Raw genomic sequence first — 144,179 nt, 5'->3', positions numbered from 1 at the left:
GTGACACCAGTCCTCACTTTGTAATTCACAGAGGATAAATACATTTTTCTTTCCAGTCACAATTTTTTCAAACTTTCGATATTTGAGTAACATCAAGGTGAAGGTGGATGTTTTCGCTTATGTCTGGATTTTCACATTCTTATATTTTAGCCTTTAGAAAGGTACTGGCTTTGACTCGTTTTCAAGGAAGGAGAAAAGAGTTTTAGAGAATGGAGGATCTGTTTGATCTGACCATTTCACCCAGGACTAATTACAGTCCCTTACAGAAAGCAGTCAGGGTGATGATCTTGCAGTGCTAACCTGCAGAAACTTCGCCGGCATGACACAGCTTGAACAAATGTTCTGTCAGCTTACGTTCCTTATTGCAGCACAGTGTTTGGCATAAGTGATGGATGAATGTAATAACTACCACTGTTTCTTTTTAATTCCATGCCATTAATGTTTTGCTTCTTAGTGTTCATAAAATATGCACTAAACTTTACACCTTTGGTATCATAAAGGCCCTTTCTGTGTGAGTGGGTACTATAGGTACCTATAAGTTTGGATGGAAAAAAGAATTTGCAATAAAACATCATGCCAAAAAGAAAAATACATGCTGAGAATGTAATGAGCAAAAGTTTCCCAAGAACTGATAAGCCCTGGAGGCTAATGGTCCTCTTGAACGTGCAAGAACGGATAAATCCAGGACCAAGATTTTGCTGCATTTGTTCAAGGTCACATCAGCATTAAAGAGTGGTTTGTGTAAGTCAGACCACATGCAAGAGTGTGGCAGCTGCTATATGCCAAGACTACAAGATTATGCACATGGCTGTTGAAAGAAAGGACCATCTGAGTGACTTCCCAAAAAAAACCTACCTAGAAACCAGCAGAACATCAGTACGACCCTCTGTTTCTGAGTAAATGGCCTCAAAGCTGCTGCTCCAACTGGGAGCTGTGTGATAAGTGGTTGTGCGAGTCAACCGTTAGAGTGAGTGTGCTGTGTGAATAGTTATTTGCCATTAATAATAACAGCTTGTTTTTATCACTAATAACAGCTTAATGAGTAAAAAGTGTTCGCAGCAATATTGGCTGTGATCCGTGTCTCTCCCAACTCACTTCCCTATCAGGGAAAAGAAAATTTACAGCATGAAATGGTGGACATTTCATTTCAGTTGGTGAGTAACTTCACATAAACAAAAATCAGGGAGAAAAAATAGGGCTTTTTTGCTGTTGTTGTTGTTGTTATTGTTCTGAAATCTGCTAATGGAACCAGGGAGCTTTATACAAGGACAGTCTGATAGTTGGAAGCCATCTGAAGAGGAGGTGAGTGGGAAGGGAAGGGGAAGAAGTGGGAAGGCTAAATAAAGACCGATGCTGCCTGTGGTTTCTGTTGAGGTGTGTTCTTGCTTGCTTGGGTCCATTCCCAATTGCAAACAGTTTGGTTACCATCTAACATGTTTATGAAAAACTGTTTATTGGATTGGTGAACCCACTGATTTCTGTTGGTTTTCTTAAAGACTTCAGAGCTATTGGGTAATGGAAAGAAACTGAAAAAAACAGAGACCATGTCAACAGTATTGCTTACTTCTGCAAATGTAACTTCCTGAGATTTAGTAAAGGCATACATCTTCCCCACATCCTCACAATCCAGTCCTATTTTCTTCCATATAACACTGTGTTGTGTTCCTATTTATAGCCCAAAATATTATTTCGTTCCACATAGGAAAGCCCAGAACTTGGAAAGGCAGCCTGCCACCACAGCTTACCCCCTCTGTAACAGCTGGAAAACACAAAGGTCTAGAGAAAGGAGCATTAACAAGTAACTAGACAGAATGAGAGACACAACTATAGTTATTTCTTGAAAGACAAGATGCATCAGGATGTTTTTTACAGCAGCAAAATGATCAAAAACACATGACAGCTTCTGCTTACAGGTATTCTGTGTCATGTCACCCTTCTCTTTGTACGAAGTGCCTTCATTCCCCAGAAATAGTTGTGTCTGATAAAGATTAAAAGAGAGGATTTAAGGCTCTGAGTGTGTGCACATACCATCCTGTCCTGTTCCTCTCTGATCATCCAAAGACAAAACTCACAAGCTGCAATCGTTGCAACACTTGTTTCATATTGCATTGCACTCTTCAGCCCTTCGTTTCCAGTGGTTTCAGTCCATCTCTATAATATAGGAGGACAGTATACTTGTTTCTCCCTTTTAAAGTTTCAGTTTTGATTCATAAGCTATTTTATCAGGCTGACAGGAAGGTGATCTCATTTTCTCCAAAATAAGCGTCCAGCAAATTAATTTTTCTCTCTTTCTCTACCTATTCCTGATAACACTGAAAAAGCATAAGGAAGTTAACAAATCCATACATGTTCATAGTTCTGGTCATACCCCAAAGGAATGGCAAGGGTTCCTAGGACCATGGCTAAACAAATCCTTTGTTTTACAACAACAATGGATCCAAAGGGTCAGGTATTCATATTCACTTCTCAGCTATGAATCTCTGCCTTTCTGACAGCTCTGTATCTGCTCTGGGAGCTGCAGTGTAAGCCAAGACAGTTCAGTATTACAGGACTTAACCTGGTCAGTGGGTACAATCACCCCACAATGGATAGATGGCTTGGCCCACAATGGCTTATTCCTAATTCAACTTCTGCTGGAGAGCTTCAGAGTGAGAGGAGGTCTGGAGGTCATACCCATATTACATGTATTTTTCCAGCAGTTGGGGTAGCCCCACTTACCCAGCACCACAGATAAGGGGACCTGTACATTTTCATATATGAATGGCAGACAAAGGCTCATATTCTCCCAGGTACCTCTCCACATCAAGATGACTGACCCAGACAATGTACCTTGTCACTGTCCCTCACGTAGACTTTCCTGTATTTATGAATTTATTCCCACCCTTGTCCTTGCATATATTTACTTCATTTATAAGACTATAAGTAAGGCACTCTTGTAATTGTGTATGCCCACGTTGTGTCTGAAGAAAGACGACAAAATACCATCTAGAGAAGAATCAAATAATCTCAATTGAGGGGTCTTTTTAGGATTAAACATGAAAAGAAATAAAGCAAAGTAGTATCCACAGCACTATCTATACTGCATTAGATTCAGCTAATTTTATCCTGCTTTCTATCATCAGTGTTCTGCATGCTGCAGAGTTATGTTCTGAAAATGCAGAACTGCACAAAGTTGAAAGTGCAGGGGAGAAAACCAGAACTTTTAGCATCAAAGGCCCTTGGGAAAGTCCAGGGAAATTATTTAGGATTAAGACATCACTGGATGTTTCTGCTAAATTATTAGCAGTGAAATTAGCTACATTAGCCTTTCCCAACTTTAGGTTTCCAATTGACCCAAAAGATTAATTTCAGCAATTCATGCATCTCAGAGCTGTTGTTACTGCTGCTGCCTGATTGCTTCCTACAGGAGCTATCACCACACTGGTCAGACATTGTTCATGTTTGGTTTTATTTTAAAAAAAAAAAAAACAAACTCTGTTCAGCTACAGGGACTAGAAGTACTGGGCTTGATTCAGCCATGCAGAACTAGACAAAGTAGATGGTAAAAATTGCCTCTTGTTCATCCTAGGAGTGGCTGCTTCTGGCAGCGGGGTGAATATTTCATAACTGCATGGGAGGCAATCACTCCCAACAGTTGTGATTTCCTGCCCTGCCATACGTTTCAGCAGTCACTCACTGTGGATTGTGTGCTGCTGAATGCAGCTCCTGAATGATGAAGTAACTCCTTTTCCCTCTCCCAAAAAGGACCATTGTCCAGTATAAAATGCACCCAGCTGCACATGCAACAATGGAGCCAATAATAACACCTTGAATTGCACATGCTCTTCCTCAGCACAGTGTTATCCACTCATTTGAAATCCACAAGATAGTTCATTCCAAGGTTATGACTACTGATTAACAGTAATAACTAATTTTATTTATGATATTAAATACATCCTCACAAAACTGGTGACCATTAGATGGTTTGCTCACTGAACATAGCAAAGAAAATGCATGAACTGGCACAGAAAAATATGAGTTTATCATATCCCCAGGAGGAAGATATCAGGCAGAGGAGCCAGTAGACCTGCATGGATGACCAAAGAGCTTCTAGAGAAACTCAAATGGAAGAAGGAGGTTCTCAGTATGTGGAAAAAGGGACTGGCTACTTGGGAGGAATATAGGAATGTTGTCAGGGTGTGCAGAGATGCGACGAGGAAGGCCAGGGCCCACTTGGAATTAAATCTGGCAATGCATGTCAAAGATAACAAGAAGGGCTTCTTTAAATACATCAGCAGTAAAAGGAAGACTGGGGATACAGTGGGCCCACTGCTGAACAAGGAAGAGGCCCTGGCGATGCAGGATGCAGAGAAGGCAGAGTTACTGAATGCCTTCTTTGCCTCGGTCTCTACTGCTAAGGCTGGCCCTCAGGCATCTCAGACCCCAGAGGAGAGAGATAAAATTGGGAGAAAGGAGGACTTCCCCTTGGCTGAAGAGGTTTGGGTCAGGTTTGGCAAACTGAATCCTTGCAAATCCATGGGCCCCGATGGGGTACACCCACAAGTGCTGAGGGAGCTGGCAGATGTTCTTGCTGAGCCACTCTCCATCATCTTTCAAAGGTCACAAAGGACAGGAGAGGTGCCTGAGGACTGGAGGACAGCAAATGTCACTCCCATCTTCAAAAAGGGCAAGAAGGAGGACCTGGGGAAATATAGGCCAGTCAGCATCACCTCCATCCCTGGAAAGGTGATGGAGCAGTTCACCCTGGAGGTCATCTCCAGGCATGTAGAGGACAAGAAGGTTATCAGAAGTAGTCAACATGGATTCACCAAGGGAAGATCATGCTTGAACAACCTGATAACCTTCTACGATGGCGTGACTGGCTGGGTCGACAAAGGGAGAGCAGTGGATGTTGTCTATCTCGACCTGAGTAAAGCATTCAACACTGTCTCCCATAGCATCCTCACAGGCAAGCTAAGGAAATGTGGGTTGGATGAGCAGACAGTGAGGTGGATTGAGAACTGGATCAACAACAGAACTCAGAGGGTCATGATCAATGGGGCAGAGTCTGGATGGAGGCCTGTCACTAGTGGTGTTCCCCAGGGGTCTGTGCTGGGTGCAGTCCTGTTTAATACATTCATCAATGACCTGGATGATGGGATAGAGTGTAACCTCAGCAAGTTCGCTGATGACACCCAGCTGGGAGGAGTGGCTGATACACCAGAAGGCTGTGCTGCCATCCAGCGAGACTTGGGCAGGCTGGAGAGCTGGGCCGAGGGGAACCTCATGAAATTCAGCAAGAGCAAGTGCAAGGTCCTGCACCTGGGGAGGAACAACCCCATGCACCAGTACAGGCTGGGGGCTGACCTGCTGGAAAGCAGCTCTTTTGAGAAGGACCTGGGAGTGCTGGTGGACAACAAGCTGACCATGAGCCAACAATGTGCCCTTGTGGCCAAGAAGGCCAACAGTATCCTGGGATGCATGAAAAGGAGTGTGGCCAGCAGATCGAGAGAGGTTATCCTCCCCCTCTCCTCTGCCCTAATGAGACCACATTAGGAGTACTGTGTCCAGTTTTGTGCCCCCCAGTTTAAGAAGGATGTGGAACTGCCTGAGCAAGCCCAGCAGAGAGCTATGAAGATGATCAGGGGACTGGAGCATCTCTCTTCTGAGGAAAGGCTGAGGGACTTGGGTTTGTTCAGCCTGGAGAAGAGAAGACTGAGGGGGGATTTCATCAATACCTATAAATATCTAAAGGGTGGGTGTCAGGACGATGGGACTAGGCTCTTTTCAGTGGTGCCCAATGTCAGGACAAGGGGCAATGGGCACAAGCTGGAACACAGGAAGTTCCACCTCAATATGAGGAAAAACTTCTTTCCTGTGAGGGTGCCAGAGCAGTGGCACAGGCTGCCCAGGGAGGTTGTGGAGTCTCCTTCCCTGGAGACATTCAAAATCCACCTCGACGCGTTCCTGTGCCCCCTGCTCTGGGTGTCCCTGCTCAAGCAGGGGGGTTGGACAAGGTGATCTCCAGAGGTCCCTTCCAAGCCCTACCATTCTGTGATTCTGTGATTCTGTAATGCAAAGACACAAGGCCTTATGCAGGCACATCATACATAGACAGGAGAGAGTTGCCTTCTTTTCCAGAGACCTTTAGTGGTCTGCTAGTGAGAAACTAAATAACTCTTTGGAGTTCCCTTGGGCTGACATCCACTTAGAGCTAATGAACCTGAGCATTGGAAGTGGAAGTGGAAAGGCATTCAGAGCCCCGCCCACAGCTCAAGGTGGGAACCCAATGTTAACTGACTCAGCATTAATGCTCCAACCTCCACTGCTAACATCTACAGCCACAGTACTCACTCAGTGCACACCGACAAGGAATCAGTAGAACTTACCCCAAAGCTTATGAGATGCCATTATGAATGATCAGGTTGGGAGGTCCCTGTGTGAATTCCCTAGTGACCCTCACTTCTGACCTCAGAACAGCACAGTAACTAACTTTGGATAGCTACTCACTGTACCGGTTCTGAGCAACACATTTTGCTGTGGTTGTTTAAAGCAAACATGTCTTCTACATTCTTTTGCATTTAATAGGATACATAAATATTCCCAGTATTTATCACAGCCTTCACTTCCTTGCTATGATTCTGTTACCCAGTGAAATGTCCATGCCCTAAACCACATTGGTCAGAACTGCGAGCTTTTCCTGCCTCTCCAGATCACAATACTAAGACTGTTCATGTCTTATGAAAAGTTCACTACAAAATGTTCATTATCTTTTGAAGAACCTTGTCATCTTTTTTTGAGAAAGAAAACTCCTCAGCCCAGGTATTCCCTACAGCAGCACTTTGCTCACACTGTTAAATCAAAGAGTATTCTAATGCAAAACAGCTCTGTGTTGCATATTATCTTCACAAGAAACATCACATGAGCTTGGAGCTCAGGCCGGTAATCATGAAGTTTGGATGTAAAACATATTCTACAATATTGTTCAAACATAATAAATACCTCAGGCAAGTTTTTCAAATCTGTCAACTGACTAAAAAATGATGTCCCATCAGAGGCTGCTGGAAATGTTACCCCTGTCATCATTGCACCTTAGGAACAGTAATAGTTTCTCAAACTCTGAGCCACAGGAAACAGAGTGACAAGCCATATCTACATTCGTCACTGCCCTCCATATACAGAGTAACATCATCCATTCCCCTCCCACCTTGACAACTTTAATGATGCTTTCCAGGAAATTCTGGGAAATAGAGAGCAATCCCTATCTCTCACATAGGACACAGTACTGAAAACCTCCCGTAGCAACAGAGCAAGAAGATTAGTAAAGCTCTATTAAAAGGAAAATTGCAACAAAATCTTAGCTGTGCCACTGCTACTTCTGTTTTATGTAGATATGTGTCCAGTTCAGCTGGAGTAATCTTAAAGAGACATTAAAATACATTAAAGTTGTTGAAAATAATTCATTAAAATTGTAGAAGGTCAAATAGGTGGCAGTGATGGATGAAATTCAGGTTGAGGCAGGAATGTATCTCTGTCTACTCTACTATCATGCATCGACACAACTCCTCTCAGCCTTGCTCAGCACCTGAAGCAATTTGGTTTTTGATGTCAGGCTGAGTTGTCTGGAGGGCTGTCACTAGAGATGGTGGTGCTACTTGTTGGCTACTTTTGATGTGGTGAATGGAGGAAGCCACATGAATTATCAGCCTTGTCCCTAAATTACTCAGCTTAGCTCTCTTGCAATCACACTGTCTGCAGTGGTACAGATAGGGGAGAAGACTATAATCTGTTATTATGAATTTTAATGTAATGCTTTATATTTATACCCAAGCTATATTCCATAAAACTGAAATGAATTTCTAATGCTCTAAGTATTATTTGCTATTTTCCATTCTGGTTGCCATTTCATTCAGATTTTCTTTAATAATGTATTTTTATAGGCCTGTACCTCTGCAACTCTCCTCTGCCAGCTCAACTCTTCTGCTATCAGTAGCAATGCTTCATAAAGCCCTGTGATTTGAAGTGACCTTGGGACTACCCTTTTCCCTGTTCTCCCCAGGCTGGTAAAAATCATAGCTTTAGCTGAAAACAGCCCTGAATTTCCTGGCTTTTGTTAGCTTATCTAGGATTCTCCTGACATGCATTTTTGATGTTTAATGCTTTTGTATTTGGCCACCTCTTTAAACTAAAAGGGGAGCAAAGCACCCCATCCCAAACAACAGCCAGAAGCATCAACAACCACCTGCACACCGACAGAAAGCCTCTCACCACTGAACCTCCCAATCAGAATAACCATCACCTCATCAGCACAGCTGTCACGTACCTCCAATCTCTGCAACGGTGCATAGATGAGGCTGCTAAAGGTTGCAAAGAGAGTCAAGTTTCTTGAAAGCACCCTGCTGCTGAATTCCTACCTCATGACTGGCATGCTGATGATACTGCATGTCAAGTGTCATTTCCTTGCCTCCCTCCCCAGGCAGGTACCCTTCTAGCTCATGCAATAGAGGCCTTTGTAAATTAAGAGCAACAAGCCCTCCATGCCATCATCTCGTCATCTTCCTGGGACTCACCACTTCAATTAAGCCCTGAAATTGTTCTTCTGTTACTGCTTGGCATCCCTCCCTCTGTGGCGGTGCTCTTCCCTCATCCTCCCCGTGCCCATCTCCTCCTTCTTCGTTTTACAGCAGCAGAACTGCATGTTAACGAGAGAAAACTTCTTCCAGCCCCAGATGCCTCACCCTGCTGACATCTCATACACTCGCAAGGAATGGAAAACACTTTTGGTCAGGTGGGCCTAGCAGCTGCTTTGCCACATAAGCTAATAGTGTTTAAGAAGTCCCCTTTGTAGTCAAATGCTGAGTTAACTTTTCCAAGTAGCACATGGACAAAAACTTGTTCAGGTTTGTATTACATACCCAGGATAACCAACCTCCTAATTTGGCCTGCTATATCAATGCGGTCTATTTATTTACTAAAGGACTGGAGAATATGACACCAAAACAAATTACTGAAATATGGTTTGATGTGATATAAATTAAGGAAGGCCCCTGTCTGTTTACTGGTGACTCAGCAAGCAAACTAACCTTCCTGGCTTAACCTCACACAATACTGGGTGCATATAAGCAGTTTCAAAGCTAAACAAACACGAAACAAACATACAGAGAACTTTCTGAAATGTTTCTGAGGCTGGTCTCAAGGCTTTGAAAACATCAGTTTCAAGACATAATTTACTGTCCACTACCACAACAAAACAAATAGCACAGATTAAGGCAAAGTATGTTTGTGACTCTACAAAATATGGAAATAAAGCACATGGAAAATGGAAATCTTCCTAACCATCTGGAACCTAAGTATTTGTCATCAGTATTAGATCCAGCAGCTCTGTAGCTAGATAGCATTTTGTCATTGATTTCAATGAGGCCAGGAATCACAGAAAGCCACGAGTGTTTGGAAATGGAAGCACGGCGCTAGATAAGTGGAAGAACTCACTTCCAGCAATTGTGAAGTTAGGGGTACGGAGCTGACTGAGTGATTTATTTCTTTGCATGTTACATAGTAGGAGAGAGGAGGGAGAATAAAAGAAGATTTTTTTTCCCTTGGTGTTCCTCTTTAATTACTTTGGATAATTCTAAAGCTCCTAACAGAAAATTGTAATCATACGTTATATAAGATATGTGCCAAAGCAAGCCAGATCAGGAGTTGAAAGTTTGGAACTTGCTGCTTAAAAGATATTATTTTTTACCCTTTCATACAAAAATCTGCATTTCCTGCAAAACACACTGGCATGGAGAGGACAGCCGCACAGCGGGATGCACATGTGCTTCAAGGAATGTTTCTGTGGTAGAACTCAATAGCCACAAAGACTAAAAAGGTATGGGAGAAGAACGTGTGAGAGGGAGTCAAATACAAAGGCAAGAAATGTGAGGCATGCTGGAAAGAGGGATGCAAGCATGTGCAGTGAGTATGAAGGTGATAAAGACACTGTCTCCATGCAGCCTCTCTGCAGGCAGCTGCAGGCAGGCAGACCTCGTGCTCCTGCAAAGGGCCGCTACAGCCCATTACCTCCGCACAAATCCTGGGTCCTCCCACCCACTGCAAGCAGCCTGCAGCAATCTGGTGATGAGAATGCCTTCCTCTGCAAGGGGGGAGTGAGAGACAGGTTAGGAAGTGAAAGGACAGAGATAGAGAGAGGTGACGTGTCACTAGGACAAGGTATTTAAAATGGACACAGCAGGTAGAAAAACATGGCTGGCAGGAATCCCAAAGTGGAGAAGTGCAGTCTACATTTAGGGAGAAGAGAGAGAGAATTTTTTGCATTGCATTGCAATGACTCGGTGGGAGGGGAAAAAAAAGATTGAGGAAGCTATATCTTGCAGAGAAGAATCAAAACATAGGGTAAGCAGTGAAGCCATACAGAAAGAGAGGAAGGGTCAAATATTAGATGTGGGGGTGAGGAGAGAGGAACAGCATGAATTCTCGTAAAGAGTTGTAATAATCAAAACATTGGCAAGGCCTTAACTAGGCAGCCCTGCTGGGTGCCCAGATAATACAGCTGATTTTAATTGCTGATGTGTGCATTTTATGTCATTTGCGTGATTCACAGCCCTTTTATGACCTTTGCGTTTGACCACAAATCAACAGTCAGTCATAAAGCATCACACAAATTACCTCCTCCCCAAACAGGCTGTGTTATTTTTATCGATATTCAATATTTAGATTTTAATGGAGATAGATGGCTAGGCATAAGGACAGGAGCAAGATGGGGCACAGAGAAACTAATTTGAAATAAACAGGTTGACAAAACATAAAGGCAGGAGGCAAGAGACAGATGAATAGTCAGGGAGGTACCTGCCACCAAGGTAGGCAGATATCATCTGGAGGCAGACTGCTTGGCAAAGGCTGACAAATGACAAAATTGTCAGGCAACACAGAAATATGAGTATGAAATGGGAAAAGAAGGACAAAAGAGACCAAAAAGAAAAATAATTTCATATGCAAATCACTGTCACATACCCCTTCCTCTAACCCACCACCCTGCTCCTTCCCGCCTCTTCCCATTTGCAGGTAGCATGACATAAAAGGTTTGATTTCAGTACTAGCATGCTACATATTTTCAGATGTAGCATTGTTAGCTGGAGGTCTACCAGAGGATGCATATTGCTTCTCTCCCACCTGCTGTTCATTTCATAAACTGCAATCAGTACACAATCAGTCAATACCTCTCTTGTTTATTATGCGGTACAGCAGGAGATTTCATTAGACCTTCAAAGCACTGGACCAAATGCCACACATCCCAGGTAGTGCCAGTGGGTAAGATAGGACTGTGTGCAGTACCTGCACCCCTTTTTTCCACAGATCTCACAGACTGGTTTCTTTCTCATGTGTATACCTTTGAATTGCATTACTTTGGATTCTTTCACATTGCCTTGAATTTCTGTTCCCATACTCGTTGTTGACTGACTTGTTAGTTTATGCTCATCTAAGAAGCTATTATACAGACCAAAATTAGCATCCATTTCTATAGAACAGCAACAAGTTACTATTGCACTGTCAGATATTTATCATATATATTATATGACACAGGAAGTAGATATTTGCTCTTGTTAAGGAGGAGGAATCTCACACCCAGACTAGACTGCTTTAGATACAGGGCCAAAGCTGAGGGGCTGCCTACCACTGATACCAGCCAATGCTTCCAGCCTAGTCTAGAAGCACCCACACCTTATTTACATGTGCCTATCTGCATGGCTAAATTCCTTAGATGTTTACTCTTAAAAGCCTGGCAAACATCAGTTTCATGGAGCACATGCATTTGCTCCACAGATCTTTCTGTATAGTCAATGCAAAAACAGAGGTCTGACAGGACATGGACTAGTTACCCTTCTGCTAGTCTGGGATATCCTGGGTAGACACAGTGTACCTTGGCTTACGCTGCGTCATGCACTCAGCCTCCTGGAAAATCTCAGTTTGTGCACATGCCTAGAGTGAGAAAAAGGCATGGCAATGCTCTCCAAAAGTCCCAATGAAGCATACAGGTTACACAGCTGCATTGGGCTTGCAAAGCTTCTGAAGGTGTGGTAGCCTCTGATGAAAGGTTCAACATGCCATGTCAGTGTACAGGACACAGATATAGTGGCCCCTCTTTGAAGAAAAGGGTACTGATGACTAGAAATTTCAGACAAACATGGGAATTCCTTGTTACTTGCCTGTGCATGGTTTCCAGTCACAGGACAAAGACTGTGTCTCAAAACTCATTCTTCATGAGAGGAGTAGACCAATATAATCCTTTGCCTGTTTTAGAGATAGGATCATTTGCCAGTTATATATTTCACTCCCTGCAGATGTGAAATTATGACTTCAGCTGTAAGGTGGCAGGTTCAGGTCTCCGCGAATTACTCATACTCTCTTTCTGCATGAATGTACAAAGTTTATGTGCTTGTCAGGGACATCTCTATCTAAGTGACCACAATCCCCAAATTCAGAAATAAAATCAAAGAAATATCCTTCAAACATTTGTAGCTAGCAAATAGTATGTGACCCACTAGCAATGTCTGTGTTCTAGTCTTTTCTCATGGATAATAGAGAAAAGGCAGTTACTGCTCCCTGGCATTCATGGGGCTCATGTGGTTGAGACCTGAATTGGGAATCTAAATGAATACTGATCCAAAGGACTCAGTAAGGCTTCATGTGCTTTGATTTCAATCTTCGGGATTATTTTTAAAGAATTACTTTCAAAAAGTTGCATTGCTCAACTAAACACCTTAAAAACCAAAAGAGACAGAACAGAAGGGACTCATGAAACTATAATTCTGTCTAGCTCCTTATTCATGCATAGCTTTTATTATGCAACCACATACTCTAATCTACAAGTTTTCACTGTACAGGACAAGAAGACTAAGCACACACTGCAGTGAAAGCAGGTTGCAAGAACTACCTTTAGTCAGACTTTTCCAGCCTTGGTACTCCTTTGATGTAAGATGATGTGCTTGCACTGGGCTGTGGGAAAGTTTGGAGTTTGCTGACAAAGACCATGCCTGCCTCTGATCCCACAGCAACCTGCATTCACTTATCTACTGCAGAGTGTGGCAGTGCACTAGCCTCTCCTGTTGTGGGGAAAACAAGAATGAGTAAACATTAGCATGAAATGGCTTATCAGGAGCTGGATCAAACTACCTAGCTAATGCCTTGGCAAAGAAAACACAATATTACTGACCCGACTTCAGCTTTCCATGACAAGAAGTCAAATAGTGTGGAACAGAACTACCACATTTAAGGATGGGTGAGGACTGATATAAGCATGGAAAGAGTAGCACAGAGACCAGGAGGAAAACGCCACTTGCATTTTTTCACGTGAAAAAGTTGTTAGTTGAGGCAGGACGGTGGACATTACCAAGATGTCAGGATGTTCATCTGAGGTCATGGGTCACCATTCCCTTTCCCACTGATGGGCATAAGTGGGGGGGTGGGGGGAGTGTGTGTGGAAGAACAGGAAAATCTATGCACCAAAGAGGCACCTACAGCCAGAACTAAACCAGCTCAGTCATCCATTACTGGTACAGACCATAAGTAGACCATAATAGACCATGCCCCTTCTTTTGGGAGAAAGAGCTGCTACAGAACCTCTTTTCTACAAGGTGTTCTCAGCTTCCATCAAGTCTTAGCATTTACAGATCACGGTGACCCTGAAAAAGAAACACACATTGCTTCTGAAAAGGGCCATATTTGGCCTCATTCTCGTTTGTAAGCAAATAGAACAGTAAGTTGTATCAAATTTGTAAAAGGACATCCAGAAAGTGAACCTGTTTACATTGAAAATTATACTTTCACAGACAGCCCCTTATTTAGAGGGACTTCCAGAAGACAGTGAAAAGGTTATTTAGAAGATCTTGTTTTCTGCTGATGAAGCATTCCAGAGAAACCTCTGAGATGGAGATAACAGCTGAGAAAAACACCTGAAGAGTCTGTCTGAAGTGCTAAAAACTAATTTGTAGCACCCAGGAGTTTGCAACCTGGTCACCCTGTGACAGCTTGCACTCTCTGAGAGCTTGTGCACAAAGATGGCATCCTGTAGCCTACGCAGCACTGAAGGTCACCTCTGTGGAATAGCAAGCTGTTACCCATGAAGGTACAGAGCAGGTCTCCTCAGAAAAATAAGCTAGTGAAAAAGGGTCAACCTGCCCTACTCACAAGGCCAGCAGCTCTGCTTCCCAGGTGAGCTTGGAAACTGTGTGCAAGGAACTGACGTGCAAGGCTGACGCCTGGCCTGCCGCAAATGCCCTGCAAATCCATTTCACAGACAGGAATGCTGAGCCAATGCAGGGAATACACACAGATGACTGGTAAGGATCTGAGGTGAGAATGTAAAAGGTTATCCATGACAGTGAGGATAAATCCAGCCAACGTCAAAAAGTGGGTTCTTTAACTCCTTTCATGTAGAGTTTTTTCAGAAAAAAAGAAAAAGACAAAGAGAGCTACATCTGCCTGGGTAAAGAGAAGGTCAGAAGGGAAAGGAAACGACTTTCCCCCATTTTATCTCTGTTCCAGGGGGCTGGACTCCGAAAAGCCAGCCTTTTGGCTGCCAAAACTGAAAATAATTTGGTCATGGAGGTTTCACCAAGACAAAAATCTTTCCCTCCACTCCTGGCTCAAGAGACAATTTTCGTTTTTAAAACAAAAGTGTTTCCATGAAATAGTGTCAGTCAGCTTTTAAAGGCCAGTCTTTCCTTCATCACTGTGGTACCTATATCACCGTAAGAAATGGAGACACCTGGGATGATCAAAACCAAAAGAAGCAGGAGGAGTTCACATTAAAGCTCCCCCTCCCAAAGAGAAATGGACCAGACAACTCCACAAAGCCTCCCAGAGCCCAGCACAGTACTCAGCACACATCCTAGCTCTGCAGAGTCATCCTGGCCTGATGAGACTTCAACGACAACCAGCTCCAGGGACAACCTCAGATCCGCACATCTGCGCAGTCACTGAAGCAGCTGTGAGGACCACAGCCAGTCTCCCCTGCCGTCTCAGCCTCTCTGAACTAGCGTTCAAATCTCGTCACCTAAGAGCACACTTCCAGGAGCAGGTCTGTACAAGCCAGGCAGAGAAGTTTTTCACGTGAGCTGTACCCTCAGTGTTAGGACCAGATACAGGATGATCTGTGGCTGGACCCAGCCTTCAGAGGGCCAAAATTGTGAACAATTTCTGAGTCAAACAGAGGAAGATCAAGCAGCAATGGGTCACTGCTGTATGATGGCCACACTTCAAGCTAGATAACAAGGCCCTTTCTTGCTGTGAAATGGTACTTCCTATATTCAGGAGTAGGGTCTGACAGTGAAGAGGAAAATGCCATCTACAGCTTCCTGGCTTTTTAATACTACATATACATGGCAGGAACCAGTATGCCTTCCACTGACACTAGCCCCAAGGTGCAGACAGCTCTGAGAAGGAGACTGAGCACACAAAACAAGGAGGCAGATATATGTTGCTGTTACCATTAGGAGTGAGTTACTACTGCTATTCGCTATTTGCATAACAAACAAGTGCCAGAAGCCCCAGCCAGCACCCACATCTGACTTTACTGACTAATCTATGCCTATAATATTGTATGGCATTTATGAAATAAATGAAATACAGTTAGTTACCCTCCACAGCAATTTTGAAATTGTTCTTCTTGAGTAGCAGCACATCCACAAGGGTTGATATTCAGCTGAGGTCCTCTGCAGCAGTCATTTTTGCAAACTCACAATGCCTTCCAGGAAAAATCCCAGAGCAATTTTCTGTTTTTGAGAGCTAGAGAAGAAGTCTGCAGAGGGCGAGATGCTGAGAGCTGCTAGTCCGGAATCTGGAAGTATCATCAACAGAAAGAACAGGAGATGGGAATTTGCAAATGACAGATACTTCCATCATCCTCTACAGAGAGCTCTAGATTTCTGCCTGAAGACAGAAGAAATGGATCTCCAGGTCAGGGCAATAGCTGAAGGTAGGAGGCAGAGCTAGAAAGCTTCCTAGATGGGTTTCTGCTGCAAAGGAGATGTGGGGCTCGCATGCTTCTCTTTGAAAATACTGTGAGGACACAGTGAACCACTGTTTCCCCCTGAAATGAAGTGTTTAGCTCTGCAGATAACTAGATGAATAGAGGAAGGAGCTAGTTAGGTTTCCCCATCCTCTTTTCTCCATAAGGACACTTTTTTGAACTTTTAGAAGGTGAATGTATGTTATTATATCAGAGATATAAAAGGGATCCCAGTTTTCCTCAACTCATTTTCAGCCCCTGGACTGTTTTGCATACAGACCTAGCTAATTTGCCAAGTGCTCTGGGAGCACATGGCTCCCTGCTTTGTGAAACATTTCAGTACAGAAAAACTTGTTCCCTTGCAAATGATGCACTTGTTTCCCTCACGTGCACCAGAAAAGGAAACTTCTCCCTACAGATCACTTGCTCTGGCATGATTCTAAGGTAGTTGGCTGATAGGTACCAAAGCGGTTTGTTGTACATAAGTGGTGTACAGGCACAACTCTTTAATTAAGACCTGGTTGCAACACTGCTCATTTCACTGGCAGGCATAAGTAACCTACATAGGATTGTCCAAGGACATGAGCTGAAGTGATTAAAGTTAAAACGAAAATCTTTCAGAGACTTCATCAAAACTAGAATAACAGTAAAGAAAATTCATGGCAGATGGTTAGTATTCTGCTATGCAGTATAATGTTAACCACTGGTAAAAAGAAAATCAGAACTAACCATACATTGGACTTACTCCTTGCAGCACACTTAAAAGAAGTAGTGTTTTAGACTTAAAGCCTTTACATGTGCAAACAGTTTGGAGAGAACACATATGGATACACATATGGATGTCTGTGGCCTTTGGGTTGGGGAGAAGAATGAGCAATGAAAATCGCATTCTTGATCTTCCCTTCACTTGCAATAGAAAACCCTTATTTTCTGGTTTGTGTCCTTAAACCAACAAGAAAACAGAACTATGCACAATTACTCTAAGAGCCACTGCCTCTTTTTCTCCAGGGGGTACATATATCATGAGGGTACCTATGTATCATATTTTTCTCTCACTCTCTCACTGCCCTCATTGAGGTCAATAGAAAATTTATCATCAGGAATTTGCTTAAGCCTTCGTTAGTGTATTGCAAGAAATGCATGTGGACATGAACCTTTCTTTTTTAAAACCAAGCTGCCTACAAATGTTCCTCATTCCTAGATAACATCATCTGTATAGCTTTCTGCTATCAAAATGCAGAGAGAACTATTGTTGATAGCAGTGTATTACACAAAGTACAGTAATTATGTGCTAAAAGTGAGGTTTGCTTCCACAACCATTGCAATAATGAGGAAAAATAAAACATACATTAGGATGGTAACCTTTCTACAGTCTTCCACTACAACTTTGCTTTGCCCATCTTATTCCCAAGTGTAAACCTAGCTCATATAGAGGAGTCTTGACATTTATGTCTTGATGTATCTACCAACAGTAGTGGTGATTACACTGTTAGTATTTTAATTTATAATAATAGGAATGTGGGCAAGATTTAAGGGGTTAGTATAACTGCAAGAGGATACCACTTACCTTTCCACACTAACAGCAAGAGTCAGTGTAATTATGCTCCCAGGCACCCTACAGCAATGAAAATCTAAATTCAGCCAGGACTACTTGTGCTTTTCTAACATGTAGCTCCTAATGAAAGTTTTAATTCACAGTATGATCAACTCCTATTAAAAAAGTTAACGAAACACGGGAAAAAAACTTCATTTTAGGCACTAGGCAAACACAATAATTCTCTCTTTCCTCTCATGCCTTTAGACTGTATGTCTTCAAACAATACCTACACTTAGAATTGAAAACATAGCAGAAATATTCTTGAATTGTCAGAATATGGTTCCAAAGAAGTGCTTTCCAGATTTAAAATGATGGTACATTCCACTTACAGTTGTGAGACAAGTTAATTAGACAGATACAATAAACTTCATAGTAATTTTGAAGTAACTCCACTGGAAATGATGGTAATTACACAGTGATTGAAGTAAAAAGGCCCTAAGTAGAAAAACACAGCTCAAATGTCTATGTACATGTAGATACTTTAACCTCAGCTTCCTTTTTCTTTTCCCCCCTCTAACAGCTCAAAATACTGAGTACACACCTACCCTGTGTGCATGTTTCCTGGCAATTCGTGGCTCAGTTCAAAGTATTGCATCATTTTGTGAGATTCTCTGAAAGCAGTCATATGCCTAAGGGTTTTGCTGGAATGGAGCTATAGCATTTGACAGAGTGCATGACTGAAACTTTGGCCATTTCATCTCCACTGTATGATATCACTCCATTACACCTCATCTCCAACTAGAGGACAGAAGCACAGACAAAAGGAAAAAAGTAAAAGAAAAGAAAACATATTGGAGGAACAGCTCATGTGCAAGGTGGTTTCTCAGAATGCCATGCCACATTTAGAGTATGCTTTGCTTTGGGTCTTGGGCGAGAAAACTTTGCTTCTGGTCCCTGTTTTCATTTATGCAAATATAATGTCTATTAACTTCACCAGAGTTAACCCCAGTGTAAATGACATGAGAATGAAGCTCTAGAGCTTTATTTGTTTCTAAAGAAACATGTCTGTATGCTTGAGAATAAATTATAGTATACACAGAAATACTGGAAAGCCCTCTTTGAACACCAAAATTAGCCCTTGCTGGAGCAGGAAAAGCAGATCACTGATATCTGGAGCGCAGACACACTACCTCTCCTACTCAGGACTTAAAGGACTTCCCCAAGGCACAGCAGCAGGAGAGTGGAGCCAGTGACCATCACTCATCCCAGTCCATGGCCAATACCATCTTCCAGAGTAAACAACATGGTGAAGCCAAAAGGCCCAGTGGCAAAGACTGGGACTGTCCCTTCATGATGGCCTCCATAAGCAGCTGTGCAGAGCCTGAAGTAAAACACTTAAATCCCCCTGAGGAAAGTGCATTGTGAAGATTAAATGGAGTGCGCTACAGCCTTTGATGACAATGGAAAAGCTTCAGGAAGGAGTGGCACAGTGTCCTAGACATGCCATGCAAGGAGGAAATGGTTTGAATCCTCACGTGCAGTCAGGCACAAGTTGGAGGAAAAAAAGGAAACCCTTCAAATACTCAAACATGTATTCATGTATTCACCACCATCACCACCCCTCGAGATTTCATGGTGTGACTGTCGTGGTTTAGCCGGCAGCTCAGCCCCACGTAGTCGCTCACTCACTCCCCCACCGGTGGGATGGGGGAGAGAATCAGAAGGGTAATGCTCGTGGGTTAAGAACAGTTTAATAATTAAAATTTAAAAAAAAAACAACAACAAAAATGCAATGTAAAGGAGAACGAGAGGCACGAAACCCAGGGGGAGGGAGGGGGGAGGGGCATGAAACACCAAAACAAGCTGCACACAACACAGCCACTCACCACCCGCCAACCCGACACCGCACCTCCCCGAGCTGCAACTGACCCCGTTAATATACTGGTCATGGTGTCACGTGGTATGGAATGAACCTGCCATTGGCCAGTCGGGGTCAGCCACCCCCGCTGTGGCCCCGCCCCTCCCAGCCCCCCCTGCCACGTGGCAGAGCGCAGGAAGCTGGAAAAGTAGCCAATCCCACACACACAGGGAGGAGAATTAACCCCTTCTCAGCCAAAACCAGCACAGTGACTTACGAAACATGTAATTTTAAAACCTTAGAGGATAAGTTGTCAGAATATATTGTGCTTTAAAACATTTCTTTGGTCTCTCATTTACATCTTTGAAAGTCTTTGTGAGTTATTTTTTCACATTCACGTTGGTTTTAATATTGCAGAGATGAATGTGCCTTCCCTCTTGAGAGTTAAGTGCTTAAAATATCCTAGATAAACAAAATGTGAGGCGTGAATTGTGAAAATTACAATTGTTCCTTATGGACCTCTATATGCAGAGCAGGTCCAAGTTTCACAGATCCTTCAGACTTCCATCTCCTCCTTTGGTGGTTACAGCTTAACACTGCTCTGATAATAAAAGGTAAATGAGCTCCCACAGCAGAATAAGTATCAAGTGTGTGAAATTTTTGTCAACGTGGATGCTACTCCTACCATTATGCGCAATTAGAGGGCTTTGAAAGTCTGTTGCCTGACTTTCTGTTCCTTGGTAACTGTGCACCTAATTCTTTCTCTAAGACGTCATAGAAATGTCAGAAAATCCATTTTGTTGGCTGGTGGAGATAAATGCCCTGGTCAGAAGAGCAGTGTATAGATTCATTAAAAGAACTTCATGTCTTCCATTAGCAGATAGAAATAGTATTATTATTTGCCTAGCACTACAAAGCTGTGCAATTTCCAAGCAATGCCAACTACATAACATGCTTACTGTGCCAAAGAGCTTAGGAACCGCATACACACTGATGAAATTTGGCATGATACAGGTCAATATAACTCATGGATACACTGACAAACAGCCATTATTGGCCTGATGCAGAGCCTGGTGGAGTGAATGGAAAAAGACACTAAACCGGCTATGGTACTGTGAAAGTTTTAAGGAGTTTCTGAGATTGGAAGCTTTGCAAACATTGCCTGGCACAGGAAAAATATGAACTTAGAAGGAAGCTAATGAGAGGGAGATAAAATTGTCTTCTCCAACGAGATCCAAGTTGAAGTTTCTGCAGCCCCCAAAATACTAAACGGCTTTCACTGGGAGAGAACAAATTAAGTTATGTCTGTGAGGAAAGAGCTTGGCTGCGTTTTAAGGAACAGGACTTTGGAAGTATATCTCACCTTCAGCAAATTCCCAGATCTTTCTACTCTGAGACAGGCTTAGTAATACATACTCCATGTTATACACTAATCTTCACAAATGGATGCTGTCAAAAAACCCTCCTTCCCTTCAACTTGAGCAGTGTGCTTAAGTTTGCAAAATGCAGTTTAGATTAAATGAATGCCCCTGAGATTAAATGAATGCATTTCAACAGGGATGCAATATGCAGGTATTCACCACTGACCATCAATCATTTTCTTGCAGAGCTGGAGGCTTCCCACAGTTGTCACTATAATCATTCTGCAGGAATTTGAAATCATTTTCTAAAAACATGTTTAGGAGGAAAGAAGGGCAGACAATACATTCTGCGCTTATGAAACTGGGTACATATCATCATAAAAATAAAGCACATTTCCCTGTTGAAACAGCCTGTCCTGTTTGTGAAATAGCACACTATAAGACCTTTAGACCCCTGCATAAGACAATCTCATGGTCATGGGCAGCACAAAAAGCCAAAACTCTGAGTCCCAGCCTGGCTTTGGCCACCAACTTGCTGCACAATATTAAATAAATTGAACTCAGGCCACCACCTAGTGAGGGCAGACATATTGATGGAAAACTAGAACTTCATTATTAATGTGTTGCCAGAAGAAGACAAACTTGGTTTTTCCCTATGATTTTCCACTGGAACAATTTATTCACGTTAAAATTATCAAAAGGATATGAGTACTATATATCCGTTACTAACAGTAAATTATTCTGTAATACAAATCACTATCACTAAAACAAAAAATCACAAATCACTAAAAGTAAGTTTTTAAAGTAAGGGGAAGAAGAAAAATGCAATCAAGCTATAATAATGCCTGTTGTTCTTTAAGTATATACGTGTATTTCAGTCACTGCTTTTTCTTTAGAGTTTTGAGGTAAATTCATGAGATCATATCATTTGGTTGCTATAATTTGTTTATATACAGAGAGTTAATTCATTAAATCACACCAATAAAGATTTCAGGCATACCCAAAATAAAGGGGTATTACAGGCTGCTCTAAGAAATATGTCTTGGTAAAATCCAGCAAAACTTTGCGGAGATGCTTGTACCATTATTCTGGTCCACAGACTAACATGGATTCTGGAGCACTTCAATGCATAATTAAATTCTACTGTACTATATGTTTCATCTGACATGACTTTCCGAGGGCACCACAGAAGATGGAAAAATACATTGTACAACCCCCTAAAAACCATAAACTTACAGAAAAAAAACTCCTGAAATATTTTTGAGGCAAAGTTCTGTGGAATTTTTGGGAAAAATAGACCCTAGAAAGAAAAAAGGAGTCCAAAAATGAATATCAAGAAAAACACAAAACCAATCATGTTGTTTGCAATAAAATAATATTTTTTTTAATATTGACTGTGGATGCAAATTTAACATTGGCTGAGAATGAGAAATGCCAGCCACATGAAGAACCATGCAGGTAATGAACGTGCTCTCTCTTAAACCTTCCCGCCTCTTCCTGTGGATGGTTTAAAAGCACTTCAAGGTTTATAAACGTGGTGAAATGAAACTAAATGGCCACGGGCATTTAGGCAGCACAAAAACTGCAGACAAACGCACACACCCACACATTTTCTGTAAATAATCTGTCATCCTCAAGTTCAATGACTGTATTTTGCTGCTCCACATAGTTTCTCGTTGGAACCAGCAAACTGATTCAAGCAAGAATTGCTCCACAGGCATAAGCCGATCTGGCCAGGACCTCAAGTTCATGTTTTCAAAGTGACTAATGTTTACCTTGGGCAGAGGAACCAGAACATTTACCTAACTTGGAGCAGCTTTCCTGATGTGCCGTTCATTAAAACCATAAAGTACATACCTGAACTCCATGTGCACTGTTATTTTTCCATTTCAGCCCCTTGAAGCTTTCTGAATGGATTGTTCAAGGACAAGGCACTGCTGGAGGTGGTTGTGCAGGTCCTCTGTGCTGAGGCAAAGCTAACTTCCATGTCTGGAGGAGGGAGGGGACAGGAAAAGTCTCCAAGCACTGAGCAGGCAGTAGCACATTGCCACTGTGAAAGCTGGGGAAGAAAAAGGATAAAATTAAGGCCTTACAACCCACAGGGTAAGCAATGCACACAGGCAAGGCCCATGGGAAGCCCTGACATTGTCTCTACCGTGAAGTTACCCATCACACTTGTGGCAGATGGAACTTATTCTCTGTTGTTTGTTTTACGATTTGGTGACAGCACTGTGAGCAGCTGCAGAGCTGGGAGGTCTCTATGCAAAGATGCCGATCCCCACCCAGGGGTGAGAACAGCAGGTACAGAGAGGGAGGGCACATGGGAGGGCTTCAAAGCTGGCAGGGATGGCTGCAGGTCACACCAAAGTCAGGCGGACTCCTTCCAATTGCTTTCAGCAAGCCTCGAGTCTGGGCCCAGGTTTCTTCTATCTTGATTTGCTTTATTCCAGGATTAAGGATGCCCTAGAAGAGGTGTAAAATGCAGTTAGACTAGAAAGGAGAAGCATTAAGCTAGAAATGGGCATTACTTGCAACCGTCTTTGAATACACCACATTGTGCACCCCCTCATCCACACCAGTATTATTAGTTTCACATCAAAAGCAGTTTTGAGGATGTTTAGGGTATAACTGTGTTTGTTTATATTTCAAATTAAAGTCAATAGGTCTTTAATTGTCCCCATGCAGCTAAAAGAACCTGATGTCTGAGCAAAACACTTTTTAAGAATATAGGCCTGACAGACCAACTTACCATGTCATAATATTAAGGGCGGAACTTAGGTTCATTTTGAAATCCAGTGTCTCAGTAAATTTCTCTCAATAAATCCTTCCAAGTCCCAAAGCCTATTTTTAGGAAAATCAGAATCTGCTTGAGCTGGCACACATTTGTAAGTTATTTTCTTCAGAAGAAAAAAAAAAAAGAAATTATTTCCTATCTTACAAATCTTTGCAGTTTTGTCCTAAAGAAAATTAGAGGAGATCAAAGTTTCAGTATAGTAGCTGTTAAAAAAAAATAATTGGAGTTTTCATAAAGATTAGAAGGATCTACTGGGAAAAGTACAGAAGCTAACAGCAAAAATGTGAAAACTGTATTAGTTTAGTATGGTTTTGTGTATATACTGGGCACATCTCATTGTGCATTGCTGTTACTGCCAGCAGTAAAATCAGTTTCCCCTCTCAAGTACAAGATGAGTGAAACATTTTTTCACGGGAATATAGGAACTGTTTTATCAATTTCATACAACTTTGCACCCCCATTTTTCAAAGATTTCCAGGGGATGAAAAGTTCTTCCAGTTGATGAGCAAACATAACTTCTTTACTCAGCAGCTGAAGACACACTCACACTATCTCATGTGGCTACTGTGGGAAGGACATACACTAGCAGCCTACCCACAGCCAGCCAATGTGGGCAGGCACCCTGCCCAGAAAAGTCAAGATGTACAAGTTCCCTAGGGGTGGACTCCATTAACATAGAATCATAGAATTGTTGGAAAAGACCTATAGGATCGTCAAGTTCAACCATCAACCCAATGCTACTATGTCTCCTAAACCGTGCCCTGAAGTGCCACGTCTACATGTTTTTTGAACACCTCCAGGGATGGTGACTCCACCACCTCTCTGGGCAGCCTGCTCCAATGCCTGGCCACTTTCAGTACGGAATTTTTTCCTAATATCCAATCTAAACCTCCCCTCATGCAGCTTGAGGCCATTTCCTCTCGTCCTATCGCTTGTTACTTGGGAGAGACCAATACCCACCTCACTACAACCTCCTTTCAGGTAGTTGTAGAGAGCGATAAGGTCTTCCCTCAGCCTCCTCTTCTCCAGGCTAAACAACTGCAGTTCCCTCAACCTCTCCTCTGCTCTCTTCACCAACTTCGTTGTCCTTCTCTGGACATGTCTCCACATCTTATGTGATGCAAAACCACAGCCTCCCTCCTTCCTTCCTCTGAAGGAGCTGAATATCCTGACAGCACTGCTGTCAGAGCTTCCTCCTGTGCGTGAGCTGTGGCAGTATTTTGGTGCACACCCAAATACCCAGAAATCACTCCAAAGCACTGTTCCGCTGAGGTAGTATAGGTGATCTGTTAGCAGCCTCTCCAACAGGAGACGCTTGGGGCAAAGTCCATGGGTGTGCTTCAGTTGTGGCCAACATGCATTTTCACACTTTGGTGAAGAGTTACTGGCAGAGAAAGCTCCTGAGGCAAACACCACTGTGCCCCTTCCCTCTTCCATTGCCTGCTTCTGGAATACCATCTTTTGTGCCATAGAGCACCCAATTTTTCCTTCCAGTCCCTTCTTAAAGCTCGATGTGTTGAATCAGCTCTTTGCCACACATTTGTGTAAATACAATTGCAAAGGACATTGGGAACATTGCTTTTCAGTAAGACAAAGCATACTGTTCCATCTTTATCCTGTACAACTGCTGGCCTTCTGCCCTTTCCCTAATGTTTGCCTCTGCTGCACCACAGCCACTACTTCTAGCTCTCCTATAAATGCACCTGAGTAGTCCTGCTGGAAACTCTGTGGGTCATCTTGGCAAAAGGGGAAGACATACCATGCTCTCCTTGCTGGTCTGACATCCAGCCTGCTCCATGGCTCAGCCAGAAAGCTTGAGGGAGGATTGCGTTATCCATCTCAGCAGGCTCTGCCCAGCTCTGCTGATGTTTATGCCCATTCTTTCCAAATGGCTGGCACTCTCTTGGTAAAAATTACTCCATATAAATACATGTATTACTACAGGGGAAAGGAAGACCACAAGGTACAGTATTTTAACTGGGGAAAAACAGGAATGGCGTCCTTCAGAGCATGCCTTACCACACGGGCCACACGAGGTCTAAGTGAATACACTCCCAGCTCCAAACACAAGGACTATGATAGTTTCAGGCAGAATCCAATGAAGCCTTATCTATTGAGCAAGGACAGGGGGAGAAGCAGATACACTATGAGTTGCTATGAGATTTCTCTAGTGTGTTATTCTTTTTAAGTGGAAACATGTGGTAGAAGATTAAGCAGCATTCTTTTAATCTCCGATTGTCCAGCTCCCCCTGCTGTAATTACATATTGGACACGAATGGCAACAGATGTTCAGTGTCTAAGCTAAGAATTATATACTTACTCAATATCCCAGTGATTCAAAACACTGATTGGGAGGCTAGAATTTAAATTTACATGGAGTGACAAATGAAAGAGTTCCTAGACATGGATGAGGCACAGAGAATATTAATGGAAACTTGAAGATGCACCATTAATGGAAGGAGACAAACAGACTCTGGATACTAGTTAGAGTGTTTTTAGTTACAGTAATTTCTCATGAACTATTTTAACCCATCCTTTTCCTTATAAAGATAAGCCTCCATTGTTATATTTCACATAACTTAATCAAATCTCTGCAACCCTGTGTATATAGCTAGATAGAAGGTTCTACCTAATCATTTCATTATACATCCAGTGGGCAGCCTAACTTCCCTATATTAAACCTAATAAGAACAGATCTATCAACATGTATTTTATGTTGTTTATTTTCCCTGAGATATGCACTTGTCCATAATCTAACTACATAAAAGATTTTTGCCTGATTTGCTGAAAATTTTGAACAACTAGTTACTACTTCATTTCACTGGACTTCCTTTTCCTTGAATTATCACAGTACTAGTGAAGAAGATGCTTTAAATTGGAGAGATACTTTACCCAACATAGACATGAATCAGCCTTCCCTAAAAGTTAAGGGTATCAAAATCAGAGAAAGAGAGCAGTTCTCGGGGACCTTGGGCACATGAACTTCCATAGATTGTATCTCACTGCAATCAGTCTCTAACTTCCTCAAAGAGCAGACTTGCTCCATTTTCTCCCAAACATTCAACTACTTCCACCCATACTTTGGGTACCAGTTCAAACATCATAATCTGATTCCTCCCACCATACTGTCTCGGGCACAAATGCAGATCTGAATGTTCTGAACATTCAGAGGATGCATATGTGCCCAAACAACAGTGTCTGAGTGTGACATAAATCCCTTTACTCATATGCACATCGCAGTTGAGAGGAAACACTTGGTTACCAAAATATTTTCCAACAGATAACTGGAAACACTTAAGTCCATTGGTTCCACTGAACATTACTGAAAATGTTGTCTTCTTAAAGTGCATTTTATTATATATGATTTAATTTTTCTTGTAAGATCACAGGCTGGGATGCAAACCAATCTACTGTTTGCTGCCAGATGGCGTGTTGGAAGGGTATAAACTTATTTCACACAGAGCGCTATGTGGCATGAGAATGCTGTTCTTACACTTCTAAACAGTCGTGCTTCTTTGAATGGTTTAGATTTACATTATTCTTTCAGTAAGCTCATAAGCTCTTCCCATTTTAGGTAAAGCCTTGTGAAGTTACTACATAAATACCACAGAATCTTTGGTGAAAATTACAGATAACGATTCTGAGTCCTCCTTAAATTTTCTACCTGCAGAGCAACAAAGGGACAGCAGGGCAGCTGACCCAGGCACTGGGCTGATGTGCATAGAGCCAGAAAAGACTGCCATTGCCAGGTATTAAAGCAGCTGAGAAAGTGATTCACAGACCCTAATGCACATACGCTCTGATAAATGAAGTAACCTCCATGTGCCTTCACCCTGCTCTGGGTCCCCAAGGAGACAGGACACAATCTGAAGCATATGCTCCACCAGTCTGTAGACTTGGTTTGTTGTGGGAAAGAGCTGGTAATGTCCTCAACAGCATCAGGCTCTCCAGAAAGACCATCTATATATTCTGTTTGAATTAAGAGAACAGAGATGAAATTCTTCAAAATACTTTGGGAAGCGTACTGATGGGCACATGCCACGTATCAATAGGCAGGTTTATATCCACAGCCATCATACGGACAGGCAAAATAGGTTCGATTTGCAATGGCAGCCTCTATGCAGCAATCCTGCATGGCTACCATATGCACTTCAATTTTCTACATAATTGCTTTGGAAAAGGAGGTGGAAAACCTCTCTCTTTCCTTCAGCAAAGCAACACACAGTCTGCACCTGCTGCTAAAAATTGTATCAGTATCAATCTCCTCGGCATCACAAACACACCCACATGCGTCTGATTCCTGCAATGCTTATTTTGCAAAGAGAGTGCCAAAAGACGTACTTACTCTTTAAAACTGTTTAATGATGTTGTGGGGATCAAAGGAGCAAGCATTTTCATGACAAAGGGAATTTGTACTCCAGGCTGTACAGCACAGACAGTGATTAGTGAGTCACGCATAAGAAGTGTCTCGCTTTTCTCTTTTAAATAGCTGTTGTAGCATTTACCTAAACGTTACAGTGCTGAATCAGTAGTTTCGCAAGTCTTCCCAGTGATTGCCTGAACTGCTCACCTTTACCTGGTAATATCCTGGTGATAGCTTAGCTCCTCGCCTGAAAAACGTGTTCAGCACAGTTACTTGGCTGCTAGCAGCCAGGCAGACATTAAGTATGCATCCAGGATTTCCTGGAGGGGTTGGAGAGCAACCACTTTATCTGAAGGAGGCTTTAAAACATCAGTTCCAAAAAGTATATTTATTCACAAACAAAAAAGATTTAGAAAATGTCTCACTGCGGAGCTCAGCTAACCCAAAGCAACATTTGAATTTAATTACTTAATCTCTTAAAAACAAAAAAAAAAAAACCACACAAACACTATCCAGAGCTGAAACATCTACTCCCATTCCATTACGATACAACCCCCATCCTCCTCTTGACTTCTACAGGTTTAAGCCCCACTGCTCCCTCCTCCCACACTACAGCCCCCACCTTGCTGCCTTCCTTCCTAAACAACTCTACTTCCCTCTCCTCAAAAGTGGTCGATGACAATGATGATGAGCTTCCCTCTGCCCTCACTGCTCTCCCTGACTCTGTCCCTGGAGAGTGTCCCTGCAGTATCACTCCCTCTGCAGCTTTGTCATATTCATGCCACCCAGGCGGTTCATCCCATGGTGGTACTGGTTTGCTGCTGGAAACTGGGAGAGGATAAGGGAGAATGGGATTTTCTTTTTTAATTGCCTGGAATAAATGGTTGCTTTGTGGATGTTGTGGATACAATTTGACACCTGAAAACTTTTAAGGGAGCTGGGCTTCTTCATCTCATATTCTCCCTCACTCCTTGCTCAACAAGAAAAGCTTTCAGTGTTGAAAACAGAAAGCTTTGCAGAGAAGACTTTCCTTTAATTGGAGTTCTAGGAAAAACCTACAATTTGTTGAGGGAAATGAAAACCTGCATGAAAACAAGCCATTTTCTCCCAAAAAAGCATTTTATGAAGAAAAATATTAAAAACCCCCCAAATTAACTGTCTAACCTGGGATCACTTCTTATTGTTGATCTGCTAAGACCCTTTTAGAGATCTGCCACTAAACATTCATTCTTTCATTAGCAATTCTCATCATTCCCTTCAAGCGGTTCATTAGCAGTCTCTCTTCATTTTTGTTAGTTTTCCTCAATGTGCCTCAGCTGGCGGGACCTTCAGGCATCAGACTTGACACTGTAGTGACACAGGCCCCAGTGGGTGGCACACCCCGCTGCCTCTTCTGCACCATGTGGCTCAATCCCTCGTGCATAGTAACGCCTGACATGACCCTACTTTTGTGAAAAAGCAGACAAGTAAGAGACTTCTCTGTCTTCTTTGGTGCTTGCCTTTCTTCCAACCCCTGCTCTGTGGAGTAGGGAAATATGTTTCATGCCAGGGCATAGTCCCAGCGCTGCCGCTGTCCTCACCTGCCTGCCCACAGTCCCGCCACTGAGCCCAGATGGCTTCAGCACAGGTGCCACTGCTCACCTGTGCACCAGCTGCATGGAAGAGCTCAGTACATACTTCTGCTGCCAGATACTCTATTTTAAGAGCAGACGCTCTGTTCCCAGGAACTCTGAAATGCTTAGGGTCCCAGATTGTAGGAAAAAAACACTGTTCAAAAGAAAACGTTACTGGCGTGAGAGCATTATGCATGATTCATGGGCAGCACGATACCTGAAATATTTCTGTGATACATTTTCCTCAAAGAGCAGTGTTAAGATTTCAAGAGAACATGCCAACGTACCCAGAGTATTTCTGTACAGCTCCGTGAATAGATACTGGTAATGTATCCAAAGGAAAAATTTTAAAGCTGTACTGAACTCCTGTGTCAAATACAGCCAAAAACTTGACATTTTTCCTCGCCTCGTTGCTTAGTGCTAGGAGGAGAGGGAATATACCTTTATTTGTTATTCTGCCATTAAGAAAAATAATATCCTGACAAAGTATATCTCAGAGATGTTATCTTGGGATCCCTAGCTAAATAATCATTTCCCAAAAATGAGGAATATTCAGATGAAAACTCCAGGCTTGGGCACAGTAGAGAGAAAAGTCTGCAATACCATCAGTCAGATTAGCTTGGAAGACTGGCATAGGAAGCAGATTGCTCTGCTGGAACTGATACTTGGTTTTTTGAGAGAACAAATAAGTTCTGTATAATGGGCTAAAGGTGCACACAGATAAAGCAAGGATGGCTTGCAGGATGCCACATGCCTAGGGAGATGCCTTCCCTTTAGCTGAAGAACAGAAAGATTTTTCCTGGGTTGGGAGGGAGAAATGGCTTCAAGGTGTAAGACAAAACCAGCTTGCTGTTGATATTCCCTGATTCCAAAAGAGAATTTCAGAACTAGTCAATAAAAATCTTGTTCCTGGCTTCATGTCTAAGCTCCTAAATAGAAATGCTCTGAGAGGCGCAGAGCACCTGCAAATCTTATTTATGCTAACAGCAGCTGCAGGAGTTCTGTATCTTTGAAACTTCAGGTCATTTTATATAGCCACCTTTTGATAGATTGAAGCATTAAATACTTTAAATGCAAGGCTTTTATTATCATGACTAATATTTGAGAGCTGCAACTTCCTCTCTGCTAATGCAAATTGTGCAGACTTCGCATGGTTCATCGCCTCTAACTTGTCAACATTCTTTTGTTAAAGCGTTGACACCGGAACAGATGGTATTCCCGGAGTGATCTTGCTAATAATCAGAAGTACTGCCCCCTGCTTCCTTTTTTCATTGCTATTTAGCTATGCCGCTGCACTGCAGCTCATGCTTGATTGATTACCTGCTATTGCCTCTGACTCCTTTGCAGATCTACTGCCTCGGGAATGCACTGCCCCGTCTTACAAGTGAGACCTCCTTTCTTTGTCCCTGGATGTGTGCCCTGGCATGTCACATTAGTAAAATGCATGTTGTTCAGATGAACCCACCTCCTCAAGAGATCAAGGCGAGTCTGTTTCAGTAACCAGTTCTTTTTCCTGTTTATTTATGTCCGTGTCATCACCTGGGATTTATTGTGATTAGCTCTGAAAATACTAAGCAGCACTGAACCAAGAACTGATTCCTTGAGAAACCTTATGTTAACACCCTCATTACCTGCATTACTCCCATGGTCCATGAGCAAGGCCAATTTTAACGCACCTTAGTGCTGCCTTTGTACTGTCTTAATTTTTTCTTTTATCAGAAAGGCAGGCAGGAGCCATTCAGATACCTCTAAGAAATCAGAGTAAATCACATGAACAATTAGTTCTTGCTTTATTAAAAACTATGAAGTTGGTGAATACTTATTCTACTTGGAAATAGTGTTGAATGACATGATTACAGACCATTATTTTAATTTTTGCCCCACCCCACGTAAGGCAAAAGGTTTTCCAGGGGTCTTCTTGGAATCAATGTAAAATGAGCCAGTTTAAAGTTTCTGGGGTTAAACCAATTACTGTTTCTAAAAAATAGCATATCATTAACTTCTTCCAGTACTGTGTAACTTCCTTGCTTAAAGTCAACAGTGAATGTTCATCAAAAGTCTCAGCCAGTCTTTGTTTTGCCAACAAAGCAGAAAACAGTGGCATACATCACAGTTACCAGCTGTCTTCCTTCTCCTTTCATGAAATTGGCCTTCTTTTTCCACATGAGCAGGTTATGAAAAGTTGTCCCCCTTAAATCTCTCCCCAACACCAATCTTTCTTTCCTTCTCTAGCCTCTACTCTTGTCTGAACTTTTTCCACTCCAAGTTTTATTTACCCAAATGCCTTAGGGTTGGGTTGGTTGGGTTTTTTTTCCACTCAATAATTATTTTACAAGAAGGAGCTGCCATACTTTATGAGATTCAAAACCCTCCTGTTTCAGCCTTTTGGCGCTGACACTGGCTAGCATCAACTGCTTCAGAGGCAGATATTGGCCAGCCTGCTGCCCAAGGAGTCTCTTTCTGATTTCCGATGCTTAAGGGTTGTTTTAGACGTCATGCTTTCTCTCTTCTCCTTTTCCAGAATCATATTTTTAAAGCACACTTCAATACAACTAGAGGCAGGATAACGAGAGTAAAATCCAATCACCTGTTTTTCATGGGGATCAACCGTGAATCTTCTGAGCCAAGCCTTTGACAGAAAAACAGGCAGTTTCCATAATGGAACTGTGAATCAAAACACATCCCATTGACGGTGGGAGGCATTATTATTGAGCTACCATCCTATAAACTGGAAATGTATTTTTGAACTATTGCTTTCAGTACCTATTACTTCATATTCACAATACTTAAGCACATAGCATTCCTTGGTTACAAGAGATGATTCATTATGCTGTGTGAAATTTCAGTGGTAACTGTTACTGCAATACTTAACGTATGCAACTTAAAAACTTTCTAAATATGCTGTATTAAATGCATACAGCCAAAATGAATAGGATGTACTATATAGATAATGCAATATGCATAATGAATATCACATGTGAATGATACACAGCAATAACATATCATGCTCCTGAAAGCATTCCTATATATTCATGCCAGCCTTTCTGACAGATGGAAGGGCTACACATACTAAACACTGGACACCTTCTAATTAATGCTGACTGAAGATGTGACACCAAGTTAGTTGTTCTAACAGCACATTGTGTGAATTAACAAAAAACGCAAGTGAATTTTTGAGTCTTTTTCTTCATTCAGAACAAACCACCTCAAACCTCCAGAAATTACCCAGGAGAAGACCCAGATCACACAGCTGAAAGGGTGCCACTATGTCCTGAACACGGTCTGCCCTCCTTGTTAGAAGGCTGTTGACGGTGACAGAGCTACTGTGTAGAGCTGCAACTGTCTTTGGGGTACCCAGCATCAGCAGCAGTTTTCAGCTTGTTCTGGTTAGCCTTCATGTTTTCCACCACCTCTAAGTCCTGGAGGCAAACGACCATATCACTACCTTAACTTACTTGTTTTTCCAAAACAATTTCTAGCCTCCAAGTTTGCAGAGAAGAGCCTAACAAATGTGCTGTGAATAACTTAGAAGCTAGAAGGCAAATGTGAAAGATTTTTAACTTATTTTCCCGAGCCTTATGCATTTATCTCCGATGCCTATTTTAGCCTGACTAAAAGCTTGGCAATAGCAAAGGTTGCCAGGAACTCTAAACAACACTTGAGTGAGAAACTAGAAGGCTGGCAGAGGTAACAGGGTTTGCTGATAAAAAAATAAACCTCCCAGTTTATCTGCAAAGTCATCTACCTAGTAGTCTCACCACTTGAACCCCAGGCAGGTTGGAAGGCATGGCATGGAGTGGGAGAGCACAGAGCAGGGAGGAGAAGCTGCTGGAATGAGTCCATGCATCAGGCATCATGCTGCCATGGCAGCTCACCTGCCACAGCTCCAGGGAGCACACCACTGAAACCTGCAGTTCAGCACACAGGAAGTGATTGGAGCTATAATATATTCTTTGCTCTGGCCCCAGTTTAGCAAATCTACTAAGCACCTGCCCAATTGTTTGCAGAATCAGAAGCAAAAGTGAAATTAAAATTTTCAGTGGCCTATATACTACATGTTACAAGGAGCAATGTTTAAGGAAAAAAGAAGACTCAAAATTATTTTTTTTCTCTTGGTTATCAGAGCCTATTCTAAAGCATTCCTCTTAAGGCACCATTCATAATATTAGGCTAACTAGCCATCTGTGATATGCATGTTTTCAGGTTGTGCACTTTATTTTAGGGGCTCTTCATGTACCCATTACAGTATGAAAATAGCAGAACACGGCACCGGATGTCCTCTGAGCACAAAGGTGACCTTTTGTTTGCTAGCAGTTGATGAAGTTGTCCACAGGTGAGATAAACAACAGGAGAAACAATTTCTATAATAACATATCTCTTTAAAGAAAAACATAAACATCTGTAATTTCTCACATAAGAACAAATGCATGTTTAACGTCTCCCTAACATCTTCTCCCCACTGCACCCCCAGAAATGAACTTACCTTCCATGACATATTTTATCTACCCAAGTAGCAGGTCAGGGCAAGCCTCAGCATTCCACAGATCCAGGCTCACTCTGTGGCTAGCTCCCAGAGCCAGAGCAACTGTGATGCTATGGTGAAAGTAAGCACTATGATCCCAAAAGGCTGAAAAGCCTTAGAATCAATGCTAATTCTCGTAGCCTTTAAAGATTGCTAGAAACACATACCCAGCACCATGGAGTAGGACAGGACTGTTAGCACCCTGGACTTAAGCTGGCCTGAGTCACTCAAAAAACCACTCTCAGAAGCATGAGTCATTCCAGATTATAGGCAATTATTGCTATTTTCACAGAATCCCAGAATTATTTAGGTTGGAAGGGACCTCTTGAGATCACCTAGTCACCCTGTGCAAGCAGGGTCAGTTAGACAAGATTGCCCAGGACTGTGTCCAATCAGTTTTTTAACACCTCCAAGGAGACCCCACAGCCTCTCTGGGCAACCCATGCCAGTGTTTGACTATCCTGACAGGAAAAAGTGTTTTATTGCGTCCAAATGGAATTCCGTGTGGTTTCCTTTGTGCCCATTATGTCTTGTCCTGTCACTGGGTACCACTGAGAAGAACCTGCCTCCATCTTCTGCATCCCCTCCCATCAGGTATTGACTGATCAATATGATTCCCCCAAACTTTCTCTTCTCTGGTTGAAATCTCCAGTCCCAGCTCTCTCAGCCTCTCCTCATATAAAAGATGCTCTAGTCCCTTGACTGTTTTCCTCTTATCGTTCATTTTAAAGTATTAGGACTTAGAGGCTGCTATTAGGATAAGAGGCTGCATATTTTCAAAATTACAAGGTTTGGTAAGTAAGATCCTTTTTGCTGAGCAGGTAAGTCTGGAAGATTTGGGGACTGTCTGCAGCAGTGAAAGATCTGCACTTTGGAAACCTGCCCCACTGCAGCTGATGAGCTGTGATTAGACCTGGCAAACTGAGCTTCTCTTATAACACAAACTTATGTGATTTTGGACAAAGTCCCTTGTGCCAGGCTGTAAGATAGCTGCTGGTGCTGCAACCACATTGCTGAGGAGGCAATGAAATTTGGCCCATGACTGTGATCAAAACCATGGAGGTTGTCTCAGTTAAACTGGCATAGCTGTGTTTCTTGGAAATAAAGGCTTCTGGAGGGAAGCAGAGGTGGGGGTGAGGGTACACTGTAGGAAATGATCCAGGGCTCTGTTGACAAAAACCATCTCCATAGCAGAAGTACTTTGTTGGTAGAAAATGGCTTTATACCAGCTCCATAAAAACACTTCATCATGCATTTAATAGAGATATGCAATGCTGGCTCTTCCCATATACTTCCCTGCAGCTTGCTGGTATTTCACCCATTTCCAAAGCAAAAATGAAGTCTCTTTCCTGTGTCACACACAGGCTTAGCAACTGGCCTGGTCTGAGACCCACAACTCAGCTGTGACTTGAGTGAGGGCTCTGGCCACAGGAGTCTACAGCATGGCTCTGCACCTGGAGCAACACTCTAGCCAAGCTCCTGGACTAGGCCTCCGGCCCCACTCTTGTGTGATCCAGTACAAATCCTGAGGACTGTTAAACAGGGTTTTGTATGGATGGCAAGAGAAGAGATCTGAAAGATCTGCTTCAGTGTTGACCAGGAATTTTCTACCCACGGTCCCACCTTTGCCTGGGTTCCCTGAGCACTTCCATTTGCCACCGTGTTCCAGCAAGCAAGGCAGTGAAGGAGGACACGTCCAGCTGCCCTAGTAAAGGCACGAGGTCACACACATATGCCAGTACCTGTACAGTACTTCTGCACCAAAAATTACATGGTCCCAAGAAATCCACCGCAATGGGAAAAACTTTTATAAAGAAGAATAAATTAGCATTTTTTTGCCTTGTGGATTTTAGTTTTGCATTTGTAATTACCTAAATGCAGTGTTCTTCACAACAGACATAATTCACAGGCCTTTAATACCATGCCTTTCAAAACAAACATGAGTCACAGCCCTTAGGTAAACTTCCTGGGCTGGCAGTGAATATCATTATTGTGTGATGGAGTGCAGCAAGCTGTTTGCCAGATTACTCAAGCTCCTAAAGGTAGCAAAATGCATTGCCATTTATTTATTATGCTCATGATAATTACAATTATCATAACTGCAGTGCCAATCTGTTTGCTGCAGAATGAGGGCCTCTTCATGATGTCTCCAAGGATTCAATGTTAGGCCTGAGTAGTTAGCCAAATTATGGGGCCTTTTTTTTTCTGCAGGAATGAGGACTTACTAAGAGGTAGCAAGCAGCATACTCCTGCTCATTTAACAACAATGTGCAGGAACTCCAGGAAACCCCTGCTGCAAACCTCCCCTTCTGTATATAGTACTGTTTCTGTCTTTGCTTTAGGCACCAACCGTCTTTCAAGACAATATCCAGCTCAATATCATGTACACTGAACTCAAAAATCAATGTATATTTCCATATATATGTCTTTTTGTGTATATATAAGGATTCATAGAAATTACATAATGTCTGAGTATGTGTACAAAGTAAACATGAATCTGCCTCTGCCTTTATTTCTAGCCTGTTCCTCAGTACATCTTGGCACTAAGAAGGAGGAGTCAGAACATACTGAGACATTAGGCCAGGGAGAGTAGCAAAATCCAGATTGTGAGCAGAGGGGGTGGAAACACAGAGTGTAGGCAGGTGAGAAATGTGAGATCATTTATCCAACCCTGCAGCAGTCTAAAAGAATACTTAGCCTCATATGGCGCTTTAAATCTTCAAAATCCTCAACGAACATTAGTTAAACTAATAAAATTAGTCATCGAAGGTCATATTCTTTTTTTTCATTTTAAAGGAATTTTTCTTAGATTATTTTCATGAGTTGCATTAATTTAAAACCTACAAATGCGTTCTTTTAACTTGCTTTGCATTTCCCTTCACATGTGTTTCGGCAGAGTATGTCCAGGTTATCTCAGCATTGGTTCCTTGAAGGCTCTTGACATGATTGAACAGTATGTTTCCTAGTAACACACGTTACAATGTTTGGTGACATTTCTCAAACAAGATAGAACTAGATCTTTGGGATTCACTTTAGCTGATTGGGTTTAGGTAGTTGTCTTGTCACTGCACCTTCACTTTACTGATGCATAGGTACGTTTGGTACAAAAGTATTAATCCCTTTCATTTTCATACACATTGAGATGCTGAATTGCAGCACATCATATAAGCCACTATACTCACCTCAGTAGGAGTTGCATATGAACATTGTTAGCATAAAACCATTGCAGATCATCTTACCACACTGAACTTTGGCAGTTCAAATACGCATCTAAAACTGAACTGAGCTCCTGGATTGTGTTAGTGCTGTTGTTAGTAATTTGTATTGTCTTAATTATGAACCACTGGACAGTAAGATATGTGTTATAAATAGCACATTTAGTCTCTCTTTGGACACAGAGCACTAGCAGGGGTGTATATCTGCAGAATAGTAGGCAAGTGGGTCACCCTACTTATAAACATACCAAGGAACTTTTTGATAGGCATTTGTTTTTAGTCTGCAGAGAGGGAATGTGAGGGGAGAAAAGTGAGCCCTGAACATTCACCTTGTCAAATCTCCAAAAATTATGAATGATAAACGTTCTCAGTAACTGACACTTATTGCATGGCAGCAATTTAGGCAAAAGTTATCAAGAGCTGAAACTGTTTATCGTTCATTTTTCTACCATGCATAATAGACCAATTAAGATATATCATGAGCTGCTCACTGATGTTAGACATAAGATGGAGGAACACAATTGATGGAAACTAAATCAGATTGTCAAGGACAAGTATAAAAGAATAACATAAGCACATAAGGATAAAGGAGAAAGCAATGAGCACAAGATGTAGAGGGTAACAAGAATCATTCCATAAATACATTAATAGTAAGAAGGAGACTGAGAAAAGCTTTGTTCACTACAAACAAGGAAAGTGTTACTCTGCTATTTAACAGGCAGGGAAAGTGACTGACAGATGATGCTTAGAAGACCACAACGGTTAATGGCCTTTTTGCATCAAGTTTTCCCTTGAGAAGTGTACCCTGTAAACCACCCTGTTACTATTAGTAACAAAAGGACATAATAAAAGAGAGAGCCAAGGATCCTTCCCTTAGGATGGAAAGAAGGCAGTAACTGGCTTGCCTTGGTGGACTGCACCCTAGGATTTCTACAGAACTGTCACAAGCAACCTCAAAAGCACTAGCAGTCATCTCTCAGGTCGGGAGGAGGACAGGTGAGGTGGCAGTAGACTATTGCAATTGTGTAAAGCGGTGCACATCATTAAAAAGGGGAAAACAGAAAAAACAGGGAACTGCAGACTGGTCTTCACTGCCACCCCTACAAACATTCTGGAGCAAAAGAACATACCCACAATCTTCTGAAAGGTTTTTACTTCAAACAGTTTAATTTCTATATCTAAAAGGATAAGGGGTCTTTTGAATATAGGAGAGGCAGAAGATGTCCTCTGTTGTGACTTTAACAACATTTTTATATGGTCTGACATACTGTTTACACAAGCCAGTTGTAAAATCCAGTCTAGAAGGAACTGTTTACATATGTAGACCCCAGATTCAGTCCTGTTCAGTGTTTTCATTAATAACTACAACCACAGAACAACGCTGATTATATGCCCCTAGAAGAAACTAGAGGCACATGGGAATAGAATGCAAAATTTTATTTGTGAACTAGCAAAAGAGGGGGAAAAAAATAAAGTTCAACAGATGCAGTTGCAATATCCTACACTCAACAGACTGTGCAAATACAGGGTGGGGAGAAACAGGTTAGGTAACAGCTCTGCAAAGAAGGATGTAGGTGTTACAGTCAATGACAAACCGAGCATGAGTCAGCAGCGTCACATTGTTGTGAAAATGGCAAGTGTCACACTGAGATATAGAAACAGAAATAAGGTTTTTGAGACATGAATTGATCCTTCTATTCTGCTCAGCACTGGCAAGAACACAGCTGGGCTGGGGCACTGCACTCCAGGAAAGCATGGACTAGAAGAAAAGAGTCCAGAGGGGAGGAAACACTGAAAGAATTGGGATACTGAGCTGAAAGTAAAGACTACAGGGTAGCCATCTTCAAATAAATAGAAAGCGATCATAAAAAGGAACAGAATAATCTGTTCTTCATGGAAATACTATCTGGAAGAGAAGGTTTAATTTGCAGCAAGGAAGATTAAACATCAGGAAAAAGATTTTACTGGAAAGCCTAGTAAAGCAGCGGAGTAGATCTGCTGAGGCTGCCTCTCCATCACTATAGGTCTAGTAATATGTTAGAGAAGCATCTGTCAGAAATCATGTAGGTCTACTTGATCCTCTTTAGGGGAATGGACTAGATGACCTCTGGAGGTCCCTTTAACTCTATGACTATCCTTCAGCTGACACCTATGTCATTTACGATGTATTAGCTGACCACAGCAAATGAACCCTAATCTTAATGAGTGAAATTCCTCCTACAGTCACACTGCCTATTGTACCTCACTCCACACTTCACCATCAATGTGTTTTATGGACATAAACAAAGTCTGCAGCACATGTTACAGCTCCCTCTTCTAAATAACATTGTTGATGTTTAATTCTGAGACTTTTTTAATCACTTCTCCTTCCACTGTTGGTAAAATGCTATCCTGTGTTTAAATAGTCTTGTTTCAGAAAATGTATACATATTTCTCTCGTAAACAATAAATAATCCTCTGTTTAAAATGCATTCCAAAGAGATGTAATATTTTACTAGTACTTTCTGTTCTTTTAAGGAACACCACAAAGATTAAAATTTACTACTAAGTAACTTTAATAGCAGAAAAAAACAACCAAGAAAATGCTGTATAATTTCATTCCAAACAAGGATTTATCTGTAAGCAACCTATATCAATCGAACTAGAAAACCAAGTTGCTTTACATCATGTGCAAGTTCTCTCGCAATGCTCCCTCTCCTGTTCCTGCGGGAAAACTATGAACTGAATTCTGCTCGAGCCAACATTTATAACAGAACTGCTATAATCAATACTTGCTTAGTATTGACGCCTTCCATCAGGGACCCTCAAATAACTGATCAAAACTAATGCTATGTCCATTATACCAATGGGAAAATACCAGCAGCTCTGCCTTCATCAAAGATTAAAGTAATTTCTCAAGGTCAAACAGGAGAACAGTGCCAAAGTCACAAAGTTTGCCCTTCAGCCCTATACTTCTTTATGGGTCTGGCTCTAGCACTGTTGGTTTGAGATGCCATGTTTTTCTACATAATGCAGATGTCAAATGCCCATTTTAGACCGAGTTCCCTTTTGTGTGTAACTATAGAATCACAACGAGCACCCTCATAGCTTTTTTTGTGGTTTTTTTTTTTTCAGAATAAACTGTACAGCATTAACCATTGATATTTTATTGTCATTGATTTAGTAGCTGCCAGAGAGTTACAGCAACAGATAGATTGCTGTTATTTTAGCCTATAAAAGGTCTTATGCCTCTGTCAGCAAACACTTTGGTTCCTTAAAATAAGTAATCTGAAAGAAAATACACAAGCTGGAGAAATCTTTTAGAAAAATTTTTTTCTTTTTTTGTTCTTTTTTTTGTTCATTTGTTTGTCTTTTAAGTGCTGCATCAACTGTTTCTTTCTGGATACCAGAGATGTGTAAAGCTTTCTGTGTTTTATAGGCACCTGGAGGGTAAGCTAGGACATGCTTCACAGGAATATTTTTACTAGGCATAGCTGGCAGGATTTGGGTAGCAGAGGACTGCAGGGGTGACCTGTGTGGGAGGAGTCCATGAACTACCCTGGGCTGATCACAGCCACGTCCAAACAGCTTTGAAACATGAAAACAACCCATTCCTCAAAAATTCAACCACTTAGAGGAGCACATGGCTCCTCTGCTCAGACATATTTAAGAAATGGTGCAAGCACCTGGGGGCAGGAGACACAGGAGGACACACCAAAGAAGACCTGAGAAGAGAAAGTAGAGAGACAGATCTGGAGGAACAGAAGGGGAGAGGCCACATGGAAGATGCTGCTGGGGAGATGGTTGGAGAGGGACTCCTGGAAGGAGATACTCACTGCCAGAAGAAGCTTCCCTCTGAGGGACTTCAGTCCATAGGTGACCCCCATTGGGGCAGGGACACCCTGGAGAGACTGTGGCTACGGGTGAGCCATGCTGGAGCAGTGACACCCTGAGGAGACTGGCTGTGGGCAACTCATATTACAGTGAGGACACCAAAGAGGGCCTGTGGCTGCGGGTGACCCATGCCAGGGTAGGGACAACTCTCAGGGACTGCAGCCTGTGGGCAACACACCCTGTGGCAGGGAGAGCCCCAATGTAGTATGACAGGTTGCAGAAAAGTCATGCCAGAGCAGGGCCATCCCCAAAGGAGCAGTGGCTTACAGAGGATCCCAGGCCAGAGCAAAGAGAAGCAAGGACCAGTAGAGGAAAAGAACCACAAGCATTAGCAGAAAGGAACCATTACACACTGACCCAACCTCTTGTGCTGCCCATTGCCTGCCCAAAGGAGTCAGTGGGGACTTACTGTAGCACACAGGGAGAAGGGAGGAGAGGTGCTAGACTTAAGTTTATCCTGGGGAAGGGGCGGAAAAGTGTTTCCCTAAGTGTTTGTTTAATTGTTTGTCTTCCCATCTTTTCTCAACATCTCAATCAGTAACTAATGGCTTATATTAAGTGGCAATAAATTAAGTGAAATTGCTTGAGTAGAGACATTTTGCCTCTGACAATACTTTGTGCTTTCTCCATGTTCTGAACAACAACTTTCCAGATACAGTCCACCAGCACTAGCAATGTCTGCATAGCATAAGGACACACAGAGTAGGAGAGTGCTATTGGTGCTTTCATGAGGCATCAACTTTGAACAGTTAGCATTTAGCCAAAAGCTAAGGACTTGGCCAACATACTTCAATTATCTAATTTGTAGGGCTATGTTTCATATATGTTTTAGATTGATTTAATTAGTGCTAATTAACATATCTTTATGTATTATGAGAGACAGCAGATACCCATAAAGATTTTTATATTGAGCCATATGGCAGCCTGTAATACACTAGCCAAAAAAGTATAATGAGGCATATAAAAAAGTCTGCTGCACAACACTGCTTGGTAATTTTGAAAAATTAATGTCAGAGTTTGCACAATACAAGAGATACCATCCTGTTCTTGCCTTACACAGTCTGGCTATGGAAGCTGGATCAAGCTCCAGTTAGGATTATGGACAATGCAGACTCATAGGACCAAGGCTGATCAGAAGGGCGTCATTTCACATCTCCGGATTTTCCTCTTCTCCACAAGGGAGAGTAGACGGAAGTGTTTCCTTAAAGGGTAGGTTGGCTCCAGATGCAAGATAGGCCCTGAACTTTCCCTAGGATCAGGAGATAGGCAGTTATCTCTTTTGATCTTTTTGTGGAATCTCAAAGGTTTTGCATCGTTTGTTGTTAGCCAGTTGTTTAAGATGGTGGCCTTGAGATCCTGCCTGGTCCTTTCTAACCCTACCTGGCTAAAACAGGAACAGATGGAGCTTGGTGTGAAGGAGGTGACCAATCTCCAAGTCCACCCATGACCTGCCACTTGTCACAGGACAGGGAGGAGGCCAAAGCAAGAAGCTGTGAGAAAAGCCGAAGAGGCTGGGGAACAGCAGGCACATACTCCCAGATAGCATGAGAAACAAACAAATGGTAAGGAGAGCAATAAAGTTCCCTTATCTCCCACAGTAAATGTCCACCCACCAATCCCAGGCACAGTCACCTCTGGACAGGAATCCTGTCCCATGCAGAAAAAAATTAGGCCTGCTATCTTCACTAGTGCCTTCCTTTAGTTGCATTGCTGTCACCCATGCAGGCAGAACTCAGGAGTCTTCAGTGACTCAATTTGCCAGGAATGAGACAAGGTGGCTGGAAAAAAAAAAAAAAAAGAAACAAGTGATTTTTATTTTTCCTCCTCCCAGAGTTCAAAGCAGCATAGTTCCCACATGGAATGAATGCCTTTCACATAGCCATAGCTTCATTTTCAGATTATTTTAAGGCTAATTTCAGAGACGAGGCAGAGGGAATAGATGTTGGAAAAATATAGGAAAAACTGGGAAATGTGAGCATCACAAGGACAAAAGGTTCCAAATAACTGTCATTGCTGCTCTAGTTATATAAATTTCAAGAGGGTGCTGGAGAAATGAAGAAGCAGGAAAGGTTTTCTCACATTTTGGCCACAGGAATGTATCACGAAAAATAGTAAAACCAGAAAACCCAAGATAGTCATAAACAAATGCAATCTCCTTCCTGCCACTTGCCCTACTTACTGAACATCTCTACACTTCAGACTCTGCCCTGAGTTCAAAATTAGAGACTCAGCCTTGGCATTTTGGCATCTTGGGTGAGTGCCAGCACCATCAGAGTAAAGGCTGTTCCTTACAGACTCCATTATCCTGGACCTGAAGAGATGAATGTGCCTTACAAGACTGCCATGACTAATAAGTTCTGGCAGAAAAGCGTTGCAGCGCTGGAATATTTCTTCTGGAGCTGGTGCCTCTTTTCATCTATATCGTGCTGACATCTAGTGGGAATGGGCATGAATTGACCTGTGTGAGAGGGCCTGGACTGCTCCTGCTTCAATGTAAAAGTGAACAAATTATATGAACAGAAAGTGAAAATTATTTATAATTAGACTTCTTTTTAACGATTTCCAGACTTTTAAATGTAGCTTCTTTAAAGAAAGCTATGAAAGATCTTTTATTGGTTTTCTCTTTTTTGTGACAAAATAGGCATAGCTAAAAATTTAATGTACACAATTGACACAGGTTGTGTGGTTATTACTCAAATATAACTTTTCATTATGTGTACTACTTCTTTTTATGATGAATCAATGCCAAAATACAGACATTTTTCTACACAGAAGCTGATGCTCCCGTCTTTGCAAAATCAAAGATTGGAAATAAGCTTAACAAAAGGCATTCCTACCTTGTCAGTTTGTTCAAATGTGTAAACAGAATTAAATTGCTGTACAGATAAACAGAATTTTTCTTTCATATAGTATGCAAAATATAACCACAATAATTCACAATACTTTAAAGTATTCTTTTCTGAAAGAGAAAGCATTCAAGTTATAAAGACAAGATCATACAGTGAGCGTCTGAGCTGCACCTGTTATCTCGTTTACATGTCTCAGGACAGTGTTGTTCAATTAGAAAGACAATTAGTGGTCAGAAAGACCAGAACTTGGAGAAGACAACATTTCCAGGGAGAAGGGAGCTCTCTGCATTTACAGAGGCACTCCTGGGTAACTGAATATAACTGAAGTCAAGATCTTCTCAATACACAACATCACAGTAACTCTCCTGGATTGAAAGCTCTTGTATTTAAGGTGTTTGACAGTAAGATGCCCACTTTCAGTATCACAGACACTTCACAGTCTTGGCCGACCTGCCAACAGCAGGCCATAACAAGTCAAGGGTTTCTCCCTTGATCTGGTACTAATAATAGCTCCAGTTTTGCTAGACCTCTGAGGACTCAGTAGACTCAAAAAAAAAAATGAAAGCTCTTCCCCCTTCAAAAACAAAGAGTGTATGTGACCAGTTGTTCTATGCAGTTGCTCCTAGATCTGATACTGTTGCTGGTCTGGGAGTTTTATGAGACAAGTGCTACAACTGCATTTTCATGAGATTCTGTATCAACACATTGACACCTCATGGGGCTTAAACAAAATCTTTCTCCACAAACCACAGCACATAATAAAAATACTAGCTGGAAAATATTCAAGATAGTACAGAAATGAAATCTTATCTTATACACATAACATTATCTTCATGAAAGCAAAAGTACTGTTGTAAGTGGTTTCATTACCTGAGTGAGAGACTGAAGTGGGTGACTCGATACATCAGCATGCAAGGAGCCTATGTTTCCTACACCATTTTCACTGAGAATGCTTTAAAATGCAAAGTCCTTTGTAACCTTCATCATTAGTCATTTCACTGACTACAACAGCTATCTTTCACTTTGTTCTCAGATCTGATTCACTCAGTAATACAAATATCTATAAACTATGCATCATACATGCCTGGTAACCCCCTGAAATTTCATCAGCATACTTGGCACGAGCATGGACAAACTGTCAGACTGAGGGACTCTCTCTCGTAGATCACAGAGTTACCCCTGCACAAGTTCAAGCCCAGTTCTCAGCACCTTTCAGCTGCCCTAGCACTACAATTTATGATTGTCCTCTCAAAGCAGACCATCCTCACTTTAAACATGTTGTGATCTATGCAAGTGGCTAATTATTTATTAATTTCTTTCCATTGTCAAGAACAATGTTGCATATTTTGCAAAACAAAGTTTTTCAGCATTCCAAGCTGTTCTCTAAAAAGGTTGATAAAATTATTCAAGGTTGAAGCTAGAGATAACACTACCTCACATTTATTCTTTAATGGTAATGTCTCTAAAAGGTAATGTTATGTCTTTATGTTCTGGCCCGAAACAAGACTCTAAATATTACCCTTTCAGTTTTCAGAGAGACCTGGTTGCATCTGGCCTGTCACAGCAGAGAATTTATAAAGCTGAGCAAGCACATGATCTGGGTGGTCATGAACCACCATCATCCAAATGAATATCCCACTGGATGTGGGGTACTGACCATCCTGTGGTAAGATGGCTGCACTGACCCAGGGTGATTAGAGGTTACACTAAGGCTCTTCTCTCATAGCTTCACTTTTACAGCAGCTGAAGCAAATCAAAGTCCACCAGCCCGTATTTCCTCCTTTGTAACAGTTACTGCTGTCTAATCATTGCTTAGCTAACCCACTTGGTCTTTCTGCCTAGTAACCCTTTTTATGTACACAAGAACGTAGCCAACCATGTATTTTAAATACCCTGAACATATTTTAGCTTCAGCCTAGCCATTGCAATCTAACCCCCAAAAAGAAAGTTTTTTACCCATTTGCCTGCTTTGTACTCAAACAGAAACAAACACCATCAAACTTTTCCCCCGAGTATGTAGATATAACATCCTGCTGAGCTTTTAGATATCCAGAAGTCTTTTCTGCTAAGAAAGCCTACAGTGTAGACCAGCACATGCAAAATGAAATGTTATTTATAAAGTAATTTTGGCATGTTACTGTGGAAATCGTTGGGATATAAAAAGACTAGAGTCTAATATATGCACTGTCCTCTCTAACTGGACTTACAAGAGCTCAGTAGTTTGCACACAAGGGATCTAGGATACTTCTATATAGCGTTAGTCTCAAGACGTTGCTCAGGCTAGTTTTAAATGACTTAATTCTGCTACCTCTCTTGAAGTCTGGCAATGAAAGGTTTCGCTGTTATCTGTCCTGAACCGTCCTCTTCGTTACATACTGTTATATCTAATTACAGAATAATTCTGTTCCTAGCCTGATATTTATGTTGTTTAAAAACATGCTAAAAGTGGTTTTAGACATGACAGATAACATAATACAAAACAATGTTTCCCTAATAAGAGGAGGAAAAATGTAGCACCAAATTTCAGTTCCCCTGACTTTAGACATGAGATAAAGTCCACGAGAACAAAATCAAGGCTGAATAAAGAAACTGTGCAAGGCTTCCAGTGCAGAGATGAGATTCCAGCTGTTATGCTCTTTGGAATTCTGTCCTGCAGCCCAGATACAAAACAGATATTAATGTCATGCCTTATGCCCTCTGCATTTTTCCCTGGGGACACCTCTTTCAGCACTTAGAATCATAGAAAGATTCTGATTAGATGGGACTTCTGGTCCACACTACTGCTCAGCACATGGCCAACTTCACAGTGAGATCAGGTTGCTCCAGGCCCCATCCAAAAGAGTTTTGAAAATCTCTGAGAATGGATATATCACAATCCTCTCTGGGCACCTGTTCCAGTACTGAGCCACTCTCCTGCATGGGATATTCCTTCCCAATTCCAGTATTTCCTTCTTCACCAAAGAATCATGAGATGAGTGATAAGTCTCCATGTAACTTATTAATCAAACAAGTACACCATGCTCCAAGTATGACATTCGCAGTCCAAACTACGCAGTTTGGCCAGTGGCCAGCTTGAAGTTACATTTTATTCTTCTCAGTCTCTCCATGGCAGCCTGGTGCAACTTGGAAAATTCCACATAAACAAACCAAAAATCAGCACATATTTTCCCTCAGCCTTCTTTTGGAGTCCCTTAACAGTCAACAGGTGGCCATTTACTCAGACTATCCCTGATCCCAGGATCATTGTCCCAGTCAAACAGTTTCAAGATAGCTTTTGTGAAGAGACAATAAGAAAAAGGTTTTGTCCTCTATTAAGGATGGCAGTCATTTTTAATGTCTTGATTCCCTTTCACAGTTTCTTGCAGTTCTGAGCAGTCCCCTAGATTACAAACCCTAGCTGACACAAATATTTTAAGAAAAACAGAAACTTAGAACGCTTTGCCATCCCAAATGTTCAGTGCATACCTCACCAGAATATTAAATAGTAAGCAGAGACAGCGCTGACACTTGGCCTGAGGCTGGCACAGCCAAGTGATGTTTAAGAATGTCTCTTTGAATTCTGAAGCACTCTTATGCTCTTTTCTGTTCATGTGTCCCTGCTTTGAAGTTCATAAACATTCCAGTGAACAGCTTTTTGATTCATGTGAATGCTTGAAAAATATCTATTCTCTGCAAAATGCCTGCACATAATTGAGTTTTTCAATGCAGCAGCACAAATATTTACTATTCAGTATCCTACAGCTTCAGTCCAGGAACAACTATGTAGCCACGCAACCAGCCATATATCAGAGGGGGCAAAGAGTCAAACTAAATAGTTGCACTTGTAAATTGAAAATTGTTCATCTATATGATCCACTGAAGATATTTGCAGAATCCAGATATAGCTTATAAACAGTTCACGAACAGCAAAAAGTATTTTCACAGTAATCACTATTTTCACTTTTTGGGCCACTATTCCTTATTACATTTTGCTTAAAGGTATGCAAACTACCAGATATTTAAGTGTAATTTTTTTCATGTGTGTTGATGACAATGAATAATGAGAGTCTGCTGCATTTCTCATGTGCAGATGAGATAGTTTGGTACTGCAAATCATCACAACATTGCCTTGGAGCAAATACCCCAGCACACTAATTGTCTCACATAGGACTTGCTGGACATGTATTTAGTTGGGGAAGTTTTAATTATTAAAGAGATGGATGTGTTTTGCAATCTTCCCCCCCTAGTCTTACATAGACAAAAAGAGAAGAGTTGAGTCAAGGTCCAGCATTTATGACAACTACTGAGCTTCAGATATTCCCAAGGAAAAAATTAAATACATGGCATATCCAACAGTTAGTATAGTTCTGTGACTGAAAGCACTCCTTGCGAGCTTAATTCTGCACGTTAAACCTGCATCCTGAAACATTAGCTATATTCCCAGCTGTATTTTTAGCATGGATACAAATCTTACCTTTTGATGTTGTGGAAGGGCAGAAATAGCACAAGGCAATATGAGGCTTTACACAAGGCTCATTTTCCACCAGGAAGAGCTAACACAATAGCCTTTTGTTGGCATTTATCCCGATTCCTGCTGAAGGAGGGTCCACTGAGATGGTGCTGGCACGTGGGACACAAAAAAAAGCAGCATGGCTTGTAGATTCAGCCTCTTTCTCCTTTACAAAGCTACAAAGGGCCCAGGGACATAGCAGGTAACTAAAGCTTCCGCAAACCTGCTCCAAATTACACCAGGCTCTGGGTGGATATTTGCCAGTCTCTGGGTGGATGTTTGCCAGGGTCTGAGCTCAGAAGGTGCACGGTCCGGTGTGCCTTTCCCAGCAGTCCTCAGTTCCTATGCTACAAGAAAATGAGCCCATCATCTCTGTTGCCTGCAGCAGGTCTCTATTACACAAAGCACTTGTGGTTTGACTTGTTTGTTGTGAGTTCACCGCCTTTCATTCTCGTAAGGAAGTTTCTTGTTCTTTGAAGTGGGAAAGAGTTTTGGAAAAAAAAAGGCTTGTTTCATAATCGTTTAATCTGAACTCGTTACCAAGTTATACAAGCACTATGTTTAAGATTCCCGTTGTGCAGAAGCATGCCTTCATCCTGCAGTTCTGGTTCGCCATCGACAAATTCTTCTGATCTCTCAGATGATTTGGTTATCTCTTATTTCAAATGGTAGGAGACTGGCCTGGACAACTCTTGTTTAGACAATTACCTATCAGTAGAAGTAAAACAAGGGAGGATGTCAGTCTCACATGGTTCTTTTGCCCTTGCCCTGGTGGGAACACAAAGCCTTGTCCAATTCCTTTTTGCTTCCATGGAGTTTGGGAAGGACGACAGTCAATAGTGGAAGAGCAACTGGTTGCAGATTATATGGAAAAGCTAACCCAGACCTGCAGAATTTACAAAGAGTGCTGAAGGTGCTGGCTGATGTGATAGCAAGGCCCCTGCCTATCACCTATGCAAAATCATGACAATCAGGGAGGGTGACCTAACTAAGAGAGTAGCTGACATGCTGAACGATAGAGCTTGAATCCAGTAGAACTTTGTAGAACAGGAGCATCGGGCCAACAGAAACCTCATGGTGTTCAACAAGGAGAAGCACAAAGTTTTGTAGCTGAGATGAAACAACTCCATGCATCAGGACAGACTGAGAAGCAACTGAAAAGAACCAAAAAGGACTTGGGGTGATGGTGGACACCAGGCTGCATAAGAGCCAACACCATACTCGCCCTGTGCATACAGCAAACTTTACACCGGGCCACATTTGGAGGGCCATGGACAACATATCCAAGGAAGATGCTCTCCTGCTCTGGTCAGCACTGCTGAGACCACACCTGGAATAGACTCTTGCCAGTTGTGGGAACCCAGTTCAACAGGGATCTGGAGAAAGAGAAGAGGGACTGGCAGGGGGCTATCAGATAGGTCAGGTCCCACAAGCACAGGACCTGTGACAAGAGGCTGAGGGGAGCTGGGCTTCACTTTTGCAAACAAGAGGCAAAGGGGAGATCTCACAGCAGCTTACAACAACTTGAAAGACAGATACAAAGACAACACAAACAAACCTTTCTCTGCAGTGCCAGGCAGTAACACAAGGGGCAACGCCCATGAGTTACATTTTGTGAGGTTCAGGTTGGGCAATAGGAAACATTGCCTCCACAGGAGAGTGTGGCACAGCACTGAAACACATTGTCCAGAGAGAGTGTGGATTCTCCATCCTCAGGGGTTTACAGGAGGAGCTGGCTGGGCAGAGCCACAGTTGACCTAGTGTCAGGAATATTATGACTCTAAGTGGGAGCCTGATCTCCGTACCTCCATAAGTCCTTTCCAACCAAATTTTTCCATGACACTATGCTATTGAAGTGATTGTGTCTCTATGTGTGTGCAGAGACATTCATTCAGGTATATTTTAGGGTAGCAACATGCCAGGGGAGAGGAAGAGAGAAGACAAACTCAGTAGCCTCCAAGTTTAGATGCTGACAAACACAAGGTCCTCAGGATCATAGTTTGGACTGAAAAGCCTAAAATCCACATAAGGATTTCATGGCTCTTGAATATGTCTGTGGAAGAAGACAATGAGGAAAATAAGAATCCACTGCTGACACAACAGAATGCAATGCTGTGACTTTTGTCCGCAGAGGCATGCAGGCACCCCGAAACAAATATTCCATTGCTATTGCTAGTAGGTGGGAAGCACAAGCAAATCTCTTCCCTCCCACCCCTTAATCCCAAATTATCCCAGATAGACTACCTGCCAATTCCTACAATTTATTGCTAATGCAGCCCAGCTGTGAGTCTGCATGAACACTCTTTCAGGGCATGGAAGAAACTACACTTCAGAGGGGTTTTCTCCTGGAGAACAATTCCTTCCAGAGCTATTTTGGGAGTGCAGACAATACAGCACCCTGCAGTACAGGAGGCAGAAAAAGGTCCACATGTTGAGTTCTGCATGCAGATCAGTTTCACCAGTCTAAATACATCTCATAGTTCCAGGTCTGTCTACATCTTTCAGGGAACCACAAGACAGATGTTCCCCAGGCCAACAAATCTGCCTGGTTCAGCATAGCAGCACCCACACATACTGGTCAAGGTCCAAAAGGACTATAACTGCATTCTGCAATCTGACATTCAAACTAAAGAATTCCCCTACATGGATGAACTACTTCTGCATCTAGGCAGTCTCCTGAGGTGTCAGGGAAGCAGCAGTAAACTGGCATCAGAGCCCCTGAACCAGGCCCACTGTTTTAATAACATATTGAAACTGGCTACAGGCTGGTCTCACCTTCCAGGATGACAAGCATCATGACACCCTAGTGAGAAATCTCCTGACCAGCTCTTATTATTTCACTCCCCTATCTATCCCTTTCTCCCCCCATAAAAAGCCTAGAGCTCCTCTATACAATGAAGACTAGAATCCCTCAGGCTTCCCTTAACTGAATCATATCCGTTACCTTTCTGAGAGGCATTATCATTCTCCCCACTCTTTTTATGCCCATTCCTATAAGCCAGACAGGAAATCAAATACTTCTTCTAAACCCCTGCAGCCATGTACCACTGAATTGCACAGGCGAGCCAGCCATCCTTCCAGGTCTTTACAGAGCCTGCGTGCTCTATTACAGGTCTCCAAGCTTCACACCTCTGAACCAGAGGTGTAAGCCCACTCCAGACTTAGCTACAGCTAAAAGCATTTTAAGAGATCTTTATCCTCCCAGGCATCCCTCCACATGAAACAGTTTCTCAAAACTCTCTCTCAGTTTCCTCAGTTTGTTCATGACGGGACCTTTCCCTAGTAATCTTATCATATAAATTCAGCTTTTTCAGTGATTTTCCCATGGAAATACTTTTCTACCCTGCTGTCCCTCCTATTACAAAGGCCTACCAAAGGAAGTGATCCTTCCACATCTCCACACCTCCACACCTCTGGTAAAAATGAGAGGTGTTTGCATTCAGTGCAGTGAAACTCTGATTGCGATGACAAATGATACATCACCTGTCTCCCAAATCAAGAAGATGGATTTAAAAATCATAATATGATTTTTTAAAAATTTTAATAAGACTTCATACAACAACCACATTCTGGTTTATGAACCTGGTTATCTGGTTTCAGATATAGTCACATCAATTGTTCTTTCCTCTAGAGATGTAAAGGATAGAAAAGTAGAGTTTTTTAGTGAAAGGGGAGACTTGCACCAAAAGTATCTTTCTGCGGGACCCAAGTGTTACATCACATACAGAAAGACTCGAGATTAAATCAGGACCCTAACCAATATGGTGAATCCCCAAACCAGTTGGGTTCTGCCTCCAGGCTTCCAAGCACCCATGAAGCACAGTTTTGTAGTCTTTTTCTTTCTCCTTGTGGTTCATTCAGCACTTCTGAAATCTGTGACCAACTGTATTTGGCACATGGGATGAAAATGCATAGGATAAAAAAGTGTCAAGAAACTGGCTGCAGCCCAAGGTGTTACATTTAGCTGGGCCTTGAATACTCTCCAAATCCAACCCTTTCCCCTCCCTTCCACAGTTGGATTGCCCAATGCATATTTTTTCAGACACTAAAGAAGATGCTTGTTCTTACATCTTTGATTCCTTTCAAAAGAAGTCGTCTTATATTTTTGTCTTTCTGGGAAATATAATCCTAAAATTACCCTAGTTCTGAGCAGAAACAGAATAATGATGAATCTGGAATAAAAGGCCCATACCCCTTGTAACAGTTTCCAATATGACTCTTAGAGGAGGATTATATAAAGAATCAAACAACAACAAAAACATAAAAACATCAGGCAAGCTCAATACCTTCCAGGGTAGTATAGCCTAGTAAAGAATACAAGCAATGCTGATCCATGAGAGACAGTACGCTTGGGATTAAGTAGCAAAACACAGAAAACCCTTTTAAGAAGAGATTTAAGCTACGGAAACAAACAAGAAGTGAAAGGAGTAAATGAAAAAATTCCAAAGGACAAGATGAGAAAAGCATGATGTAGAAAAAGCAAGGAATAAGAAAAGTGTGCTAAAATGGAAAATTTGAACTGGCAGGTAATGAAGGAGCTAAGAAGAATAAACAGAACAGCCATAATAAGGTAAGAAAATTAGACTAACAATAGGTAGTCTTCAGAAAAGATGGGGATCATGAAGTACAGAGAAAAGTGATTTGCAAGAGCTTTAAGAAACTGCAGAGGGTAGGTAGCGAAATGAAGAAATAGACATAGATAATATGGTTGATGTTGAGGCACAGAACAAGAGATTCATAGAAGGTCTTATCCACTAATCCAAAATTAAGAACTGTGGTGAACTGTGCTTAAAAATATACATGCTTGTTTTGATAGTGTGGGAAAGAAGGGTCCAGAGCAGAGCACTACTGGTTTTAAAAATGTATTTTCTTGGCAATAACAACAAAAATGACACAAACATTGCTAGTGAGAAAAGAAAGATGAATAGTGAGAATCAGAGGGGAAGAAAAGAATTTCTGTTTTTGTTATCTTTAAAGCAGTTGTATCTCTCCAAGAAAGAGATAAGGGAGGTAGAAACAGAATTATTGATGAGTACATGAGCAGCCAAGAAAGAAGGAGCATACCTGTGTGCTATGAGCATACCAATATCACTGGCCAGGAGCAAAAGTGCTGCTGATAGGGTAAATATAAAGATAACATAGAGACCAAAACCAATACCCTGGGCACATTGCTAAGAGAAGCACCTCAAAACTGCTAAAAACTTGAGCAGAGTCAGTCAGTCAGGTTGGAAGAAAGGTGAACTGAAACCCCAGTACCATGATAATGAAGAAGAAGGAAACAAACCACTGCGGCAAACATGGCACTCGCAGTTTGATTCCTGAGCAAAGCAAGGGTGTCTGGTAGTAAAATGACACAGATCAAGAGCATTGAAGGGCAAAGTGCTACAAAGTGGCTCATACCTTAATGCCTGAGGATTATCATTAAGGTTACACTTCTTTCCTGCAGAATCTCTTTCAAACTCGGTGTGTTCCTAACACAGTGAATTCCACTAACTTCTGCCTGGGGTTTCTGTTCCCAGAAGGGGCAAAGTAGTCAGCAGGGTGAGGGAATGAAGTCTGAGGTGCAGAGAAGTATAGCACCACCATTTTTTTCTGCTACGATAGGTATACCATCACTGCCCACTCAAGAAAATTGATATTTTGACCTTTTAGACTTCAGCTGTAGCAAAAACAGCTCTAGGGAAGACTTCAAATACAAAAGAATGGAAGTGCTGAGTGACTACAGCCAAAATAAGTTACAGGGCAAGGATGAGAACAAGACATAAAGACTCCTCTAGTCTGTTGTCCGTAGAAGAGAAAGATACTTTAGAAAGCAATGTTTTCGCCTTTACAAAAAAAATGTTGATGCCAGCTCTTATGCTAGGAAACCATTTTAAGCTTACAAAGAAATATATGGAGAATGAGGAATCAGACCTAAGGAAGAGAAGGCACTGATAAATTCTCTGTGAGACTGAAGAAAGCATAAGACAAAACCACTGATCAAACGAGCTTGAAAGAGTTAAAGTAACATTAGTTATGTCCTTGTGCACATCTTAAAGAAATAATCCCTGTAGATCAATGAAAATAATAGGTAAATGCATCATAGGTACCTTGATAGTTTCGGCAGCAACATACCTAAATCTGGTTTTGCTGCAGTTTTAAACAAAGAAAGCAGTCTTTATTTTTGTTTTAAGTTGTCCTTTAGGGCCCCTGGACAATGTTCAGCAGTCACTCAGAAGTAGTTGCTCTTTAGTCATGAGTGAATTTCAGTACTTCAATACTTGTAAGACTCAAAACTATACAGAAGAGACATTCCACAATAATCCCGTGTTTTCACTGACTCAGACATTCCCAGGGGAAAAAATTGACAGAATCATTTCACATTCATAAGTAAAAAGACAGCTTCACCCATGCCCTCCCCCTCCCCCCCCCAAAAAAAAAAAAAAAAAACAAAGAAAACCAAACTTGAGAATTATTCTTTGGACTACAGGGGTTTGCAAAGAGGGGGCGTGTACAGAGATATATGGGCATGTGTATACCAAAACTACTTCAAAAGAACATTAAGGGTACATAGCCAAGCACTAATTAAAGTTGTCAGTATAGCTTTCTCTCAGACTCCCTCCTTTTTACTAATTATTTTTTAGCTTCATTATCACATTAGGGTTTTTTTTTATGCAGGACTTCTTCCTCATTGAGTTCACAAGGTGGGCAGCAATCACTAAATGGGCAGCTCTTCAAGATTACCTTTTATCCCCACTATTCAGTGGATGCTCCATGAGTTACCATGCCATGCAAATCCTGCCTTTGAGCTTTTCTGTGATGCCTTTATTGTAGTGTACTAATTCTTCACAAACAGTAGTAAAAAAACATTTTCACCAAGCTCCTTATGTGACTAACTGGTATCATATATTATCACTTGAAGAGCTTAAACAAAAAGTCATTTAATACTCTATACCATTTAATATGTATGCCCACACTGCCCTAGGAAAAGTCATCCTGAAGACCAGATCCACCATCCATCCAGAGGGTACCTCCACATCACACAGAAAACCACTTGGGGGTTAGGAACATCTGAAGCAGGTTGTTTTAAATAAGACCTTATATTTAGAACTGCAAAGGGCTACTGAGCAATTTCACCAGAGTTTTTCACAACAGGGATACCAAGAAGAGATATTATAATATTCCAAGGACAAGAAGTCAATGACATTTTAGGAGAAGTAGTCTGTTGGAGGGGTATCTCTCTGTCTAATTAGAAAGACCTGCTCTATGAGACTTCATCTAGCTCAAGTTGATGCGAGGACCCTAGGACTACCGATGCCACAGAACCCTTCTTTCAGACACTTCCCTTCAGTATTCACAGAACCACAAAGACCTGGCAACACTGATCTGCAAGGGGCAGGTAAGGAGGAAATGGTCTCCATCCATCCTTCTTCCTTCCCACTTCTATTATGTAGAGGAAGCACTGCCTAAATTTTACAGCGGGAACTGGGTGTCAGAGGGTGTATGCAGCAGTGTGCGAGGGCACTACAGTACTGCACTAATATGAATGATAACTTGCACACCCTCAGAATCACGATAAGGCTGATGTGCACATCGCCCATTACCACAGAAATGATGAGAGCATTGATTTCCGTATCACCATGTAATTATGCTGCAACATACCTATCTGGCCTACCCTTTTACTGGCAGTTACCCTGTAATTGTTTTGGAAGAAGAATAATGCAAGATGAAATGTAACTTTTATATAGTTTTCTTAAAGCCACTTTACTCTTATATTGAACTTTTAACTCAGAATAAAAGGGAGTATGGAGGGAGAAGGTACATCAGATTGTCCCTCACATCCATTTGCATCTACAGCACAGAGTGGAGAGGACATTCCTCAAAACAGGTAATGGGATTCTTCAGCAAGCAAAGAACAGTACAAATATCCCCTTCTGCACATGTTTCACTCTTGGAAAAATTGGTGTTGTAAGTTAAAACTCTCCTTTTGGATTGCGTGAGCTGCATTTCCTCAGCAGATTATCCCTGATCTCACTGCCCTTGGCAGCATTAGAGAGGTCACATTTTTACACGGCTGAACAATTTCTTCAAAGTATGAAATAAAAACATTCCTTCCTTCAAAGCAGCCATGCATGCTTTCTTCTTTATTTTGTTTGTTCAGTTTTTCTTTTTAAGTCAATAAACACTTTATACCTTGTGTTTGTTGCAAGAAAAACAAATTCCACTGTGTCACTAGTATCTACTTTCTGTTTACGGCATCAGCTGCTGAAAATTAAGTATTTCTTAATATATCTTAATATACCTTCTAAGAATTAATTGCAACCCCTAAATTATTTTCTCCCCAGCAAAAGTTCTGATTGTATTTGGCAGAAATGGAGTGGGGAGTGACATCTCTGATTATCTTCTGCCAAGCCTCAAAGAGCTGTTGTGTCCTCTTTCCCAGCTCCCAGGAGAGAACTAGTACAGTAAACACCATCTTAGGTACTACATGTAGCAGCAGCACACAGATTTGCAAAGGTCACCTAGCAGAAGGCATTCCTGCCAACTTTCCTTCAAATCCAAATGGTTATTATGAACTATTTAGAGTAGAGTCTGCTTATACAAGGGTGGAGCAAACCCAAACTGCATGTTATAGCTCTCTTTTGTTATAAATGGGTAAGATTTACCCAGGAGTTAATAGAGTACAGGAGACAGATAAGGTATTGCTAATACAAGGTAACCAAAAAACTTAGTCCTTTTATATGGTCAAAATATGGCACTTTAGCCTATATGAGTCCCTAGAAAGATGAAACAGCCATTCTTGAATGGTTTTTCTCTTTGAAACATATATTCTCATACAAGTCTAAAAGGAGATTACCTCCAACATTGAGTCAACTTTTTTTTTTTTTTTTTTTGTTTCATAGACAGAATAATAGGATTATCAGTGCTATATCCTGAAATTCATATTCAAAACCAATAGCAGCCGAACCTTTGCCATGGAGACCAGAGTACCGTGGAGGGGTTTTTTGTAGTGGTTCTTCAGAATGTATTAAAATGCAGTCAATAAACTCATCAAGCAGAGAGAGACTGTGAAGGAAAAAGCAATGACATGCCTGTAAGAATCCAGAAGGTCTCGTAGTGCTCAAAAAAAGACAGAACAGATTCCTTCATGGGAAATCTTAATTACTTAACAAACCAGTTCATCTCAGGCATACTGGATTCACGCACTCACATCCTCATTTGGTAAGAAGTGTTTTAAAGTTACAGTGGACTCTCCTACTCTGTGCTGATAGCCTGTTCCTGTCATTCCAACGTTTGTCCCCTCCAAGCCATGCCACTATGCAGGTCCATTTCTCTCTGCGCTGTCACAGCTGTTCTGTCCACACCCTTGCGCGTGACAGGCCAAGTCCTGCTCCACTTCAGTGTGGAAGCTGTCTTTTCCTCTTGCACTCTCCTGAGAGGTGCATTGCCACTCCTGCAAATCCCCGTCCCTGTATCCAGCACTGCAGTGCCCAAGAGCAGTAACCCCAAAGAAAGTCTTACCAAGCCCCATACCAGGGCCAAACAGTGCTCTCCAGCCTGAAGGTGAAGACCAACAAAGAAATGGAATATGTTCAGTGTAAAAGAGACCCTTGGAAGAAATTAGCTGCTAGATGGGTTGCAACTGAGCATGTGTAAACTCATTTTTAATAGGATAATAACTATGACTATGGTCAGATTTGTTTTTATGTAAACAATAGAAGAGATATACCTCTTAGGCATCTTTGAGTCTTTTTTTTCTAGTACCTGAACATTCCAGATCTGCTTCTCACACACAAATACCCCCAAAATGGACTTTTGGGGTTTTTTTTAAGCTGCAGAACAATATGCTTTTCTCCAGTGCATTTCTCAGAAAGGCCAGGAACAAACTTGCAAATAACAGGATGAGTCTCTGGCAGACTTGCAGCCTCTAAGTTTAGCAAAGTTATAAGTTTTCTAATTTGAAGTTCTGGGCATTATCAACCAGAAGTGATGCAACCAGCTCCAAGTAATAAATTTCTGATGCCCAATTTAAGAAACAGTATAAACTATTAAGAAGGAAGGAAAATTTGAAGTAAAATTTCTTGTCCTTATAATCAGCAAATCAATCTAGCTTACTTCAGTGGGCTCTACAATTACAAATGAGGGAAGAATCACCTTAAGTTTTTTAAGCTCTCTTTTCAGACTTCTGCCTCTTTTGGCTGGCTGCCTGTGAGAGCCTGCATCTCTGAAGCAGCCTCCCTGATGCATTGTTTCCTGAAAACAAAGAATACGAAAAGGCAAGCATAATTATTCTCATTGTTGGATACTTGAAACAAACAGCAGGAGACATAAATTACGAGAAGACCTATAAGCCTGTATCTGATGAGGAATAATGAACTGTTGTAAAGACAGGGAAAAATTGAAGTGCAAAGGCATGTAACATTTTACACATTAATAATGCAATCAAACTTTATAAGATCACAGATCCTTCTCATTTAAAAAAAAAAATTGATCAGAGTGATTTGCCTTAGGGCATATTTTATCTGGACCATTTCATCTACTGTCATTACCAGGCAACTGTAGGATAACAGTCCTTTTACTAATTGACTTATTTAACCTTAAAGCACCTAAACCATTTTTTAGCTCTATCCTGCAGTAAGTCCAACATTCACAGCTGAAAACAGTTCATTATCAGTTTTTTAAAGTATGTGTGAGTTTTAAGTAGCATTTGGGGCTTATCATTAGCACAAACACTCAAAAGGCTAAATATACCCTGGTACATCATGAACTAGTATTACAGTTGCCACTGGAGTTCATTCTGTAAAACACGAACCCACTTCACCTTTCTCTAGCCCCAGTAAAACATTCCAGGGGTCTCCAGAGGCCCAGAAGGATAACAACAAGACCTTATTTTACAAAGCTGATAGCTGCAAACCTCTCTTAGATGCACTGGGTTTTCCCTATGGCTTAGATGCCAAGAATATTTCAGTGCTTGTGGACTACTTTGCTTGTAACATATTCATTTTTCATGTACATGTTTATCTTTGTGTGCATGAACAGAAAAACCTCAATCTTTCTAAGAATTTTTGAAAAACAGAGCTCAAGTTTTGGGTTGTTTTTTTGATTAGAAAGAAATGGGATACAGAATAGGTTCTTTAGATCAAGGTCACTAGCAAGAGTGTAATAATTTTGTTTCCAGTGGGGATGAAGACTTGACCCACATGCCTGCTACTATTTTGGACCAAACAAAGGCAAAATTTCTAAGCAAAGTATCATTTCAAGACTAAAAATCAAAAAATAAAAATAAAAAGCTCATTGTCAGACTGCACATAATCTCTTATCAAAAGATTAATAAAAAATCTTTAATTAATCTTACTAATTACATGTGCCTAGGTTGTCATTCCAAATTCTCCTTCATCCAAGTGTCACTCAGACACTTGGTCTGAAGTCTGTGGTTCATGCTCAGCCTTCAGCATTTCAGTTTTTATTTACTACTGCAGGATATCTAAACTAGAATCCAGAAATCTGCTGGTCCAGGAGGGGAGGAAAGGGAGGAAGGAAGCTCTGTGTTTAGATGGCAGTCACTGAGTTGAGGCACCCAAGTTAAGGAAACTGCAGATCTTTATAGATTATGGCAAAACATACTTGCTGCACCCAGTCTTCAGAAGCTCTGCCATGGTCTGCATCAGGGTGATAAAGAAAGGTGGACCAAAAAAAGAAAAAGGAAGTAATAAAGACAGTCTGCAGGAATTAAATTTGCCATGCATGAGATCCTTTATTTCTTGAACTATCCAGACTGACAATGTTACACACACTACCACAAAGAAAACAAAGACAGCCAGCAACTTCCCAACTTAAGGTTGGCTATTCAGACAATGTTGTCCATCACAAAATTTCTCAGTCTCTCCAAGAATGGGCATAAATATACACTCACATCTCTATTAAATGGCAAACTTATTTAAAAAACATTCCTGATTGCAGCTTTTGAGTGGGGTGCAGCCAGGAGCACGCTTGTAATCTCCTTGTTGAACATTTGGCATACAGGTGGATTGGAACAAAACCATACTCCATGAACTTACCTCCCCAAAGCAACCAGGATGACTCTATCCCATGCCCTCTACTTCCCAGTAAACGTTGTGGAGGTCTAAGCACTTCTGAAAAGTCTTGACCAAGCTGACTAGTTTCCTGAACATCCACTAACAAGCAATTCCTACTACTCTTACTATTAACAATAAATGAATAGTCAACCAGTGCTGGGCAAGTGGATTGCAGCCCTGCACTTTTATGAAAGTATCAGAGTAATCTCAGCAGTATGTGCCAACTCTCAATGTGTTGTTTTTAAAGTGCCTCTATAGTTCACTGCATGTTTAATTTTTCATAGTTTATAAATTTATAACCATTGTTGTTTGTGGTGTAGGAAGGTCTGGAATCAGAAGGTAGATATTGGATCGTTTTAAGGTCTAACGCACGAATTATTTCTTCTGTGATGCCAGCTAGAGAATAGAGTTGAGGCAGCCTGCAGAGCTTTCCGAGGAGAAATAACACTTTTCTGAGAGTGGTCAACGCATTCATCAATAATTCTGCAGGCTGCCTCAGATGTGGGGCAAAAGCTCAAACGGCCACTCTCCCAGATAGCAATGAGTTACACCAGGCCCACCACTAGCAAGATTCAAACAAAAGGTGATAAAAAACAGACAAAACAAACACAATACGAAAAGATGGGGCCTCAGCAAGCCTTACTTTGAGCCACTTGGACCTGCAGCTGTGCTTCTGCCTCCCCTTCCTTTGCTCCTACTGCTTTCCACAAAGGAGTGATGGTGGCTTCTGTGCAGCCCCTCTGCTCTAGCGCTGGGACAAGCAGAAAACAAGCTGGTTTTTGCATCTCTTCCCTTTGATTGGTGACACACCCCTTTGTCAGAGAAAAAGGTATGAGGTGGGACAGAGGACAGGGTGCTGTATATGTGGACTGACTTGAGGACCCAGGGGAAACAGAAAACGTTTTGGGGCATGGAGATTTCTATAGAAGAACAGGCCTCATGCTCCCAGTGGAGAGAAGCTTACACCCTGTGAAATCTTGCTGGGGTGAAGGACCTTGCTGCAGGGAAGAAGATGCAAAATAGGGACCTCAGCACCCAACTGGGTGACAGCCTCTACCACAAAACAAAGTCTTGGGATGACTTGAGATCAGTTCAGCTAGGCTCCACAAGTGATTACATGCCTTCAGCGGCAATTAAGGATGATGCTTTGCTTGTTTTTTAATGGAACTTTGACAGAAGACAGCTGGATCTTCAACATCTTACATGTTCAACTGTAGCCAAAGGGATATATTGATATTGAGAAAACTAACTGCACAGACAGTGATCAATGAAGACATCCCTACCCACACATTCTCTACCCACAGTAAGGAGATTAAGGGTGCTAAACATTTGCACCTACATTCCCAACCACGTACTCTTCAGCCACAAGATTCATTTTGGATGAGCTCTGTACATGGTGCATATGTCCCAGAACTCTCCATGCCCTCATTTTGGCACAAGAGATGTTACTAGAGCCCTAGCAGTACCACTGGAATGGCTCTTCTGGGTGGCACATCTCTTGTCCAGCAGGTGGTTTGTTCGTTGCCTTCAAAGACATACTGCCTCAGCAGACACAAAACAGAGCCAAATCTTGCAGCCTCTGCTGCCACTTGGTTGTTTATTGTTCTGTCATTTACCAGCAACATTTCACTGGATTAGGCCCAAAACATGAAAAAGCTGATTGCAAGACAACCACAGACAGAGAAGACCATTTCCCAGTCAGGTCCGGGAAGAACAAAATCTCCCCACTCCTAAGACTACTGCATTCTGCAAATTAACCCTCTGTACAGTGCAGGTCCAGCTGGTTTTCTTTCAGTACCAGTGTGCAATTAGCAGTAAAGAGCAATCAGTCTTCTTAGAACTGAAGCATTGGTTATGGTAACAGCAGGAACACAGAAAGCAGACAAAGCAATTTTAGAATGGAGATCTTTATTTTGTGTCCATCTGCCCTTATCATTGTGTAATGATAACATAGGTCAGCCTGACTTCTTCAGATGCCCAGCAGAGAACCACTTTGGCCCGAGCAGTCCCCTGATAGCTTCCTCTTGTGGAGGGAGAGGATCTCTTTTTAGCCATCCAGAGTTCCTCTGCTCGGATCCGTTCCAGCACTTCCTCTGCATTTTCAGCCGCCTTCTCGATTCCTGCTTGTTTTCTCAACAGTCCTGATTTAACATCTCTGTATAGCAACTGTCCTTCTGACTTAGCTAATATACCTTGTCCATAACACAGAGCAGTTGTATTTTTATGATGCACTATATTCTGTAAATACTGGTGGAAGGTTATGTTATAGAGACATGTGTTAATTCACTGTCAAGTGGATCAAGGTTTAAAGCACCACAACACCGTCAAATTAAATTAATGTGGAGTTGGATCAAAATCAAGACATCCTTGCAGATTTATACGTGGGCAAGCGACTTTTAAAAAGACCTATTCACAGGAGCTGATATTTAAAGATATTTTTATTATTATTTACTCAGATAATACATATTTGGAACAACAAAAATACAGAAAACAAGATTCTCCAAATATTCTAGAAAACAAGCAGTGCAGACACATAAACTTGTGTCCGTTTCTAGAATTTCATTTATTTTCCGCATGTGATACACAAAGAAATAAACATGAATATTGACTGTAGTGGCATTTGTTGCATACAGATGATTTCCCCTCCGAGGAACATTTTGGATATAGTTACATTCTGCTCTCTGGGAGAATTTTATAATGTTTTCTTTCAAAAGCAGTTGTTTACACTGCTCTTTCAAGGCCCATTCCTGCCATTGTTCATAAATGCACTGGGACTACTCACCTGCACATGGTGCAGTCTAAGCCTTATCAGAGACTTAGGTAAATAAAGGAGCAGACAAGGCAAGGCAGAAACCTCACCACACACCATTGCATGAACACGAGCCCTGCTGTGATGATGCCACAGGAGGACAGAAAGGTTACACACACACCATTTCATACACAGCAGCTGTCTGATGTGCATTTACTGTGAGACTTACCTAGTCCTGTGGAAAACAGGACAAGAAGAACTTTTAACAACAGTATGAAAAAAGACAAGTTTTTTCTCGAACACTTTAAGGTTATGCTATATCTTCTATACTTCGAAAACTATACACTTCTTTTGACTGGGGCTGCTTTACCCAGAGGTATGGTAACGTATCTTAGCAACAGCGGCAAGGGGGAAGACTTACTGTACTGTAAAAGAATTAAAACAAAATGTATATAGCTGCTGACTGTTATAAATACATCCCTACCACTCTGAGGGGGTGTTCAATTATACTCCTGATTACTTTTCACATTTCCTTTTTCAAAGGGGCGGGGGCATTTCTCCAGTTTTCAGCTCACCCGTGAAGAGCCTTAAGCATTTTAATTCCCCCTTCAGCTTCAGCTCCAACTACACAGGTTTTACAGTATAACCTGTCACTATCCCAGCTACGTTAGAAAAAGCCATTACTGTAGCACCCTGGAGATAACCTCTTTGTGTGAGCCATGCTGCCACTCCCTCAGGTGTTCAGCTGTCATCAGCCTAGAGCAACATCCTCCAGCTCCGTCCAGAGCAGGTGTGACTAGACATTCCAGGACTGCGATATTTCACATTCCTACTTGTCAGGGAAATAGAAAGCTTCCTGCAGCAGGGGAAGTTTGCACAATTTCACCTCTTACTGAGATGTGTAGTTTCCCACAAGTAAAACATCCTCCTGTGCGCAAGGTTCATCTATACCCTCCACCCAAGTCTCCAGCCAGACCAAGCCCCTGCAGGCTTCCCACCTCCCCAGTCTGGTGGCAAAGTGACATTAAGAGCACTACATTGCTTTCCTCCTCCTGCAGAGAGTTCTGTGGGCAGCGGGCGCAGGGACCGCATCTACCTCCCGCTGTGAGTGCGTGGGAAAGCGCCCAACTGCACCAAAGGTACCAAAGTGATCCAAGGGCAGAGCTACAAAGTAGAATAAAGGCTCCAGATTTTATGTGGCACAGAGCCAGAGTACTGAAAACATCAGTGGAAAAACAAAAAGTGAAAACACCTTTTTTCCTTCAGCAAGGGCAGGTGGGCTCCAATTTTCTTTTTAAGGATTATCCTCTGCAAGCAACTCTGGCAATGGCTATGAGTAACAGCCTTACCAACGTACCCTTCTAGCAAACAGTTTCCTCAGCTTTCCTGGGAATGAACACTGCTACTGTCTACCTCCTCATGAAACTTTATGTAATAGCCGTGAAACACTTGGAAATTTTGCAGATTATTATGCCCTCTCAAGGAAGGGAGGGAGAGAGCCCTTGCTGTTTACTATGGCAGGGGAGGGACCTCAGTCTATGCAGCTTGCAGCAGATCTACACACAAGGACAGACCAGGTGGTTGCCTAGGACAGCAAATTGGCCAGGGGATACTGAGCATATGCAGGACTTCGGCTGGGTATTTTTCAACTTCATCTACTATAGAGGATGTGAGGGGGAAGGGTCAGAAACACAAAGGGACTCTGCTTAGACTTGCCCAGTGTTATTTTTCAGGCTTTTGGACTACCTGCTCCATTCAGTGATCTATCTGGCACTGTCATTACTCCAGAGGTGTAGAGACTAATTCCATCCTAAGTGTTCCCATCTTTCAAAAGGCCGCACTTGACAGCTGTTATTAATTCCGTGCATGATGAAGACATTTAAAGCCTCGCAGGCTTTCTCACAAGTGGACGCCTTTCACGCCTCACGCTTAGTTGTACAGCAGATGAGTTTCCACGCACACATACACATGTCCGCTCCTCACACCAGACACTGCCACTGCTGCGAAACGCGGCTGCTGTCACCCGCGCCATGGGCACACGCCGCCACGGACACCCGTGCGGGAGACGCACCTGGCTCTGCACTCCCACGTCCTCCTCCTCTTCCTCCTCCAGCCCTTGGCCACACCACTGCCTCTCCTCCCGCGGGGTCCAGAGGCGAGCTGTGCCCCAGGGAGGCTGCCGGATCCCGGGCCCTCCCCCGGTGGTGAGGGTCGAGCCGCCGCCACCCCGGGAGGGGACCGGAGCCCCAGCCGCCCCTGCCGCCCCTGCCGCCCCTCGGCGCGTATCCCCGCTCGCCCGCCCCGCCGCTCTCTCCCTTTAAGGCTTTCGGAAACTTTTCTCCCTACCGTGCCGTCACGCTCCGTTAGCGGGGCTACGGGCTGGGCTGAGCCGAGCCGGGAAGTTGCTCCCGCGGGCGCCGGACCGGAGCAACTTGCCCCTCACGGCCTCCGGGCAGTCGGAGCTCCGGCCGCTCCGGCTGCCCGGGGGCCGTACGGGAGGAACGCAAGGAGGAGCTCGGTTCGGGGGAGGGGGAGCTGAAACCGGGGCGTGGGGAAGCCGCTCCTTTCCTCCTCCTCCTCCTCCTCCCCCTCCCCCCCCGGCTGCTCTAGTCTGGCAGCCAGGCGGCCGCTGCCTCCGGTCGGAGCCGCTGCAGTTGGGAAGAGCTCCCCGGCCCCCGCGCTGCCGCCGGGATGGGGATGCCGCTGGCGGCTCCCGGCCTCCTGCTCCTCCTGGCCGGCACCGCGGGGATCTGCCGGGCCTTCTTCTCCCTCCCGCTCCGTGTCTCCCACCCGGCCGCCCCCGGCGGGTCGCCGCCCGCCCCGGTGGTGTTGCGGCCGGGGAGTGGGAGCCGGCAGCAGAATCCCCTCGATGGCGCGGACGGCTTGGCTTTGGCCTCGGAAACCGGGAGCACCCTCAACTTTTTAGCCATGGTGGAGAATCTGCAGGGGGACTCCGGCCGCGGCTACTACCTGGAGATGCTGATCGGGACCCCGCCGCAAGCGGTAGGAGTGGGCCGGGGGCTGCGGGGATTTGGGGGGGGGGGGAGGTGGGGGGGCGGGCAAACTTCTCCTCGGTGGGCGGGAGTGTGCCCACCCCCCAGCCCAAACACAACTTTCTCCTGGTGCTCAGTGCTGCCGCCTCCCCGCCACCCCCCTCCGAAAGACGGTGCCGGTGCCCGGCGCGGGCGAGCGGCGGCGGCGGCGGCCGGAGCGAGTTTCCGCGGGCTGGGCGGGGGGCGCGTCCCGGGCCCCGGCGGCGGCGGGGCGGGGCGGGGCGGGGAGCGGCCGAGGGCAGCGGCCCCCTGACTGCTCGGGAAATGCTGCGGAGCTGGTGCCCGGTTTCAGGCTGCCTCACGGCGTTTGGGTTCGAAGCGAGTTGCTCTGTCAGTGGGAATGACTGTGTTTTCGAGTCGGAGGGTGGGTTTTTTTTATTGTTGTTCTTTTATTTTTTTTAAGGTGCTTTGCACTGTGACTGGTGATGGATCCTCCCGGTGCCCCCGGGAGAATCTCTCGAAGTCTTCCTGCTAAACTAAGTGATGGCTGGGCAAAACCAGCCCCTTCTTTCGGGAATTCATGTGTTACTCATTAGTAGCACAAAGAACGAGTGTGTTTTGAATACGGTTTTCAAGTAGCCCGTGTTGCCTTGAATCTCCCCCATCTGCCTTCACCGGCATTGCTGAAGCTTTTTGGCCATGTAGTTGCTCTTTCATCTGTGTCATGAGATCCCAGGAGGAGCGGTGCTGGGCTGCTGGTGGGGATGACTAGTCAGCTGAGTGGGGATTAATTTCCTGAAAGCCCTCGGGGCTTTCCCTCAGAACTTCGTCTTTGCTTTGGGAGTTTAGATCCTTACAGTCCCAGTGTACACGAAAAAAAAAATCCTTATTCTCTTGCGTTAGCTCCTCTCCGTAGCAAAAGGCCAACGAATGCCAAAATGCCTGGCCAACAGGGAGTGTTCAGCTGCCATTACATTTTTGGACTTCTGTAAGCTTTTTTTTTTTTTAATACCTTGAATGTAAGAGGATTGGCCACATCGTCACTCTAATTGAAATGTATGACGGCAGGATCAATACGTGTATCGAGAAAGGGTGGCGTTGTTTTATGATCAATAAATGTAAGGGTTTTTTTTTTTTAAAAAAAAAAAAGCTAACTAGGCCTGATGTATCAAGGTGTGGCCCGACAGCCACAGAGGCTGTGAAATACTTTTTCCTCCATGTTGTACGCTGCATATTTGACTCGTTCTATTAGTGTGGCGTTGTGTGTGCTTCATTATTCCAGGGAATGTTCACTATTGGTTTCTGCCAGAATCAGGGTACAGGATTTCATTGAATTAATAATCCAATTCAGTATGTCTTAGTGAAAAAGATAATTTTAGGGAGAAAAAGTGACTATCAAGAATATCATCCCCTTATGTGTCTGGGGGGATTCTGAAACTGGAAGAAATGGAGAAGGAAAAATATGACAGGCTTTTGATAATGTGACTGGAGGTCTAAGAGGTGGAAATGTGCTGCCCTCAGTGCACCTGACGGCTTCACTTACACTTAGCAGTTAGTATGACTTGTATTACATGTGATGTAAGGTTTCAGATAAACTTGCCTCAGTGATGTTTCTAACCTGAAAAAAAAGGGGAAAAAAAGCTCTGAATCTGGTTGCAAAGGTTTTACTATTTCGAACTAGTTCTGAGTTCTTGCAAAGTTAATTATTTAAAAGACCGCCACTGGTGTTTAGCACATGTGAAGTTTTATTCACGAGTAGGCTCACTGAGGTTGTAAGTAAGGTTATAAATGTGCTCATGTTTCCAAAATCAGATCTTGGTGTGTAGTGACTCAGTAGAGTGCAGTTAAAATTTATTCTCTACTTTTGACGGACATGAATTTGTTATCTCGTTCACTGCCTGAAACTGGAAGACTTAAAGATCACAAATGTACATGTTTTTCTGCTTTGCAAGGAACGGTATAAATCTGCAAAGCCGCTACAGGCTAGTGCTACTTGAATCCTTCACAGTGTTGATACTAAAAGCAAGTATCTTGCTACTGCCAAGTGGTGGGATCGTGTTAAACTCCTTGGGCAAGTAGTCACTGGAGTCAGAGTGGTCCGTGATCTGGTAGAAAAGGAGAGGTGTCTCTTACTGATTTAAATGATCCTCCCAACCTGACTTTGCCTCATGTTAAAAGCTGAAGTGTAAAATGGTGCTTGGACACCTTCCTTTACTCTTGCACCCTCCAGCATGGGACTTTCCCCCAACTCGCTTCCTCACCCGCGCCTCTCCCGGGACTGCCGAGGCCATGCGGGGGGTGATATATGCCCTGATATTTGGCCAAGGAGGAAGAAGGATACTGGCAATGAAGAACTGCAGAGCAGCATGGCTTTGCTTCCGTGTTGTCAGAGCAGAAAGGTGGATGGCAGAGCTGCTGCTCCAGATGGTGTCACGGAGAGGGGATGGGTAAATGCAAACAAGGCAGTAGTGGACCAAGACCAGCTAGCAGGTTAGGAGAAGAGGCTCAAGACTTAATGTTGCGGTTATGATAGTGTTGGTGCCTGGTAACTTTGAAAGTGTGTACGTTAAGTGTTGAAAGCTACTGTGCCAGTATGGGGAATGAGCATCTGTGAAAGACTTCAGCACTACTGAGCTTGCTTCACTGCTCAGTTGCATTTTTAGAAATTTTCCTTTTTTAATTTTTGTTCTTGGAAGGAAGCTACTATGAAAGAATTTAGTTTTTCAGGTCATTTAAGGCACACTGGCTTTCGTTCCAATTCTGATTTGTCATATAGCAGATAAACACAGCACAGAGTTTCACAATGGCAGTTCTGAAATACTTGTTCTGACGATATAAAAATAGAGCAGCTGTGTGAAGTCAAATTTATTTTATTTTCAAGAGGGGAAACTTCAATGCAGTCAATCCAGTTTTGCAAGTTGTTTGCAGCCAAAGTGTTTCTGATCATTTCCAGTTTTATAATACAGTCTCCTTCCTAATTGTATCAGATCTCCAGGCTAGCTACCAGGTTGGTGCCAACTGTCATCCCCCTCATTAAGTCTTATTCATTCACATGCAGATCTACTTAAGAATTTTATGAAAGGTGAGAAAGAAGGTCTATTGTACTGAAGTGTGTCATATATTTGTCTCTTATTTCATGGATGTATTATTATGCATCCTATTTCTGATGGATTATGTGCTTTACACCTGTCTGTATAGGTGCACTTCTTCCAATTCCAGATTTAAATGAGAGGTGGCAAGAGCCCAATATGAATTGTGTGCACTGTTCTTACTTCTTACTGCTATAAATAATCTGATGAAATTCCTATGCTCTGTCTTTTATTATTTTGCCTGCCCTGAGATTACAAGCACTGTGAGGAATTGAATCAAAGATCATTTAGGGTTCTTTCACTATCTTCACTTCAGGTCTCTTCATATTAATTTTGCTCCTCCTACGAGCTTTTGACCAATAGAAGAGTCAAACTCCTAAAGCACCCCATGTTTTTCACAGCTTTCTTGAAGTCCATCTGGACTGCATTAAATGTTTGCAAAGAAAGTACTGTTGCCTCATCATGCCTCTTGTGCTAGTCTTCATTGTATGAGGTAGTGGTAGTCCTGCTGGTCCCACTGCATTTTCAAATTGTGTTTTTATTAAGACCAGGTACGTGTTATACCCGCAACTTCAGTACAAGAGAGGCTGGTCATGTGCCTCCCAAGAGCTGAGAGTCACGTAGCTGTGGTCTGATTAGCGGGTATTGAAACCACAATAGGATCTGACTTGTGCTCTGAATGCCACGGCTCCTTTTTGAAATTTCAGTGTCAATTTTTCATTCTATGCTTGAAGAGGTTTTGTCTGTTGTTTTTCCTAATGGCAGTTGGTTCTGTGCAGGGGGTGAGCAAAAACCTGTCCTGTAAACTCGCTTTGAAGTTTTGAGGTCAACATGAACGTGGGGTCTAATGGCCTTCACTGCGAAACACAAACTCCAATTTCCATGTAATTGGTGGCAGGTTATCTTTCCTTCAATTTCTTCCAGCTATTAAAGAAAAGAAGGATATGTATTAAACACTTCAAGTGTGTCATGGACTCTTAAAATTTATAGCTTGGTATTTTGAAGGTGCTGAACATACACATTACGAAGTCCTGAACATGCAGCCATTCTTCCTTAATTGTTGATAGCTCTTATTTCCTGAGTGTTGGAAGGAAGGAAGATTGTGAGGAAAGATTCAGTTGCTCTTGTAATTTCATCACTTCACTAGTCTTGCTATATTAGGTGATAAGGGCCTGGCTTCTGGAGCTGTGTTATTCCCTACGAAGCTAAGCTCTGCTTTCTTAATTTTGCTGAAAGGGGGTTTAACCGTCTTTCTAGATACAAGAAGTTTTGACAATGCAGTCTTTCCAGGTTCAAATACCAGAAAGCAAGCTCCGACTCCAGTCTCTCTCTTTCTTTTCCTCTTTTTTTTTTTTTTTTTAATGATTACATGGGTCTTTTGTGTTTATTTTTTGAGCTCTATATGAAAATGGAAAAAAGGAAGGATAGAGGAGCAAAGATGAGAGCTGTAGTATATTGGAGTATTTTGGGGTGGCAGGGTCAAAATCCCTCCAGGTCCCTGTAATGGAAGTACTATTGAAATGCAAAATATTTCTGTTGTTAAATAATGAATTCAGAAGATTTTGGTTGTTGTAGTTGGATGCCTGCAAAATAATAAACGACAAGGACCTAAAAGTCGTAAGACAGGACTAATACAGTGATGTACTGTGGTGTGGCGAGGTGTAATGTATTTTTGACCAAAGGCAAAGCAAACAAATGTACCAGCTTTGGGTTGACAGAAAGGCCCCTGCCTTTACAAATTAGAATTTTGGCACCTGCTTCCATACAAAATTAGCCCTCACAAAAGGGACTGCATGGGGGTAGTGGAGCCTGTACTATAAAAAAACCCCAAAACATGAGTATTAATTACAATGAAGTTGCCCCGTGTAGAGTACAGCACAATTAGTGTTTTGTAGCAAGGCTTTGCCTTGCTGCGTTTGTAAGTGGGCTGCAATGGCTGCAACGCCTATGTGCAGAGTGACACTGATTGGAAGAGGCTTATTGTGGTTGTTCCTTAGGATGTGCTCCTCTCCCAGGGTCAGTTGGATTAGAGCCCTGCTAACAGCTCCTTTAAAAGTGCTTTCTTTCCTTCAGAGAAATGGTGGAAGCTGTATTATCCAGGGTTGCCAACTGTAGCCATCATGCATTCAGATCCTGGTGGGACGGGGTAGAAGATGTGTTGTGAGGAACAAGGATGGTGGCAACAGGTGTCAGGTTCACCCTTTTTACCGCTCCTTGCAGTCCATTCCCTATCAAGGCAAAAGCATCAGTTAAATTTGGGAAGAGGAATGTGGAGGGTGAGCAAATAACTATTTTGCCTGTTATCAAGGAGCAAATTAGTTGGGATTTGGAGTAGAAATGAGATGAAAACAAGCCAGTGGAGGAAAGAAAGCCCATGTGGAATTCCCATATGTTTGGGATTATTAAGGAAGGAATCTCTTTTTTTCCCTTGGGTTTTATTTTACTTTTTTCCCCTCTTCTAACCACAGGGCTGTGAGCTCAGGGGATAATCTCTGGCAAGACAGATTTAAAAACCACTACACCCTGCAGGGGTCTTTATGGGTTCAATGAACTTATGAATTCAAATCTGTGAGGACACATTAGCTATTACATTGCCTGCACATTTAATTATCTTTGAAAATTTCTCACTTATTGTGAAGCACGGCTGACCTGAAATGTTATCTGGTCATTGTAAAGTATGGATACATTTGAAAAAGAAAACTGATACAGTGGCATACCCTTGCGCATGTGCATCTCCAGCATGAATCGGACATACTTCTCTTCCTTTTCTTACTGGCTGTAAAATACAGATTTAATCATAAATTGTGTAAATAAGTGAAGGAACTTGTTGCTCCTATTTCTGCCCAGATTAGGACTTGAGATCAGATCTTCAAAGTAAAGGAGGTAGCACTCAGCTGCCTCAGAAAAAGGAAGTGTTTTTTCCTGTCATTGATGGGACTGTCATACTTCTTGCTGCTTTGCAGCCTGGTTATGCTATGTAGATCTGAGCTCATGAAGCAAATGCAGTATGTGTTTTACAGATACCAGACTGCTGTTAAAATCAAAAATTTCACATTTGAATGCATATCTGTTAGTTCAGTGTCCTTCAAAGCACTTGAAATAGCCCAGGACTAAAATAGATTTTATTTGCAATCTTTTGCACATGAAGTCCCTTAGTTTTAAAATAACAAGTTAGCTATCTGTCTCCCCTTCTGTGCGTATGCCTTCATTGCAACTACCCGTGCGATTGGATTACGGCATTCAAGAACCGAGCTAGTGGAAACCAGCTAAATTGGGCTGGTAACAGGCTAGTTGTGACAACGGGGACCTCCACATGAGCAATCTACTGTGTTTTTCTGGGTGGCTCCGCAACATGCAGCAAGCTCCGTTACTGCTGGCAGCACCTGAGGTAGCCTGAGCACGTCTGCGTCAACTGCGTGTTTTGGTTTTGCTACGGCAGCAGCTGAGTACTTTGCCCAGCAAAGGCTGCAGCAGCCCAAAACCTCCCGAGAGCCTCTCCAAGGAGCTTGGTAAATGTCTTCCTTTTGGGATGAAAGTTTGGCCACTGAACCTGTTACTGCTCACGCACCTAGCCCTTTTGGTGGGCTTCCTCCAGGCGTGGCTGTCCGATGGGCTTTGGCTGCGCTCGTCCGAGGGTGGTCATGTAGCAAAGTCAGCTCTTGTACCTTTAGAAAGCCTTGGGCCAGAGTCAGTGTTTGCTCCATCTTTTGCCAAAGGTTGATAAAAGAATACTCTTTTCCCCCCTTCTCTCTCCTCCAGCAGAGTTGCTCGCTCGTTCTGCCTTTGGCCTGTCTCGCCTTCTTCTGCTCTTGCTGCCTTTTTATTTCTAAGAGCGTTTTACAGGGAGGGTCATGGGGGACTGATGTTCTAGAGCTTGGTTTTGGTTTTGTAAGAGTCCTCCTCAAACAGATGAAAACTGTGGGGTGTGGAAGAGAGGGAATTTGAGAAAAATAAGCTAGACAGGAAAAATCTTATTCAAGTGAAAATTACAATTCATTGAATACAATTAATGTGTCATAATTAAAAAGCTCTTTTGAAGGGAATCTGTTAAAGCTGTAATTGCACTCTACAATCCTTTTTTACCCTCACCACTGCTTACTAATAATTTGAAATTGTGAAAAATAAATTACTTGTAGATTTTGTCCTCTTTGCTCAGCTTGTGAGTACTAAAATTAGTTGATTTTATTTAGCTTTATGGTTGGTTTATTTTTGTACCTACTTACTAGCAAAAACTGCTGTTAAGCTAGACTGCATGTGTTTAGGGAGAATGTCTCAAAGTTGTTGCTAGTGTGGTTTTATTTTAAGAGGAAAGGTATTAACACTGCAATAATACTTGGTAAGCTGTAACTCCTTAAAGAATCCATTCCTAGGGATCTAAAACTGCTTGATAGCACTACTTTTTCCCATTAGATTTTTTTTTTTTTGTTTAAGAAAAAAAATGTCAACTCAAGAACTGAGAGTCATCTCTCCACTTGAGGGAAGGAGTGTAGGCCTTCTCGCATTAAAGGCCAGATCCTGCCATTTGACAGGGAAAAAAGTAATTGGCCTTTTTTGGCAGCCGTCTCAAATACTTCATTGATATTTGTTTGGGGATCTGCCTGTGAGAATGGTCTGTAGAAGAGCACCTCGGAGCCCACTGTGGTGCTGTGGCTTGTGCTCAGGCTCACATCAAGGCCAGATGTAAGAATTTTCTTGCCCACCCAGGCTCAGTCCGTTTCTTACTTTGCTGCCGTAGGAAGCCTCGTACCGGAGAAGGTCAGCCATTTGGGGCTTCTACAGAAACAAAAGGCTTAACTGCTAAGCCATTGTATGGAAGGTTGGGTGCTGCGTGTCCCGCCTTGAAAATTTTATTGTGGTGTTAGGAAAGACAAAAATACATCAGGTCAGCAGAAGGTAAATTTTGAAGATTGCCTTTGGCAGCAATAATTTTGGCATAGAAACTAATACACTAGGGTGTCTATTTCAACTGCAGGCTTTGGATTTAGTTTTGAAATTGTGACTTTGTGAAATCTTGAGAGAGCCTTTTGCCTCTCATTTTTTTCCACCTAATTAGAAACTTGACTTCTGAAATTCAGTTATGATACCTGTTGATACAGAAACCTTGACTGTCAGTGTTTGCAGCATAAGACGTTAACAATCGTAGCACCTTTTCAAGATAAAGCATGCTATGCCAATTTGGAAGGTCTTCAGGGCAACATTAACCATGCTGCTTAAGCGTAGAATGGAAAGACCTATGCTTTCGTGCACTGTGCTGTCTAGTGGATGTCTGCTATGGGTAAGAGTGAAATGTGAGGCATGTCAGAAAATGATTCATCAATCCTTCTTATGCTTTTCTGTGACTAAAGAGATTTTTATTTAATTCATTCACTTTTCTTCTTGGTGACTGTCAGGTTGCAAATAAGACAGAGGAGCCCAAAGGTGGTCACACTTTCAAAAAGTCTGAGAAGTGCTGTAGCAAGATAATATCTAATGCAGTTACAGTGCTTCAGTTTATCTGTCACAGAATAATCTTCTCATTACTTCACGGATGCAAAGTCCTTCAGGGAATAACACAAACATTTCACATGATCCAAAGTGCCAGGTTTTTGCATTTGGACTGCTGGGATAAATAATGTATGGGAAGAAAAAAACAGCTCAGAAAATTCTCAGCAGCTGTAGTCATGAATGCTGGCACGTGTTATATGTTCCAGCTAAAGTTAACCTTCATTTGTACTTGCTGAGCCTTCATGTTAACCTTTTCTTGGCAAGCAACCAAATACTATTGATACTATCTCCATATTTTTGTTCAGATTTGGAAACTTTCTCCATGGCAGGTGTTCATGACATCATTTGGTGTTGCTGATGGGTGAAATTCCACAATTCCAGTGGCCTGAGCACCATCAGCTCCAGCGTGTAGTCAGCAAGCTGGCTGCACTTGCTGCCTTCCTCATAGTGTGTAAAATGTTGGAGCCCTGGGCAGCTGTAGGACCTGACGTACCATCATCACATAATGGGTTGTAACCCTGGCCAAAGTAGAAGGTAGCTTACTCCTTGACACAGGTTAATATTTGGAGGAATGGGTAGCGGGAAGCTGTCTTCTGTGTGATGTTGCAGAGCATAGTAGCAGACTTCATCAACTTGAGAGCATAAAAAAGTCTTCTGCTTCCTGCCCTACAAACTCAACCTGGTATCTGGAAATAAAGCTGTGTCCCTGCACGCCTCTGTGTCCTCCTGTGTAATAAAGATTTTTATAGTGTAACTTTGTTAACAGTTGTAATGATGTATGAGCCACAGGCGAAGCTAGTTCATTTCCCAGAGCTGCTGCCTCTATAGTATTAGCCAGGGTAAAGAGTAAAGTGTACATGTTTGAGGAGGAGAGAGAGAAATAAATGAGTCTAAGAGCAAGGGGAGGAACACTGCTGCTTTTTTAAAAAAATAAAAAATTAAAAATCCTATCTTATTTCACTTGAGAATCAAATCTGCCTTTTAAATTGCCCTGCCAAATTTTAAAGTAAAAATGTTAGAATAAATATGAAGAAAAAAGTTTGTTCTTATTTTTAATAAATCAAGCACATTATTGTGACATTGCTTAACATCTTCTCTCTGCCCACCCCATCCCTGATCAAATAGTCCTTCCCGGTATTATGGGGTGGAAAGCTGCTTTCTGTGTGTACCTGTGAACTCGCTTCTATAATTCCAAGAAATACCCATGACGACAATCAAATTCTGCTTTTTGGTAATATCCTAAATAGGTCAGGTGGAATGGGGAGCAAAAGCCTTCTATCTGTTGTATTCGCTTTGTTAATTACCAGGGAAATAAAAACACTGGAGTTGCATCACCTTGTTTGTGGTCTGAGACCTGGGGCTGTCTGCGTACATTCCTGTGGCCACTTAAGATGGCACAGACCAGTGGGCAGCTGCCTGACCCTATGCTTTTTCCCCAGACACGTGACACAGCTTTTTCTAGCAGGGAATATAATCAGAAGAACCAAATTCCAGTCCTTGCGCTTGACATGGCTGGACTTGCTTTTTTTTTCCCCTGATCTCTTCCCTCCCTCCCCTTGCCTGCAGCAGCAGATCCAGTCATGTCCCTTTGTTGTCCATATAGCAGGAACCCAGTAGGTGTGCAAAAGTATGTGATCATGGCTGTTTCTGGGCAGAAAGGGAGGAACAGAGGTGGGAGCTGCTATGGCAGGTGGGAAAGAGGTAGTTCAAGGGAGTTAAAGGATGAGTAAATTTAGGGACCAGTCTTTTCAGCTCCCCAGGCTGAAACATCCCAGTTTGGCAATATGAAATACTGTAGCAGCTCTCGTGTTAAACAAAATCTGGCAGTACTGCAAGTCTAGTCCTGAAGAACAAGTTGCGGCATTTTTATAGCAGAGGTCATGCCTTGAAGTACAGGTAGTTCATAATTGGTTTTCCAAGGTGTGTGCTAATTTACTTACCTCTCCATGTCCAAAGATCTTGCCTCATCCAGGGATACCAGTGCATGAATGTGGGATTGCCAGTGGTTTCCTGGCCTCCAGGAAGGAGAGGCTTCCTTCACAACCATGACCTTTACTTAAGCAGCAAGGTGGGGGTTTCCATGTAATCATGTCCATTGGCTCTCATGTTTTGGGAAGGTTGGCTATGGATAGAGAAAATTCAACAAAAATTTTACTTATCCACTTTGGTTTTGTTGCGGTGTTTTAGGGGAACAGCTGGAAAATATCATATAAGCATTCAGCGTCCTTTGTGAAGAAAAGCACTAAAAAATAGTAAGTCCTTTCTGAAAGTGGGCAGTAAGTCTGGCTGGAAGGATGTTATAATGAGCGGCCCCATGGTGCCGGTATGGCAGAGCCGCTGGGAACAGCCTGTTCTGGGGAGAACGGATAGACCTGAAGCATCAGGAGTGTCCTGCCTTCACCTCTCCTTCTTGCAGTTCTCAAGACTTAGAAAAACTTTTGCTAACAAACACCTGTCTCCAAAAGTAACATCTTGACAGACAGGGGGAAAAAAACCGAAAAGAATCATGCCACTAGGAGAGCGAGCTGACGAGGGGAGGAGAGGGGAGAGATCAGACCCAGCGTGCAGCCTTCTCAGAACTGGTTTTTCTCACACCTGTCCTGTGAACTTCTTTTTCTTCCCACCTCTCTCCAAAATGTAGCCTTTTTCAAAGTTAATCACTACCTTCAAAAGCTTCTTAAATACTGCAGGAGCAGCTTTGGCACGTGGCTTCGTATCTCCAGTGCAATCTGAAATCCAGGTCTTTATTTAAATTTGAGATTGAAGTTCAGATCTTTGGTGTGAGGGAGAGACCTTTTAATGGAAGTAGAAATACAGGGGTGAGACTGAATCCCTCTGGAGATGCTTCTGCCCACTGCTGAAGGGCAAGGGTACTGTGGTATCTTTGACAAAAGGGAGATTTTAAAAAAAAAACAGCACTGGTGAGATTAGAGATACCGCCTAGTCTATGCTCAAGAGCGTTAGGAATGGGCTTCATAGGTTATGCTGAAGTTTGAAACATAGCCCTTGATTAATTCTGTTATTTCCCCAAATGGCACAGTAAACACAGGCAGTGAATCATGGTGTAGAAGCTTGTACAGCATAAGGAAGGTTTAAAGATTAGTCAGTTCAAGCCTTCTTGAATTTTCTTATTATAGCTTTGCTCTGTGCAAATGTGTAAAACCATTTCAGTCTTACAGACACTGTGGTTGGAGCGTTGTTGCTTTAGTTTCAAAACTTTGTTCTTTTATAGTGTAGGACTTCTGAGGCTAGGTAGAGAAGAACTAAAAATGCCTTTTTTTCAGACAACAGCTTCTATGAGTCTAACGAACAACAGAGTTGAAGAAAAGACAAAATAAATTGGAAGGTAATTTTGGAAAGCAAAAGCCTCAGAAAATTGAAATTCTGACTGTATGCAGCTTCTAACTGTAATCATTCACTGGGTATAATACATTAACATAGGCTTACTGATTTCATTTCCTTTAAAAAAAAAAAAGCCCTCCTTGGATATCATTCTGAAGGGTAGTGTATTAGCATGATAAGTTCCTTTCTCCTGTTTTTTTTTTTTTTCCCTTTTTCCCTAAAAATAACCCTCTAAAGTTGTTTGACATAAAACTACGTTTTTTAGAAGTATCATGCCCTAAGTAGTACTGGTAAACAGAAGAGACATAGTAGATGCTTAACCTAAGACACTTGAGGTGGATGGTTTGTTGTTTTTCAGTGAGGTGGTTGTCTTTTTTTACAGAGAAAGTTTAGCTTCAGGTCAATCAAAAAAATTTGACAGTAGTTTTTTTTCAGGAATGAAGCAAGACAGGCTGTGGTTGAGCGCAAGGGTACAGGTGCATAGAGGCTTGCTGAGGGAGCTGTCTAGGCACAGCAAAACCCTTTTTCGCTGGCCAGTGGTGTGTGTGCCCCTGCACTGGGAATTAAGGCTGTGTAGCCCTTTGCCCACCTCTGCTGTTCTCCTATTTAGTACACAACCAGAAGCTGCCCCTCTCCTCAGGCCCTCCTACAGCACCCATTGCTCCGTGGACAAGCAGGCATCTGATGTCGCTGGCCATTGTTCCAAAGAGTTCAAAATCCTGCCGAGCAGTGCCCAGCAGTGCTTGCTTGCTGGTTTCAAAGTGAGAAAGAGGTTTAGGTTGAGAAGGTGACTATGAAATCTGTAGTGGCATTCACGAGTGTATCTCCAAGGATCAGGCTGGTGGCTGAGACAGGCTTCAGGTGTTTCTTCAGTTTCGTTTTAGCTGTTGAATTATTGGATTAATATCTGTCTCTCCAACACCTTTGGCCACCGTGTTCTCTGGGGATGGAGAGTGAGCTCTGGATGAGGTGTTTACTAATCTAGATGCGGCACAGACCAGAGACATAGCTCGTCTCTAAGCCAAGGCTGCGTGGGCACAGGGATTCCTTCTGAGTCTTGCAGTTAGACGGAGGAGTTGGTCCCAGTGGCATTCGGCTTACAGTCTCTCTTGTCTTGTCAGTGCTGTACTGTAATTAGTAGAAAATTGATGGACTTAGTTCCTATACACCTATTAACAGGTGGAAGCATGCTCTCAGATTTAACAAGAGCTCTGTCCATACTGAAGTGCAAATAGCTGATGTCTCCTGCATTCATTCTTGAATTTCAGGCTGTGTTTGTGGGGGTCTTTTTAGTCTTCCATTTATCTAGACACTCATTAATCTTTCAATTCAAGAATGTGTTTAGTATAAACATAGACAATATATATTTTTTCCTCACTCAAATTTTGAGCACTTGGGTGCTGTACTGCCTTAGTAAGAACAGTCTACCTGATGTTAACATGCATTACTGTCTACACTGGGAAAGGCTGATAAAGATACTAGTCAGCTCACACGCAATCTTTTTTTCTGGAAGATGTAGCTCCTAGGGTGTCTCTGTTGCAACCATATGTCCGTTAGAAGACTATCCCAGTTTACCTCAGCTTCTCAAACCAGTCCAAGCCTTCCTACAGTTATATACAGATGAGATTTTTCTAGACATCTAGATGATTGTTGTTACTGAACTTTCTCTGACTAGTCCAGATTTTCCTGAAAACCCAATGCCTAGAACAGGGCATGACTTCAGCTGTAGTTAGTTTAGGTGAATGAGAGAGTTGCTTCAACACCTAGGTTCTTTGTCACCTGTAGGGTGTGATATGGGAGGAAAAAAAAAAAGAGGGAAAAAAGGTTAATCTTTTCTGAAAAGGCAATGAGACAAAATTGCTACGATTCACACAGCTCTAAGATAAGCAAGTAATAGCTCATGTTCAACAGCAAAGCATGTTCATATAGCATGAATAGGATGGATGTGTTATATGATAAATCTAGACACAGAAAATAAATTTCAGCGTGAAAAATAAGATACCACATGAGACAGCATGTGCAGAAAGAATGCTAATGTTTAGGGAACTGGAGGCATTGGTAGAAAGGAGAACACAGAAATGAAGAATAGATATTTTGTTTTGTTACCAGGATTGATTGGCTGACTATTTTTTTTTTTGTTTTTAAACCATAATAGCCTTCCCTTATTGTCAAAATGATAATATATATAAAGCACTTCCTGTAATATTTCTTTTCAAAATGACTATTCATCAGTCCCAGAGTCAGATGCTCATATTTCAACTCACAATTTAGTTTAGCAAGTTTATACTTCATAGCAATCGGTCATTTTAGCATTTGTGGTTTTAATACAAATCTGAACTACAGAAGCACGCAGTGCTCTTAAGCACGGATAGATTGGCTAATCCAGATAGTACTTTGCAATCTTCTGGCAAAGAAAGAGATTACTGCTTTTCAGAGAGAAGAAAAAAAAAATAAAGTATTCCTCCCAGTCTAGCAGTGCAGATCATGAAAAGATTGGTGGCAAGAGACTCTTGGTCTTCTGCTGGGCCCAGTGCAGGTCTGAGAGTGTCCAGGGATAACCGAGTGCTTTAGGTGGCTGGGGAGAGAGCGAATGTAAAGGTAGTATAGATATGGGGTCAAATGCCAGGTCCTGACACCAGCTGGGAATGTGGTGAGGGGAGTGACAGAAAATGTCAAACAGGCTCTGGTGGGCTTGATGCGCTGCAGCCCTGAAGAGCCTCCCTTTGCCTTTTGTTCTCCTGCTTACTCCACAACCTACAAACACACCCCAGTTTCTGTGACAAACTTCTGCCATTACAAAAGCAGAAACTATGATTAGCGATATACTTGACTTCCTGGCTTGGCCAAGTTTTTGTGCTGCAGTAAATCACCTTCTCCCGAGTACCCCGTCTGACGTTGCAGTGAAACGTGGGCACCACCTGCTGAACAAACGGCACTAGAAAGTCATTAATCTCTGCTCCATTTTACTTTCCCACACCACCTCTCTTATCTTGGCTGCATGGTTAAACCCTTTTTACAACAACCAGAGCATTTTTTTTGGAGGCAGTAGCAGATAGGTCTGTTTTCTCTGAATAGATTACCTCCCTCAGGGCACCACACGACATACTTCTCCTGGACTCAGCGGACTCAGCGTAACATGTGGGCCTGCCTCCTTCCTCCTCCACAAAGGCGAAGTTTTATACAGTCCGAGCTGCTAAGTTGTTTGGCTCTGGGTGGCGTGTTTCTACATTGTCACCAGTGACTGTGCCAAAAAACTGAGTTGTTTTCTGGATTCTTCCATTTGGCACTGGCTGAGGCCACACCTGGAGTGCTGTGTCTAGCCTGGGGCTCCCCGGTACAAGAGAGACATGGACATACTGGAGAGAGTCCAGTGAAAGCTGTGAAGACATTTAAGGGATTGGAGCATCTCTCACATGAGGACAGGCTTAGACAGCTGGGACTGCTCAGCCTGGAGAAGAGAAGGCTGGGGGTGAGAAGGAGGGGAATCTCATCAATGTATATAAATACCTGAAGGGAGAGTGCAAAGAGGACAAAGCCAGGCTCTCTTCAGGGGTGCCCAGTGACAAGACCAGAGGCAGTGGGCACAAACTAAATCACAGAAGGTTCCCTCTAAACCTATGGAAAAACCCTTTTTTCTGTGAGAGTGACCAAGCACTGGCGCAGGTTGTCCAGGGGGGTTGTGCAGTCTCCATCCTTGGAGATATTCAAAAGCTCTCTGGGTATGGTCCTGGGCAGCTGGCTCTAGGTGGCCCTGCTTGAGCAGGGGTTGGACCAGATGACCTGCAGAGGTCCCTTCCAACCTCAACAGTTCTGTGAAGTGCCGCAGAGCAATAAAGACTGGGCTGCTCCAGTCCCGTCCCTGCCCCAGTGTTCAGGGGCAGTGTGCCAGTCTGTTGTACAGATTGACAAACTAAGCCCTTTCTGTTTCAGTCTTACCTGTTCAGCAAAATACATATTACTCTGCAAGCAGAAATGTGTTGTTGTGGAGGTTTTTTTCAGTTTATGTCTAACTTTGCAGGCCTCTACATGTAGACATGCTTCCAAAGATTCCTCTAACTCATCTTTTATTTAGGTTTTATTTCTGTATCTTAAGAGGAACAGGTGAAGAATCTATATTTAAGCCTAGTCTTCCAAATTTATTAGAAAGTATGCTGGAAATGCTAATTCCAAGTAACACAGAAAAAAGTGTACAGTAACTCTGTACTTAAAAAGCTGTTGTATATTGTAACATTATTAATTTGTAGAAACAAATTGCTGAAATATCTGACAGTCTGTGCTAATAATAACATGTAATAACTGTGGGCAAACACAGCGTATTTTCTTTTTCACGTGATGGTTGTAAGCAATTCTTGCCAGATGGGCTGATAATGTTAATTAGGAGTTGTTGTGTTAAATGAGGCAGTATTTAAATTGGCAACTAATTTTCCTATCTATTAACCAGCTTGAAAAAGAAGAGCAGTTACCCAAATGATTTCTGGCTGCTAATCCCTAACAAGAAATGTAGCATTTCTTTGCATCTTTTTTTAAGCACTGTCTAGCAAATTATTTTCTGTAGGGTTTATTATGTGGGGGACAAAATAAGAAAAAGTTAAGAAATGTCACAAGTTCAGGGGTTGCTAGATGGGGTGGACTTCTACTAAGCCAATACATCGTGATGTGTGGTAACAGTTCATGAGCCAGTAATGGGATGCTTCTTATTTATAGTCTCTATATGTGAACAAAAAAAACCCACTTTTACTTTGTGATGGTTCACTCTGTAGCATACTCTATCAAGCAGAGTAGGACTATAAGCCCTATTTTAAGTGTGTGTGTGGGAGAAATCATGAAAGCACAGCAGGACAATATTTTGAACAGCATATGAATGTTAGTTGTGTGGAATGGTCACTCCCTTTATTGGGAACAGGAGAGAAGTTAAAAGAAAGGGGCATCCTTGTGTCAAGTTAAAATCCCAGAGAAGGCATGATCGCTTGTAGTTTTCATCATGAACTCTTACGGAGCCATCTTCTTTGGTCTGCTGGCTTGTGCGATGGAAAGTATCAATTGCCTATCATTAAGACTTTGACTGAACCCCAGAGTAAATGTAAGGCTGAATGAGATTGTTATATTTATGGCGCGCTCTGTGCAAAACTTATTCCTTTCCCCCCTTCCCCATGCTTCAGCTGAAGCAGGGATGAAGAGCCAAATATGCTTTTACAGTCCAGTTTCTTCTGTCCAGTGGTGAAACTTCATTGCTTGACCTAAAAGGATCAGACCCATTAACTTTAAAAAAACCAAAACCAAAAAACTACAGTGGATTTTTCCATGGGCCAGTCTTTTAATGGGGATGAAGATTATCACTAGCTCAGTGCAGGTTACCCAGGAAATCACATCAAAAGCAACAGTGTGACGGGGTTGCATACAAGCCCGTGGATTCTACACCTGGAAAGGGCTGTGTATGCTGAATCACACAGAGAGCTGCTTCAAAGAAGTGCATTATGCACTTGTATCCTGTAGGTTTTGTTTTGTATATTTTTCTGAAAGTTACCAAAAACTCCTGGCCTCCAATTAAAACAGGAAAGAGAAACTTAAATGAAGTCTGAGTAGGGTGTAGATCAGAACAGAGGCAAAGTCTGTCTCTGCTGAAGGATGCTATCAACCCCTATGCAACAAAAATTGAATGATTGCTACATTTTATTACTTTTCCTTGAAAATGTCAAGGAAGTCACTTTCTGAATGCATGGTGGGATAACTACAAATTGCTGTTCAACAGGCAGTTAAATGAGGCATAGATAATGCCTAGTGTTGATGACGTCGTATTGACGCCACTTGCTGGAACAGATAGGATAGGTGCCTGAACCACAGTCAGATGAAGCTTTGTTGAATGAAAAAACATGACAGATCAATAGGCATATTTTTTTCTGGTATCAAAATACAACAATATTCAACGATTGAAAGCTTAAAAATGTTAAAGACATAGTGGTAAGTTAAATTATTGAAGTGGGTTAGCATACAGTAAGTGCTGTTTGAGGTTGGCACTAAATCAAGCACTTGAAAGTTTGAGGGATCCTTGATGTATTGACAATGTGTTTGACTTCCAGTTGAAACAAATTATTACGACTGGGTTTTTTTTCATTGTACCCCTTCAGAGTAGAAAATATATAAAACGCATTGCCTAAGGAGGCTTCTGTTTCCAATGTTTCTGACTTTCAGTAAACAGTTTTGGATTTGTTTCTTTTTATAAGCACAACTTAATGGCAGATAGAGAGGAAATCTTACACCCTATCTAAGTTTGCTGTGGTGGAGGTGGATGTTACTCTCTTACTTACTCCATAGCTAGGGATCTTTATGAACCTCTTATTAATATTCATGCTATTTCCATATAGGAAATGCATCCAGCAAAATAATATCCAGGTATGATTCTAGGTGCAGATTTTACCTCCAACAGCTGTGGTAAAGGTGACCTTCAGGGGGAAAAGAAAAAACAAACCTTTGCATTTGCTGTCTGCTTTCTGCTATATAGGTTTGAAATTGAAGTTGAAAGACAGAATAAAAGAAACCCCAAGGCTTTCCTTCTGTGCCTCCAAAAGTGAACAGAAAGTAGTCTTTCATTGTTTTTCATGCTGAGCGCGTGATCCATCAGCAGTCTTTGGGCAGTTTTTCCACCATAGCCTCATTCAGCCGTGTGTCTCTGACCTTAGCTTTTGCAAAATCAGACTTCATCTGACACTTTCTGACAACACAGGGTGATCACTAAATAATCAGCTCTCAGTGAGAGGAAGTGATTCACTCAAGGTGGCTGTAATAAACCCAAGGAACCTGCTCCGCCTGCCCGCAAGAACTCTGATTCACCATCTCTGGGGTTTCAAGAGGAGGCAGCTGGAGAGGATGCTACCACTGCTGTTGGCTCTGCCTCGGCATCAGGGTCTTCTATACCTGTGGCAGAAAAGTAATGCCACAGAGAAGTGTGACCACTCTCCAGCTGTCACAGTGCATAGCTCAGTGAATCAAGCTGAGGTGCTGTTGATTTTGGTTTTCATTAGTAAGCCTGTGGGTACAATGCAGTGTCTGGGGAGCGAGCAATGTGAGGAAGTTTGGCTTCATCTTTTGGGAGAGGGCAGGGCTGACCTCTACAAATGGGGCAGGCCAGGCAGCCCTGGACCACAGCTCCTTCGGTTGCCGCTCTGTGACTCACCAGATCTTGCCTGAAGCTCCACCAGCAGCACCATTAACTGGCAGCGGGCAGTATGGAATAAAGTAGGCTCCAGTGGTGACAACATGAAAGAGGTTCTTAATGAGATGTGAAAGCACTAAAGAAAATTCAGACCCAAAGGGTAGCCAGGAGAGAAAGAGAACTCAGTAAGTTATACCCACCCCAAAATGAGCTGCTAATCACTGGCGCTATTGTGAGGACTACAATAAATCAGTGTCTGCCCTGGCCGCCTGCCTCTCTTTATGCACAAACATGCGGACAGAGAATGTCAGCCTCAATAGCGATCTGTCATGTGAATGCTGCTGTGTCCGAGTGGGCTGGCACTTGCATGGTTAGCTGGCTTTGTTGTTTGTTGTTGTTGGGTTTTTTGGTTGGTTTTGTTTTGTTTTGTTTTTTGGTGGGGGTTATCTATATTCTTTTGGAAATGTTGATTTGCTTTCTACTGTGGGTAGTAAATTTGCCCTTTTCTTCAGTGATTTTTTGAATTCTGTGATGATAACATTGTATTTAAGGTGTGGGGGTAAAATATCTTTCATACATGTCATATTTAGTGATTGGGTTTTTGTTTGTTTTGTCGGGTTTTTTTCCAAGTCCTCCTCCGTGTATGGTGTCATGCATATTACTGAAGCTAGGGCAACACCTACACGTATTTATGCAGCTGATGTATAGTGCCCATTACCCAAGCATCACAGACTGTCTTGGAAAGGCTAATTAATTTAAGCCCTGCAGCACCCCTTTGAGGCAACTTTTGTTGGTCCTGATAGATGCACGAATTGTAGCTGCACTTTGTTATTTATTTTTAATATGATTTCTATCCTGGGGGGTGGGGGCAGGGAAATGAACTGTTCTTACTTTGTTAGGTACTTGACAAAATGTTAGGCTTTTGATATCGTTGAAATAAAGTATGTTGGCAAACTTTGGATTTTATTGCAAGGCATGCCTCAGATGTTCTTATATTCTTTTAAAGCCTCAATTCCAGGAGCCAGGTGAACTTGCAGATTTCCTTCTGTTTTTTAAACATCTGTGTCTAGTTCATGTGGTTGCAAAATAAATTTTAATGTATTGTCTCCACTTAATCAAAAATTCGGGACGCAGTGAGGCACTTGACTAAGGTTGTGGGTTTCTTTCTTTTTAGTTGTAAAATTTTTCCATGTTTAGGACTGGGAATACCAATTACAGAGTGTGCATGCAGTTCAGAAGAGAGTACCACGGATTCCTAGTTGGTTTTGTGTTCATGTCTTAATTTCAGAGCTCCTTAGTCCCATACGATATTATCTAGGTAAAACAAGGGTAATCATCTCCTCCCTTCCCCTCTGTGTGCAAACCAAAGATGCTTTTGAACATCAGCTCATGCTTTTTTTTTTGGTCTATGCTCAGTCTTAAACTTATCAAAGAAGGATTCAGCACACCTTCTACAAATGCTTTATTCTCCTTTATCTTTACTTGCCTTTTGAGCTCAGCCCTGTTTCTCTACCTCCTTTGTCAACACTAAACTTGTTTCCCCTGTCATTCTCTCTTCCCCTTCCCATGTCCACTTGCAGTGCTAGATCCCTAGCTACCTCACATCTTAAGGAGAATGATGAGGACTACCAAAGCAGCTGTTTCAAGCTGGCTTTAAACCACAGACAACCTAGTCCTCATGCCTCACTCCATCCTACAGGAAAATTCTTAATTCCTTAATATTTTTCTGGGGAGCAGGTGTCCCCTTATTGCCTAGGGCATAATTTTACAATCATTTTAAGCCAACCTTGAGACCACACTGTCACTAAAGGAGGCAATCGCCCTTTTCTAGTATCTACTCCTACCATCTCTTTTCAAGTAGCTGTCTGATATGGCAAATTGCTAATTTGAAAAATTTTTTTTTCTTGGTAACTGTAGGTGAGGAACCTGATCTGATTTGCATCACAGCCTCATGAACACAAGTGCTTATGCCAGGAAGCCCTGGGAAGCATCCAGCCAAGAGCAGGGGAGAAGTGTGACCACTGCTTTTGGTAGCAGTACAGTCTCTGACTGACGTAAATTGTCATTTAGTGCCACCTGTAGTTTCAAGGTCTTGCTGAAAGAGGTGATCCTGCCTCTGGCTGCTTACTCCCATGCCTGTTACCTTCTGATTTGTGCTAGCACAAACCGTCATGCAGCCGTGGTGAACCAGCCTGCTAACCTGAGCCAAATGGGAAAGGAGGCATCTCGTTTTGTCTGTGTGGTTTTGTTAGGCAATTTTTGGCCTAAATCAACCTCCCAATTAACTGACCAAGTGGCCTCACTCTTAGGCCACCTTTCATTCCATGTTTTCCACAGTGTTTATAAATCTGCCATCCTCCTATTTAAAGGCTGTGAAAGCTGTGGTAGGTTGCTGCTGCTCGGGACGAACTGGGCAATGTTCCTGTGCTCTCCAAGCCAGCTCTCTCCAGCTTTGTGCTTCTGCCTATTTCTGTTCAGTCTTGCACTCAGCCCCTACCTAGAAACCTCATTAGCTTTAAGGCAAACAGTGCTTTAAACAGTACGCAATTCAGCGTGTGACCCGGACAAGCCAGGTTGCCCAGACACATGGGTTGGGCCAAAAAGAAATTTGAGATGGTCATGAGTTTCTCTGCTGTGTGATTATGAGCTAGTCAAGTTTTCCCCCTTCCAGGAACAGGACTATTTTAAAGCATTTCGGGGGCTACAGCAGCATATCTTTCCCAAAAGTGACACTTTGTATTCATTTTTCAGGGCAACTTTCATTGTAATTTTAAAACTGAAGATAGTTTAGGCAAAAACTTTAATGAATTTGTTGTTTGTTTAGCTGGATATGAAAAACACCTCTCCTTTCTTCTGTTTCGGCAGTTAAATATTCTGGTTGACACTGGGAGCAGTAATTTTGCTGTAGCAGGTGTGCCTGATCCTGATGTCACCTCCTACTTCAATACCAAGCTGTAAGTACTTGTTCTGCACGCCATGATGGGTTAGGGTGTCTTTTAGATTCTGACTCCTCCACACAAAAAATGGATGGTAAGGCAGTTCATGGGGCTCCTGTGACATTCCATGAGAGTGGCATGTTTGTTGCCTGAAAGGGAAGATTGGCCTTGCCTGATGCAAAGCTCTGCCTGACACCATGAACAGTCCCACTGAGCTCTGAGCATAGCTCTGATTAGAGCTGGAGATAAAAGATGATATGATTACAGGGTAAAATCACACCAATTTTGGTCAATTTCTTATCCAAATAGTCTTGGAAGGAATTAAAAGTTTAAATACACTTTCCCTTTGTTTAAAAACAAAAATTAAAACCCAGTAACTGTATCTGTTACCTGACATTTCATCCAAATCAGTCAAAAACTGATTTGTTGTTTAGTTTGGCCAAGGGCCTCAATCGCTTGGTAATCTGGAGAGACACTGCTGAATCTGATTGTTTATAAGATACAACTTGGTGGTTTTGGTGCTTGTTATGTATTGAATTTGCTGTGTTTAACATGAGCTGACATTAGTCACAGCCAAGCACAGCTTTGTCTGTCTGAGTCACTCTCCCTCCTTTCTTCCTTCCTTTCTGCCCTTCTCTAGTTTCAATTATTTCAGGTAAACTTCTCCAAAACACAGTGTCTATCTTTAGCTGAAGCATATGGTTAAAAATACTTAGAGGACTGGGAGGCTGGAGAGTACCACCATTTTTATTACCTCTTTATTTATTTTAGCATGGGGTTTTGCACTTTTCCAATAGATGCACTGGTAATGGAGGGAAAGTCAGTATTTCCATGCTGCTTACTAGAATAGCCTTACCTCCTGTCACACATTCAGATGTTAATGGAGATATTTCACATCTCACTCTGAGATGACACAAGTCTGGAAAGTCAAGAATTTGCACCTGAAAGCCATTTCTGCACTACTGCAGAGTTTTACATGCCAGCTATCCCCTTCCATAGGTAGTGGCTAGAGGAAACTTAATTGCAAGGAATTAAAAGCACAAGCATTCCTTCTTCCTTTTCTCTTAAGTGACATTATGTGGTCAGGAAGGGCAAGGCCTCTCTCATAAGTACCATAAACCATTAGAAACAGCAGCAATGGCAGAGGTTGTGTGTTCAGAAAGGCTGTGACAGGTTGAAGGTTACAATCTCTTACCAGTGTTCTCACTATATGCTGTGTTTTGAGAACTCTGATATAAACCTAATAATGAAACCTTGAAATTTGGGCCATGAAGAGTTAAGGGTGCTTTGCAAAATTATTCAAACTCAAGTCATGATAGTCCAGAGCAATTGCAATAGCAATTTCTGGTTTGGGTTGGATTGATGGAGTATTGCAATATGCTCAGAATAAAGTGCAGCCATTAGCGTGCTTGAACTTGGCTACACCATGCTTCTTCCACTTTAAATACTTCAAACACATTTAAATAAATGTCATCTGGGAGGGATCCTGGCCCCACTGAAATCAGTTACATTTTTAAAATGTTGTTTGCAAGAAACCTCTGTAGGTCATCTAGTACATACCCCAAATGAGGCAGGACTGTCACCAGCTCAGGTCAGTCATGGCTGAGTCCAGCCAAGTCCTGTAAACCCCTGAGGATGGAGAATCCACGCTCTCTCTGGACAATGTGTTTCAGTGCTGTGCCACACTCTCCCGTGGAGGCAATATTTCCTATTGCCCAACCTGAACCTCACAAAATGTAACTCATGGGCGTTGCCCCTTGTGTTACTGCCTGGCACTGCAGAGAAAGGTTTGTTTGTGTTGTCTTTGTATCTGTCTTTCAAGTTGTTGTAAGCTGCTGTGAGATCTCCCCTTTGCCTCTTGTTTGCAAAAGTGAAGCCCAGCTCCCCTCAGCCTCTTGTCACAGGTCCTGTGTTTGTGGGACCTGACCTATCTGATAGCCCCCTGCCAGTCACTCTTCTCTTTCTCCAGATCCCTGTTGAACTGGGTTCCCACAACTGGCAAGAGTCTATTCCAGGTGTGGTCTCACCAGTGCTGACCAGAGCAGGAGAGCATCTTCCTTGGATGTTGTCCATGGCCCTCCAAATGTGGCCCGGTGTAAAGTTTGCTGTACGCACAGGGCGAGTATGGTGTTAGCTCTTATGCAGCCTGGTGTCCACCATCACCCCAAGTCCTTTTTGGTTCTTTTCAGTTGCTTCTCAGTCTGTCCTGATGCATGGAGTTGTTTCATCTCAGCTACAAAACTTTGTGCTTCTCCTTGTTGAACACCATGAGGTTTCTGTTGACCCGATACTCCTGTTCTACAAAGTTCTACTGGATTCAAGCTCCATCGTTCAGCATGTCAGCTACTCCCTTTAATGTAGTGTCCCGTGTAAATCTGCTGAGGGTGCAGTCTGTCCATTGTGTAGGTTCTTGAGGAAGATGTTGAACAATTTTTCTTCCATTCACAACCCCTGAGGCACTATGCTTGTCACGAGCCTGATGATGAGCCAATGGTCGCTGCCCTTTGGGCCCAGTGGCCTAGCACGTCTTCAACCCACACAGTGGTCTGTTTGTTCAGCCCTGCATCATCAGCTTCCAAATGGGAATGCTGTGGGAGATGGCGTCAAAGCCTGACTGAAATGAAGATGTGCTACAGGCACTGCACTCTTCTCATCTATACAGCCAGTCATCTTGTTGTAGAAGGCAATGAGGTTGGTCAGGTACGATATACCTGTGAAATTCTTCATTGAATGTCCATGATTACCTTCTTGTCCTTCATGTACTTGGGAACAGATTCCAGGAGGTTGTTCTCTGAGACTTTTCCTGACCTGAAGTAAAGCTCAGTGGCCTAGAGTTCCTTGGAAATCTGCTGCTCATCTCTTTTTGTAACTGGCCTTACGATAGCCTTTTCCCAGCAGTCAGGTTACCTTCCCTAGTTGTCATGGTTTTGCATAGATGGTAGACAGGGGCCTTGATATCCCATCAGCTGGATCTATAAAATTACCTGAGTGACCTTTACCCATGTGTAAATGAGACAAATGACCTATGGGCACTTTTCTTCCACACTACGTGGAACGCTTCAACATTAGATATAGAGGTTTCCTCTCATTTGGTAATCATCCCTGCAGTTTTCCCTGTATTCTCATTAAGTGCTTCCATATCAAAGTCATAAACCACAAATTGAAGATGAGGGAAAAGAAGGATTAGTAATTTGTTAAGTTAATGGGACTGAGTTATAGATATGTACATATCAGAATATTAATATTGGGTCGGAGAAAGAGAGTGATGAGTCTGAATTTCCTGATTGACAAGCTCTTAGTTTAATTTTATTCAAATGGTCAAAATCTGAAATTAAATGCATGATTGTTTTTTGACTGAAATTGAGGATGGTGCATAGGAAAGGCATTATCTTCTTTTCAAAGGACCCAGAGAGTGTGTTGTTTAGGGTGTGGTGTGTCGTTCTTAAGCAATTTTAGAACTAGCTTGTTAAATGATGTTGTGTGTTATGTAATTCATGTCGTACAATTCTATTGCTTAATTATATGGGTCTTTCTGTACAAAACTGATAAAGCTGTTGTCATGAACTTTTTCACAACTTGGACTTTTGAGTGGCTCTGACAAAACTTTGCTGTGAAAAGTTCTGAGTCTGCTGCGATGACTATGATATATAAGGTTTTGGGAAATGGCCTAATTTGTCCTGAACTGAAAAGAAATCACAGAATTTGTTTCTCATGCTGTTCAAAATAACAAGTAGTTTTTGTTAAGTATGCTACTTATGATACAAGATCTATGTAAACAGATGTATAAAGGGATTTTTACACTTGAAGATAAATTATTGGTGGTGGTTCTGTAGCGTTATGTGAGAGTGACATATGCAGGGATATCAGTATTCAGCAACAGTATTCAGTTTTATTTCAGTGTGAGTACGACTGCCTCACCATCTAAAGCTTCAAGAGCAAACTGCTCAAGAGTTGATTCTTCCAAGAGATGGGTAAGAAAATTATGGGGAATAAGTTGAGATAATACAGTAAGGTATGTACCAGCAAGCAAAAGTAAGCTGCTGCTTTGCAGTATGATCCTGCGAGTTTGGTTGTGTATACTGTATAGTTTATTGTTTCAGGTAAATTATAAACTTGTTCCAGAACACCTGCAAATTAGATGGGACTTCTTGCTTAAAAATCAATAACTTATGTTGTGGAATAGTCTGCATTTTCTTACAGTTTTTGGCCCTGAATCACTTATCTTGTGCCATCCATCTATCACTCTCTAGGAGATCAAAACTTCTGTTCAGACTTTTTTTGCCCATTGCTGTTTCCTGTCCTTTCTTTGCCATTGCTGTGTGTGGAGACGCTGATTTGGTGCTTAGGAAAAAGGGAATGAGTAAGCAGGAAAATCTGAAGTCCTGGTTTGTTGCAGAGCAGCAAGCGAGCATGGAATTAAGAAGGAATCGCAAGTGTTTGAGGTCGGTGTTAAGCAGGGCTTTCTGCATAGTGGATTTACTGTTGCCATGTTGAGCTTCCATCAAATGAAGCATGATGTAAGAAACAGTATTTTGGCTATGTTTTCTTCAGTGCTATATGCTAGTAATGCTGGTAATAAGGAGTAACTCTACATGAGAAAATGAACCCATTGCTAGTTTTCTCAGCTGAGGCTTGAGATCCGTTTGAGGACCATGTTTCTGTTGGCTGCTTTGGAGAGAAGGTAGCAATGAGGAAGGAGAGGGAGGGAGTAGTGGCGCTACAGCACCATAACCCAGGAGCCTTTTCCTTGCCCCTGGCTAGGATACACTGTGTCCTGCCAGAAGAGTTGAATTTCTCATTTTCTCATTGTAGTCACAATGACTTTTTTGGAATTTTTTGTGCTGTGTGTTTGTTGAAAACACTCAGCCTGTGACTTAGAACAAGTCTCTAGTTTTGACCTCTAAAGAAGTTTTCTTCCTTTGGATCAGTTTGCTGGAAAAACACAGGTTGATTACAGCCAAGAAGATAGAGCAGGAAGTGGTTTTTCAGAACAGAATATAATTAGTGGATATTGGTATATCCTCACAAGGATCATGTGAGATCCCTTCCCCACTGTGTATTTTGCTCCTTGAAGGAAATAACAAGGCCTTCTCTTCAACATGACATCTGTGCACTTTACAAATGAGATGAGTACCCTCATACCAATTTCTGCATGGGAGGAAGCTGAAGCACAAGGGGTGAGGAAGTGACTTGTCCTGCCTTTCCACAGGAAAGTTCACCAGCCATGCTGGAAAATGAACCCAGTCTTTCTGTGTCCTGTTCCACAGCTCAATCCATCAAGCTGTTACTGCTTACGGAAGAAGACCTATGTGCTGCTGCTGGTCATGCAGCATCCGTATCTGCAGATTCACTTTGCTTTATTCTCCCAGCACTCACTCTTCTCTCTGATTTCAGATGTTTCCTCTTCTGTTGCACAGCCAGACACTTTCCTACATGAAGAACCCTGTATTTTCCCTTCCTTTTCCTACCCCCCCAGTTTCTCTTATGTCACCAGTTATTCAGACTCTATTTTGATTTATAAAATGTACTGCCACTATCACAGTGGTTGTCTGAAGACCCTGCCTGAGCAGAGATGTTCCTTTGTCTAAGTTTCATACAAATGCAGAATAATGCAGAAAGATAAAACAGCAGTAGCAGTAAAAGTGACCAGATACAGGCAGTAACAGTATATCTGGGATTCATGCATTTTGAAATATAATCTGTGGGGCCTATTATCTCATGTATTTCTGCTGTCTTGCATGTTACAAGCCACTGAGCCCTGAACACCCTTGAAGGGTTAGGTGTCGGGAGTGTCAAGGACTGCTTAGGGTTAGAGCCTGGCCTCTTTCTACTCCCTCCCTCTCTTAGCTAGGAAGAGGATCAGTTGCACAGTCCATATGGTCAAATTGTCCCTCAAGATAAAGTGCCTGCTCGAATGGACAGGAGTTGTCTGGGTTGCCATCTAAAGGTTTTTCCCCTTAATAGGCAAAATCACACCGACTTCATTCTGATGAGCTCAGGTACAGGGTGCTGTGAAGCCACTTCATGCGGCTGTTTCTGTCAGAGCAGCTGTTAGATTAAATCTGGGTTGATAAAACTGTCCACACTTGATAAATCACCTGCACTTCCTATTGTTTTACACACATGTAAAGGTGGTTTTACAAAATTATTTTACACCTACTTTTTTTTTTATTTACTTTTTCAAAAGCTGTCAAATGAAAAGTTTGTTCAGATGAACTGAGCATGGTCATCTGTCCCTTCAGAAGGGGAAGATGTATGCCGAGGAATGGCACCAAAATAAATTGTAAGAGATCTAGAGCTTTTGTAGTTCTTCAGTAGTGGTGTGAGTGAAAGATGATTGCTATATTTATACTACAGGATTTTAAAATGAAAAATCTATTGGTTTTTTTCCTAACAATTCTGTTAAGCCTTCTAAACAGGATTCTTTTGCTTTCTTTGCTTGCCATACTTAACTGCTCCTTTGTCTTTGCTGCCCTGGTCTAGAAGGAACTCCTCCCTTTCCTCCCCCAAGTCAGTGAATCTTTTGTTAATAATATCCAAGTCTGCTTACTTCCCAATAGATAGACCAAAAGCAGATTTAGAAAACCTGTGTCTTACTGCTGATACTCACAATAATATTCAAATTTACCCAAAATTGATTTTTTTAAATAATATTAAAGAGGTATTAGTCTACAGCTATTCAGTTAGCTTGGCATTTCAATTTTAGATTTGAATTCAGAAGCATTTAATTTCATAGCACCACTTAATACTCCAGTTACAGTATTGCTCCTATTGTGATGGACCAGACTGAGACAGGGAGACATTGCAATAGATGGCATAATATCTTAGGTTAAAAAAACAAACAAACAAAAAAGACACACATTGTGAAGATTTGAGTCATTGATGGCTTCAGGATAAAAACAGGGCCTCAAGATATTTTTTTTTATCACTGTTTTTTTTTACTGCCTTTACAATCGACCCCCCTTCTTCTGTGAGTTTATGTAATCAGCTTTGCAGACTTCACTTTTTTTCCTCTCTGGGAAAAATTGAGATTGAATATATTCTGTTGTTTTTCATTATAAATGAACGGCTCCTGCATAAGTGTATCTTCTCATTTTAAAGGTCAAGTACGTACAAATCTCAAGGGATTGATGTCACAGTTAAGTACAGTCAAGGAAGCTGGGCTGGAGTGCTGGGTACAGATGTCATTACTATCCCAAAAGGAATCTATGGCAGCTACACTGTCAACATTGCTACCATTCTTGAATCGGAGAATTTCTTCCTACCAGGGGTAAAGTGGCACGGGATTCTTGGTCTTGCCTACGATGCCTTAGCCAAGGTAAATCATCCTTGCTCCAGCTATTGTCTTTCACAATGACAATAAATAGAAATCCAACTATTAAAATAAAGTGAGCAGATGATATGTCAGCATTAGACTCTTCCCTTCCAACCACTCTTTCGTATTAATCCTTTGTGGTTGTTCCAGAAAAAATAAATCAAGTTGTGACGGTACCACAGTCCCACGTGAGGATTTTGGCTTTTCTGATGATGAAGGCTTCAATTTTAGCTCCTCTGCAATGAATAAGCTTTTACAGAGCTTGTAGTACCAAAGTATGGGAGTAAAGGATTCTGATATGAGTGTGGAAGACGTGTATTAGGGCTCTGATGATCTCCCTCAACACTTGTCAATGGACTGATGAACTTACTTGGCAAAGCCCTTGGCAGTTCATCCTAAGACATTCTCCATTCAAGTAGAAGTTGAGATGGAGGGCATGTATGGGTAATTTCAGCACAAATTTTAGCTACAGTGTTTTCATTAACATAGAACCAAGCACATCCTGTTCTTGTGAATGTAGGAAATTTAGATAGAAGTTTAAATTAAAACCTAAAATTTATAGTAAAAAATTTATAACCTTATAATCCAAAACTGAAAACATTATTGGAATACTACACAATCATAGTTTTCAACCTACACGTAACTGTCTGAGAAAGTCACAAATTGAGATATATTCCATTAGAACAAATGATTCAATACTGCCTGCTGCCTGTGGAATTAAAATGCTTTATTCAAGAGTTCCATGATCATTGTATGGACTTCTGACATATTTGCTGTCATACGCTGTCAACAGACAGAGAAGAGCTGCTTCTCAGACTCTGGTTTGGGCAAATACTGTATTCAAGGGCATTTATTTTTCCCTTCTTCCGAAGACTTGAGTGTTTTTGGCTTCTGAGTCTGCTCTGTGCTTTGTGTAGTAAGAGCACTTGGCACCTTGCAAGCTCACCAGAGTCTCTGCCTGTCATGAGATGTATCTGCACAGAAATCTGAATTACAGTGAGATTGCAGTGCTCTAATAACTGCAAACACAAGCATCATATCCAGTGTAGGAAAGAACCTGCTGACCAGTAATCAGCTGAAGTGAGTGTGCTTGGATGTGAAGTTCTTTAAAAGAAGAGGAAATTAGGGCCATTGAATTCGAAGTTCATTAAAATTCAACTATATTTAAAACTGAAAATTCTTGCTTTAAAATTCCGCCTTTTAACTGTGGAAAGGTGGGAAGGGCAAGTTACATTTGATTGTTCTAATAACGTAAAGCCTTTTCCAAACAGAAAGCATCGGTGAGAGTTTCTGCCTGGAACTGAAACTAGTATTTGAGTTTGAAAACTGTGGTTGAAAAATGCTCTCATGCTTTAGGGATTTCTGTGACAGTGGTCAAGAGTAAAAATGTTTTTGAAAAAGAGCAGAAACAGAGAAATGACAGATGTTGGGGTTTTTAATGACTTATTATCTCTAGAATTTTCATCACCTGGTTGTCAGAAATTCAATTTACTTGTGAAAAGTGGTCTTGTTTGAATGATGTGCTCATTTCTGCAAAGAAACTTTTTAATGAATACTTCTGCAATTCTTTTGTTGTTTTATTTTGTTTTTCAACACCTTCAAGCCTTCAAGTTCCGTGGAGACGTTCTTTGATTCTCTTGTGAGACAGGCAAAGATCCCCAACATTTTCTCCTTGCAGATGTGTGGTGCTGGACTGCCTGTTTCTGGAAGTGGTACCAACGGAGGTAGTCTTGTGGGTATCTGTCAATCTGAGAGGGAAGATGTATCTTTGTTAATCTCTCTCCCTCTTTTCTATGACTATCCTAATTTTTCCAAATTTAGTGTGTAAATATATGAAGTTTTATAATTTTTTTAAAGAAAAGTTAAAGTTAAGCATTTAGGCAAAACTCAAGTGTCTATTTTTACTCTCTAGTCTTTTTTCTCTCTCAATTTTGAGTAAACTTCTGCATTTCAAGTTTAATTTTAATAAAGAAAAACATAGATGTTGTGTTTCCTCAAGGCAGATTCTGCTACCTTTCTTAAACTGAGTAGGCCCTTACTCAGCTGCTAAGCTTGTTCAAACTCATCAAAATGCTACAAGAAATTTTTTACATTATGTGAAAAGGGGGAGAAGAATCAAGGCTCTTTTCCTTTTTTTTTTTTTTCCTTTTTTGTAGACAACATACCAAAGGAAACAATCTGAAAAACAGATCTTTCCCTTGTTCTTACTCTGAGAAGTCTTTCCATCAGTTTTAGTGGGACCAAGAATTGGCCTTTATTTGGATCATGAGTTAATTATGCTGAAATAAGCATATCAGCACAGGCATTAATCACAAATAGTTATTTTGCTGTAAATGTTAACCTGCTTGAGATTGGTGAAGCCCAAGAGAGAACTCACTTATGTTAGCTTACTTCAAAATCTGATCGTCTAGGGTACTCCCAGTCAGCTTCAACATAAGTCCTGATAGAAGCTAACAGTGAGAGCAATGATGGAATGGTCATACTCCATTTCTGATGTGTGTAAGAAAAGCAAAATGTTCTGAAGCAGTATTACGGCTTTTCTGATCTGATAAAGTGCATTTTTGATGTGCAGGTTTAATATGCTGTCCCATTTTTATACATTGCCTAGATTAAATCACTGAAGATACTGTTTTGATTTTAAACAGTGGAGCTTTCATAAGAGAATCAGTGTGAGCTTGTAGATGAAGATGCTGGTAATTTGGCCCAATATGGGAATTCTGTCTGACTGAAGTACAATCTATTCAACATCTAGATGTTTCATACTGCTTTATTATTGACAAAGAACTTGTCAATAAAATCCTTACAAATGGTGCTAAATTAAAATTTTTATGCCCTGTGTATCACAATTAAACATTCCCCTTTTTTCCTGTACTTGCCCCAAAACTAAACAACTGGGATTTTAAAGTGTGTAAATTCCGTTCTCCTTTCCCTTAGGTTCTGGGTGGAATTGAACCAAGTCTGTACAAGGGTGATATTTGGTACACACCAATCAAAGAGGAGTGGTATTACCAGGTTGAAATTCTCAAACTGGAGGTTGGAGGACAGAACCTCGAATTGGACTGCAGAGAGGTATTTGTGATAATGTGTTTCTGCCTGTATAAAACACAAGTTTGGTTAAGGAAAACACTTAATTGATCAGTTTTGTCTTTGCAAGCAAATGTGTATTGCAGCATCCTCTGAGAATTAAGGCTGCATGGTAAGTTTGACAGGAAATGAACAAGCCGTGTGAAATGCAATGTGTACATCAAGCATGCTAAAATTGCTTCGGAGAGGACTTTAAAGTCATTGATAGTATTTTCAGTAAGTTAGGGACTAAGCTACAATTGTCAAGTGAACAGTCCACTGAAAATAAGTCTGCTGTGGTTTGGGAGGGCTCAGTCTCTTGACTAGTTTCAATTGAAACGAAGGAGTCTAAACGCCGAAGATGGTGCATGGATTTAGGGAGTAACTGTCTTTAAACAACAACAGTTCGTGGTTTTCTGTCAAACCAAAAGACAAACCAAAGGGTTTTAAAGCAATTCTGGTCAAACAAAGAAAAGGGAAGATTTTTGGGTTGACCCCTGTGGCGATGTCTAAGCATGTAATTCACTATGGCAGTGGGCAGGTGTCATCCTGGGATGACATCCAAAGTATCTCATCCTGTGGCTCCTTTTTATTTTTGTAATCCAATTTTCCTCACTTCAGCCTTGCTAGTTATTATACCTGATAGATATGTTTTCTGTTTTTATTAGGAATAATGTTCTGCTATCTCTGGATCAGTCTAATGAGACTGGTTTGTTGCAGTTTTTATTCCAAAGATGTTTCTTTTTTTTCTGGAGGATATGTGTAGATGTGTGTATTTCATTTGTTTCTTACTATTGCTTGTTGCTATTCATGTTTTGATTTTAGTTCTATAATTTCAATGCCCTGTTTTCATTAGACATCTTAAATTTATCTTATGCTTCTTCTTTCAGTTGGAATTCATTGGGACATGACAATTCTAAAGTTTTTATAGTTCATACAAATTAAGTGAAATTCACGACAAAAATCTTACATGTGCATAAATATTATATTTCCATACAAAATATGGAAATAATATTGCCATACAAAAATATTTAAAATTAGTCATACTGCCTTTCAACTTAATAAGCAAAACTAGGTTTATTTAAATGCCTCTCTCTATTATACTGTTAGGAAAGCAAAATCACTGGTAAATGTTTGTGTTTGCTTTTCTTTCTTGCCTTAAAAAATAGTCAACATGTTTTTGAAGAGGAGCCCTTGTACTAATGGCCTAATATATGCTGTTTCCAGAAAACAACTCACTTAAAAACCTAGTGGTGTTATGAAAGTTTCCTGTTATTGTCGCTCTTTTCTGAGCCAGGGATTGCTTTCACATTGTACACATTAGCATAGTATGCTAGTCACTGTTACAGAAGGCATCATTCTGTTCTTGATCAAAGGCGATCTTCCTGCAAAAAATTTAGAGGAAGAACAGTGAATTAGAGCTAGTATGATTAAAGTTTGGTTAGTTAGGGGCTTGCAGAGGATGCATAATTCACTGTATAGGATGATGAACCATGCACCCTCTCTCCTCTTAGTTGTTTTCTAGGAAATGGAACATTTTTTGTAACCGTAACCTGAGACGACTACTTTCCTTGCAAGGGAAACGTAGTCCCCTTGCTTCAGTCCCGGAATCTGCCCAGTGTTACACTGTAGCTGTGGCCTTGAGCCTGGCAGAGCCAAGTACTGAGCTGCCAGCAGTGCACGCCGCATAGGGTGCACTGTTAAATATTAACTGGGAAGGCTAAGAAAGCAAGAAGTTACTGCCCACTGCGAGTACACTGTACACAGCATGAAAATCCAGGTGCTTAGTCCCTGGTGCTGAGTGATCCTGCTGCTCCAGGCGTTTTGCATGGTTTTATGCTAGTGATTGACCATCTTGGCTGTGCCTCCTACCTCGCTTTTTTCCCCAAGGGTGGCTCTCCAGAATGCTGGCCGTTGTGTGTTTGTGGTACAAATCTGTTGAAATGGATTCCACAATGCCTTGATATTCCTCTTGACTCTTTGGGAGTATTTCTGAGTGTATAGTAAATGGTTTCCTGTTTGCTTTTCCTTCAGCCCTGCTTGGCAGCCTGTAGCATCCCTTCTTTCAAACAGAAAAGAACTAAGTCAGAGTTACTTTTCACTTTTTGGTGGGTTTTATTTTTGTCACTGTGCTAAAGATATTCCATATGACTTGGTAACATCTAAACCAATGTATTTTAAATTCGCTCACTTGTTGTTCAACCTCTTCGTAAAAAGCTTATGGTGTATATTACCTTGTGTCCTGTGATTATGCCATAGAAATGTCACTACTAAGTTATTGATCCTGCTGCCTAAGCTGGTAACAAAAGTAGTTAATACAAACAGCTGCCACTGCTACTTGCCTTTTTTTTTTTTTCTTCCCCCAGAATTCATCATAGTTTTTAAGGAGTTAATGAAGAAATATGTACCTTTTAAAATGTTTATTCTTAGTTTACTCTATCTGAAGTTTGCTGAAATCTCTTAATCTGGGGGTTGAGGCTTTAGTAATGAAAAGAAATGCTTGCTTAGGGTTTTTTAGTGCAGATTTTGAGGCAGCAAGATTGAAATGTCAAGTTTCTTTTTTGTTTTAGTGATTTTCAGCAGTCAAGAGAGAAAGGTGTGGCATTTGTACTCTTGAGCTAGTACTGAGCATGACATGTAATGAGGCCTAATGTTCCCTGAGCAGTCTTGAAATAGATGTGCCAGTCATTAAAAGTAGGCTGCTGTATTGTGTGTAAGCACGAGTTGTTTTCATGATCACAGAGACCTTGATCCAGAGCTTGAACATATATGTAAGCTACATCAACATGTTTAGCATCTGTCTGCACTGACCGTGAGAGTGCTTTTGCCCAAAGCATATGGGAGGTAGAGTGGATTAGCTCACAGCTCTGTGAAGGGCTGGGCTTTACTTCTTTTTACAGTGGTTTGGCTATTTGCAACAGCTGTGGTGACACACAGTAATTTCTTGAGTGGTGCAGATAAACTCACCCTTGTGTCTAGGCTGACCTTATCTTGCTTTTGCTCTCAGACTTCATTTGAATTCAAGCTATCCACTCGAGTGAGCTGCTGACAGGCATGACATGCAGGTTTGGGAACACAGCTACCAAAAAAGAACAACTTTGTTATCGTTATGAAACAGTGGAATCTGCATTACATTAACTACAGTGTGTAACTTCTCTCCTTTTTTTCCCCCCCTCCCTAGTATAATGCTGATAAAGCAATAGTAGACAGTGGGACCACACTCCTCCGTCTGCCCCAGAAAGTCTTCAGTGCTGTTGTGCAAGCAATAGCTCGCACATCCCTGGTAAGTTAATGTCACTAAATCTGCTCAAAATGTTAAATTCCTGTTAAATGGTCCCTTGATCTTTGAAAGGAGTGTCATCTTTGCTGTCTACTTTGTAAGTCATAGGGTTTTAACCTGAGGGGAGCAGAAGCTTTCCTGGTCTACTCCTGTTAACAAGTGAGAAATGACTGATAGTCTTTGATGGAAACTGAAAAGGGAAAGGGAAGAGGGAAAAGGGGTTCCAAGTACAGGCAAGAAGTGTGTGCACGGAAATGCATCAGAAATAATGCAGAGATGGAATATTTTGTTCTAAGCATTTCAGAAACGTGGACATAAACCCTGTTGCTCTGGTTCAAAGTATTAAGAGTGCAAAAATCAGTCTTTTCATACAAAATGGGGTGTTTATAAAGTAAGAAGAACATGCTACTGCAAGCAGTTCCTTTACAAGTATAATGCTTATTGTTGTATAGAATGGATGCCATTCATTAGGGTTATTCATATCAATAAAGCTGCTTTTGACCTTCATTATTGAATTATTCATGTTTAAAAGCATCTTTCTTTGGAAATAGAGTGGGCTTTAGAAGTAGGGCATGGGGATGATGGATTTCTCTGAGTGTAGGGTAACTGAAGCAGCATTTTCTGGTTAATAAAAACTATTAATAAATTTGGGTTGAATATAATGAACAGTGCCAAGAAGGTTAAAGATGAAGAATAAAACCCAGATATTTCAATGTGAACAATTTTAATATTTTTGTCATGGATTCACAATCAGACAACAGTAGTCATTGCAAATCACAGGAAATTCACAGGAAATAACTGGACTATCGGCCAGCTGCCCAAAAGACAAGAATATTTGCCTGTATGCTGATAAGTCAAAACGGAGATCCTTTTTCTACCTGATTGAGAGCAGAGATTTGGCATGAAGTGTTCTTCACTGCCTGCAGGTGTCCAATATCTGAAATAAATGTGCCAGTTATCTTATGTAGCTCAGCCTCCCTGGTTGAAAAGTTCTTCTCTTTGCAAAGCACTTAAGTATTGACTGGAACAATTTCAGTCGATGGAGGGGAGTAATTGAAAGAAGCCTACCCAAGAGCTCTTGTAATGGCACCTTGTGCATAGGACATCCTCCTTTGAGGTGGGTCACAGCGGTACACACTCCTCTCTGATTTTGGTCAGGACATTTGAACTAGGACCTTCCACATAACAAGTAAATGGTCAACTGATCGATAAGATATTAGAGCGGAACCACTCACTCGCTGTGCTTAATGGTTTTTGTTCTTCCTATTAAAAATGCATAAACTAACTCTTCTCTTTTAGGGTTTCTTTTTAATCTCAAGGACCTTGCTGCTGTACCCCTTTCCCTCCACACACACTGGAAATTACTTTCACAGCTCTAAACAAAAAAAGATAGTCTATTAAATATAAAAGTACCTGCAAGAGGTAAGGATCAGATTCCAGCTGTGTAGGAGCAATGTCAGGAAAATGGGTATTTCTGGCAATTGTACCATGGCATCACACCCGTACTTTTAGCGCTCTGTGCTTCTGGCAGACTATGTACCACTGAAACATAAAATCATCTGCAGTAGTCAGACATACTTCTCTGACCACAGGTGAACCAGGGTAACCAGTTCCTGCTCCTAGCAGCTTGTTATGAGCTTCCCAGCAAGACGTTATTGCCCCCGCAGGTATACTGGGATAACTGCATGTGAAGCGTTCCTTTATTCAGCTCCATTAGAGACCAAGGCTGTGAGCTTTATGCTCCTTTGTGGTGTAGATTGTTTTCTAAACCTTGCTTATTTGAACTGAAGTCTTTTAGGGAGCAGCTATAGATGCAGTTTGATGTTGGCAGGTCTGAAAGATGGTGATTTTGGCAGATGGGCAGAGATAAGCCACAGAGAGGCGGCAACCAATACACCTCACTGAGCTGAAGTCCGAACAGCATGTCTACTCATGCCATTAATATAATGCTAAGTTAGTAAGTTGAAGAAAGGAAGGCTCAAATAAACCTAAAATCTTTATTTTAATAGCCTTTTAGGTATCATACAGCCAAATCCAACCCCCCCACCCCCCACCCCAGTGCTTTCCTCAGCATACAGAAGTAAGGGAAAGGCAATGCAGTAAGCAGTCTTTCTGGGAAATGAAAGTAGGCACTTAAAATAGAACACTTTATAGACTTGGTCTGCCCAATCTGGGTGCTGTCTTGCAGTTTTTCTCAGATCACAAGCTATGCTTTCCAAGAGAAAATGGAAAGAGAGGAGAACTAAATTTTTCAGCAGGTCTGGCATGGGACATAGCTGTGACGGGCAGAGCGTTCTATCCCATGCCAAGAGATGTACTTAAGCGTGCGTTGAGGGTTAAGGGTAAAAGCAGTCTGTTTGTGATTGTAGGTCTCATTGTGTGTTCGCATGAGTGTATGCTGGTTGGTCCAAGAATAGAGATGAGCACATGGAAGTATTAAGTCTCTAATACTGTGCATCCCTAACAAATATTTCATTGGCAGGTGGGTGGGGTGGGGTGAATACTTGTCACCTGTAAAATACCATATAACTAACATATGAGCTGATGTTTACAAAATAATCGATATCACAGATAAATACAAATAAAAGGAGTGGAGAGGCTGGATTCCACCTTTCTTCTTTACCCAAAAGGGAGGCTTTGGCTGTGCAGTGTCAGAACAAGATACTGCCTTGGATGTTGTTTCACATGGGAATAAGAACCAACACAAAGTAATACACCCAAATAAGGAAGGCTTTTCCTCTGATCTGGCAGCAGGTCAGCTTCAGGGAGCGTGCACATTAGGCAAGATGTTTGTCTTGGGCAAAAAGCTCTGTTGGGGGTTGCTTTTTGCTTTGTTAGTGCCATGGATATATTAAGAAGTTCTGTTAATCAACCTTATTTCAAAATCATGTCCAGTTGTATTGGTAACGAGTAGCAGGGCAGCAAGAGGCAGATGAACATGTTTCTTTCCATTGACTGTAGCAGACTTTGCCTTAGATGCCAGGAGGTTTTGGCTTAGCCCTTGGCTTCAAAACCCTAAAGTTGAGTAAGAAGCTGCAGGAATGTGAGGAAAGGAAATTATTCTATTGCGTATTCATGTGGTTTGTATTTTGGTTTGTGCTTTTAAAAAAATGTCTGCTGCTTCAAGACGTTGGCATTTGGTCAGACCTGTTCAGAGAAGAGGTGGATAGGTAGTAAAAGCCCATTGATGCTTTGCCTCTTTGCGATACTGATTGCTTAGGGAGATCACACGTGTTCATTGCAGAAGTGGAAGTAACGAGACACAAATGGGGAGGGAAGGGAGAGCTAAACTTGGTTTTGCCTCTTATCCCTTCTTCCAAGTCATAATGGGTTATGACACACCTCAATTTATGCGTTGGTGCTTGCTTTGATCCTTGAAGAAAGAGCTCTTTGTCAGACCTGTGTTCATGTTTGAATTTCTGCATGGGACTGGAAGAAGTATCGAATAGTGGTAGTGATCATTTACAAAAATCTATCAAAATGTATGTAATTTGTATGTATCACTTTTTTTTTAATAGATACAAGAATTCTCTTCTGGTTTCTGGACTGGTTCACAGCTTGCATGCTGGGATAAAACTGAAAGACCCTGGTCCTTATTTCCCAAGCTCTCCATTTACCTGAGGGATGAAAACTCCAGTAGGTCGTTTCGGATCTCTATCCTACCACAGGTCTCAACCTTTTTTGTTTATTCAGTCATGCATTTATTTTTACTATTATAAAGCACATGCTTTTAAAAAATATGAGCTATTATTAACAGTAATAGAGAATGGGCTCATTGCATGCAAGGGAAATCTTTTTAAATTAAATTTTAAAAATCAAATTTTAAATAGGGAAAATAACAAATTTGTCAAACCTAAAACGAAAAAACGAAAAACACAATTTCCCTCTGACTGCAGTCCATGTAGTTGGGAATGAATTTTTCAAATTGTCAGGAAAAATAGGCAAGTTTTTGGTTTGTTTTCAAGAGCTTTAGCCACACTAGATGTCAATACAGAATCTCTGCTCATTTTGATCTTGTCATTTTGGGAAGCAAATTGATTTGTTTTTCGTGGCAATCTGAGTTGGAGTACTTCTGAATATGACAGTCTTGGCAATGAGCCTATGTGATCTCTTCACTAGTTTCTGTAACTTGATTAGTTTATATTTTTATTAATATTCCATCCCAGCTTTTAGAATATAATATGCCACTTCTACTTTTCCTCTCCAGCTTCCCTTCCCAGTATAGGTGCCAACCAGGCTAGTATCCTCTAACATTACTAATCCAGCCTTTTACCTCAGGGAATGGTCAGGAGCAAAGGGAAGAATGAACCTATTAAGTACATTTTAACTTGAAATATAGTAAGGTCTTACAATAAGCTTTTTCTGTATTGATCATGTAGCTTGGCAATCTTTCGTCTTCCCTGAAGAGACAACTGGTAAAATGTGACTTGAATTTATGAATCTAGAGCCTTGAAGCTGACGCTGCATGCTCTCTGAATCAATATCCTGATAATTTTTAAAATAATAAAATTATTCTCTAATTTGAGTTCATATCCCAAATTCTTTCTCAGCTATCGTTCCCCCCTGGAAAATACAATAAAAAGTGGCTCTCAAGAATTTGCAGTTGACCTTCACATAGTGACTGACTGTGTTCAAATTTAAGCTTAGAATCCAAGAGCTTTACCTCTTACCTGCATGTAAGCTTTGACCAGTTTTAAATCATGTACAGAAATCTGTTTGCCCCTATTCATTCTCTGTTTCCAGTGGAGTTTGAGTGTGTGAATATAAAAACCAAAAGGTCTGAACTTCTAAGATCTGTGTTCTGTTGCTTCTTACACTCTGGCTTGTTGTTTTGTTTGTTTGTTTGTTTTAATAGCTTTATATTCAACCCATCCTTGGAATAGGAGAGAATTTACAGTGCTACCGATTCGGCATCTCTTCCTCCATGAATGCTCTAGTTATTGGTGCTACAGTCATGGAAGGCTTCTATGTAATATTTGACAGAGCCCAGAGGAGAGTGGGCTTTGCAGTGAGTCCATGTGCAGGTAAGAGAAATATTGTTCAGGACTTGGTGAGTGAGGAAACACCTGCTCTCTCAGAGAAACACCTTTGCCACTTATCTGATGGGGAAAAGTGTGGTTACTCATGAAGTGTGAAGGGTATATTTTTAAGCAACCTCAAGCTATTCAGATTTCAAGGGGAGAAAAAAAAAAAAGACTGTATTGCATGCAACAGTCTTTTGGCATGAAGTAAATCCGCCTCAGCTGTGGGTATCTTAGTTGTGTTCTTTTCTCCGAGAGATCTTTCTGAGACATCTGTCTCTGTGTGCGGTTTCCCCAACAGTCGCATGGGACGAGTCCCTGTTTTTAATGGAGCTTCATTTTTGTGTAGTTCCTGTTCTAATTTCCAGATAAATGGATTCTTCAACTAACTTTCGCAATGTGCAGTGAAGTACCTTGCTAGTGCTTTTCTCATAATGTAAATTGTGCCTTTTCAGCCTCTTAGAAATACTCAAAGAAAGAGCCAAGATGAAAATGGGACTCAGATTAAGACTTGTGGTCTTTGTATTGGTTCTAAACAAATAGTTTTCTCAGTGTAAAGAGAAAGCCATTAATTTTTTAATTAGCTGCTGAGGAAATGTGAAAAAGCTCATAATCTTTGGCTAATTTTTCAGTGCTGGTTAACTTTCTTGCTTTTTAATGATTTCTCTTAACTCACCAAAGGTAGCTAAAACCAAAAGTTTTGGGATTTCCTCCTCTTGTTGTTGAGACATTCCTTTGGCACCACAAGAACATACAAGTGGGAGAGGAGGGAAAGGATGCGCACCCATATGCAAGTCTCTGTCCCAAACAGAAGTGGTCTGTGCCCTGAAAAATGTAATATTATCTGAGATTTGCATGAGAAAAGGACTAAGACTGACATGCTTCTTTAATCCCCAGTATTTATGTTAGAGAGGGTAAGGGCAGTAAGTACTTGAGTGCTTAATGCAACCAGGTAATTGAGGGAAAAAAGAAAGATACTAGCTAACTGAGTTGTAGCTCCAGGGCATTTTAAAAGCTTTTTTTTTTTTTTTTTAATCTCTCCATTGTTAATGGGTTCAAAATTGTCGTCTTTGAGCTTGCTATGAAAGAAAATCTGGATATCGATGTGGGCTTCTTAATGAAGACCTCTGTGAAGTACCATGCAGTGATGAAAGACACATTTTGAATCCATCTGGAAGGAGAGTGTAACTAGACAAATACTGCAGCCCAGGTTTTCCTGCCTTTCTTTCTTTCTTCCTTGTGCTTCCTGACTGCAATTCAGGCAAGCATAGAGCTGCCTCCTGTTTCTGCCACGCTGCAGCCATTAATGGAGAAGGGCGGGGGCATTTTGACAGAACATATTGACCAACATGTGGTCAGCAGGGGATATGAGCCAGCTGGTGCTCATAAGAACTGTTTTGACAGCAAATCTTTGTTGAGAAAAAGAACCATAATCACACCTTGATGTTAATATTGCCACACAGAAGCATAGAGTTTGGCCACTTAATGTAGTTCTGCCAACCTTGTCTAGAGAGGAAGAATTGGGCTTGCTGAATAGAAAAGAAATCTGAATTTATATGAGCTTGGACACATGGTGATACCCAGCTAGTGCTAGAAGGCATTTCCTCCTTGTTTCTTTGTCCATGTTTTGTGCATATGTCTAACCTAGCATCATGGGAACTTAGCTTCTTGAGAAATCAGACAACACAAGCCACTGACTGAGACAAGATATACTGATTTGTCAGACTCCGCTCACACGGGGCAGATGACATTTCACTGGATGTGCCAGTTATTCTGAATTCACTTCTTCACAGCTTGTGGTTTCCATATTTAACACTACTTTCATCAGAAAACCACAACTGTGAGTGGTTAGCAGTCAGTGCAGTGTGAGGGATTAAGCTGCCTAACTGGCTTCCTGTGGAGGCCAGCCGTGTCCTCCATAGCAACTATATTATTGTAATTTATTTGGAGCTTTTTAGTCTGTTCGTGGGCATAAATTAAATTGAATTACTGGTAGCATAAATCTTCAGAAACAGAGAAATACAAAAGACCATTTGGTGTGGCTTTGCTTTCTTGTTTACAATAGTATTAATACTAAATTTAAGCCCCTGTTTTTATAAGATGTTAAACGGGTATGTGCTGAATAGAAAAATGAGGGGAATAGGACTAAAAGTCTTAACTTCATTGAACTCCCAAGTTTCTGTTGAGACTTGGCTACAGGTGAGAACTAGCTTATCCCACAATACTCCTTGCACCATTTTCATTCTCCAGGATCTGCCAGAATGAGGAGGGTTAGACAGATGGCGGGAGGAAGCTATTCTATTGTAGCAAGAAAAGAAATTTGTTTTTTCCTCAATATGTGAAACCCTTTAAGACTTACTCTGCCTGCTACTAATTTCAAATTGTTTCAAGTTGCCTGTTTGATAATTTCAGGGATAAGCTACTGTTTACAGGATGACTAGGAAAGGTTTTGGATCAGGTCCCTTCCTGAGATGAGACGTTCAGATCAATTAGTTAGTATTAGTGAAGCAACCTAATAGTACCTTGGCATTGAGCAGAATTAGACCCCTAGTACTTTTGTAGTGAGTGAGAAGACCATAGGAGCAAGACTTGGAAGAAATGCACCAAGCACTGTAATCATAAATGGCTTCTGCACTAAACTGTGATGAGACAGAATGCACCCAAATTTCTGGACACTTAAACTCGGGAGAATAGATGGCATGATGAATAGCAGCGCTTTAGTCCAGAAGGACCTTGGTAACCTGGAAGGCTGGACAGCAGAAACCTCAAGTTTCAGTGAACAGAAGTGCAAATTTCTGCATCTCAAGCAGAAAACCACCATGCCATGGGTACAGTCTGGGAAGGGACTGGCTGGATAACAGCCCTGCTCAATAAGAACTGGGGATTATAGTGGGCAAGCCAAGGGTGAGTGGAGGTGAAATGTATGTAACAAAGGGCAACATCCACCAGTTACATTCGGGAAGGCTCAAGTTGGACATGAGGAATTTCTTCTTCAGCAGGAGGGTGGTACAGCACTGAAACAGGCTGCCCAGGGGGATCATGGGGTCTCCATCCTCAGGTTTTACAAGACCTGGCTGAAGCTGCAGCATGACCTGATCTATTGATAGTGATGGTCCTGCTCTGAGTAGAAGGCTGGACTATGTGACTTCCAGGGGTCTCTTCCAAGCAGAACTTTATAATTTTATGATAAATTTGATCTAACTTCATGTTTGCTTCATTTCCAAACCACCCAAGATGGTGAGTGAGAGACAGTGTGTTTGAGTTCTACGCAAATGTTATAAAATAACATATTTCCAGAGGTGCCCTTTTTGTCCTGTAATAATCAATAATGAATAAAATCTTGAGTTTTTCAATGTCAAGAATTTATTGTAGGTAGCTACCACCAGATGTTCTTTTTTTTAAAAAAAAAAAAAAGCCTAAACATGCTAATCCAGCTAATGTACAATATCTGAAGTGTGTGTGACTGTTAGTTTATGTTAAGAGCTTGTTTGAACAATTTAGGCAAATTTCCTCTCTTGATTTCCTCTCAGTTTCTCTGGGGGTGGAAGAGGGTGAGGGAAAACTTTTCTGGGGAAGGAAGAAATCAGAGGCTGTACTGCTATCAAGCATTCTCAAAATGTAATTTAAAATGTCAGCCACTATGGCAACAGTTTTGTATTGCCTTTTTTAATAGGAGTAATTATTGTACTCAAGCCAAATAATGAGTAATTAGGGACTGTTTATTTTCAAAGCTATCTCCAAGGTGGGAAATTGTGCTGCTTCCCCCCCCCCCTTCAAAATACTAAATTCCTAAGTTGTAATACTTACGCCTTGCATTTCACATTAGTTGTTATATGTGGTTTAGTTTGGGTTTGCTGCAGGACTTCATTGAGGCAGATGAAATGGTGTGAGGGGGTGAGATGTCCAGAAGAAACAACTGCATGGTAGACAAAGTGCAGTACTAGGACTCTGAACAAAATTGATTTCTGCCACAGACCTAGGTAGTCTTCTACAAGTCTATCCACTACTGTGCATATCTATGTAACAGCAGCATCTTGGCAAAGATATGCTGATGATATAGGGTGCACAGGCCAGTTTGTTACCGCCTGATGAGTTAAGAGAGTACATGGTTGGTATTCACCAGCGTTAGGGTGGTTGTGGGTGCAGCCTCAGGTTTCACCCCGTCCACTATTAACAGCGTATTGCTGCTAAAGGAGTCTTCCCGCACTTGCAGCTGTAGAAGGGGTTGGTTCAGCTAAATGATCCTACAGAATATTCCTTGTTTGGATGTTTTGTTTGTAATGATAGGTTGGTTTTCCATCAGATCAGTGAGTTGCCCTGACTCTCCTTGCAGCCTCCCAGTCACTAACACCAAGGCAAAAGAGGCAGCGAGGGACAGGAGGGCAAGCTGGACCGTCTCTTCCAGCAGTAGCCATGATTAAGTTGAATTAAGTCTAATGAGACTTAAACCTTAAAATAATATGAGGTGTTGGGAGGCCACGGACTGAATACCAGCTAAAATCTCTCCCAGTAAATTGCAGATAAAGCAGCCCACCTATTCTGCATTTGTTTCTCCACAAAGAACCTTAAAGGCTCCCCTCCTGCCTTTCCAAAACCCAGGCTCCCCTCTTCCTTCCAAAGGGTATTTTATACTAATCTCTACAGACTTTCTTTCAGGAGTCGTGTCTAAGATATGTATAAATAAGAGATACTGTTTTCAGTAGGCAGGATCACTTACAATTTGACAAGATCGTGTCTGTGTATAAAATGAACAAGAAATTAAGCAGGAAGGTAAAACTGAAGCCTTTGTAAGAAGTACACAAATGTGTCTTGAAGTATCTGACTAGAGAAGTGAATTACAACTGTTTGGAAGACTTGTTAAAATGCACAGACAGTGCTAACTGCAGGCTCCTAGTTGCCCCAAGCAAGCTAAAAGGTATCCATCCTTCCCCAGCTGCGCATCTGCAGATACGAAATGCTCTGAATATTTTGTTGCCCTGGGCAACTCACTTGCTCTGCCTTTACAATATACGTAGCCCTGTCCACAACTCAGGGGAACTTTGCTGCGCTTGCCACGGTTACTGTGACAACCATGGGCAGCATAACCCTTTTTAGCAAATACTGGTTTAACATGTAGGGGTTTGTGATGGTAATGAAACAAGTCACACAGTCTGTGATGTTACCCAGATGGATGGCTGTTCGAAAACAAAGCTGCCAAAGCACCCCTTAGTGCTTCTTGCCTTAGCTTTGTCATTTCCATTTTCAAGCTGCTTGGTTAGCTGCTTCCTCCCTGCCCAACAGCACTAGCACTGTTCCTGCATGTCCCAGCTCCTCACTCCTGACATTGACCTTCCTTTCCACCGTTCCCCTTTTCTGTACAGCTGTCACCCAGCTCTCCTGCCTCACCTCCTCTTCCTTCTGAATTTTCACCTCCACTCACAAGAGTATCTGCGCTGCTTTCCACCTTACACCTTGTGTTTAAGATACAGTCCTTCAAGGTATCTATGAAGCTAGTGATCCTGCATGCTGGTCCCTAAGACCCTGGAAGATAGCAAACACAGAAGATGTAAGAATCATCTGAGGTACTCTTCCAGTTGTTGCAAATGCCAGAAAAAAACAAAAACTGTCCAGGCCCTGACCTGCTCCAGCGTAGGTGGTGTAGGGTTTTTAAGCTTTGTTAAATTGACGTTTCTGAAAGTTCGGTCCAGACAAAAGAGGTGATCCAGTGGCTTGGGCTTTAATTTGGATTGTGGGAAACCAGATTTAAATGTCTGCTCTCTTGTTGACAGCCTGCGTAGATGTGGGAGTATCATGGTCTCCTTATGCTTCAGAATCCCATTTTATAAACATGTAATGCTAGTATTTTTGTTGCAATGAGAAATACTGTAAAACACAAGAATGATGAGATGTATCATGGTGGAGGAAAAGGGATATATATGTATTTAAGCTAGCTCTTTTGTTACTTGCTTTTAAATGGTGTCTATAGACTTAATGTTTTTCTTTTTGTAATTGCTCAGAAGTTGATGGCTCTCCAGTATCTGAGATTGAAGGCCCTTTCACAACAGCAGATGTTGCAAGCAACTGTGTTTCTAGTGTTTCTTTCCATGAACCGGTGTTGTGGATTGCCTCCTATGCTCTCATGAGCCTGTGTGGAATTATCCTCCTTGTACTGATCATCCTGCTGCTTATTCCACCACGGTGCCAGCATCGCTACACCGACAATGACGTGGTCAATGACGAATCCTCCTTAGTGCGTCATCGATGGAAATGAGAAACTTGATCGTGAAACCTGGGACTTAAGCAGAATGAAGAACAAAGTACTTTGCCAAGGGGAAGAAGCCAATGCCTCAGCCCTTTCTACGTTCATTACAAATTGTTGTTGAAATCCCGCCAAATACCCTGCATCATAACTTTTTAAGCTTTATTTTCTAACACTGATTCTGAACCAAAGCACTGTTAACCATGTCTTAAGTGCTATGGTACTGGAATTGCTACTGCAGTACAATGAGCCTTTATGCTCTCAATAGTACCTTCTTTTTAAAAAGAAAAAAAAAAAAAAGAAAAAAAGAATCCTCACACCGTGATGTTCTTCCACTGTCTGAACAAAATTGTCCATCCGTCTTTCACAAAAAAGGACCTGTCAGTATTTTCTAATTGAGCCCTGACTGTAGAAAAAGAGAAAAAACCTTAATATTCTTTCTTATTAATTGCATTAAATGAATACTGCTTTCTGTTTACATCAATTCATTCTGAAACTGTACTTATGGTGCAAGGGAGGGAGAAAGGTCAGACTTAAGCAGCAGAGAAAAGCAAGTGAGGTCAAGAAGACATGTTGTTTGTGGGGTTTTTTTCCCTCAAGATCACTGCTGCCACTTGAGAAGGTCACCCTTCCTGATTGTCATTACAAAATAGTTTGAGGAGGTGAAAACCAGGAAACAAACTTGTTCAGCCTTAGTGTAAAACAAGACTACCTCTCTTAATTTACAAGGATGCTACCACTGGTAAGCATGTGGCTTAGAACTGGTCTTGAAGCACAAGGTGCTCCATACAACCAAATGCAACTCCTTGGCTTTGAAGTGTAGTGGATTTTATAAAAATTAATACTTCATGACTTTCCACTTTGGTGCACAAAAGAAGCCTTTCAGTTTTCACCCTAACGTGGGGTTTTGTGGGGTTTGTTGTGTTTTTTGAGTTGAGGATGACTGATAGTAAGAAAAGGCTGGTCTGCATATGCATGGACAGATGATAAAGCTAAGGTCCGTTTTCTGCCATCTCTTGGTATTCCTAGTGAGCACATAACAAAAAGGAAAAAACAAAATGAGAAAGACAGCCCTGTTTTGGGGCTGAGCTCAGCAACCTAGAAGTTCAAGGAAAAAGTAGCTGTCTTCATGGACAGACTGTGAAGTGAAAGTCTTAATGCTGGCTTGGTTTTTTCAACTTGAACAGCAATTGGAAGTGTTTAGTTTAGCTTCACTGGTGTGTCAATCAAATGAAAAGTGTGTGTGTGTACTGACCGGCTGAAAACAAACATGTGGTAAGACTGAAAAAACAATAGTGGGAGGGAGCAGGGAAGAATATATTTGACCAGACCTCCATTATGCAAGCGTACATCTTAATGCTGAGGTCAGAACATGGTTTTTTCTTTACAGATAGGACAATTTTTCTTGTATTTAGTCAGTGACTGTTGCAGGACCTCCACTGCTTTTCTATAACACTGGTATAGTGGATTTGAAAGATAAACAATGCAAAGTTGAGGAGTCCAGTGATAACTATTAGTTGGGGGGGTGGAAATTCCTTTGCATTTCAATAGGAGAGCAGTCTGCTTATGTGTGGGAAACAAGGAGAGGAAAAAAAGGAAGCTTAGCTCTGCATCTCCCAATCCCTTGCCTAGAAAATTTTCTGCCTATAATCCCTTCATATAGCTTTCTGATTCACACTGCCTCTGCATCCGACTCTACTTAGAATAAGCAAAGATTTTTTTTCAGGAATGGTGCTTTTACAGAGGTGCACATAAAGTGTGTGAAAATAAAGCACTGTTGGGTTTTTTTTTTAAACTAACTTGTGTTTTTCACTTCATAACTGGAAGTGTGTGTGGTTTTCTCTCCTTTTTAATTCTTGCACTTTCAGATTGCTTGGCTGAATAGAGTGAAATAATTGGTGTTGTGATCCAATGTCTGAAAATTATTTCTCTTGGAATTAGGAGTTGGAAATAGGAAATTTTGAGTTTGTTTCCTTCTTCCTCTGCCTTCTAGTTTTTAAGGGGAGAAAAATGATGCATTATAAGGAATATAAGAAGCTATATAGTTTAGGTGTTTTCTCCCTATTCTATTTTCTGTACTTCTCTCTCAACATCTTATAATTAGAATTTTTAGTACATGTTATAATAAGAAGTTCCCTTGAGCTTTTCTTAAAGCAATAGACTTTGCTGTAAAAAGAGAGAGCGATGTTTCCAATTCAGTGATTCAGTTCCATGTCGTCCTCCTGGGTTTGGTTTGATACATAACAAATAATTTCAAAGTTGTATTCCTTCTCCAGTACAGTAATGCTTCTGTCACCTGTTTCAAACAGAAACACAATGTGACTGTTTGGACTGATACAGTGGTAAACAATGAGCCCTTTTCCAATTCAGAAAGGAATAACACCTGCATGCTCTTAAAACATTTCTTAACTGCTTCTCTCTCCCCAGGCCCTCCTATCTCCTTACCACAAAGAGTTTTAGGAAGGAATTTACTGGGAAAGGTTCCTAGTATGCTTTCTAATGACAAGCGAGATTTCTTCCGAGTTGCTTAACAAAGTCTTTTTAGTGCACTGGATTTCATATAAAAGTCATTCAGTTTTACCCTTTCACTTTGAATGTCATTGGTCAAGACATTTTAATATAAACACTTGAATTATATGAGCAATAATAAAGTAGCACAAGTGAAATAGTAATATATTCTTTAGTTTTCATGGCATCCCTTGCCACTAAAATTTGGCTTATAGTAAAAATGCTGTTAGTGACATCTGCTAGCAGCACAAACTTCATCTCAGCTTGTAAATTGATACTTACACTGGTAGATATTCAGGTGAGTATTGCTTTGTTGCTCTGGCAACAAGAAGAGCAATAGAAACCCTTGAGGGCTCATTTTTAGCCTACAGCACATTAAGAAAAATAATGCTCTTGAGCATTTTTCTATGAAAGATGAAATACAACGATAGACTACAGTGTTACCAAGTGTGTCTTACTAGTGATCTCTTTCCCTGACATATTTTCTTTTAAAGGAGAGTGCTGTGAGGTATTTTATACTCCTGTTAACCAACTTCAGAGATAAGATTAAACCATACCTTTTTGAGGGGGGGGGGGACACAACACGGATGGACAACAAAAAACAGAGCTTTGAGTAAAGATGGTGCTGGAAAATATTCTCTATTTATTATGGAAGACAGGATGTTCCACATCACAGCACTCCAGCTCAGTTCTTGTGCACGTATCAATATTTTTTGCAGAGCCAGTGTTTTCCTAATGTGAATGCAATATCATGTACCATGAAAATGTCAGAAAGCTGTGTTTCATTGGGTGCAGCCTTTTAGGTAATTGATGCTATCAGTTCCATCATTAGGGATTTGAAGATGTGTGATTTGAGTTCAAGTAGTTAAACCTGAGTTCAGGCATGGGAATAGGTTAGTTCTATCCCACTGCCTTCACAAGTTTTAGAAATATTATCATGGGCTTTTTGGCTCAATTTAAATGCTGAATAAAATAGATGAAGAATTTTAATGACTTCTTTTCATGTTCTGTAAAAGAAGTTAGGTAGAGGGGATTGGTCTGTTTTTAAGGTGAAAGAGCTTGTATTTAGGTTTTTTATGTTGGATCAACGTAAACAACATATCAAGCTAGTGTACCATTCTAGTTTGATGCTGCGCAGGTTAACTAGTGGTAATCACAGAGCTATGGGTTTTGGTATCCCTTGTTAACATATGTGTTGCTTAACAATAGTTAACTCTCTATCAGTTAAAGTCAACCTATGGGTATTCTACCCAGTTACTTGCTGCGCATTGGCTGGCCATGTTTCACTGAAAGATGAGTCATTTGTATGCTAACCTTTTCCTTTTAAATATGAAAAAGCTTATGAGAGTTGCTTAACACAGCACTTTTTCAGAGAGAGCGGCCCTTAAATTTTCTGATAATCCAGGATGATTGTGCTGCTGAAAGCTTCCTTGATTTCTGTACAGGTTTCCAACAACTAGGTTGGTTGTCATATCCTGATCTCAGACATGAGCCTCATATATATAAGGAGTAATATGAGCTGCATAAGGAAGGGGTCTGGTACAATGACCTTTGGAGGTGAAAGTAAAGGAAACTATGAAAGAGAAATAAGGAAGCTACCTATAACTTCATCAAAAATTTTAAAAGCATAACAGATTGATCCTTTTAAAAAAGGTCTGTACAATTTATCAAGACATTAGTTCCTGTCAAACTTGGCTCCCTGATTGATAAATTGTTAATTCCTGGCTGCTGAAGTTCTTGCTGCTGTTCAGAGAAGTGAAGACAGATTGGTAATTGGATACGAGCAATCTTCTGAGCCAGTCAGATTTTCTGGTTTCTGGGGCCTAATTAGACATTAGACCAGGCTTGTGAGTAATCCAGAGTCCTGGTAATGGCTCCTCAGAAATGCTATCTGCAGTATAATTGTTAGCTTCAGCCAAACCCCTGGGTGAGATGAATCCATACTGCAAAAGCCACTGCTACTACTTGCACTAACTGACAGAGGGCCTATAGTGAGCTGAAGCTGGCTGGTGTTGTGAAATCACAATAATTGAGTCTTCTACCAGACTGCCGGAACAAGGTGAGGTATCTTGGTGGAGCAGAATGGGAGAGCGACTGCAGCTGCTGACAAGCTGCTCTAAGTGTAACATCAGTCATTCACCTGGCTTCTTTGGTAAGCGTTCACTTGTCTGAATATTTTGAAAGCCAGTGTGCTCTAAGGTGCTTATTGCTGCTTCTGGGAATCATCCACTCACAGGTGAATAAGGGGCATGATCATCCTGAAGTAGAATCATTGACCAACTATTGAATATTCCCCTCTCTAAATAAAGCACATAGTGATGTCTCACCAGTAGCAATAGTCTGTTTGTAAGCAACAAAACCTGTTATTCTAAAACATGTTGACATCAGTGACTGTACAGTCATAATACAAGAATGTTTTGTGTTTGCCTTTTTTCGTGTTTTTTTTCTTTTTCATTTCACTGTATCTAGGCTTTGGCTGGGTCTTTGCGGTCAAGTAGTTTTTGAAAAACTGGGAATTTCAGATTAGACTACAAAGGCATATAGAGAATTTATTTTAAGCTAGACAAAAAGTAAAACACAGAAGGTAATTTCCAGCATTTAAAAGGCAGTAGCCCTCAATAAATAGTCTCTCTCTTTTTAAATTGATGATAATCACTTAAAATAATGTATTTTAGTATAGCCTACTAATTCACTGGCTGTAAATCTTTCAATTTTTCTGATTGTCTTCTGGCCCCCTGTTGTGGTTTAACCCCAGCTAGCAACTAAGCCCCACATAGCTGCTCACTCTCTCCCCCGTGGTGGGATGGGGAAGAGAATCAGAAGAGTAAAAGTGAGAAACTATTGGCTTGAGATAAAGGCAGTTTAACAGGCAAAGTAAAAGCCATGCACACAAGCAAAGCAAAACCAGGAATTCATTCACTGCTTCCCATTGGCAGGGCTCCATAACGTGTAATGGTTACTTGGGAAGACAAGCACCATCACTCTGAACAACGCTGGGCATGATGTCACATGGTGTGGGATATCCCTTCGGTCAGTTGGGGTCAGCTGTCCCAGCCGTGTCCCCTCCCGACTCCTTGTGCACCCCCAGCCTGCTCGCTGGTGGGGTGGGGTGAGGAGCAGAAAAGGCCTTGACCCTGTGTAAGCCCTGCTCAGCAGTAACTAAAACATCCCTGTGTTATCAACACCGGTTTCAGCACAAATTCAGATCGCAGCCCCCTACTAGCTATGATGAAGAAAATTAACTCTACCCCAGCCAAAACTAGCACCACCCCCTCATTGCTCCACCCCTACCTGCCACAAATATTTCCTAAAAGTGAAGACCTCAATATCCAAAATTCAGCCAAACAAAAGTTACGGGGTTTTTTGTGACCGTTCACAGACTTGTTTTAAAGTCGTTTATAAGGCTTTAGAAACCAACTTTATGTTAAAAATACTTACATTAGTATTAGGAGGAGAATGTGAGCCAAAAGTTAATCTGTGTCAGTGATCCCCACATTTGTCTGTGTGCAAAGAACTCCTTTGTGCATTTGACTACATTTTCTAGCCCTCTTTCAATTTCCACTTGGACATATTTAACCACTTGGTCTTCCTCAGTGGTCCTGTATGTTTTCTGTTTCCTCTGTCCTGATGAAATACAGGGGTGGAGTGGTGGACTGCAAGGAGCTGGGAGAGTTAGCGCCATTAATTCCTTGAAGGCCTTGCTGGTTTTTGTCCTACCACCAACTGTAGTGGACCCTTACCTGCTGTTGGATCGTCCTGCTGTCTCAGGCAGTTCTGGTTTTTCCAGTCGAGCAACTCAGCCTACTCTGATTTTAGTGATGTGTACTTAGGCAAAATACTTGAATAAGGTACATTGTTTGTAACCATCCTCTCATCACATCTGTCTTTGAAGAGGGAAATTTTCACAAAGCCATGTCAAACCTGCAGAGGGTGTGTATATTCCTGTGTTGTTAGAGAGGAATTACATAGTTGAATATTTAAATGGCTGTATTTGTAACGTAGCTGTCCTTCATAAAATTCCGGGGGGGAAAAAATGGACTTAAGCAAGTCATGTTGAAGTGGTACTGAAAAGACAGCTAACAATTTCTTGATAGCACCAAGGCATAGATTACTGCAGTAGGTCCCGGAAAAAAGTGCTTTGCTAGCCTATGCTCTGTGTGTGCATAAACTATACAAGGCTGAGTGTTTAAATAAGATTTATCTGAAACAGGCAGTTCACATTTTTTATTGAAAACTTTATATGGAGATGCAGAAATCTTTTAAGAGTTTAACACTACATCAACTGTTATTTGATAGTTTTTTAGGAAGCATGGAAAGGATTTAAACTTTAAGGAAATTATTCCGTCTTGTAGAGGCTGTTGTTCACCTGATTTTATTTTCTTTTAATAGATGAGATGTAACATTGACTGAAAGGAAAATGGGATCAAAACTTTGAAAAAAGGGGTGCAGACTTTTTAATTCAGTCATCAGGTGATGTTAGGATGTCTATCCCACTTACTGTCAAGCCTCATTACTGAATTTTCCAGAAGCTGATATTTTGTACTTTCAGGTCTTGGCATTTTCAGATATACAGTATGTAAAAATCAAATTTTCTGTTGCTTAAAATAAATCATTAATTCTTCCAACCTATTCAGCGTGTCTTTTAAAATCCTGTTTAGATGAACTTCCAAGCCAAATAATTATATCATCCAAATTCTTCCTAGTACTTTCAATTCTAATGTCTCACTTTAGCTCTGAAAAGAAAGCAGAACTGCTCTAGATCTCACCTGAACCTTGAGGGAAAGGAAAGATGCAGGCAAATTTAGCTCCCAGGTGATTTTTCCTGCCTACACTGAAACAACTGAGATGTTCTTGCTTCAACTTTTCATCAGTTCATTTCAGTATCGGACAGAAATCGGGCACAGAAAACATTAACTTGAGAAGATGAAGCTTCTGGTTATCTGGGACGGATTCAAGTAATATTTTGGACTGTTGCTCTCTGCTGCCCTAAAGTACAAAAGAAAGCGGCATACAAATTGAATGTCCCTCTCCCCAAGACAGCCAGCCGCCCTGAGAGTGTTGGTTTCTCACCTTGGGAGAACTAGGAGGAGGGTGGTTACTGTGCGCTGTGTTTTGTACCCCGGGAGGTGGCGCACATGGTTTGTTTTTCAACTAGAAGAGTTTTGCGCCCTTTCACGGCAAACTCTGTTGTCTCGCCTGAGTTCTATTAAAAGTACTTTCTATTCTTCTCTTTTTTTAAATATCCTACCTAAAAAGGTCCTTAACTTGGGGTCTCCAGATCATTCAGTAATACCCCGCTTCCCTCCTCCTAATGGCCTCTTTTTAAAAGTCCATTATTTTTATGCCCTGAGTTTTTGTGTATGCATGCTTATAAACTTGGGGGATTGGTCCAGCAAGATAGATTAGCTCCAGCTGTTTAATGTGGTAGTTTTATTTCACACTTTGGAAAGCTGGCTGATTTTGCTTATTACTGTCCTGATATCCGATAAAGCCTGCCTATTATTAGACAGCTCTGCTCACAAAGGTACCATAAAAGTTTTCAAATGTTTTCTTTTGCTTAAACTTCTCCTTTGCTTCTGAAATTGCCATCATCTTCAATGCACCCTCTGTGCTTCAGGCAAAACTGTAAAACTGTCTGCTCAGTCACACTTCTCTTAAAGCTGTCCCATCTAGACAAAACACCTTTTAAGTTTGTGCATGAAACACAAAAGTAAGAATTTATTGCAAGAGTATGGCTTTTTTGGTAACCACAGTGCAGTGTCGACAAACACATGAAGGTTTACAATTCAAGTGCTCCATTTTCAGGACAACATGTAATTCTGATGACCACTTAAACTATAAACGTTAACTATTCTTCCTTTTCTGCACCAAAACAAACTCTTTTTAAAAATAAATGGTTTGGATTTTTTTTTCCTTCTAGAGGCTAACAAGCAACATCTACTTATACCTTGACTCATTACTTGTTTTTCTAGGAAATTCATAGCATTTCCTAAGAAATACAGCTTATTGTAAAGACTACAAGAATCTATGCTGCCAGTGTATACACAAATATTAGCATATTGGATTTTTATAGTTGTTAGCTAGATAAAACTACTTTTTATGAATAAACAAGGTATTGTGTTATTCAAGTTATCTATTTTCACACACCCAGCGCTGTTCTGAAGTGCTCTGCATGAAAATACCACTTACTTTGGCTTTGGTTGAGTTGCTCTTAATCATAAACTCAACATTAACTTCACCTTCCCATATTTTTACTTTGTGAGATTTTTTTGTTGTACACACTGGACATTCTCTAAGCTGGTGTTTTATACTGATCTTTAATTGCTGATGTATTTTCACACAGTTCTCTGCTTGTATATTCCCTTTCATTGATGAACTTGTACCACCTTTTACCCACACCATACAGCAATATTGACCTGCTGTGACTGCCCACATCTGTTGCCATCTTGGCCCACAGGTAAGGTGATACCTTTTTTCTCTCTTCCCTCCTCTCTAGAAGGCAGGTCTGAAAGAAACTCAGCTCTGTCACTGTGTGTGTGGACTGGGCTTCAAAAGTGGATTTACTGCGGGTTTTTTTGCTCTTTTAAGCATCACCTTTGGGTGACCTGAGCTGATTACAGCAGTGTCAGCCTGGATCCCTGTTGAGAAACCTGGTGTTGGCAGAACGGATCAGGGAAGAGGTCCAGGACATACCACAGGATGTCATCTTATCAAGTTACAAGTGCTTTGGGATTGCTGATAGCAGGCCTTTGCCAGTCCAGCTGTCTCTGGTAAATCTCTACTTGATTGAGTGGGCTTACAGAATTGTTTGCATCTAGACTTGGCTGTGGACCATGTGGGATTGCTCAGGGTCTGTGCTAATAGGGACCTGTAGGCCTTAATGACTGTTGCTGACAGTAACATTTCAAGAAAACAGACAATAGAGATGCTGTAGGATTGTGCAAAGCCATATCAAAGTATCCAGCTTTTAACAGAAGGATTTTCCCTTCTCCCTACCCTTGCCTTCCTCTTCGGAAAAGTTTGGGCCCCTGTGTATTAAAGATTATTAAATTTGGGCCCATAATGTGTTACACCACTACTGCTATTATTGAGGAAACATTGCCAGTTGCCATCTGTCTGAATGAAGTACAATCAAATATATTTTCCTTGTGTATCTCTGGATTAACAAAGCATAAAAAAAACACAAATATGCCCCACCTTATGTTGTTTAACAGTCCAGCAACATCCTGGGAGCTAGACTCACTAGCTTTACAGGTTTCATAGCTTATCAGCTGAAAGTAATCATTGTTTGCTTTGTTGCCTTTTGTTATATGATCCGTTTTTTTATATCTAGGAGAAAGTTGTTAAGATTTTAATATAGCCACAAAAGAAGTATCTAAAAGCTCTTATCGTGTTCTAGCTATTTGCTACTGGGTTTCACAAAGCCGTTCAAGGTATACTAGAAAAAAAAGTAATTGTATTAAAATCTGCATTTAAATTCCTGTTTCTCCACATTACTGTTCGTGCTACCACAATTCAGGATGCTGAGGTTCTACCTGATTTGTGGGCACAAACACATGGTGAAGCATGGCTGAGGTAAGGCAGCTTAAATAACTGCTCTTCCACATTGCTACTCCTACTGTCCATGTGTACATTCTTATCTGTCCCAAGTCTTAGGTAAAATTAGTTAACTTAAACACCAGTTGCGTATTTTATGTAGGTGGTCTAGTTTTTCTAGTAGCCCTTGAAGTCCTTGTGACCTCTACAAGCAAATATTTGGTACAATATTCATTCTTTGCCTTACAAACTATGCCTCCATTTAAATCATTAAATTCTTTTAACACATCCTAGCAAGATTGCAAATACCTTGTTGGCCACTTGTGGATGAGCAGAAAACATGTAAATTAAATAGCTACAAGGACTGGAATGACACTTCTGCTATTTTATTAGCCAAGTAGGGAAGATTCAGAAAATACTTCTGGAGGTACAGTGGCTCAAAGGGTAAGCAGGAACTTGCGCTGTTGTAATTTTACAGTGTTAGCAAATGTCCATAAACTTTCTCTAAGGACTGTGGCTTTTGTGATGATAAGACAAGACTAACACATAAGCACTGTGTACATAGGTGTACCTGTTCCATTTAGTTGTAAGAGTTGTTTGTTTCATGAGTAGATTTCCTGTGCTGCTTATCACCAAAGGATCTTACAGCCTCACAAACATCGAGAGTGAAAATTAGTGTTTTGAAAGTTTTTGTCTAAGCTTTCAAATTATAGAAGAATGATTACAGAATAAGAACAGGAATGATACTCGAAGAGCATTCTGCATCTCACATATTTGATTAATTAATAAAGAGAGTATTGTGTTTCTTTTGCCACACAAAAGTGAGATACCTGAAGTAAAACATTGTAACGTTTCCTAGTCCTTTGATATTTAAAATACCCTCAGCTAGGGACCACCGGATCCCTGGGCCTTAGTAGGCAAGCAAACCAGTCATTCTGTTGTCTATAGCAAACTGCCTGGGTGTAGTTCAATGCAGTTTAGGCAGTAATGAAAATTAAGTAACCTGCTGCATTTTCCTTGTGGGTAATAGCAGGTAAATTTGTGGTTATCCAATAGATGCTGATCATTAATGATGAGGGTTTTGCACAGTAAGGTGTTATGGTGGTGACAAAGCTCCTAGGGGCTTAAAATTTTTATCTATGGAGTCTGTGACCCATCAATGCCCATACAATAAATTTATTTTATCCTGAGTCCTAGTTAATTTTCCTTGCTTTAATAAAAGTAGCAGAATTTTTCATCTGGCTACCATGAACAGTAGCATTTGGGGTTTAAAGACATATTATTTTTACTTTATAGGCTAGAAATACACTCATGAATAATTTAAATCATTTATTAGCAGAGTCGTCATTTTTTGATGTGCCATCTTGCAGGATAAGTGTTCGTGCAGAAATAATTGCAAATTTGGAAAACTAACCCAGAACAGTGTTTTCCTTAACTTCCTTTTGCCCACTCACAACTCCTTTTCCTCTTTGCCCTATGCTTGTCATTTCTTAAGTTTATTTGTCCCATGCTGCCGCTTTAATTACTCGCATGCCTAGGTTTTATTGGATGTTGGTTTTCATTTGCAAGCTCCAGTACATTTGAAAATATCCAGCAGCAATTACTCCCTTGGGCTTTACTTGCCATTTATAGGATACTATAATATCCCACTAACACATGAGGACAAGAAACATGTCTTCTCCAGGGACTGGAAACATTTATAGCTTTCATGGGTGTCCTGGGAGGAAGGCAAAAGCCCAGTCTGGGTGCAGTCCTGCATGTGCCCTCTTGCAGGATTTTATTCATCTGTTTCCTGAAACAAACATAATTTCTTTAAAGGCAGAGGAAATTAAGCTTAAGGGAAACTAAATCAGAGAGTTTAAGGGAAATACTAATTCACAGTGTAGTCTGAGAAATTTTCAAAATAAAATCACAAGCTTCCTTGTTGGGGTTTTGCCCAACTTGGAAGTCTTCAGCTGAATATTTTTGAGTGGATACTAAAGTCCTTAGAAATTATCTTTGGTGTGCGCGGTGATTTCCTCGATCCAGGGTCAGGCATATATAGACCCATCAACCATGGCATGTTGGGAACTGGATCTTTTAAAAAGAGAAAAGCAAGCTTATGATGTGGGGCACCAATGCTTTTATCTTACCTCATCTGCTACAGTCTAGAAAGCGTGCATTGCCAGCACCGTGCTGTAGTTTCACATTCTTTACATCTGGCCTGGGAGGCTAGGGAGTGGGAGAGAAGCAGGTGTTCTGCACTGCATTGCACCGCGAGAAAAGATAAACCAAGGGCTCTACCTGGTGGGCTGGTGCCCGTGGTAGGGCTTGTGTCATCCCGGTGCCGTGGCAGTGGGTGGAGGAAAGAGGAGGGGGCTCCAGTGCCCCAGGCCTTGACAGCTAAAACACCAGGCAGACCCTGGCCGTTGCCAGGAAAAAAGCCTGCCCTTGCTTGCCATTTGCTTTCTGGGTTTGGTTCAACAGACCTAAAAATAACTGATTCATATTGAGATTTGCGGGGGGTGGGGGGGACAGCTTTTTGAAGGGGCTACCGCATGGCATGTAAGCCTTCCTTTTGATCCTGCCAGCCAGCTGGTGTCTTTCTGTGGAAAATAAATTTTGGTGCTACCGCTTATGTTTGAGTTTTTTGGTAGTGTCTATGGTTGTATTAACTTGGCTTAAAAGGGGTTTCATTTGGCAGATTAATCCTTCTTCCCCTAATCCCACATGCCCTCTCCTCTTCCAGAGCAGCCGCAGCCGTTAGGAGCACCAGGCCCTCCATCGCCTTTGCCAAGGAGATAACATGAGACCTCAATGCTGCCCAGTCCTCCCCGACACCACCAAAGGGCAAAGAAGCTGGGAAGGCAAGGGGGCCATTGCACCTCCCTGGCCACACCCTGTGCAGTGCCTGTGGCTGGCCCCCAAACCCTGCTCCGCTCCCCTGAGGTGCCCTGCAGTTCCCCCAGTTCGCCTGCCGGGGTGGTGGCAGCAGCTACTGCCTCCCCCAGCGGCCCCCCCATGGCCTCCCTGTCCAAAGAAATTGCCCAGGGCAGCAGACTGTACTGCTGTGTCCCCTGACAGCATCCCATGAGGTGAGCGGGGGCCAAGCCCCCAGCCCAGGTCAGAGGGGATGGTACCTGGCCTCATGGCTGGGCCCCTGGCCAATGTCTGAAAACAGATGGACTCCCAGTTTTTTAGGTTGGGCTAATTTAAGCTCGATTTTTAAGACAATTCTTTTTTTTCCCCTCTGTTAAAGTCCTGCTGCATATGGGTGGGTGTATATTAGTGAGGTGTGGCAGCACGGCGATTTTAAGTTGGCTAAGCACAAAAAAAATTACCGTGCTTACATTTAGTGCTTTAGTTGCTGCCAAGGGCCAAGCAAGCACCTGAAGAAGAAAAGAAATTGGAAGTTGCTGTAAGGTGGGACTGCTAATGGTCATCTTGTCCTTCTGCTTTGCTGTCTTTAGTGCCCTGCCACACTGCCATCCAGACTGTCCGCACGGGTTCTTCCTCTCTGCTCCTCCCTGCCTTCTTACCTGTCTGGCACAGTGAGTATTGCTGAGTACCTCTGTGGCAGAAACAGAGTGGGGGAGGTTTGCGCCACTTGTCTGAGCACAGCAAGCCCTCTGTGGCACGCCATCCCCATGCTGATCCTTGGTGCTGAGCCAAGTAGCAGGCTGAGGAGCCACAGCCTCTAAAATCAGCAAAAGTGCAGTCTGGCTTTTGTGAATGTAGACCAAGCTTTGAATTTTATAACTCCTAGCTGCTGTGGGTAGCAAATCTTGTGCTGTCTTATCTTAAGTTTGTCTGAGCTTATGGCTTAGCTGCTGTTGTATAAGGTTTTATGCATGTCCATGCTTTTATACTTTTATACTAGAAAAAAAAGAGTATACATGTGCAGGATAATAACCTCAGTAAATCTAAGAGATCCAGGTGAACCCAGCAGATAGTTTCAATGTGGTCTCCCAGTGCCTCTGAATCCAAGAAAGCAAAACCAGAAGTTGGTTGACAATGAAAATGTTTCCTGAGAATTTTGAGAGCTAATTATAAACTGTGCAGGAGAGTTAGTAAATGTATTCATTAAACCTTAAAAGGCATATTTTAGAACCATTTAAGAAACTTGCAGTTTACGTAAAATATAGAATATAATAACAGAAATTAGACATTCTGTACTTTTTCTTCTACTTAGGTAAAATGCTATGCTGTTAAGCCTATTTTGCAACAGAGTTGCTCCATAGTTTTAATGAAAAACAGTGCAAAATCATTGTAAAGATAAGCCTGGTAAGCCAACAACAGAAAAAGAAAAACAAAATCTGATTGATGGGCGCATAGATCTTTACAATGCACCCCTCCCCCCTGAAAAAATAATCCCTGAAATCTTTAAACAAACTTGTAGTTTTCACTTAATTCTTCCTGGGTTTTGTCTTTGAGACTTGTGACTTGATCCTCTTTACAATTTAAATATATTTTTGTGTATAAATCTGAGTTGCTGGAGCGTGTCCAAACAAGGGCAATGAAGTTGGTGAAGGGTCTGGAGAGCAGCTTTTCTGAGGAGCGGCTGAGGGAGCTGGGGTTGTTTAGCCTGGAGAAGAGGAGGCTGAGGGGAGACCGTATCGCTCTCTACAGCTACCTGAAAGGAGGTTGTAGCAAGGTGGGTGTTGGTCTCTTCTCCTAAGTTACTAGCAATAAAATGAAAGGAAACGGCTTCAAGTTGCATCAGGGGAGGTTTAGATTAGGAAAAATTTCTTCTCTAAAGGAGTGGTCAGTCATTGGAACAGGCTGCCCAGAGGGGTGGTGGAGTCACCATCCCTGGAGGTGTTCAGAAAACATGTAGACGTGGCACTTCAGGGCATGGTTTAGGAGGCCTGGTAGTGTTGGGCTGACAGTTGGGCTTGATGATCCTAGAGGTCTCTTCCAACCTTAATGAGTCTATGAGTCTATGATTCTTTTTAAATATTCAAAAAGGGAAAAAGTGAGTAAGTGTCATTCTACACAGTTCTTGCAGCTTCCTCCTTTGTGATTGAACTTTGTCAGTGTTCACATTCACATTCACATTCACTGTATGAATTAAATGTTGGAATAATTTTCAGTATTGTTTTAGTGCAGGTTTGCACCACTACTAGTGGTAGTGTGAGATAGATTTCTCTTAGACTGAGGTAATAATTGGGAAACTTTTTATATCTCTGAAGATTCATTTTATTACTTTCTCAGTCTTAATCCTTTGATGAAAATATTGTAAGTTTCTCCCAGTAGCTTCCTTACAGTCACACAAATGCACACACTTATGACTCCTAAACACAATGACACAGAACATTTTAAGAGCTCAGATCAGTATCTTAAAGAGGTTTACTGTCCTTTTTTTTTTTTTTTTTTTGGTGTGTTTTTCCTTTTTACTGACACAGGAAATGAGAAACTGGGATTATTTACAGGAGAACCTTCAATGTTCATAATGACCTTCATCCTTCCGCACTGGGGTTCAAGGGCTGGAGTATAGCTGTGCTTCAATTATTAAGGATGACTGGGTCAGAGAGGGCCCTTTACTACTTCTGTTGCTATTATAAAGAATGGGAGTTCAGGTGACAGTGCTGTTTGTTCACTGTTAGCTTTACCAATCTGCCTTTTCTGCAGTGCTCTGTTAGGCTTTTTGTTTTTAAAGCTAGGTAGAATGCCGGAAAAACCACTTGCACAAGTACGGGATAGAGAGTAGCTAGAGAGGTAAAATCTCCACAGGAAAAAAAGAAGATCTGGTCTTGATGGTAGATTATAAATGGAACCCAAGTCAATAAAGTTTACTTTTAAGAAAAAAAGTCAAACATCCTTCTGGCATGAATAACCAGAATTAGAGCCTCCAGAATGTGTGTGTTGGATGAGTGTCTCCGTTCTGCAGTGAAAGACGCAGACCGATTGGGCAGAATTCATGGGAGAGAAGTAGGACCTGCAAAACAGACCTTGAGGAGAACAAGTGAACAATTCGGCCTTACTCTAAAGAAGGGGTAGAGCCGAAATCTTAGCATTTATAAAAGGCAGTTCCAAGCAGGAAAGCAATATCTTCTTGAGTGTAAACTGTTATAAGGAAGATTTAGGGTAGATAATATGAAATATTTTCTAGTGCTGGCAACATGAACATACTGCATATTTTTGGACATTGGTTTTGTTGAGCTTCATTTTCAGGACTATGAAACAAAAAAAATTCCTTTTTCACTTTAATGGGCCATTATTTCCAAGGGTATGGTTTTTTACAGATCATGAAGTATCTCATGACATCAAAACATCAGTGTTTGACAATCGCAGTGTGATATTTTCTTGTTTAGCATCATAAATTAGGTGGTGCATTTCTTCTAGATCAGGAATGCATGTTAGCACTTCTGATGAGGAGGGAGATATCTGATGTGAAATTGATTTATATTTCTTCATAGTCAGGAAAATTGTGAATCCTGTTGTTTTCGTAGTGTGTAGATACGCTAATAATACAGTCCCTGGAAACTGTGATATAACTGAAAGAAGGTGAAACAGTCACTCTAGTCATGTTTGAATGCAGTCAGAGCTCATTGTGTGAATGAGATTGTTTGGGCCTTCTTCAGTTATTTTTAGCCAGCATGTCAAATGGGTGGATGAGGGGGTTCCCTGTATGGTCAGCATTTTAAAACATTCCAGTAGTGTCTGCCTATCACAGAAAATCAATAGTAACTGCATACTACCTGTATAGTCATGTGTAGTATCTGGTACTTACTTTTCAGAGTCAAAATCCTACTAGGATTAAGTTGAACTTCATGTTTCTTTGGGGTGTTATGGATGTGGATTGAGGGGAGTCTTGGGAGGAGTCATCTGCTTGAAGATCAGGTTTTAGAATTAAAGGGGTTGACAGAGATGGGAATACAACAAATACTCTATTGCTGCATCGCTGAAGGCTGTGGTTAGTTAACACAATACATCAGAAATAAAATAGCCAGTTTGTGTAGCAATGCCAGAGAAAATACAATATTTTGTGTGTTGCTATGAAAATGTCTTTATGTTTCTGTGGTTTTCTTTCTTTCTTCTTTTTTTTTTTTTCCCCTTGGCAGATCTTGTGAAATTAGCAGGGATCCTGTTGACATCATTGGCCGCTTGGTACATGGGATACTTACTCACGGTACTTGTACCCAAAAAGACAGTAACTAATCTTCAAGACATTGGAAAGAAACCAGTGTTGAGGGATGTGTGGTTGTAATTTTTTTCCTTATACTATATCTAATGTTATGTATTTACATGGTAAATGACAAATGGCTTGCTAGCCAATAAATTATTTGGTATGTGCTATTGTAAGAATGAAGTTGGCTGTGTAAAGTTCATTAATTAGTGCAAGTCTGAACTATTTCTAGACACTAAATTTGAAGAAACAGAATGTCAGACTATATTTTCCAGTATGGAAATGTAATTAATTGAATAGTAATGTCAGAACACCTTATTTATTTGCTGGCATATAAGCACAAAGCTGGGTCTGCAGCTTGGTTCTATCACATGTATTTTATAGTTATGGTAAACTGTTGAATCACTAACCAGACTTTGTGGTTAAACTCTTTTTATTTTTTTCCTCTAATCTGACTGGGTGCCTTAGTGTTTATATTTGTCTCATTCTATGGGTTTTATCATGGGAAAAAGTCTTAAAATGAGAATGATAGCCATTAACTTCAAGCTATTAGTAGGAATCCTTCATCCCTTTAGCTCTTGTTTCCTGTTTTATGAAATAGCACAAAATAATTACTCTAGATTCAAATCAGATCATACTACATAGGGCATTTTTCCCTAGATAAGCTTGCTCTTGGTCCCACCAGCTGTTTTGAAAGTCAGTGATAACTTAAAGTCCAGGCAAGTCTGTGATAATGTTGTCATGATACTGGAAAACTGGCAGAACTGGCTTCTGTGCGTATATGTTTGAGCTTAGCATGTTGTCATTATGTGATTCTTTCCATGTAGGAATTGTTTATGCAGCATCCATGAAAACATTTTCTCATGTTTGTGGTTGTAGCCCCAGACCCAAAAAGGCAGAAGTGTGATCACAGGTGTCCCTGATCACCTGGGAACTATGCCTATTGGATTCTTAGTGGTGGTGGCAAAGGAAAGCTGGCTAAAATTTGTTTTGAGGATGAGCTGTGAGTACCAGTCTAAGTTTAAATCTAAGCAAGTGCTTTGTAGTGTGAAGACGGTTGTTTCATTTTGATTCACTAGCAGCATGTAAGCTCCTACCACCGGGCTTCTATTCTCGTGATAAACTTCAGAATATATCTGACAGTATTTAACTCTTTTTTTCTCTTTTTTCTTTAAAATACTTAATCTCAGGTTTTCTTCTTTGTTCCTCTACATAAGCTGCATTCAACTGTTACATTCAAGTATGATTTTTAACTTCCGTGGTGCAGGATAGCCAGTTTACAGTATGTTGAGTGGTTAATACCTTCTGAGAGATGAGTTTTGTTGTGGCTTTTCAAACTGGATAGGTAAAGTGACTTCAAAACCTTGCAATGCGATTTTTTAATAGATAAATTCCACACAGAATACTGCCCCAAAACCACGTTGTATCTTGGTGGGTTTTTTTCTACTTTATCCTTCTGGCTACATTTGTATGAAGTACTTCTTGATCTGGCTCATGTTGATCGACTCATTGTGCATCGTTGAAGGAAACTGACTGATACAATGTGTGAGATTTTTAAGCCATAGTTCTTATTTACTACAAAGTCTTGAATTAAATAACAGAAGAAAACATGAACATCAGAAAGTGATGTAGCATTGGTAAATATAACTTTGGACCAGAGCTTCTGGATGGATGCATTCTACTGATACTGTATTTCTATTCCAGGCTTATAAGCAAGGAGAAGGGTTATGCTGGAAGAGGTATAAACAATGCCATTGTGAACTTTAAGTAAGAGAAAAAATGTTAGGGAGAGACATACCTTTGTACTGCAGTAATTTACAAAGGTTTCAGGGGGGCTTGGGGTTTTTTTGTTTTGCTTTGGGGTTTTTTTTACTAGCTAGTATGGAAGGAAAGGGAAAGGCAAAAACTGCAAACTCGATTCATGTTAAATTAAAAAAAAAACAAATCTGTGTTTTAGAGAAATAGCGTTCTGGATAAAGAAAATAAACGTACTCGTAATCAGTATAAGAAAATAGAAAATGTGTACAAAATATGTGTATTTTATTAGATAAAAGAACTGTTTCTTATGTAAGATGGCAAAAATATCCATGATCTCCAGCAGTAAGACTCAACTTTCAGGGTCAGTCCTTGATAAAAGATGCCTACTGCTCCACTGGTAAGAGGCAAGCAGTAACAGAATTGCAGTTCTGCCCCAAGGTACAACCAAGGTACAAATTACTTTTCCAGACATGGACAGAAAGAAAAACTCAAAGCTTGATTAATATTAAACTCTCATTATATGTCTTTGCTCATAGAAGGAGCTATTGGAAAGCAGAATATGAAGTTTATTCCAGGTCTGGAGGCATCATTTTAATTTAGATGAATGGGAATGGTGAAGAAGTGTGGTGTATTCGATAATGGATCTTGAGAAAAATTAATTCCTAAATGTTGCGGGGGAGGGGAAGAAAGGGGGTTCAGATGCACACTCAAATCAGCTTTGATCACAAAACTCTTATGTTCCAGGTTTTTTGTCTCAGTATTGCTAAGCAAGATCTTGACCTTTTCTAAACTTGCATGATTTTATTGAAGTCACTGGGTTAAATTACCATAGACAAGAATCTTTCCAATTTTTTTTCCCCAGTTAACTACTGCTTTTTTTTTTCCTCCAATAAGGAATCATAAAAACTTTACCACTTATAATAGATAAACAATTAAATATGACTTTTCAGCATACAGCTGTAGAGTAAGAGGGCAAATTCTCATCCTGAATGCATAAGCAAGCTTACAACATAGAGGGAGAAAGAAAGAATTTTGTCGATTTCTGCTGTCCTCACTACCACCTTTTCCATTTGTTTGTGATCTCTGATCAGAAGCCCAGTTCTAGAAAGCTGTTTTACCAGTGACAGATTTTTGCCACCCTTTCCCCTCATCAGTGTGATAAACCTGCCATTTAGAGTCTTATGCTCAGAAGAATTTGCCTTCATGATATTACCATATATGGATCAAAGACAAGCCAGAAGGGAATCAGGAACTGCAGGATCTTCTCTGAGCTGATGCACTCTAAATGGAAAAGACCCTCTCATGTAGCAGGGATCCAAGCAGTGTCTTGGATAACAAAAATTAATTAACTCATTTGGCATGGATTTAGGAATTTGAAAAGTATTTCCAGCTGTACATGTCTTGTTTAAACAAAGATGGCCATCTAAACAGCAGCATAATTAATGATTAATATTGACCAAAATATTTTTGGATTATTAATTGTTTGCATGCCCAATTTCTGATACAGTAATGATAAATGTAGACTCTCTGTCCACCAAGATTCAAATGGTTTGAAGGCTTGCACATCTGAAACACTGCACAGAATAGTATTAAGCTCATTTATATAGTCTTAGGCTTAACCATTTTCCTATTTATGGTTGTGACCTAGTATAGTGTATATAGGTATAAAAACATGGAAGCACACAATAAATTGAATTCCTTGTTTAAAGTAAAAGTAATAAAAATGTTTTAGTCACATTTGATGATCCAGAGACTACATGAAACAAAATATTCTCCCCAAATCATAAACTTATGTTATTCCATATTCTTTCCAATTTAAAAACTTAAAACACGGAAGCCCAATAATACACAAAATTAGACATGCCTAGCTTTAGCTGAAAACACTGTATACATCAATTGAATTTCATAATTTTTGCTCGTTTTTACGCAACTTAATTACAGATAAAACAGGAAGAGTTACATCAGCAAAATTTTTTTACATGTGGAAGGAGGTAGGAAAAAGAGTGCAATAAAGCTTTTGTTAGAGTTTCAGTGTTAAGAAAGGACTTATATTTATATAATTATCCTGCTCTTTCAAATTACTATGATTGTATTGACAGGGATCAGCTAGAAACAAACAGCTGTTGTCTTCATAAAATATGCTCAGGCCAGATCTGATGACAAATTTTGCCTGTAAAGCTGAATTTCTCCTCTTGCTTGAGATAGTTACTTCTCCTTTTTTAAAATTATCCTGCTTTTTTTATTTTTTTAATTGTCAAATTACCATTTTTTATTGTCTGGTTTTTACTCCATTATTTCAGTTTGGTAGGAATAGCACTTACCCAGGTACCATATCCAGATACTTCAGCAAATTCCTTTTCCTGACTTTTTTTTTTTTTATTATTTTATTTTATTTTATTTTATTTTATTTTATTTTATTTTATTTTATTTGTAAAATCCTCACATAAATATGCTAGTCTGCCTCTTAACATCCTTCCCTGTAGCTAGAAAGATGATCTACTTCAAGAATAGTTTTTAACACGTTTTCCAAACTTTGAACAATAACAGTTTCCTTACCTATTAATAAGGAGAAACAGAATGCTATGAGGCACTGGAAGCTGATTCTCTGACCACTTAAGAATGCTTGTGACCTTACATGAACAAATAGAAATCACATTGGGACTGATCGGGACTACAATTTTATATACAGTATGTAGACTGTAATGTCCCCAGGGTGCCTATTACTTTTTTTGTTGTTGTTCTGGAAAACAAGCGTCTTGTGTATGTTTAGCAATTGCAAAACCAATAAATAGGCTGCCACTTAATACAGGTGGGTGTACAATGGGGTGTGTAAGTCAGCTCTGCAGTCAACATGGTAGTAGGAAGCTCACAGAATAGCAATGACTTCTCCTGAGCTATTCCATGCTTTGCTTGTATGTATAATATTATGTGAGGTAAATATAAGAAACCATCTCTGTACTTATCATGGGCGTAAATGGCTTTTGTAGGTCAGAAGTATCTTTGTTTACTACCGGGAAATGCAGATCAGTCCATGCTCTCCCAGCCTTCAGTGAGAGCTAGCAGCTTTCTGCACCTTTGAAGACTAGGCCCTCTGTATGTAGAGAGAAAAATTGCCTAATTAGGTCTCATTTTGAATAAACAAGGCCAAAAAGTGAAAATAAGTTGAAAGTAGGTGGAATGTGATATGTGTGTAACAAATAATCAGTTGTGTAATTAATTCAACAGACCACTTGGGAGAGATAGTGACTTTCATTACAAATGCACCAGAAGGGTCCCTCCTTTTGATGGTGTCTCATGATGATGGAAGCACCTGGTAAGCAAATTATTCATGACAGGCTGAGGAACAGAGCAATTAATAGCTTGAAAATCACTACTGCATAAAGGTGTAAAGGAATGGTAAATTTCACTCTATAGTCAGGGTGGTTCTCTCATTTCCTGCCTTAAAGGTTTTGGTTCCATGTCCATTCAGTACTTGCCCATATCACATATGTTGATGCTTCCAAAGATGGTTAGATAGTGTTATATTTGTTTAAAAGCACCTGTTGTCCTCATAAAGGACATTGCTATTACCTCTGGGTCACAACTTTGTTAAGAAGGTATCCACACTTCCAATTATAATGTACCTAGTTTGCATTCCTTACTACATCTTAACCTGATTCTTCAAGTGTTTTCAAATCTTCAGGGTTTTTTAGTTCAGTTCATGATGTGTTAATTTACAGAGAAGGACTTAGTCATTTAGTTGATAAGCATTTGATGCCTCTGTCCTCAATTTAAGAAGGGTTGAAGGATCAAATAGTATTTGAGATACTTTCTTCTTTCTGCTATGCTATTACAAACAGATTGTACAAATTAAAACCCTGTACAAATTAAAACCCTGTACAATCTTCAAACTCTGTGCAATCTGACAGTCATTGCTTTCTAGTCTAGGCCACAATTAATCTTACATCAATTAAAATTAAATTTTACATCCATTTCTGTTTAGTAATTACCATAAAGTGTGTAAGTACTTCAAGTACTCCATTCTCTGCAAGTACTCCATCCTTTACAGTCTTTACACTTGCTCTGTTATTCACATCTGTTCAAGCGATCTGTTCTTTACAAATGATGAACAGTAAAAGGTGCATACCCGTAATCTGAATCACAGATTAAACCACTGAGAACCTTTCACAGGACAAGTCACAGAACCACAGAAGGGTAGGGGTTAGAAGGGACCTCTGGAGATCATCTCATCCAACCCCCTTGCTTGAGCAGGGACACCCAGAGCAGGGGGCACAGGACGGCATCCAGGCAGGTTTTGAATGTCTCCAGGGAAGGAGACTCCACAACCTCCCTGGGCAGCCTGTGCCACTGCTCTGGCACCCTCACAGGAAAGAAGTTTTTTCTCATGTTTAAGTGGAACTTCCTGTGTTCCAGCTTGTGCCCATCGCCCCTTGTCCTGTCACTGGGCACTATTGAAAAGAGCCTAGTCCCATTGTCCTGACACCTACCCTTTAGATATTTATAGGTATTGATGAAATCCCCCCTCAGTCTTCTCTTCTCCAGGCTAAACAAACGCAGGTCTCTCAGCTTTTCCTCAGAAGAGAGATGCTTCAGTCCCCTGATCATCTTCGTAACCCTCTGCTGGACTTGCTCAAGGAGTTCCACATCCTTCTTAAACTGGGGGGCACAAAACTGGACACAATACCCCAAATGAGGTCTCACTAGGGCAGAGTAGAGGGGGAGGATAACCTCTCTCGATCTGCTGGCCACACTCCTTTTCATGCATCCCAGGATACCATTGGCCTTCTTGGCCACAAGGGCACAGTGCTGGCTCACGGTCAGCTTGTTGTCCACCAGCACTCCCAGGTCCTTCCCAACAGAGCTGCTTTCCAGTAGTTCAGCCCCCAGCCTGTACTGGTGCATGGGGTTGTTCCTCCCCAGGTGCAGGACCTTGCACTTGCTCTTGCTGAATTTCATGAGGTTCCCCTCGGCCCAGCTCTCCAGCCTGTCCAGGTCTCGTTGGATGGCAGCACAGCCTTCTGGTGTATCAGCCACTCCTCCCAGCTGGGTGTCATCAGCGAACTTGCTGAGGTTACACTCTATCCCATCATCCAGGTCATTGATGAATGTATTAAACAGGACTGGACCCAGCACAGACCCCTGCGGAACACCACTAGTGACAGGCCTCCATCCAGACTCTGCCCCATTGATCATGACCCTCTGAGTTCTGTTGTTGATCCAGTTCTCAATCCACCTCACTGTCCGCTCATCCAACCCACATTTCCTTAGCTTGCCTGTGAGGATGCTATGGGAGACAGTGTTGAATGCCTTACTGAGGTCGAGATAGACAACATCCACTGCTCTCCCTTTGTCGACCCAGCCAGTCACACCATCGTAGAAGGCTATCAGGTTGTTCAGGCATGATCTTCCCTTGGTGAATCCATGTTGACTACTTCTGATAACCTTCTTGTCCTCTACATGCCTGGAGATGACCTCCAGGGTGAACTGCTCCATCACCTTCATGGGATGGAGGTGATGCTGACTGGCCTATATTTCCCCAGGTCCTCCTTCTTGCCCTTTTTGAAGATGGGAGTGACATTTGCTGTCCTCCAGTCCTCAGGCACCTCTCCTGTCCTTTGTGACCTTTGAAAGATGATGGAGAGTGGCTCAGCAAGAACACCCGCCAGCTCCCTCAGCACTCGTGGGTGTATCCCATCGGGGCCCATGGATTTGCAAGGATCCAGTTTGCATAGGTGATCTCTGACCCAGTCCTTCTCAACCAATGGTAAGTCTTCCTTTGTCCCAATTTGTCCTCTCTCCTCTGGGGTCTGAGATGCCTGAGGGCCAGCCTTAGCAGTAGAGACCAAGGCAAAGAAGGCATTCAGTAACTCTGCCTTCTCTGCATCCTGCGTCGCCAGGGCCTCTTCCTCGTTCAGCAGTGGGCCCACTGTATCCCCAGTCTTCCTTTTACTGCTGATGTATTTAAAGAAGCCCTTCTTGTTATCTTTGACATGCATTGCCAGATTTAATTCCAAGTGGGCCCTGGCCTTCCTCGTCGCATCTCTGCACACCCTGACAACATTCCTATATTCCTCCCAAAAATGTTCTTTAACTCCATCGTGTTTTCACTTTTTCATAAATGTAGTTGAGTCATCTAGACAAGAGTGTAAATAATCTGCAGTGTTGAGTAGCTATCATCAGCTTTGTTTTGTTATGCTCGTCTCACCGTGTTTAAATATGGTAGGCAGAGGAACCTCAAGTCCTTTGATAACTCTCCAATCTGAAGAAATCATGGAAAGTGGTCACTTGAGCAAAACAGGTGCCACTTTTTCAATCACTTTTCAGAATAGAAGCCATCTTACAGAAAGCTGGTTTGAAAGTGGTATTTTGATGTTGCACACACAACTTGAGCACTTTTAAACGAACTGCCTTCTAAGGAGGAGTAAAAAGCTTTTTCATGGGCCTGTACTTCTGAAAAATGAACTGGGGAAATGTTAAATAGCTTTGGATTTCAAAGTAATCAAAAGGCCAGCAAGTTAAACATTTAATTTTATTTTGGGGGTGAGGCCATAGGGTGTAGGATCCCTAATGCAGATCTCCTCCTTATGTTCTCTGTCATGTGCTCTACACCACAGGCAAATTCGAGTGGTGGAGGTCAAAGTTGTCTATGCCAGGTGACACTGTCAACCACAAGGTAGGAAGTGATTTGCTGCACTCTCCTGGGCCAGGTAGGTGCTGTGGTCTTCACCATGCCTTTTGAAATATTTCTAGGTGGTTAGTATAGCATGAGGGATCACCGCCATGAAATGAGGGTAACACCTCTGCAGAGCAATTCATCTTTTTCTAAACCCTAGTAACTAAATCCAATGGGAAAACATGAGCTTTAGGCAGTAGCGTTACTGCAACTAAATAAACATCCAAAGATGTGGGTCACTGTGATGGACACAAGTCACAGAAAGCAGAGCTTTGCTCCTGAGCTCCAGTTCTATCCTGTAAGTTATTAGAAGGAAAATCAGAAACTACCTGTACATGGTGTTTTCTGTGCTGGCTGCAAAATCTAGGGATACTCAAGGTGCAATTTTTCCATTTCAGTCCTTGCAGGCAATAAAATCTGATTGGATGGCACAATGCTATTCAGTGAACCAGATGGTAACAAAACTGGAACTTATAGTCAGTGAGCTTACAGGGTGTCGCATACTACTAAACCTCACTGATCTACTCCGTGTTTACATGCAAGAATGAGGTAATTGCCCTAGGGTTTTTCCAAATAGCAATGTGGAAGCATGTTGAAGAAAATTAACTCCCTTGAGCAGGAGACAGAAGTGGTAGGAGGAAGAGAGAGCAGACTGCTGCAGAAATGGGCAGGCCTTGTGGCTTGGCCCGTTTGCCCAGAGCTCAACTGCGGCATTAACTGCCACTCTCTGTCAGGGGAGCCAGGCTTCCCGCTTGCTCTGTTTCACAAGTGCCTGCAAATTCAGGACCCTCTCAGTGATCAGAAGCTTTCACCTGATGATAGCAGCATCCCTGGAATGCTATAAGCAAGAAAGTAATCTTTCCCGCTCCTTCTTTTGACAGTAAGGGAGAGGAAGGGAATAAGAAAAGTTTGAGAGGTTAAATGGAGCTGAGAAAGGAAAAGCACAGAGCGAGCCCTAAAATAAGAGCCTCCTGGGGCTACAAAACCCAAGCCTGTGTTCAGAAGAAAATCCTTTCACACAATCCTAATCAAAGTCTCCTTGTTCCCAGAATAACAGCCCTGTCTACAGAATTAAGTTGTTTCCCTCCACTCAGAGATGACAGCACACAGCGGTCTTTCTCCGTGCTAACCTCACAGCCCTCATTTGCCTGCTCTCCGCTGTTCTCCAGGGAACAAATTGCAGGGACCACCCCCGTGCACAGAAAATATCTTCAAAGACCAGGACACTTTATCTTTTACTCTTATAAATACGCCAGCTTCACAATCAGAGCCCCTTTTTGACTCTCTCTGGATTCAGCATCTTGTGGCTGGTCTCCCACAGCTGATCTCACAGTCCCTGTTATCTGGGAGGCAGGGGACCTGATTTCAGTGGTTATTCATGTTTGGCTAAATACACTTTCCACTAGCAGCCATTAAATCCTGATCTAGAGACAGGAGACCCAATACTCAGTGTATCTACAGGGGTATTTATTCAGACAAGCTAGAAAAAGAAATCAGAATGGAAAATAACCTCTTGCTCACTTTGCCATTGTAGCTGATGTGTTCCAAGCAAAACAAAAGCAACCCTCTTCCACAGAAAGACTGGAAAACAAATGTTCACCTTCCCTTCAGAGGCCACTGCTGTGTGACTCACCATCCAACTTATAACCAAAAACACCACCCATAATTGCTCTGCAGTTGCCAAGTATTAAAGCTCAAGAAATCTAACATTTATCGTGGTAAGTGCTTTCTCCTGACATGGAGGATTTTCTGATCAGGCTTTTAATCCCTTTCACTTACAATGCACAGTGCTGTTTACCATCATATATGTGCACATGCAAGTACGTTATAGTTAGACCTGTTTTATGAAATGGTGGCTCAGTTTGACAGACAGGGTTGGGGAGCAAAGCTACCCATGGGCTGGCACAGCTGAGAACCCCACTTGGGTTCGCCTATACCTGAGGTCATAGATACTGTCCTTGTTCCCCTCCAGCTCACCCAGGCCATGTCTGACTCCCTCAGCATGGACCAGTGGAGGTGGGGCAAAATACTCCCAGCCAAGGCCTTGCAGTACACAGCTCCTGAGGGAGAAGGAGGAGGTTGCTTCAGATGACACTTTGCTCTCAGGAACTGTACGCCTGAGAGTGACTGAGGCTCATTAGGTGCACTCCTGGCACATGTCTGCTGGCTTGCTCTTGTTCAAAAGCAATCCAGTTTGGGTGCACTGCGTCTCCCCTGTGACATAAGGCAAAAAATGCCATAGCTGTGGACGAACCTGAGATTTGCTTCAAAAGCAAGTCAAAAGTTATGGAACTGAAGCAAAAAGCACCCTTGGACAAAACAGCGCCGCCTCTGCATGCCTTGGTACTGTAGGAGACTTGGGGTAGAAAGCTGATAAAGTGAACCCTTCCTGTAGTCTCTAGGAAAAGCAATACAGACAGGTCCTCTTCTGCTCTGAGGGCTCTCAAGCTGTTGATGAGTCTAGTGCAGGGCCAGGTCTTTTCCTCTCATTCACCGCCCAAAGTAATTTCTGTCTTCTGATATTTAAAAGAAATATAATCCCCTATTGGTAAAAACAGGAGTTTAACTACAGCTTTTGGTAGCTAGTCTCCCTACGTGCAGGACTACCACCACAGTACACAGTGCTGGCTAAGGAAGAGTTGTTTGGCAAACAGCTATTACAACCCAATACAACATTTGTAATTCTGTACCAGTAGAGCATCACTTGCATTGGCATTTGCTCTCAGGGACACTGCAGGATATCATACAGGAGGAGATGGGGATATTCAATGCACAGTTCAAAGAGGTGATGGCTCAGATGTGTGGAAGCAGCAGATGCCTCCAGCTGGGGCAGAAAAGGTTAGACTGCAGGGCTTTTTCTGAGGACCACTTCTCTGGGCACTGTGCTCACTTGATCTAAAACTAAGGCTAATCTATTGATCTTTTGAGCGTGTTGAAAGGCTTGCTGTTGCAGGAGAAGAAAGGACCTCTTGCAGGGGTCATACCTATGCTGAATGAGGAGTTCTTCCTGAGCGGTTGTTGTTACATACTCTTGGAGGTAGCTTTTTATATCATGTACACAAGTGGTACTGCTCTGTAGTCATCACAAGAGGGTTGCAAAGACTTAGTCAGGCATGCATGGTGATTTCATTGGCTGAAAAGTCCTGTAGGCTCAAAGCTGCTTCTACACAAATAAGCAAGGGATGATTTTTAGAGACAGGTAAAATGTCTGGACCTCAGAATTTACCTTGGTAAACACATCCCAGTTCACTTCAGTGACTACAGTGCTGGCCCGAAGGTGCCTCTACACATACCCAGCAACTGCTTTAGAATGATGTCTGCTTTACTGGCAGTCTGATGGCCCATATGAACAAACTGTGAGGGCTTTTTCATCCCTCTTCTCTAGGGTCCTGGGGTCCTGTTTCATGTCATTTCAGACAAACAGGCCAGAAGCACAGAAAGTTCAGGTCTCGATGGGCTTCCCTGTCACAAAACCCATGTCCATGTACAGCTCCAGCTGATGCTGCTGAGAATCCCCTCCAGAGGAGGGGCTGAGGCCTGGCAAAACTATGATGCAGAATAACCTTGTTCTGGGAGACTGCACTTCCCCAAACACCTGGGGTACTTCAACAAAGAAGTGAAAGAAAATTTCCCTGATGCTGTCCCCAGCTCTCCCCTTCTGGATCAATCTGTACCATTCCCCTGCGATAGAAGACCAGCCCAGCACCACACTATGCACCACTCTCCTCCCTTCCCTTGGACAAAGCCTGTGGACAAAAAAGGGAGATTTTGTTTTGCTCATGTTCTCTCAACACTTTTATAGACTGTACTAAAAACAAGGGCTCAAGGTTTTTCTATGGTATCGTTTCCCACAGGTTTTTTTGCGGGGCACCTCAGCAGGGATGCAACACATCCCTTAGCTGTCTGGGCTAGCTCTAGCTCCATTAGGAATGCAGTAGATCTAAGAAAAGGGAGGCTTCCTCATCCCGCTCAAGAGAGTGTAAGAGGATCCTTGTTTATGTGTATATCGCTACAACAGTCATTTTCTAATGCTGCTGAAACTAATGTGTAATATCCCAGGGATTTTCCACAGAGGAATTTGCATTTAGAGATTTACAAAGTAAGGTATTGTTTCACATATATATAATTTGGCCACAAACATCAGTGAAACATATATACATCACTCAGGGATCATGTCACTCCTTATAAAAAGGCTGTTTCTGAAGTACTTGGATGTTTTTAAGACACAACTGATGCAATTCAGACATGAAACTGGCCCTGCAGATTTCCTTATGCAGTTGTCTCTGTGTCTATTCCCAAGATGTGGTGAAAGCATCCTCCTCCTTTCCCAGCCCCATGGTTGGTGTCTGCACCTCTGTTTTGCTGGAGTGAAGCTCAAACATCTTGAGCTACAGCCATATTTCACAGTGAAGAGACAGCACTGATTTAGTTCATGATCTGTTTTGCTAGTATGCCATGGAAGGGGAAATTCAAATTGTAACCACTCAGCAATGGTCGTTCATGACCAAGGAATGATCTGGCATGGAGGGCAAGACGGGCTTACCCTGGCTGGAAGCACGGATGCCAGAGCCAGGACTGCTCCCTGTAAGGGACTGAAGTTTCCCTAGGCAATATGAAATGCCACAGCATTGACTTGTAGCAGTGGTGCACTAGCAGAGCTCAGGGGGACACCTTTGGGCAGCAGAGCTGGTGCTTGGGGATGGACTATGGGGCTGAGGTGCCCCGTGCTGACGCTCACATGATGGATGCAGGTGAGACTATGTATAAGGAATCGGCCCATGCCACATCTTTGCATGGTCCTTGTAGAACCACTTCTAGTGGTAGGACTCTGCCCAACACATTGTTCATTAAATCTTTTTGTATTTAAGCACAAATGTGTGTTTAAGTAGCCTCAGGGTGTGCAATAAAAATTCCCCAACACTATTCTGCCAGATCCTCTGGTACCTGTTGAAAGTGCTAATTTACATGAATCGAGGAGCTCATCTCAATAACTTTTAATGCAATAAGATTAAAGGAACAGAAGCAGGGTAAGCACATGCAAAGCTCATTCCACCTAAATGGTTCATGGGCAATCATACACACTACATGCAGTATTTTACGCTGCAGTCTCCCCCTCCCCCAAAACTGTAACACTAAAGCACTAAACAGCTGTGAGGAACTGACTTTATTTGCCTTATCTTTAACAGGTAATGCTCTTCTATTCATTTCTCATTGCCAGAAGCTAGGAAAGTAGAAAAAAAAACAGGGAAAAATATCACCACTTGTAAATATCTGGATGTCAGGATCCATGCTCTCCTGGCAACTGTTTAGATATCATCATCATAATGATCTTTAACAGAGTTCAATATCCTTTGAACAAATAGGTTTAACACTCTAGATAATGCAATTTCAATTCCTAGCCACACTGCCTTATATAAG

General features: G+C 41.7%; 1 protein-coding gene and 1 long non-coding RNA gene across 2 annotated transcripts; one reads left to right on the top strand and one right to left on the bottom strand.

Annotated features, from left to right (window-relative positions):
- Nucleotides 1–40,605: 40,605 nt before the first annotated feature.
- Nucleotides 40,606–65,749, bottom strand: LOC142060046 (uncharacterized). Its single transcript, XR_012661583.1, has 3 exons — nt 65,614–65,749; nt 58,597–58,695; nt 40,606–42,902 (listed from the first exon to the last, which is right to left on the bottom strand). It is a non-coding gene; the product is annotated as an uncharacterized LOC142060046 (long non-coding RNA).
- Nucleotides 65,419–113,656, top strand: BACE2 (beta-secretase 2). The gene is made up of 9 exons (XM_075099577.1): nt 65,419–66,270; nt 88,191–88,279; nt 95,363–95,579; nt 97,180–97,308; nt 98,511–98,645; nt 101,821–101,922; nt 105,438–105,587; nt 106,775–106,943; nt 112,937–113,656. Exons 1-9 carry the CDS (start codon nt 65,959–65,961, stop codon nt 113,188–113,190), a joined length of 1,557 nt encoding a protein of 518 aa, XP_074955678.1. The 5' UTR covers nt 65,419–65,958; the 3' UTR covers nt 113,191–113,656.
- The last annotated feature ends 30,523 nt before the right edge of the window (nt 113,657–144,179 follow it).

This window comes from Phalacrocorax aristotelis, chromosome 1, assembly GCF_949628215.1.
Source record: "Phalacrocorax aristotelis chromosome 1, bGulAri2.1, whole genome shotgun sequence".
Lineage (NCBI taxonomy): Eukaryota > Metazoa > Chordata > Aves > Suliformes > Phalacrocoracidae > Phalacrocorax > Phalacrocorax aristotelis.
The sequence above is the reverse complement of the archived record's forward strand: the minus strand, read 5'-3'. Positions and strand labels throughout refer to the sequence as shown.

Coding starts and splice junctions, on each gene's coding strand:
- BACE2 (XM_075099577.1), top strand. CDS start 65,959: ATGGGGATGCCGCTGGCGGCTCCCGGCCTCCTGCTCCTCCTGGCCGGC. Junction 95,580..97,179: donor CCTACGATGCCTTAGCCAAG/GTAAATCATCCT, acceptor AACACCTTCAAG/CCTTCAAGTTCCGTGGAGAC. Junction 105,588..106,774: donor GGATCTCTATCCTACCACAG/GTCTCAACCTTT, acceptor TTGTTTTAATAG/CTTTATATTCAACCCATCCT.